This window comes from Aquila chrysaetos, chromosome Z (assembly GCF_900496995.4).
Source record: "Aquila chrysaetos chrysaetos chromosome Z, bAquChr1.4, whole genome shotgun sequence".
NCBI classification, from domain to species: Eukaryota; Metazoa; Chordata; class Aves; order Accipitriformes; family Accipitridae; genus Aquila; species Aquila chrysaetos.
The window spans coordinates 72,713,656-72,835,551 of NC_044030.1; the positions used below are offsets into that span (position 1 = coordinate 72,713,656).

At 41.5% G+C, this 121,896-nt stretch overlaps 3 protein-coding genes across 6 annotated transcripts; 2 read left to right on the plus strand and 1 right to left on the minus strand.

Moving 5' to 3' along the window:
- Window positions 1–50,450: 50,450 nt before the first annotated feature.
- Window positions 50,451–69,939, minus strand: LOC115337230 (translation initiation factor IF-2-like). Its single transcript, XM_030005339.1, has 4 exons — window positions 69,876–69,939; window positions 62,266–62,726; window positions 61,642–61,798; window positions 50,451–50,665 (listed from the first exon to the last, which is right to left on the minus strand). Exons 1-4 carry the CDS (start codon window positions 69,937–69,939, stop codon window positions 50,451–50,453), a joined length of 897 nt encoding a protein of 298 aa, XP_029861199.1.
- On the plus strand, window positions 61,768–90,013 carry DAB2 (DAB adaptor protein 2). 4 transcript variants are annotated; one of them, XM_030005155.1, is made up of 15 exons: window positions 61,768–62,002; window positions 75,974–76,087; window positions 77,378–77,517; window positions 78,254–78,352; window positions 78,666–78,797; window positions 80,846–80,929; window positions 81,176–81,199; window positions 81,473–81,520; window positions 81,702–81,764; window positions 83,592–84,227; window positions 85,067–85,220; window positions 85,833–86,450; window positions 86,870–86,961; window positions 87,785–87,849; window positions 88,578–90,013. In XM_030005155.1, the coding sequence occupies exons 2-14, from the start codon at window positions 76,000–76,002 to the stop codon at window positions 87,842–87,844; spliced, it is 2,238 nt and encodes a 745-aa protein (XP_029861015.1). In that variant the 5' UTR covers window positions 61,768–62,002; window positions 75,974–75,999; the 3' UTR covers window positions 87,845–87,849; window positions 88,578–90,013. The 4 variants fall into 4 exon arrangements, with proteins under 4 accessions (XP_029861015.1, XP_029861018.1, XP_029861019.1 ...); XM_030005158.1 differs by having other exon boundaries at window positions 85,833–86,342; XM_030005156.2 differs by having other exon boundaries at window positions 61,795–62,002; window positions 75,921–76,087.
- A 2,048-nt stretch (window positions 90,014–92,061) lies between these two features.
- C9 (complement C9) lies at window positions 92,062–121,407 on the plus strand. The gene is given in 13 exon segments (XM_030005294.2): window positions 92,062–92,181; window positions 105,098–105,215; window positions 105,869–106,016; window positions 107,378–107,525; window positions 109,203–109,341; window positions 110,547–110,699; window positions 110,702–110,767; window positions 113,176–113,416; window positions 114,806–114,934; window positions 116,992–117,170; window positions 118,099–118,327; window positions 119,162–119,341; window positions 121,250–121,407. Coding segments are annotated over 12 exon segments (1,797 nt in total). The 5' UTR covers window positions 92,062–92,095; the 3' UTR covers window positions 119,323–119,341; window positions 121,250–121,407.
- The last annotated feature ends 489 nt before the right edge of the window (window positions 121,408–121,896 follow it).

Consider the following 121,896-nt stretch of genomic DNA (forward strand, 5'->3'; position numbering starts at 1 on the left):
ACAAGACAGACACTGACATCTTGGAGCAAGCCTAGAGAACAGCTATCAAGATGGTTGGGGCCTAGAACAGATACCATACAAAGAGAGGTTGAGGAAGATGTGTTTGTCCAGCCTTGAGAAGGCTCAGTCTGGCTCTTCATGCTGGCTACAGGTCCCTAACGGGAAAGTGTAGAGAAGGTGGAGTTTGACTCTTCTCAGGGGTAGAACAAGAAGCAAAGGACACAAGTTAATACAAATTCTGTATTTATATTCCATGTAAGGTACTAGTGCTTTTGGTCTAAGTGGGACCAATTTTTCTACTTGTATTCAATATTAGCAACAAAATTTGTATTGTGAAGAAGCCACTCAGCAAGAGTAAGGCAACCAGAACCTGATCCTTGATTGAAGAATGCTATTTATTGTAACTACAGTTAGCTTTTTTTTTATGAAGCATAAAATCAAAGAAGTTTCATGCAAGCTCCTGATAACTTTCACACAGGAAGGACAACTCAGTCCGGTTGGATTTATGAAGTTATCACAGTTTAATTCAGCTCTGGTCAAATGTAGCTATTACTCAACTAAATTAAAGGGTAGATCTAAAATCAATTTCTTCCTAAAAATTATGCATTCCATCTGCAAGAAAGAGGCCTTGTTAAAGCAGTAGTGGGCTCATGTACAGCAATCACATCTGTATCGCAAGGATACTATTACTTTGGGAAGCAAAGCAGAAAAGCCTGCTTTTAAAGCCACATCATGTATGCACACAGAACAAAGAAGGGATGACCTTCAATACCTCTCTATTCAAAAATAACCTCCAAGACCAAGGAAACACTGTTGAACTGTCTTACTAGGGGCTCCCATTAACTCCTCCTTCAAGCAATAAGCTTTATCATTGACAGAAGGAAGCACATCTACAAATGCTTTGGCTCTCCTGATAACTATGCAGATGTCTGAGGTCCGCCTGGCACAAAATGAAATGATGTCTTGATCCTCAGCATTAGCTCTGATCATGGGTTTGCTCTAACATCCTGTGTATATGATCCATTAGAGTGCCACTTCTCTCCCTCACAGCTAATACATGCCCAAAGAGCTTCCTCCTGAATAACAGATCTTTCCATACGACTTGTACACAGGGAAGGGTGTTGTATTTTTGTATTGCATAAATATCTTCCTTAAATGCTGTTATGTGCACAAGGTGTTCTTCATTTTTGCTACAGAATGAATGTTTCACATCCAGTTCCTTCCCCTTTCCATTTATGCAGGAGCAGCAAACAAGATACCACCCATGTGGTTTGTTTTGCTGACCGGAAAGACATTTTTGTTTTGCTGCTACTGGCTACTTCAGCTGTAGTGCTTGGAGAACTCCTGCATGGCATTCCATAAAAGACAAAACACAGGTGATTGTCATCCCCACCACACACATACACACATTCTTCCTCACTGGGCCTGCAGAGAGTCTGTGCAACATTACCACAGGAGCATCTCTTTCCTCTGTTCACCACCAGCTTCAGAATCCCTGCTGTGGGGTAGTCTGAGTTTCACCTTTGCATGTATCTTCATTTTTAACACATACATGATTGTCATGCATCAAATCAAAGATGATTGCCTTCATGAGTATGTTTGCATGAGGAATTTAAATTTTGTTGCAGCATTGCTTATATCTACATTCATAACATATCTAGAAAGAGTTCAGAATTTAACACCAGCCCCTATGGAATGAGCCTGTGGAGGGAACCAAGGAGCCCAAGAGTTTTCACTGACCGCACCTACAAGCAGGTAGAGAGAAAGTCCTCCTCCCCAGAGCGTTTAACCTCCTCAGTACATAGCATATCCCATATGCAATGCTCTTTGCTCAGTAAAGGAATGACAAGGCTCTGTAAAGCACAGCCTTTTTATTAAATCAGTAAGAAGAGTAAAACATAGCTAGACTTTCTGATTACAGCAAACATGTAAAAGTTACTACTTTTAAGAAACTTACTCTGCCGGTCTTTCAAAGAAAATGAGGCAATTGACACCCTCCACCAGCTCGCTATGACAAAGTCAGCTTCTCCCACTCTGGTTTATTCAAAAATGGTAATTTTTGAGTTCTCATTTGGAACAACATTTTAAAATATCATTTTAACAGCCAAGAGAAATATGGCTGAGCAGGCCAAATAGATACATTTGAACTGCATTGCTCTGAAAATCAGGTGGGAAAAGACCATTATTAATCCCCACTCATCAGTCTGGCTATTTTAAGACATGTTTGTCTCCTTGTTAATTTGGAAGTCTTATTTGCCACTTGCCTATATACAGGAACGAAGCTGCTTCTTTGCACCAGGCGAATACTACGTACCATAAATGAAAATATACATACTTGGAGGGTAGGCATAGGCATACGTAGCTTCCCTACCTATGTTTAATCCCCTGCTGGAGTTACCCATGCAACAGGGTAATTTTCACCTGTAATACAAATGAGGAGAACTATATTTCAGGGAATCTACTCCAGCAATAAACCATAGATATCAGGGACACTTCTTCTAGGAAGGTAGAATTGATGGCTTTTGGTCTGCTTCCACCTCTGTAAAAAGGAGAGTAGAGTACATCCTAGGTAACATCCAGTCTGTGCAGAAGAACTTGCAAGTACATATGAACAAATGTAAAAGGACTGAAACATCAACAACTGGGATGTGAAAAACAATCTTTGTTCCTATAACCATTCTGAGAGTCAGGGGGGTTGAAAATACAAATTTAGGAAAAGAACTTTAAGCTAGCTGGTATTACTTAACTGCAGCAGTATGACTCACATGACTGGATATTAAACTCATTGGTTACAGACTACTTAAGAAAGACAGTGGGGATATTATATGGTTTAGAGTTACAAACAATTCAGAAAGACAGGACCTTGATTGTATACTAATTAATTCATGTACTAAATTATAAATCACAAAATGGGATAAGGCTGAGACAATGTAATAGGCTATTGAATAGGCTGAAGAAATAGAAATAGAAATCCCCCTACTTGCTAAAACATTCAGGAAAAACGTGTCCATCTACAGAATGTCAATTTAGGAGGTTTGGGTGCTGTGTAAGTACAAGTAGATCAAGGACATGTAATTATACTGATGCTTTCCCTATGTGGAAATAGAATACAGTTCTGATTAATATGCATACTGGGTGTTTTAAAAGATCCAGTCTCTCAAAGCTGAAAACAAAAATTAAATGGAAAGAGATATTTAAGTACAAAGAACTGGAAGGAATTACCTCTGCTGCTGTGTGGTCTTTCTAGTGTCACAAAAACCATGTTCTTGAATAAGTTGAGCATGCTTCACCGAAATGTCTACTCCACCTACTCCATATGTTACAGGCTTCAAAAAAATACAATGGTTTCTGCCAATCTGATATGGGTAGATATTCTTTTTTAACTCATCATCTGGAGATTTAATTTTGAGTACTTGGGAATATATTAAGCATCTATAAGGTCTTTAATATTAACAGCACCTTACCAAATATCCCTCCTCCAGTTGTAGTCAGTTACTAAGTATTTATAGGAAGCCGCTCTTTGCCTTTTTCTGCAGCTCATAAACAATGAAGAAAGAAAAAATTAACTCCTGCACCACAAGGTGATCAGTAGAAATCCTGTAGAAATCCTAGGACTGATACAGTTTGGTATCAGAACAAACAAATTTGAAAAGTAATTGGAAACTGCTGAAGAAGGCTTTCCTAGATGCTCCAAGCTGACAATTGTTACTGAAGGTGGCTGTAATTATAAAATACAACATCAGGAGGAATGAAGATATTTGTAACAGCTGAGTATGTATGTGGCTATGGAAAACACTGGGCCATCAGAAAGAATAACATTGGATAAAACCACAGATAAACAAAAGGAAAGTTAAAGAAATCACTGAAACTCCATGGCCATTAAAATTAAAGATGAAACAGATGGAATTGGTTGAACTTACCAGACAAAAAATCTTAGCCAATATTTATAAATATGGTAAAACTATTGTGAATGTTAACTGCTGATAGCCACCAACAGAATAATTTATACATCAATGTTTTTGTATTGAGCTTGGAGTGAAGTTGAATTTGGAATTAGTTCAACTTCCAGTGAAAATCACATAATTTTTATTCCAAAAAGGATTGAGAGGATCTTAAATACTCTGTAAACTGCGTTTTTGTAAACTTGCAAAATGGCAAGCTAACATCAACCACAGGCAATATCATGGAAAGACTGTTCCATTGGAAAAGTTTTACAATGTTATATCATAATGAATGCAAAAAGTCTTGGCTTATGGAAACCCTGGGTAGCTGATATATCAGAAAAACTATCTGTGAAGGGGAAATGGGTGTTTCTAATGGGATCAGTTCAAATTCAAATTTGATGAAAACTTATAAACTCCTAGCAATATCTGCATTTATCAGTATAATTCATTGGAGAGGTAAATGAGATGTGAACTGATCAGTTATATAGGCTGGCCTGGGTGACTTCTTAAGATATATTCATTTCAGCAGCATCACTTTAACACAGCTAAATGCTATGCCATATACCTAGAAACACAAGCTGCAAGGCACACTATTAGGGTAGAAGGTTGTATCCTGGAAAGCAGCAACCCTAAAAAGCATATTCAAACATATGCTGCCTGTGCAAGAAGCTAAATGTGATTCTCAGATGCATTAGCAGGAAACCTGAAGGTGGGAGTAGGGAAGTAATTTCATACAGAAACTACAGAGCCTCTCATTGGAATAATCTTACCAGATCTGGTATCAACACTTTCTTTTAATAAGGAAGGTGACAACTTGGAAATTTTTCAGATAGACCTGCAATAGTGATTCAAGGAATTATGGTGAAAGACTGAGGAAGCTCAATCTATTCTGCTTGTTCAAAAGATGTTGTAAAATAGGTAGGGCAGAAAATTTCCAGTAAGATCAGAGACTTGTGTGTGAGCGTGCCGTATGTCATGAAAGATGCAGTCTGTCCAGGTTTATGGTACATGGAAAAATTAGTTGAACTCTAGGCTTGTGAAAACAGGATTTTTGAACCATCATTGATTTCTAAATTTCTGTTGGAAAAATAAAATAAACTATGGAGTTTGGGCTGGAAGAAGTCAAGAGACAAATTCTTCATACTCCATAAAAGTATCAAAGGAAGACCCCTCTGATATACAGTGTATCTGTAGTTTAGAAAAAAAGGGTATAGTTTGATTAAAAAAATGAAGAATATTTTTTGCCTTTTGTCCTAGTTTGGAAAACAAAGGAAAGTTCACCAATCCTTTATCTTTTGAAAAGTTTGTTGTTACACAACTTGAGAAATGGAAGAGAATTTTAGTGAACAGTTTGTGTATAACAAATAAATTTTATACCCTGCTAGCATATTGTATTTATATCATATTCAGAACCTTCACTTCTAAAAACAAAGCTCTGTATTACCTAAGTAAAAGGAGAAGTAGTTACTAGTCCTCATCTTCGGATCATTCAGGACAGGTCATTATTAGTGAAAAAAGCACATTTGCTTAAACAAAATATTACATTACCAAGTGAGTCCTGTTACCTTTCCAGTAATGGCAAAAGCATCCCACCCCACCTGTATCATTACTTCTGTAAGATCTGGTGAAGTAAATTTACTACCATTCTTAAAAATGTACTAATTTTCCCTGGAGCTAAATTACAGAGTGACTATAGCAAAAGAATGGCAAAGGCATGCAAGAAGAATATGAAGTCACTCTGTTTAGGACTTGTAAAAGAGCCCTAGGATCTTGGATTGGCAGTCCAATGCCTGGAAACATAAGTAATTATAATCCACAGAGGAAAAACATAAGAGAAAGCAGTCTTTTATGGATGTCACAAAGGAAAATCTTGTAAGGAACACTTTCTTTCATGAATTTCCCACTCTCGGGATCTGAAAGCTAAGTCAGGAATGAATGGTTTGAATTTGCTTATGTATGTCAGCAGCTACTCATTTAATAATTACTTTTGCAAGCAATGAAAGAGTAGTAAATATGTATTCTCAAAACTACAAATTAGCTTAAACTAGAATTTTGATTTATTGGAGGCCTTTGTTGTTCATATACAGAAATATTTGACTTGTACAGATGATTTTTTTTCAGCATAGGGAAGATGCACTTCTTTACAAACACATGCAATGTCATTTAAAAGTACACTATATATATATGATGAATGGACCGTATCTCTGCATTCAAAAAAATCCATGGGTTTTTTTAGACAGAATCTGAATTGTCATCACCACTGATATACCTTCAACAATAAGGCAGCCTGTTTCCTGTAGCACAGCAACTGTGAGTGATGTTGAGTCAGATTCTTTTATCAGATACAGTGGCATGAATTCAGGGTTACTTTAGTTACAAATCAAAGTAACTGAGAGCAGTATTCAGTTTATCATGCTTTTGTTTTTAAGAACTTCACATACCTCATGAGCCCTTGAAAGCCTGCTTGAATTGTTTTCTTAAGAAAATATAACTGCAGAAACATAAAGATATAAGCCTATGAAGGTACATTAGTTGTGTCCTTGTAAGGGACTGCACAAACAGAACACAAATTCTTCCTGAAAATTGTCTCCTGTTGGAATTCACAGTCTGAGACTATGGAACATTTTCTGTGGTGACTTTAAACTGTGACCTATTTTTGTTTTGGTGGAAAATGCCAAATTTGCTCTTTAACTATTTTTCTTTGTATATTATAGTGAAATTTCTTGATTAACAGCTGCATTATTGTATTTACCACTGCCTATTTTCTGTCCTGTGTGGAAAAAACATGTCTGTGATCCTTTCTTACTTCTTTTAAAGCATGTGTTTTTAGATAAGCAATGAAAGGGAAGAAGACACATACTTTTTTTTAAAAACATGAAAATGCTCATTGGTAATCTTTTAAAGTGAGATAACAGGACGGTTTTCCTGTGTAGGAAATACCATAAAAGAATCCAGGAAAAATTATCCGCTGAGAGTGCAATCACATGGTTCCCATGGGGAAGGAAAAAGGCTGGTTGTTTAAGGTCACAGTTCAAGGGACAGAGCAGTTGATGTCTGTATCCCATCAAAGCTGAGAGCTTGAATTGAGCTTGTAAGACATTCTAAAATTACACCACAGTGACAAGATGTGACTGCATGGATGGGCCACAAGGCTAAGAAAAAAAACCCGTTTTGTATGTCAGATTGTTCCTAGGGAAAGCAAGTTGTTAATAATATAGTAATGATTTTCATAATCCAGGTGTTCAAATTTTAGCTGAAATATATTATTGTAAGGAGTAACATTTGTGCAACTGGCTGTCATAGCACTCTCAATGTAGAGACATGCACCTCCACTTTTCCAAATGGAGCATGTTAAGAAAATAGTTTAAAAGGCAGCCATATGAAAACTTGAAGAACTTCTCTTTTTAAATAGCAGCAGTCTGTAAAAGAAATTGATTGGGAAAAAATATGGGGGTTTACTTCACATTGTTTCCTCGATATGGATTTTAGATGGCACTGAAGCTTCATTTAACAATATATTATAAAATTGTAATTGAGGACAATGTGATGGTATCATTAGTTGTTTAAGAGTATAGAACTTCCACTTGAATAACAAAGTAAAATTATGACACTATGCTCTATATGAATTTTGGTAAATAAGAATTGATATTTCCACTGAAAATATACGAAGTGATCATGTTCAGCAAGATCTGTAGCTGGTGGGCAGAAGCACATTTCTATTGAGATCACTGGCACACATTTTCCTGGATCATGGACCCATGATCACTGTTTTTGGAACTCTGCAAAGAAAAGGAAAAGGCCTGGGGAGACCTCTCTTTGCTGCATACCTCTTTTCTAGTCTCACAGCACTGATCATTTCAAAGCATTGCTGTCTGAAAGCTGAAGTTCAGTTTGTGCTTATTCTCTTAACCTGATACCAATTCCTTCTAGTTCAGAGGCAAAACTGAGGTATTTGATTCCAGTTAACTTCTTGGCCCTGTAAAATATTTATCAAGGACTCTTGGAACAAAGAAGGAAACTCAGAGTAACCAGTGAAGTGAGATGGTCCATGCAGGAATAGTTTGAGCCCAGCCAACATCTCTCAGCTACTAAGTGCCTGTCTCCACAGACTCAAGTCTGCTGACAGCAGTGTCCTTTGCCATGCTCCTTCATCCTGCCTCCATTTCCTTTGAGTGAGCATAAGGTGAAAAGGTGAAAGGAAAAAACCACAACTGCAATGTCAACACCTGGAATGAAGGATGGTGAAGGGTCAGTCTGTGATTTTAGCCAAAAGAATATAGTGAAGAAGGTGGAGATCTTGCCTGCATAACTAATGGGTCTGTTTTAATAACAGATACATCGCTTTCCTGTTTTCAGTTTTGATTTTTGCATAATTGCTGTAACATTTTCTTTCAGAACCTCCTGCCAGCTGGCCATGTCTTCCTCTCCCTCTTCCACACTGTGTAAAAGTCCAGTGTTTAAAGCAGTACCCAGGGTGTAAAATAACAGGTTCACACCTCCTCTGATCAGCTTGGAGGAAGGTTTTGATTTCTTACTTGTCAGGCGAGCATCCTAAATTTTAAACAGTGCAGTATGAAGTGGAGGGCCTACCCCAGCCTTTCCCATTGAAGAAACAGCAAAATAAGAGACTGAAGCAGCAAGGGAGAAATTCGGAAGAGGTATGAGAGGAGGAAAATGGAAATGCCAGCCTGAAAATCTCAGATTCCTCAGCTCTGTTGGAAGGGTCCATTGCCACCAGTGCGTGGTAACTATTGATGCCATGGTGACAAAGACACACCCATGCACTCAAACACATAACTAGGGAGCTTGCCTAATGGGCATAAGGAGGAAGAGATACTAAGGTAGGGAAAGAACAGTGTATAGACCTCAGATCAACCATCTTCATTCCTTCTTTTCAGCTGCTGGATCTGGTCTTCAAGCTCAGTGGTACCTCTGCCTTTGCCTCTGACCTTTGAGACTCAAATCACAATTGTTTAAGTGCAGGAAAGAGAAAATCATTAAGGCAAAATATTTTTAACAGTGAACTGAGGAACACAGCACCGCCAGTGAGGAAGGATTTATCTAAAAATAAAATAATCAAGCATCCTAGAATAACTTCCAGACTGTTTCATTTTATAAATGAGGACTACTGGCACAACATCTGTATCTCAACACATATTGTCTAATACACACAACTAAATAAACGTTGATAACATCTAGCCTGACAGAACAAGAATAGGAAAGCCTATGTTGCAACACTAATTTGATATATTGTTCTACTTTATTTTGTTTTCTGCAGGTGCTATCAGCAGCTTTGCCTATCCTGAGAGGAAAATTTCCAAAAGTCACTCTTTCCCTGCCAACACAATGTTTATATTCATGCTACAACTTGTTGGCATATAATACTGAGTACTACAAATGATTATGGACTGGTGCATTTTTTCTTACTGAGACACATATTCACAGAGGATTAATACTGGCCTTTAATTCTTGTCCCAAAGTTATTTTTAATTTTATTTGTGCAAAATATAGGAAATTCAGTACTTACAGCAAGATTCTACATACTTAACATTAGCCATCTAAAAATTAAAAATTTAGTATAAACCATTTATATAGCTTCCCTTTATAATCAGTGATCTATCCATCTAAGAAGGCATGTAAAGTGAATTTTCTTCTAACAGTTCCTGTGCCTCTGCAGTGTTGGTAGAGGAACCAACTAGCTCTGAGTACCTGTTCTAAACTGCTAATGCTAGGTGAGATAGATCCCAGCTAGCTAATGGTGGGGTAATATATACCAAGAGAAAATTGTAACATACAAATTAAATTCATTACCATGGGATAAGACTGATTTTCTCTCTTGAAGATCAGTCTTAGTCTGGTAAATTCCCATTGAGTATGACTAGAAATTAAATGAGAAAGTACCTTATTTGAGTTCATGGAGCAGATCCTCCCAAATTTAGCTGCTTTTTCAGCAGACCAAAGAAGCAATGGCCAGCAGAATCACTTTTCCTGAAGAACAACCACCTCTGCAGTGTTTTGGCACTTAGCAACAAAGATAGTATTTCCTTCATTCAGTTTGCAGAATACTAATACATTATCTTAGAAAACACATTGCTAGTTTGGATTCTTTAGCTGCATAAATTACATGAGAGCAATGGGCAACACTGATTGTCTAACTCTTTAGTGACAGTTCCCCACAAGAAGTGATACTACATGGGGAACCAGAGTATTTGTGTAATAATTCATGTCTACATGAACACAGGCAAAGAAAGTAGTCCCTGGTGTCCACGCTGTGCACTCCCCATTTAACCATCAGAATGGCAATAGAGTTGAAAAGGGCATTTGGGTATGAAAATATAAATATATAGATCCAATTGTTGCTTTTCATGTTCACAGATAGTTGCACTAAGCCACAGAGTATTTTCCTGATAGCTCAGAGACGGTTTCACTGTTGCATGCTGTTCCTTTACAACCTGACAGACGTTGATTACATAAACATATCCTTTTCCCAAATGCTTGGGTTGCGTGTGATTTAACCTTTAACTCTTGCTTGTTGTTATAGGTGAGATGTCAAATATTTCTTGTGAGCCTTTGGCAAGGATTTGGATATGTTTTCATCACTCTCCCCCTAAGTAACGTAGGCTGCAGTCAGAGAAGCATCGTGGGGAGCTCTCCCTCCCCCCATCCCTCTGGCCACTTCCTCCAAGCTCAAACAGGAAAGTAAGGACAATGCAGAGGGACCAGCCACGGGCTCACAGTAAATCTGCAATTACTTGAAATGTCACTTCCTGTTTTTGAAGCTTACAGAAGAATAAATACCCTTCTGGGCCACGCTGCAAAGCCAAGAGGCCCCAGCATGTGCAGTCCCAGAGCTGCTGGAGCTGGGAGCGGCATGAACACAGAGCCATGCTGCTCGGCCAAACACCCTGACACTTCGGGGGTGACAATCAATTTTCCTCTAGGGGCATATAAATCCTATTTGAAATGTGTAAATGGGATTTTATCCCAACTAAGGCTGCTACTTTTGCCTTAGAAAAATGGGCTTTGACAGGGGAGTAGTTTATACACATATTAGTGGCCAATTTTCACTGCAATCCATATGGAGGTTACTTTGGCAGAAGTCTTGGGCAACGGCAGTCCCGGTCACTTTGTCCTTTACAAACACCTGTATAGGTGTTTTCAGTAGATCCTGCTGAAAACACACACAAGAGTGTTCCTCCTAATGTTTGGGGTGAATTTTTTCCAGCTGTATGCGGTCTTCAATCTGGGTTATCACAATGACATTCCAAAGTGTGCTTGAGCATAGGCTGCAGAAGAGGCAAGAATGGGTTAAGTCAACACTAGCTTAATAGAAAGCTACTTAAAAAACTGTGGTGTTAGTGTAAAGGATATTTCAACTCTGTAAGCATTGTCCAAGCTGTTGAATAAGAATTTACAGTAAATTTTGGCATTACATGCATGCTTTCCCAATCCCATGTGTTCTTAGACCAAGTTCTGTGTATTGGAGAATGCAGAAGAAAGCTCTGTGAAATTCTTCTTCATACCTCTAAGAAATACAGGTGCAGTTTCCACGCCTAGCTGATCATGCCTTGCCAGGTTCAAATATATTTAATTCATAAAGCAATATATATGCATGTTTCATTCCAACCCATGATACGAGAACATCAGATCAGGCATAAGGGGGAAGCCAGTGCTGCTGGTTTTGAAAGGCTGACAGTGGAAAACGTGTTGCCAAAGTGAGCAGATATTCAGTAAAGTCAGGAACTGTTCTGTAGAGTAAGCATGTGTCACTTACTGCCTAAACTGTTTTCAGAGAAACCCTACTTCAAGAAAATTGCTTAAAGTTCTCCAAAAGTATTTAAAAATACTTTCTGGATGTTGTTCCTGGAGGACCCTAATGAACCCAGAAATTCAGCAGAATTTTTCATGTGTTGCTGTTTTCCTTATTTATATTTACCACTCGTTCTTGCTGCTTTTATCTAAATAATCATTAAAGAAGGAAAACAAATGCAGGGAAGATATGAAAAATCTTAATGATGGGTTTTTTTTCTTTTTTGGACTCGATTGTTTTTCTGATATCAAAACAGCATGTACAGGAACACCAGGTGATCAGGTCCAGCCAGCATGGGTTTATGAAAGGCAGGTCCTGCTTGACCAACCTGATCTCCTTCTATGACCAGGTGACCCGCTCAGTGAATGAAAGAAATGCTGTGGATGTTGTTTATCCGGACTTTGGTAAAGCCCTTGACACCATCTCCCACAGTATTCTGCTGGAGAAACTGGCTGTTCATGGCTCAGATGAGCATATCCTTCACTGGGTAAAAAAACTGGCTGAGTGGCTGGGCTCAAAGAGTTGTGGTGAATGGAGTTAAATCCAGTTGGCGGCTGGTCACAAGTGGTGTTCCCCAGGGCTCAGTTTTGGGGCCAGTGCTCTTTAATGTCTTTATCAGTGATCTGGACGAGGGTATTGAGTACACCCTCAGTAAGTTTGCAGACGATGCCAAGCTGGGCGGGAGTGTTGACCCGCTTGAGGGTAGGAAGGCTCTACAGAAGGATCTGGACAGGCTGGACCGATGGGCTGAGGCCAATTAATTGTATGTGATTTAACAAGGCTAAGTGACCGGTCCTGCACTTGGGTCACAACCACCCCATGCAGCGCTACAGGCTTGGGGCAGAGTGGCTGGAAAGCTGCCAGAGAAAAGGACCTGGGGGTGCTGGTTGACAGCCGGTTGAATATGAGCCAGCAGTGTGCCCAGGTGGCCAAGGCGGCCAACGGCATCCTGGCCTGTATCAGAAATAGTGTGGCCAGCAGGAGCAGGGAGGTGATTGTTCCCTTGTACTCGGCACTGGTGAGGCCGCACCTCGAGTACTGTGTTCAGTTTTGGGACCCTCACTACAGGAAAGCCATGGAGGTGCTGGAGCGTGTCCAGAGAAGGGCAACCAAGCTGGTGAGGGGCCTGGAGCACAAGTCTTGTGAGGAGCAGCTGAGGGAACTGGGGCTGTTTGGTCTGGAGAAGAGGAGGCTGAGGGGAGACCTTATCGCTCTCTAGAACTGCCTGAAAGGAGGTTGTAGTGAGGTGGGTGCTGGTCTCTTCTGTCAGTTAACTAGTGATAGGATGAGAGGAAATGGCCTCAAGTTGCACCAGGGGAGGTTTAGATTGGATATCTGGAAATATTTCCTCACTGAAAGGGTTGTCAAGCATTGGAACAGGCTGACCAGGGAAGTGGGAGTTACCATCCTTGGAGGTTTTTAAAAGACATGTAGAATGTGGCGCTTAGGGACATGGTTTAGAGGTGGACTTGGTAGTGTTAGGTTAACGGTTGGAATTGATGATTTTAAGGGTCTTTTCCAACCTAAATGATTCTATAAAACATGCCACAAAACCAGTTTGGTTCCTGTTCCAAGGGAACCCAAACAGGAATCTCTTCAATTCCTTCCCATGGGGCAGACAATAGAGTGTGTCCCGACTCCTTCCAGCTCACCTGCCTGCTCTGCAAACACCCAGTGAGGCATTTGCTGGGGTGTCAGAGCTGCCAAATTCCCAAAAAAGTTTCCTGCCTCTCGCGGAGCAGCCTGAAAAGGCTGCTCAGCAAGGGAGGGCAAGCTGGGAGCTGGGGGGATGGTGAGGCTGGAAGAACCATGGCCTTGTAACAGCAGCCTTGTCTCACAGCGATCAAACAAGATGAGCAGGGAAGGTATCTGTGTGTTTAGAAAACTGAGGCCTTCAAACACAAATCTCCTTCCATAACTCTGTTTTCCCCAGCCAGCCTATTTTGCAGATCACCAAAGCAAGCAATTGAGGCTTCCAGTGTCCTCACCACTGGTACAGCCAGGTGGGACTGGCACAGAAGTCTAGGGCCCTTTCTCTTTCACTGACAGTTTCAGCATTTTGGGGTTCCATCCCATGCTTAAATGAAACCAAATTTCAAAATACTAAATCCTCCATTCCACAAATATCATTACAGAAAACTTTAAATTATATAACCACTGCAGAAATGCAGCTGAGACTGCTTGGAAACGGAGTCACACACCATGTTTTGCATTCACATTTTTTACTTCATATTTTCTACCCTAACAATCATGTTTTATTCCACTTTTTTAGACAGAGAGTTCTACCAGTATTCCTCTGATACTATTAGGACTAAGGCTTCTTCCTGTGGGATAGATTTTCATGTCTCAAATATATCCATGCTGAGGATTTAGGGTGAATAAAGCCCTATTTATATCCCTGCTTAGCTTGTGACCACAGCCATAATAATGAGAGCAGAGGTGACTCCATCAGAAAATCCTCGATATTGCCTGCTTTTGCAATTCAAAGCAGTCATTTAGGAATAGAAATGGAAGTCTTGGAGACATACTCATGGCTCTTTTTTCAAAAATGGCATGAACCTCTATCCCTGCCAAAAATATTAGAAGGGTTTTTTTGGAACAGTGCATTGTTTCCTGCCAGCTCACCTGCTGGCTCTGGAGGCTCTGTCCTCTGAGACAAACTTATCACCAAGATCACATTAAAGTTAGCAATGCCAAGGTTTCCATATTCCCCAATAGGAAGCTGGAGCCACAGTTCTACTGAGGGCTCTCAGGGTCCACTCAGCTGCAGAACTCCTATGAAATACTTTGAAATAAGGCTCCTAGCATTCTGAGACATTCCAAACCTTAGCTGGTAAACTAGAAAACTATAAGATTCCTAAATTAAATTTGAACTCTCACCATATTAGAAACTTCTGCTTCCCATTGCAGGATGCTTCAGCTGTGGCTTACTCAGCCAGGACTCCAAAGAGGTGGAAGGTCTGAAAGACACCAATTGTTCCTGGTTTCTTTAGCAAAATAATTAAAAAAAAATAAATATTTTTCCATAACTATAAACGTAAGAAATTTCCTTTCTGAAGACAACATCACCATTTCCAATAAATTTGGGGGTTTTGATTACTGTAATTTCCTAAGGACAAGAAATGCTAATTGACCTCTTCATGGCTTACATGCTTTAGACTTCAGGGAAGTCTGCAGGGTATTTTTTGTTGCTGTTATTGAATAAAAATGAAAAAAAAGCCAAAATGTACAGAAACAGATGCACTGATATTTAAGTATGGATAGATATTTAGATATGGATCTCCCAAGACCCAGTGGGTTCCACCATTTTAAGTTGGAATCACCCGTGTTGTTCCACAACAATAACAGTTACATAGAGCACTTGAAAATCAGAGAAACAACTAAAATTAATGACTGCAGAATTCATAGGAGATATCCTTTGGCTAAGCACAAATTATTTGCTTCAGAGAAGGACATAGATTTTTAAGAAAAATTGATTGGCTGAAAACATGTGTACATTAGGTAGAAAAGCAAGGCAGTATATTTTCCCTCTAATTCTCACTACTTTTAACACAGGTGTATAAATACCTGGGACTTTATGGAGTTCATCCTTACCTACAGGGACAACAGAGAGGGGATAGTCCCAACCATGGGGCATAATAGCCTGCAAGCTTCTATTGCCATCGATGTGGAGCACAAGAATAATAGTTATGAACTAGAGTGCTCTATGTATGTGCACAAATAGGGGCTGGCAGGATTCTGCCTTGATGTTACTTCAGTGCTTGCACAGTTACAATAACAACACTTTTTTGTTTTTCTAGGTGCATTTCTTTGTTGATGCTTTGATTGTAAAAAATACATTAAGGAAGAAGGGGGTCATATAAGGCTAACTTTGAAGTTGGAAGTGTCCTACACTGTAACAAATATGCCTGTCAGCATGTCACAGCAACACATAGCGCAGGCAGGTATCAGAACCATTTATATAGGTTTTAACACAGCTCTATCTGCTCTGTGCTGCTCACATCTTTTTTTCTTTCCTGTACGTAATAAAGCAGCACATTTTTTTCTTGAAAATCTATATTCTGTTTTGACCAGGTACAAAACTTCTTGATCTGAAAAAACACAATGTGAAATCGTCATCCTTTGCTGTCACATTTCCTTACTGTTTTTTAGCTGGCTGTCACAGATTGATCCAGTCTCCATGTAAGCAGTGGTAAAACTGGTGCTCTGCATTGCACAGCAACTGCAATATTACGTGATTGATATAAAAGCACCCAGTGCACCTGTAGGGACTAAAGACAAGATCTGGATTCTTCATATATGTCCCCCTAAGAACGAATCCCATACTTGACCTCTATACTGAACATACAGTGAGCTTTTGAAGAATCTGAAAGTAAGAATTAAAGTGTACCTGTCTGATAAAGATTATAATCCTTTGAACAAGTGTCTTTGAAAGACTTTTTATTTCTTATTTCATTGTTCATATCTGGCTTTTTCAGACTCACTAGGCTACCCCACAGGTATTTATAACTGGGAGGAAATGCAGAGAATTATATTTAGCCAGACATTAATTTCTGGGGATTTGGTCAAACTGGAGTTCATACTTTCAGACATTCCCTTAAGACTATAATATGATCACCCTTCAAAATCAGAGGATTTAGGAGACTTGGTGATTCAAGAGGCTTACTGCTAGGAATACAATTAGCATCTGCAAGGAATGCTAATTTTACTGCAGTACTCCCATGCTAAGAATCTGTAAGAGCAAATTCACTGTAATAATCACTGTATTTTTCATATTAGTTCTAACTAATAGATTTAAAACTCTTCCTTTCTAATACACTGGTTTAAGTGCTGTCTAAATCATCAGTGAGTTTCAGTATTGTCTCATAGCAATTCCATGGTTTAGTAATGTTCAGTTAGGCTTTAATTTAGACAAATATCTACATTCAGGAAGTCATTGACATAATTAATTTTATTTTTAAGTAGTCACCTAGGCAAAGGTCTCGACTGCTGCTCTGAGCTGATCCACACCAAAAAAAGCCATCATTAAATTTGGCATTTAATCATCAGCTTTTATTGATTCAGCCTGGAAAGTCTGTACAGATAATCAGGTGGAAATAAACTCCTTTGTTTCTCACTTCTGTGACTACATTAGAGTTTCCTATTTTTATTATCATATAAGACCATAGTTTGTTAGCCAATATCTCCCAGTTAGCAGGTATCTGTACCTTGATATTAAGTAGATTTAATTTCTTTATGGAGGCACAAAAGTTAGCAATATTTTTTGTACTGTTTTGTACTGTTTTCAAATGGATGGGGGTGGCTTCTCAGATTTCAACATATTCTGGAGAATATCCAAGACCAGTCATAAACATAAACTAGCAGATTATGTGAATTCCATAAATTATTAAGGGTCATCATTAGCCAACCTTTCGCCTCATTTCCATTTCTTTTTGACAGGAATAATGACTTTGTTATGAAAATCTTTCAGAAGTATAGGAATGTGAAAAATAGGCAGCCCAAATCTCTTTAATAAACTAGTCATGGATTAAAGTCCAGCTACACTGTAGTTTATGGGACAGACTGAGTAGTATCTAATAAGCACTTTTATAAATAACAGTCAAACATAGGAAATAACATAAATTCTGGAAATTGCAATTTGTTACATGAGGCAGTATGACCAAACTTCTGCCAAAGTTGGCTTTTGGGGAGTATGGCTTGTCTATTTTGCATTACCTTTCACACAAAGAAAATAAAATGCAAGCTTCCACCAAAACTCTCTGTAAGAAGTAAATGACCTTCCTATTTTATCTGGGCTGCTAGCTAGGTGATCCAGTAGTCCTTAATTCACTTGACAACTTACTTCTCTAGACAAAGCAGGCAGTAAAACAGGAATTATCAGCCAAGTAAAAAGTTTGAAAAGTTCCTGGCAGGACAGAGTAGGAGGAAGCCCTAGTGTGATGTAACTCAACATGGCTCCGTTGAAATCACCAGCTGAGAACCTTTTTAGCTTGGTGAAGATTTAAAACAAATGTCTCAGAACATACACAGCCTTTATGCAGACTCTAATAACATAAACTTTCTTTTCAATTTAGACCCTAATATGGTTTTGTATTAAATTGCTTAGCTTATACTAAAGGAGTTGCATGGTTTTTTTTCCAGGCTTGACAAATAGCTGCTGCTCTTTCATGGTCACTTGAAAGTGCTGAAGCTTCCCGTAGTCTAATTATGAAGTTGCTGTTGTTAGTTTATACCTATATCTTTCAATGGAGGCATGTTACAGGCTTTGCCATTGTGCTAGTTCAGTCTTTGCATTCCACTGCTAGCAGTGTGTGTGAAAATGCACGTGAAATGAGAGGTGTTTCCTGGGCTTGCCATTGCTTTGAAAGGATGGTTAGACCAGTATGGAGAGGTGGCCTACTCTAAAAGGGAAAAAGGTTTAAAAATACATATCTATTTATTGTAGATTTTATTTCCTCAGTTCTGGCATTGGTAATATTCTTCAGGAAACTAAATGATGTCATTTCCTTTCTACAGGCAAGTTACATAAATGCTGGAATACAGCCACTTCAAACAGCCTTCAAACAGATGGCTGTGTGTATACATGCCAGAAAGTGAGAGCAGCCACTTGCAGTAAAAAATGTTACCCCACACATGGTATAATGTTTATTTTATAACCTCTCTCATGGACTTACATAGCTCATTCTTCTAATTTTTCCAGGCACAAATCCCTTAGGAAGTGGCTGTAGAATACTGAAGCAAAATAAATTAAAACTCTATAAATGAAATAACTTGAGCAGAACAAAGCTCAATGTCTCAATAGATATCAGCCACAATAGGTATCAGAGAGCAGAATACAGACAGACCTCAATATCAAACGTTTTGTTTGTTTATTTATTCCAGGACTGAACTTTGAGTAGTAAACCAGTGAGACTTACGAAAACCCAATTCAGTTTAAAGGTTTCATAAAGCTTGGTAAAGAACTTTAACTGGAGATGTGATAGCTGAAGCCCTCAAACACAAACCCATATTTACTGTAACAAAAGAAAGCCCGTCCATAAGGCAATGACCTAAGGCCAAATGCTGTACTCTGCCACATAGTGAGGAGGAGCAAACAGAGAAATTTGGTCCTTTGAAACACAGCCATGAGGACAGAATCCAGTATTGCAGGACTAACCTTCCTCAAAAAGCTCATGCACAGGACCGTGAGCAGCTGGGAACTAGAGTGGTACACATCAGAAAAGAGAAGGAAGACAGCACAAAGGAAGGGACCATCCTACAGGATGCACTGCCACCAATCCCAGTAGACCTACAGCCAGCACAGCTCTGGAGGTAATGCTGCTCCTGACTTTCTTTCACATGTCCCTCCTCACATTTTGCCGTGCTGGGATGAGAAGCAGGCAATACCAGGGGGTCAGCTGCAGCACTACTCTTACAGTGTGAGGAAGACTCAAGGACACCCTGAAGGGATAGACCTAACATGAAGGAAACAGGGAGTCCACCTCTGGGTGTTACGAAACCCCATGATACCTTCTAGCACCAAAATCTTCTGGCTTGATAAAACCATGCACTGAAAATAGTGGGTGGGATTTTTTTAGAGGAGTTTGACATTCTTCTGACTCTGCTAAAATCTAACACAATGGAAGAAGTCCCTAACTTGAAAAGGAGTGGCAGAAGGCCAAAGCACAGCACTTCTGAAGCATCTATCCAGGCAGTTTTGAGGCTATTTTCTTTCTTGCCTTCATTACAGGCAAAAGTATTGCTCTGGCTCCAGAACTGTGGCCTCAGTGTCATGCCTCTGCCATGTGAAAATTCTACTCTTGAATGTGGCAGACTGGTTTCCCTCAGGTGGGAAAAATCAGTGACAAAGGGGTCTGGGAATATACCTGTAGTTTAACTTGATTTACTCATTCACTGCAGCCCTGTAATGGAGGCAACCACAAACCATTACAGGCAATTTCCTTTTTCAAAAGTTTCCACTCATACAGCAGTGTCCAGTTCCCAGGAAGCTTTTCTGTCCCAGGAGTCCTTTCCAAATACAGGGAATAAAGTAAAAAGGAAAGTTTCTGCTGGATGCCGCAGCTTATTTCAAGGACCTTTGCATAACAAAACAATACAGCATTTCTTCAGAGTAGCTAAGGGCACTGCCATTTGAATTCCTGGTAGTAATGATAACAAATAAAGTCTCAAGATATTGCCAAGTCTCAAATTAAGCTTGTTGGACAACGGTCAGTGAGGTTTCCAGGGGGCTCTGATTGAAGGCAGAGATGTTTCACTCTGCCTCCTTGTTTTCGGCTCCCCAGCCACTACAACATCTCAGGGCTGAGATCTATTTTCTGGGATGCTTTACTCAGTTGTAGAGGTTGAAAAAAAGCAGCATTGACAATGCCAGGATCCTTCCCCACAGATCCTTGCAGGCACAACATGGGCAGCATCTTGGCCTGGCTGCAAGAGAATGAAAGGCGTGTTGCCTGCTGGAACATAGCAGGTGAGAGAGCAGCCTATCTCCAGCCCCTTCCCTCTCCACACTCTCCAAGAAAAGCCATGCACACAGCAGCATCCTGCCCTGGAGGAAGTAATGCAGGAGACTGAAAATGGGCACAGCAGGGACAGGCAGTGTAGTCAGAACCGGATCAAGACAAGACAAGTGCAAGATAAGGCATATGACTGATATGGCAGATATCTCGATAATATCAATGGCAAATAACTTCAGCATCACTTGATAGCACAGTACTTCTATGCGATGGGGTTATTGTCCATCACTCCTGCAATAGTTACAAACTTGCTTGCCTGCTAAGAACAGTAATTGTGAGATTCTGTGTAACAGTGCCACAGCTGTCAAAGCCTGCTATGCAATTCAGTTATTGGTTCAAACACTAGGATAACAAAGGCCACTCTACACTATAGCAGCAAATGGCACCAACCTTACTTTAAAAGGTAACAATCCATTTTTAATACCTCAGCATCACTTTTTGCCTCCTTGTGCTACAGCCACACAGGAAGAGAACTATCCTTAAGTACAGATACATCAACAAAATAAAGTCCCAAAGCTTAGATTTCAGCTTTTTTACGGGACAGAAAAAGTTGGTCAGAAGTCCATAAATATTACGTTGGCCTTTAACACCCAATTGTATGAAGAAGGCTACACAAGAACAGGGTGTCCTTTTAGTTCTTTACAATAGTGATCAAAGCTAGCATTGTGGGGTAAAGACCCTGCACAGGCCAGTTTCAGGCTCCTCCACACTCCTCTAAGTCTGTCCCCAGAGAAGGACTCCATGCAATGGTCTGCCCCAGGGCTACCCCTGGAGCAGCAAAACCCAGTGTTATCTCTTGCCAAGGTTGCCAAAGCAAAAATTTAATCTGAGTCATTTGTGCAGTTTGCCTTATCGTCCAACACTGCAAGGGGAAGGTATGCTCGCTCTGGGTTTGGTCTGTGTTTGCTGTGCGACAGGGACAAGGAGTCACTTGGAAGAAGGTAGAAGCAGGTGCTGGGAAATGGCAGCTCATTTGTTTCTCTCAGCAGCAGCACTGTCTTTTTTCATCTCCAAGGAGACTGATTGATCCTCACTGCCAATGCACCAGAGACACAGAAATCCACTGCAGTGAAACCATGAGTCAGAAGAACTCCTCGATACAACTTGAACTGTTAAAGAGCCAAGAATCAATACACTCCACTGAGGAAACAGAACAAAACATACCAGCCATTGCTGCAATCAAACCACTACTTTTTTACTACTATTACAAGTTCTTTACTTAAGGTCTTGTGACTGTTTGGAATGTCAAATGTCTCCATTCAGGATGTTTCTTGCCTGTATTTTGTATATATTTGATTGCAAAAGAACAGTTTAGAGATCCTATTACTTTAAGGTAAAATTGTGTCCTCAAATGTTTTTATGCTTCTCTTGGGCTCTGCTGCCTGAACTCCACCAAATAGTCTAATAAGTTCCATATGCACATTTTTTTGAAGAACACATTTTCAAAGCAGCAAATGTTTTGACGGATTGGCTCACGGAGAGCCTGAATGCTGTTATGCACATCGTTTAGCATTCCACAAGGCCCCCACTGTTAAATTCTGGGAATGTGGCCAGAGTGACCTACCTAATACTGCACCAACTAGCTTTTTTTTAAAAAAAAAAAATAAAAAAAAAAATCTTAACCATTGTGCTGCACTAAAGCATATTTGGAATTTGAATATGTATTTGTTACCCTGGTAATTTGTGTTTGAGGTGTGTGGGAATTAGGCTGACACATAACCAGACTCACAGAAAGAATGTTTTGCATAAAAGTAAAAATATATTTTAAAAGTAGCTCACACACTTCATCTAAAGCAGAAACTGGGGCCCCTATCTTGCAAGAAGTTAAACACCACCTGAGAAGTTGAGCCTCCCACACACATTGAGCTCAGGCGAACACGAGCATGTCCAACACTACCGAAAGAACAAACCAATTCATTATAAAGCTTGACACTTCATTCAGAGCATAGTGGAAATATTTAAGAGAATGCAGCAAACACATATGCCTGTAATTTAACTATATATTATGAGTGCATCCAGGACTGGAAAAAAAAAAAAATGCTCACACATTTATTTTGGTTAGGGAAATGTTCTAATATTTTTTCAGACTTCAACCCCAGCTTTGATTTTTCCATCTCCTTTCTCTAGTGGCAATTTGTTATTTCTCTCTTCATACACTACTCTCAGGTCAAAACATTCTGGAAAGCAGGTGCAGTTCTGTTAATTTCTTTAGGTGCTGAACACAAGAGACTTGAGCAAACTGAGAAACAAATTATCGTTTTAGTACTGCAGCCTCTGTTCCCCCATGCTGAAACCAAATGATGCTTACTTTTCCTTCTGACAGAATGAAATAAAGAAAGGAATTATAATGCATTTGTTTATTTGGAAAGGGAAACTTCCTGAACTAGCATACTCATTCTGTGTATATAACCCACATAAAATTTAATATCTAACATTAGGCCAAAGAGAGGAAAGCAGTAGGGAGGATATGTGGGTGCTAGGATATTCCATGTCTCTGCAAATACGATGAAAGGCAAGGCAGGGTTTATGACCCAGGAGGGTTCAGCAAGATCCACATTTGGGAGTGGCAGTTATTAGACATGTTCAGTATCTGATGTGGAAATCACTTCTGTAGTTACCATAAGCCATATATAGCATAGTTTCTTTACCCCAAGCCAATTAGACTGCAAATACAAAAAGAATGAAGTGTGTGCATACATTTGTGTGAGTGCATGTGTGTGTAAAAGGAGCTGTTTAATGCAGGAATACATGCACCTGCAACAGTAAACTGGATTTTGAAATCTGTAACACTGTCACACCACTGTATTAGTGTCACACCTGTAAACTTACTTATTGGAGACAGTTTTCATTGAAGTAATGCTTGGTCCAACAAGATGTGTTTTTAGGAGGAAATAATACCTTGTAGACTGAATGGTTTACACAAAATCTGGGGATATTTTATGGGCTGATCCTAACACATGTTGCACTTCAAATGCAGGCTACAGATTTCTCTTGTCACCAGCAACTATGCTGACCTGTTACCCCAGAGGCTGGAATGCTGCTGGCTCTGCCTGTCGCCAAGATGCTGGAGGACTGGAGAAACATGAGACCTTTGCAAGCTCTTAGCGGTCTATAATGACAAATACAACATGTCTGGGACATGCTGTCAAGAGTAAGACACCAGCTCTGGACAAAGATTAGCTGTGGATGTAAGTATTTGTGCTAAAGTACAAAGGTATAAATGTGATGTTGAAACCATGTATCTGAATGCACACAACAGCAACAAACTGGAGGTGGCAGAATGAGGAAAACCAGTAAATTGACTGTCCAATAGCTTTTGTTTGTTAGGTCTTCTTTACATTCTGCATACTACCTTGCAGTGCCTTATACAATTTACTATGTGGCTATAAAGGACAAAGTCAAAGTTTTATCTGTTAAAAGACAAAGTCTTTGGCAGCAATGCCAATTTAAGACACTCTTATCCTTCCCACCCATTACTCATTCCCACTCTGTGCCACTCTCCTCAGTTGCACTGGCACCGCTGTTTGTGCAGCAATGCTGTAAGGCACTGTGAACCAGCTTATAAACAGATCCCATTTTTAGAAACACTCCCCAAAACTGTGTTTTCTGAAGCTTATGACCTCCTCAGTCTGATTCATCAACAGCTGCACAAACTGTTGTGTTGGAACATCTGAAGGGGTGATGCATTAACTGGTATAATTCAACTAGTAGAATTGCCAAAGTCTTCATCTTCTGAAATCACAGCCTGCTTTCTACATGTATTAGATGTTTGTTCTCCTAAGAACCTGATTAGTATAACTCCTTTGAGAACTGTCTGGGAATTACTAAACCAACATATAGAAATTCTACATATATACAACACCCTCAGGTTTTACTGTCATCTGGTGTTTTCTAAAAAGTCTTGAGAAGACACAATTACAACTCCTACTGCAGCAGAAATCTAGGGTTTAGAAAGAATACCTCTTCAGTACTATTGATCCCAAGGGCTACAATGTAGAACAAGTTTTGCAAAATCAAGAGAAATAAATGCAGGGACTGCTGCTCCTGCTGTCATCACCGCTTCAAAACTACTTTGCCTAGAAAAGTTTAAGGAATAACTTTGAAATTATTGTTTTATCTGTTCCATATTTTGTCAGAATACTTGTTTTCAGAAGAAAAAGAAAACCTCAATATTATATCTGAATAATCCACATTTCACTAGCAAGCATTGCCACGAGATTGTCACTTATTCAAATGATGATGTGGTCCCAAATTGTTTGGATTTATGATGTTCTAGTGATAGGCATAGGGGAGAGAAGCTTAATCATACGGGTTTTTAGCTCAGCTGTCTACTCACCCATGTCAGCAATAACCATTTTTCAGATCATCCTTTAACAGGCAGTTTTCTGTGGAGAGATCAAAATAAAGTTATTCTCATGTAATTACAGAAAAAACTTATAACATTTCTTTCAGGCACACAGACTGCATACACAAAGCTCTGTATTTCAGATTTCTGGATGTGGTTTTAGCTGGGCTTTCACGTTAAAATACTTGTTTATTTAAAGTCCTGCATGCCATTCTTTGAAGGAATGCGTTAGGTTTTTTCATTATATTTTGGATGATAAGAAAGTCAGTGAGCAGAGATCTCCCTAACCACTGGGAAATAATGAAAAGTCACAGGTTATGGCCTGTGACAGCTCTGGGATTCAGGGACAGCCTCAGCATGAAAACCCCCAGGATATCATGCTGTCCCAGCTCTTAATGGGGTTTGGGATTTTTCCTGTGGCGTCTTCTAAAGCCATGGCCAAAGCCAAAGGCTTTCCCAGTACCACGACAAGGCAAGAAAAAGCAGAGTTCCCCATCACTGCTCCAGTGTGAATGTTACAACATAATTTATGGAGCAGTGCGTCACCACCCACCATGGGGTCCTACATCCTGTGGCAAAACCTTCAACATCAAAGTTATTTTCCCTAAGTCCAGTTCTGATTTTTTCAGCCTGGTCATCAAGTTAGCCCTCTCCAACAGTCCCTCCTAGGAGGTGGGAGAGAGCGTATGTATACTAAATACATTATTCTGTAGTTCCTGTCCATCAGGGGTCTGTCAGTAAATGGCCAGCTGAGACCTACAGGTAGTTCAGGTCTGTTCTAATTTGCTACTGGGTTTGGGACTTCAAGCAGCTCCACAGTTATGTGGTTGGCACTGGCTCTTTTATGGTCTATGCTCTCAGTTTTGCTCAACAGAGGTGAAAATGTGTGTGCTGCAAATTTAGTAACAATCCTTGAAGGAGTGAAAGATGAAATATTCTTTTTTTAAAACTAAATATACATATGATGCAAAAATGTAATTAAGATACATTTGAGTATTAGCACAGGACATGTATGGAGCAATTATCTGCATAGAGAGAAGAGCTCGACAAGGCCTTTAACTGCAAAATGTACAAGGCTTAATTTTGTCACAACAATGCCCATTATTCTTTCAGCAAACGCTGTTGCCTTTCTAGGAAGCCCACATCACCTTTGCTGTTGCTGCTTATAGTTATTTGGAATAAGTCATAGCAGTTACCAATAGCCAATGGCGCACTAAGAAGTAGCACTTAAATCTTCACCATCTGCTCTGTCTGGTATTAAATATTTCCTCTTAAAAGAACTGCGGACATTTATTTGAACTTCTCTGTTTGTTTAAAAAGTCATTTAGGTGTAGAAATAATGGTACATTTGTAAATGTCCTTTACAAAAATCAGAGAACCCACAAGAAAAACCAAGCAGGATCTGTGTCCTCTGTGACCTAGTTTATCAGGGCGTTCACTTGGTCAAAATTTAATGTAAATAATGGTGGCTTCCTCTCGCTGACAGTCTGAGTGGTTTTGCTTGATCAGCACTAATAGGAGAAGGGTACAAGAAAGATTAAATTGTCAGGCTGCAAAGGAAAACTCTATGTGTAATACTGCAGAGCAGCAAGGACTTATCAGGGATGAAATTTGCTTATTCCTTGCGCCTGTTCAGCACTGCTGTGATCTTGGAAACCAAAGCACATTGAGTTACATACACCTCATTCAGCTACAAGTACGTTAAATTGCCACATGATTGTTTGAAGTGGGAGATCATTTTGAAGTGTAGGCAACAAGGAGGAGGTGAGGACCACACTAACAAGCCTTGCTGGAGGGCCTCAGGGCAGGGGGACCTGTGGCTGAAGGGGCCCAGATAGCAGGACAAGCTGGCTGACCCAGGAGGGGAGGCTGATGGCTGGTTTTACATCCACCTGGAGACCCAGAACTTCACAGGGCAACAGCAAGGAGAGCCATGTCCCTCTGGGCACCAGGCTGGAATCGCACCTACATGTTAGAAAGGTTATTCCACATGCACTCATGCAAACTCCACCCTGGAGCCTTTGATTTCCATAGGATGTAGTCACTGGTCTCAAACCAGTTTCAAGCATGGCATCATACTTACTCGGCCCACTTAAGGGTGACAGTCAATCACAGTACCCAAATCTGTGTGAGCCTTATCACTCACAATTCGTCTTATACCAGTGGTGAGTGTTTAATTTTGCTGCAGCAGCAAGACACATCCAGGTGGCAAGGGAGAGGGGACATGGGGGGACAGAAGGTATGTGGGGAGTTCAGATGAGAAAAAGGGTGTAGAAGAGAACAATATTATTGCAGAGGCTTTCAAAACCTGGAGCCCCTTCCCCTGTCAATGACATCCTTCTGCCTGCACGCTAGTGCTTTTAAATGATAAAGTATACTAAGATAATAATAGGAAACTAGGACATGAAGGAAAATATTTTCCCAGCCATAGGAAAAGTACTACACGTATCCAAAAAGATCTGCTCCGATCTACCTAAACAAATCTGAATGTGTTGTGTTTCAGCTGTTAAATACACCTCTATCAGGACTTTGCAGACCAAGGCAAGAAGTGTGTCAAGACATGAGGGTCAAGATATAATTACCTTGTGACAGGGGCCAAGAAAAGCCTATGCACCAGAAACCCATCCCAGTGCCCAGGTGGCCTGAGAGCACTAACCACGCAGGAGCATATCCAGCCAAGAAAAGCTTTGCACACAGGAGCCTGGGACAGAGGAGAAAGGAGCAGGCTGCTGCCTGCTTATGCAGGGAATGTGGTGAGAGAGGACAAGAATCTGATGCTGCTCTCAGAGCCAAACTCCTTCACAGCTCCTTTCCCCGGTGCAGCCCACGGTCTTGCCAGGCCTCTCTGTGCCCTGGCTCCTTCCAGCCCCTGTACGCTCTCCTGCTGCCAGCCTCCTGCCAGTTGCCTGGCACTTACTTCTTCCAGCCACCATCACCGTGGGCCTGCCAACACTTCACCTTGGACGGTGGCAGCGGAAACAGGCAGAGGTCAGATATACTTTCTGATATTTATCACCTCCCTCCCTTACAGCATGGCTATTTTTGCTGAACCTGAACACTAAGCACCAAATGATAGGGCCACCACTTTCCCATTCTTGTCTCCTTCTTTGTCTTTCTCTTACTGAGGACACCACAGCCTGTGCTGATTCCAGCCCATAATACATGCCCTAACTGTCAGAGAGTCCCATGGTGAGAAAAATATACTAATTGATATATTGTCAAAATTTCACTTACATTTCCCAGCTGGTCAACCAGCAACCATATGCCCTGGTGCTAAAAATTAAACTGCTGTACTCTATTACAGCCCACCAGCAAATGCCATGGGACCTGAATAACAGAGATAGCCACACAGCTTTAGCAAAGCTTAGCAGGAATATTCAGCCGGTTCTCTTGCTTGTCTTTTCCTCCTCCACTTCCCTGGCCTGACTCCTCTTTTGTTAGTTTTGGAGACACATTGACATACGTGAACACGCTATAGAAATTCATATTGACATTCCACAGGGTTCTGGAGGAGCTGGAAAGAAGTCGTAACGGTGCTAAGATGGGCAATGTTGTCCAATTCCACCCCCCCACTGCTAATTACAGCGAAATAAAAATTCAGCTCCATCCCAGGGATGGTACTTGAGCCACAGCCATCATTCTCACTCCTCACCACTTCCACTGTCCAATCCACCCCCAACTCTGAGTCATCAAAATCGCCTTTAGCCTTCTTCACTACTGGCAAATGGGCCAGATTTAGGCACGCAGAAAGGCAGCAACACCAGGATGTTGCAACACTTCCAGGTCTTGCACTTCAGTCATCTAATCAGCGGAAAATGAGAGGAAAAAAGAGGCAACCAGGTTTCACTTTTGGCACTATTGTATATTATGACATTCTCATTTAAAATAACAGCAGATACTGGTACTACCCAGTGCTGAAAAGGTTTTGAGGTTACTACAGTGACCTGGAACATTTGTCAGTAGGAAGAAAAGCAACTGGCCAAGATAACAAAACAGAAGTGCAGGAAGGAAACCACTGGCCCAAGCCTCCTCTCAGTTAAGTCAACAGAAAGGTTTCCACTGGTTTCAGCAAGAGGAATGTTATTACAACAGGTCTGAAATGTCTAAAAAATCCATAGATCTCATAAAGCAAAGAAGGAGACTTAACCATTACTAAAGAGCCAGAGTAAATCCTGAGTAGTGGCACACTGAGAGCAGAAAGGGTAAGGCATTTCCTTTTTGTGCCTGCAAAGCGAAGACTGAAAGCAGCCTGGGAGCTAGCAGAGCTCCCTGCCATGAGGGAGATGGGGTGAGGGAGAGCTGTTCAGCCTGGCAGCACCTGGCCATCCTTTCAGCACACCACACCCTCCCAGTGCCCTGCAAGACACAGCAGGAAGGCAAGTGCTCTGCTCCTCTTCCTTCCGGGCAAGGGCAGGACACAGGCATTACCCCAAGGCATTACTGTCTCTCACAGGCAGTGTGAGAATTCATCACTAAGAATTAATAAACTGCTACCATAAGAAGTAACTACCAGAAGAAATAGTCACCTGCTTCACACATTATTTTAAAAGAGGAAAAAGAATTTTACAAAATGCTTTTACTGTCACGAAAAGGATCCTGTGACTCAGCCAAAAGCATGCAGGACAGTGATATATATCTTACTTCATTTAATGTTATTCAACAACATCATTATGCTGGCTGCTGAAAAATAACAAGGAATGTCTTAGGAGAGCTGGCACAACATGCCCTGCAGGCAGTGTTCTTCCTCCTGTCTTCTGGAAAGAATCCCTGTTTAAATATTTAGAAAAACAAATCTTGTATTATTTTTAACAGCTGTACTTACACTAGCCTCAAGAGAGAAAGGGGGGAAGAGAGAGAAAGAGGGAGACAGACAAAGATAGAAAAGAGACAATTTTTAAAATATAATTAAGAAAAAGGGAATAAAAAAGAGACAAAAGTGAAAAGAAGCTGAAGATTTACTCAGACGTATGATATTTATTTCACATTTTACAGTGCTTCTCACTGACTTGATGGTGAAACAGACACCTTGGATCGCCTTTATGACACAAATCATTCACATGTGACTAGAAATGATTTAAAAATAGGAGAGAAGCTGGTTGAAGACCTGAGAAAAACAAGGCTGGTGTGTCAAACAGCAAGACGATTCCACTAATATTCTGTGACTATGCCAGGCTTTGGGTCTGTATCTGGAAGACAGGAAATGCTCTCAGTGATGTGCTGTGAGACTTTGGGTAATCTAATTGATCTCCTTCTCTTTTCCCATCTGTAAAATGGAAATAATTATACTTGTCTCCTTTCAAATATCACTTGGGATTTGATACACAAAGGCTTTGTGCCTCATTCCAAGGGGACCATGACTTCTTCTATTCAGCCTAAATAAAAATACCATTTTCAGAAGGGCAGAACTTGCAGCAAATTTGATTGAAATCAGTGGCTGAATCAATCGGAGCTGATTCACTACTGCAAGAGTGGCCCCAAAATTTTCCAATTCTACTGTCAGGAAATAAACCAATTTCAGTCTTATCTGTGGTTGAACACATATTTGTTATATCTATGGGTACAATACATTGCATTAAAATACATTTTATGTTGACAGCTTTTTATTCCCATCCATACAATACCAGATGTTGGTTGCCTATATAAAATGTGAAATGATACAGCATTGAGTTAGCCTTTCTGGTCTGTTCTTAAGAGAATTATAAACATATCCCAAAGGAGATAAAGTGTTAAAGCAGAATGGACTTTAACAGGTAGTGTATGTTTACATTTCTATGCAACCCTCCAACCAGTTTTCTTTCATATTTACATTCCTATATATGCCCCATTTCCTGTTGCATTTATCTGTTATGCCCTGCTATTAAGCTAAATTGTGACTGCTCTGGCTAGGAGCTGCCACCTTATTATTTTTTTTTTTAAACTTCTTTTTTTACTGCACATAGTAAAGGGCAACCTGGCTGATGGCTGAATACTGTTGCTTACACAAGTGATGCAAGTACGTGAATGTTTTGCAGGCTTGGGCCCTAGTCTAGTTGGTAGTGGTGCTAGAACTGATATCCATGATGGACTGGGGTGTTTGCAAGGAGGCAGTGTTTGCAAAGGCTAAGCATAGCCTGCTACACTGAGCTACCATAGTGCCCTCCATACCAACAAGCGAGAGCAAAGCTGACATGGTTACATCTGAGTTGCTCAGTGAGGGTCCAGCTCTCCATTTAAAGGAGCATCTACCTCCACAGACTCTAGAGAAAGCTTATGGAGGTTACAGATGCTAAGCTGAGGTTAGCCTTAGCAAATGCCCCTCAGGCAGCCACCTGGTGCTGTCAAACCTGGCCATACCTATACCACAGCCAGAATCCTCCATATGTATCTTTACATCATGTTCCATCAATTCTAGAAAAATAAAGCTGGCAGAGTAATAATAATATTACTAATGAAGCCTACTTGTAAAGCTGTAGCATGCACTTGGAAAGCAATTGTAAATAAGCTCTCCAAGTATTTGTTAACATCACAGAAAGACACCTCAGCACAGTATTTCAATAAAAAGGAGATTTTAAATTTACTCTTGGCAGTAATGGTATGTAGTATGAGATACTAAACAGGCATTGACTTTAACAGGAGTGATTAAACATCAAGGTTTAGTGATTTACAAAGTAAATATTGGTGCAGGATGAAGGCAAGGTTAGTATTTGCCTCAAGGGACAATGAATTTTCATGGTTGACAAAACTTCAAATTAGCCAAGGCCTCTAACACCCTCCAGTTTAGAGTGGTGTTAATCCAGAACAAGTCTATTGAAGTAAATGGAGTTGTAGCAGTTTGAAAAGAACACTGAGGTTAGGCTTAATGTATTTTCTCTTTTTCCTCAGAACAGTAGCCTGATATCACAGGTATAATTTTGAAAGAATCTTTTAAAAACCTTAGTCCTGTAGTAGTTACCGTTAAATAGAAAGAAAAAATGTGGAAGTAAATCTATTACAGTGTGACATGGCTGAGAATCAATGCAATGAAAATTGTTTTTAAATTCTGAGATGGCAGCCAAAATGAAATAAATTATTTTGTAACACAAATTAAATAAGCAGCTAAATAGTTTGAATAGGCATTAGTTGCAATGGTCACAGTTTTAGAAATCAATAGCTAGCTTCTGAAGAGATTAAAACCAAGAAAATTTGCATTGAGTTTTGAACCCCTGAATCTGCCTTGAGAATAATCCCACCAAATTCACATAAAACACTACTGAATTCTAATTTTAAAGAGTTTCCCATCTGACCTTTTCCATCTCATCACTAGTGATAATTTAACTTGCATATAATATAAATCTAAATCTCTTATATTTACCCAATCTGATTAGCTATTTTGTTACTTGAATATCATATGGGTGATTTTAACAGAATTAAACCAGCAAAACAATGGGAAAATGCCATTACAAATGAGGCAAGCTCATCTCTTTTCTGAAGCCTGCCTTTTCTGCCAGAGATATTCCACAGGTCATATGACCTAAACTCTAATTTCACAAAAAAACCCAACCCAAACACTTTAAATGTCCTTTCAAGACTTTCTCAGAAGCAGGGATTTCCTATCATCAATATACATCAGGTTCTTGTGCAAAGGGCAGCCACGGAGGATTCTTGCAACATCAAAAACAAATCCATCCTTCAGGGATCTTTAAAGCATATTTCAAAATATGTTCTAACAAAAACAAGCAGCTCACATATGGCAGAAACATTTTATTGTCACTTCTCAGCCATTAGTCACTTCTGTGTGTAAATGATTTCTCAGTTATTCTACTACCTGAATGTTATGATGTTCTCCTCAGTTCCTGAAAAGATGAAAAAGAGGGTTTATTATGTCCCTTTCTTTACATGTAAGACTGATAACTTGATAAAGGTTTTGCAATTGCTTTTCCAAGGACAAACAAGGAAGAAAAAACATCCAAATTCATATCACCAACGTGTATGGAGGACTTTGATACCAAGCTGGTTTGCTCGACGTAACCTCAAAAGGCACAGAATAAGAATAACATAGCTCTGAAAGTATATGATGTTAGTGTTGGCAATGAGGACTGCTGAACTGCGGAGAAACACAGGATGCTTCTACTGTTTCCTTTCTGCAGAATACATTTGCTTTTGGAAGGGTTCTTTTAAGGCATTTTCTGCAAATACGAACTGTCTGATGTAAATGGGTTGTTTGCTAGTCTGATCACTTGTAACAAATAATTTATTTTGGTGAATCAGGAATAATTGTGTCTGACAAGGGCACATATAAAATTGCAACCAACAGTGAAAGAAATTGTTTTTGTTTTTTTTAAATCGCAAAAGGTGAAGTAGTTTGTATTGTACATAAAGATTCAGGCAGTTTGGGACATGCATCCATGTAACCTTAAATTAATTATTATTTATCGTAACAGACAATAGAGCTGAAATATTCCAAGTTGAGTTCAGAATTCATGCTTTTATTTTCAGGGGGAATTTGCTCAGTCTAAAACCACAGAATCGATCCCAAAGTCATAAATTATATTCTTCTAATGACAATCCTAATGGGAAAGAATGAGCTAGATCATACTATGTTCTAATTGTTGGGGTTTTTTAGTAGTTAAAGTCTAGCAGCCAGTCTTAAAATATCTCAGTAGTGTATTTCTCCCTGGAATAACTTGAATGGGAAATGGCACGGAACTGTGCACTGAAGTGAACTCAAGCCTTGCCAAAGACAAGATTGTTAGTTCATGACAACTGCAAACATTTGTAGCTTTGTAGCACCTTTGTTCCAAAGTGACTCCAACTGCCTTAATTATCTCTGCACCTGGCAGACTGACTGGCAGAATCTGCAGATTATTTATACTTGCCTTCGTTGCCTGATGTGTAAGACCTGAATACATGCACACAGCTTGTGCAGATCAGCTAGCCTGAAAAAAAGCAGCATATCTGACATCTGAGTTACTTCTCACATGCAAGCAATTGCCCTGCATGCAAGCCTGTCTTCCAGGAGGTACCAGACATTCTGTATACTCACCAGACCACTGACATGAGCCTGATCTCCCAAGACAAGGGCAGCAATAAGAGAAGTTTGGCAGGAATCAATCACATTTGCCAACAAGTCTAAAAAGCCCCACTTGCCCTTCCCTTTTCTATGGCTTTGCAAGTGTCTTCACAAAAGGTGGGACTCACTGTGTACACTCTCCTGTGCCCATGAACAGTGACCTATTTGGGAAACCCCAGAAAGTCTGTGGCTAGCCTGTATAAGTTTGAGGCGGCTTACAATGTGCCAGCTCAATCTTTCTTGGAAGTCAGAGCAGAGCTATTAGCTAGTGTGTAAGAAATCTGCTTTGCACTATCTTCTCTGCAGAGAGAAGCTCCAGTGCCAAAACTGGTTTCTTCAAAATCCAAATTCAAAAAATTAGTTGCTGTTGCTGCCAAATGAAGAACCACCTAAAATCTGTACTTGATCTAGTTTTTCATGCTGATGCACTCCAGGCAAAGTTCTGCTTTTCAGCATGCCTAGAAACATTTATGTCAACCAGTCTGAGTCATTCACCACTTATCTTCCCTTTGAGCATAGATTTCTTTCATGCACCGACCCTAACCTAGGCATGATCTGAACACAGCAGAAAATCAGAGTCTGCATAAAACATGGCCAGAAAGAGATGGGACAGACATTAACTTTCAATCAAAGACTCTGTGGTTAGAGCACTTAGGCAGGAGCCTGGCCCCAGATTCTCTCTCTGAACCTGGGAAATCGAAATATCAAACCCACATTTTCCACAGTGGATAGATACCCTTTTTGCCAACCCAGAGACTCAAGTGCCCCCACTGCTCCCTGGAATTTCATTTTTCCATGGCAAGTGGAAGAGCTTCATTGGAAGAGATTAAACCTGATCTCTCCCTTTCTCTCTACTGAACGGTCCCTTTTCCTCTACTCAAGACGTTCATGCAACACGGGAGGTGTCTCTGATGCCTGTCAATCAGAGGAGATAGTACCTGGATGTCTAGCACCTGGGTGAAAGCCCTGCCTAGTTACAGAGGGAATGGCTGATGTTACCGTCCTCTTCTGGAGGTGGTTTGGTTTGGTTTTTGGTTTGTTTTTTTTTTTTTTGGGGGGGGGGGGGGGGGGGGAAGAACTGTGTTCCTTTTCTGTAGGCATCTAATTCGGGGGCTGGGAATCCCAAGGCAGTTCCAAGTGAAAGGATGCTCTTTGTTGCAACCCAGCACAAGTTAACTATGCCCTGAAGAAAAGTGGCATTCAGTTCTCCTAGAGGATTTTAGTCTCAAGTCACTTACTGAAAAGTCACTTCACATGTTTCAACTGTTAGAGATATTCAGGCCACTTCCAGAGGAAGAAGTTTACGCAGAAGAGCATGGGGGAGACAAATTCATCAGGAACCCTGAAGGACCCCAGAAGCTCCAGGGCTTTCACAGCAATTCACCTTGTCTGAATGTCATCCTGGGACCGCTATTCTGTCCCTGGTTGAGGACAGCTTTTTCTCAGGAACCTCTGCACTGTCCTGTACTGTGTGTGGATGTGCCTTAATTCAGACAACGGATCTTTTGCAAAACATGAATTGCAACCCCAAATTTGACTTTTTTATACCCACCTTACCTGCCAATGGAAATATGACACCAATTTAATTTGGTCTTTTATTTTCTAAGTTTGAATCATCTCTAGACAGAGGGGTAGGCTACATACAGAAATCGAATGTTTCAAAGAGCTTCAGTTTAGTGAAATGAGAACTACAGGACAAACACATAGGAGTAAATTATTTCAGACTAATTAATTGCTCTTCTGTTTAGCAGCCCAGTGGTATATCTCCACACAAAGGAGTTGAAATATTCTAATAAACTGATGTAGAAATTATTTTAGAAATTATTTTATGCAATGCCTGCATGCAGACTTTATGTAAGACCTTTTTGCGTCGTGCAGTCTGTAAGCCAAAAATAAGCAGTTGCTCATTTTCATAATATAAATTTCAATTTAAAAGGTGTAAATCTGCTTTGCTGTAAATAAGTCTGGCCAGAATCTATTTTCTCTTTTTTATATTAAATAAAAAGGAAAGTATACATATTTTTGACAAATATTCATAATTTAGAATACTTCTTATGCCTGAGCATAGTCAAAGTGAAAAAATAAAAGTCTTTGGCTTTTCTTTGTTCTCTGTTAAAGAGTTTTCTCACAAAATTTGTTATAAATAATACCCACACTCTGTGAACCTGATGAATGAAAATTAAGAGACAATGTCCATGGGATTCACCATTATTTATTATGAGATAGTAGACTCCTGCTGCTGTATGAATGGGATTGGGCAAATCTGAGGCATTTAGAATAAATATTGAGACAAAGAAAATTATTTCATTTCTGAAACTGCAGATGCTTTCCTTTTCTATATTATGTTATTTGCTATATTATACATGATATAGCTCCTTATAATTTTATCTTACCAAAGTTGTAGAATTCCTGTAGAATAAGAACTTACTATTTCCACACCCCTAAAGCCCTTTATAAGTCAGTCTTGTACGCAAAAGCAGTTCTATTAGAATAATTAAAAGATTTCTCCAAATACAGACTAGCCCAGTGAGTAACAGTCTAACATGAAGTTCTAGGAGTCAGATTGTGCCTTTAAGACACAGTTTTGCATTGCTGCAGTATGGACATGCCTGATCCATCCCAGAGATTTTTGAAAGTGATTGTGTATCAAAGAGACCACAAACATATCTGGACTGATAGATTTATGCCATATATTCTGACTGAAAGGAAACTGCTATGACGCAACCAATCAGGGACAATGGTGTCCATAAATAAACAATTATCTTAAGTACGCTTTTTAGCTTTTGTAATTAAGTTATATTCTCTTCTATGACCACACTCTTGAACTCTAATTGGATACCGGAACTAAATGCAGGGGCATAGATTTTCGGAACAATAGGAGCTCAGGATGATAGTTACCACAAGCTGGTCATTGACCCATGCAAAGAGACAATTAACTAATGACAAGATGGCACAAACTTCTGGAGAGACACCTGTATCTTCCTTGATCTTAACAAGAGAGTTTTTTGCTATCTCAGGTAACTCTGAAAACAAAGGGACTGTGACATAATTCAGATGTAGGAAGTGGATTTTCCATGAAAATAGTCATGTATGTTGTGTATATGACCTGTTTTGTCACAAAAGAGCATGTGATGAAACCCCGAACCTCGCCCCTTCTTATCTTACCATACTGATACTTTTGCTTATCATTACATTAATTTTTGTAAGAGGATACAGAAGCCTTCATTATTTACTTATCACCATTTAATGGTGAACCCTCATCAGCTGAAGCCCAAAATCCTCACTATCTAGGGATTCCTGGTGCTATATGTGATCATGTGTTTGGTGGCTTTTAGTCCCGAACTTCAGTATTCATGTGATATACTGGCCAATCGTTTTGTGTTGTGTGACTAGCCACACTGCAAAGATCTAAGCATCATGAAAAAGATGAGGTTTTGATATATGTTTGAAGGTTTTTGTTTCCACAGTGAAATAGAACCTAGAAGTTTTGAAAAATGTCTATGGGAGAGCTAGGAAAAAAAAAAGCCTACAAGTGATCTGCACCTAGAAGAAGTTGGAAAGTTTTCTAGCTCAGCGGGGGAGATTTAAGGGGAGAAAGAGGAATCACCAAGAGACTGCCTTATTTCTTCTATTTCCCATTCCCTCCTCTGTCTGCATTTTGCAATCTGCTGTCCCTAGTGGTGCAGTCATTTCTGGTCTATCAGATCCTTGTGCCTAACGTGGCTTAATCAGTACTCTAAGTTACTCTTTTACTGTAGCAATGAAAGAAAAGCAAATAGTTAACAAGTGACTAGGAGTCTTTATAATTGCTGACCTTCAATAGTCTATATAACGTGACTTTAGGCCACTCAGTAATAAATAGACTAGTGTAATATTTACAGACATGTCTGGAATGCAGTGAGTTCCTCTCTTCTCTTTCACGAAGTCATTAATGGCTCTGTGAGGAATCAGACTACCGCTGTTCATGTTCCCCCAAAACACTTTTATCTCCTGACAGTTTATGCTGACCTTTCTATTTTGTTTTGATTTGTTGTTCCCTGATCCATTTCCCAAATCCTGGGTTTTACAAACTTTTGTAGAGGGTTAAATGTTTTGAGCAAATTGTTCTGTGAACTCAGTCCTAACCATGATTCCCCACCCCAGTGATCAGCAGACCTCTTAGAGACAGTGTTTCTCAATCAGTTCCTTTCAGGTGTAAACGACCATGTTGTTTGTACGAATAGTAATTCTCCTACTGAAAGTACACAACTCTCCCTCCTTCTCACTCCAGCAGCCAGTTTCCACTGCTTTGAAATTCTGAACACTGAAGCAAACAGGGAAAAATAGCAAATGTGTTTTGGAAAGCAGAAATGAAAACATATGGGGTAACATTTTCTTGCTTTCCTTCTTTCTTTGCCTCCAGGACAGAATCTGAATATAACAGTGGCTTCTGAAAACCCCAGCCCTGCAGAAAGAAACAGTGGTCTTTGAGCTGTATTGGGTACACAGGATTTACTTATAAGAAGAGAGAAAGGATTCTTTCCAAAGAATAAAAATCAGCACTTTTGAAGAAGCAGAGCAGATTCATAACATTGTAGAGTTCCATTAAAAAGTTTAGTAATTGTTTGCAGCTGCCCATTAAAGCTATTTCCTTTAAATCCCATGGCACTGAAGGCAGAAAGAGTGACTCTTTTTGCCAACTTTTATGCATTGTAGTGTTGGACTACACGCCTCTACTATGGTCCCCAAACCATTTTTGGTTTGTTTCTGATTTATTCCAAACACAGACATTACACACAGTCACTTAATGTTCCAAACCAAAAATAAAATAATGAAGGATTAAAGGAATTCATAGAAAATTGATTAAAATCCTTACAAAACAAAAGGGAAGTACTGTTAGAAGTGCTGAGTACTGGGCAGTCCATTGAATACTCAATCTGTATCTGCATCAGGTCATGCCTACTTTACAAAGGTAGAATTAAGCTTGAGTAGACTCCTTGTCATATAATACCACAGCCTGGGTCAAATCTGAGAGTTAGTATCCACAGAGATTTTCATTCCGTCTTGTAATTTGCTTTGATTTTAAAGGTATGGTATGTTGCACTATGACTCAGCAAAGAATTTTTCCCATGGGTATGTTAAAGAAATGTTGCCTTCAGCTAAACTTGTTTACTTTGTAATATTTACATTGTGGAGCTGAATTTGACTTTCAATAGAATGTTTTTACCTTTCACATAACTATTCCATGGCCTAATTACCCACACAGACCTCACTTCCTTGGAAAACAACAGCATTAATTAAGTAAAAGCCTAAGGCATTTTGAACATAGGCCAGAGATGTTGGGTCTAAACATCTATTTTCCAAGTACTATGTGGAATGGAGAGTGAATAGAAATTTTTTTTTGAAGGAATTTCTCTGTGAGGTCAGTACAAAGGCAATTATCACACTTGGTTATTTTTGCACAATAACAAATAAGGAAATGTGAGAAATCTCTCTCATGTTATCATCTTCCTCTGATATTGGACAAGCTATTCTTGGCTTAGTTCAGCAATTTCTTTCCCTTCCATTCCCACCCCCTCCATTTCTGCATATGTGCAATAAACATCTGTGTTAAGGCAATGACATGTTTCTCACTTTGGACCCATTCCTTTTCCTTTTTAGGGAGGGCTGCTCTCTAGAGGACTCAACAAGTGGCAGCATGTTAGTATTTATTTGCACTTATTATAGAGAAGAGAATTTTTCAGCAGTATAACATCACTATTTGGATGAGTGTGAGATACAGAGAGGACGCAGACTGCAATTAAAGGTCATTTGAATCCTGCCTAAATTCAATCCACTTTGCCAAGTGTTTCTATCCGACAAAACCGTTGGAGATGATACATAGTAAAGAAGAAAAGAGCAAACAGATATATCTTATGCAAAGACATCTTCAGCAAAGGAAGGGAAAGAGCTGGAGTCTTCTCAAATCTACTGTGCTGTTTGCTAAGCTAGTCAGTGCACTTTGAGAAGATTTCTCTGGTGCAGGGATTGGGATGACACAAAAGGTCAACAGTAGAGACTCAGTTACATAAATTTTTCACAGGAAGAATTTATCGTTATGTCCCACAGAATCTGCAATGTATCTTGTTTGGTAACTGCTCCAATACCGGTCATGCCTGGCAAGTAGTAATTCTTCTATTTCAGGTTATCCTACAGTTAATCATTTATCTTATTTGCCTGTTACTTCATATTGCAATATCCCAATAACAAATTTATCAGCACAGGCATTTGTAAAAGAGAAGCACATACAATCCAGCTTCCGTCTCCCATAGATGTGAAAGATGACTTTTGCTACACAGCTTTGTGTTTCTCCATGACATATTTTTTACTTCCTTTACAACAAATACCACTATAAAAATAAAAATTACTCTTTTTAAATGTACAAGAAAGGAAATGAGTAGTGCACAAAGTACTTGCGCAACCTGAAGAGACATAGCACGAGACAGAAAAGCTGTGTAAACAATAAAAGTAGAGGAGTAAGAGAAGAATGATGGGAAACTGTGACAAAAGGAGAAGCAAAACGTAAGCCAAGGCTTACATGGTTTCCAATGTATTTCTACTTTGCAAAATGTATTTGGTTCTCCCTTTATCTCCTTCATTTCTCACCAGGCTTTTCTCAGCTACTCTCTTCCTCTTTAGCAAGAAAGACAAACAGCTCTGCTGCAGCCTGTGTCTTTTCTTTGTGGTACATATCTGCCCACATGCTGAAAGTATCCTTGTCACGTGCACAGATGGTTAGAGCTGCACCTCAATTTTTCTGTGGTAATCTCAGAACAGCTGATTTCTTCCTTGCAGCTCACAAGGCTTTTTGTTGGTTTGCTCTGTTTTGCGTATCTTCCTTTTAGCTGCATCATCTATAGCAGTGCAAAGGCTTCCTCCCGGAGCTGAGTCACTGGGACCTCATTCTGTCCACCTTCAACTCTATTATTTTTGCACCATGACATGGCTTTGAGTATTTTTCTTGATTAAGCCCTGGCTGCCTTTTAGGCTTTCTCTTTGAACTACAGCAATTTAACACTTGATGTTTTCTAGGAAACACACAAGAACACCCGAAATCAACAGATGACTCTGTCTTTATTCAAGTCCAGACCTTTCATACCCTAACAATTCAGTTTTCAAATGACAAACTGGGATAATTTGACATGAATTTAAGAAGCTTGGCTTACAGAGTTTGTACTATTTTACTGTTCACAGTGATGGCCTGGGAATGTCTGGGTTTCTTATTTTGCTCTCCTTATTTCTTCCTAATTTTTTTAAATACTTGAAATGAGAAATCGTGGCTTCAGTTGGTTCTCCTAAATTTTCTGCCAACTCTGGTTTTGGAAAGGGTTTTTGAACACTCTTACTAAAATTCCCTCCTCCTTCACTTGTTTGACTTAGGAGACACTACAGCTGCACCAGTTCTGCAGTCTGTTGCCAGCCACTTCTAAAGACAGCACTGCATTTTTCATATGCAAAAATCAAATAGTTTTCAAAACGAAACAAATACCCTAAAGTTTCAGACAGTCTTCATAAATCATGCAAAGATGCACTCTCCAACCTCCTCCTCAGAAAAAAAACAAAAAAGAACACCCTTCTTTCCTTCCAATGGTTTCAAAAAAAAAAAAAAAAAAAAAAATCACAGACTGTTTTACATTTATCTACATTTTACAAGTAGAGGAAAAATTATGATTCATTATATTTTTATTTCTATTGCACGGTGCTCTAAAAGATTTATCAGACTCCCAGGATTCTTTTTAACACTATATTGGGCACTCCACAAACCACTTACCCCATCATAGTCATCATCATCATAATTGCAGTTCTGAACGAGCCCAAAGCTCTCGCTAGTCTATCTCCAACAACAACCATACATGGATGGCTGAGGAAGAGTATAAAAGAAAGGCAAGTGTATAGTATTTCCCATTACTACTCTCCTAGCTTCCCATACTTTTCACCTCAGGATCTTCCTGAGCTGGATGTAGTTTCCAGATACTTGGTAACTCTTAGTGGATTCTTCCACCCTGAACTTGCACAGTCATCACTTGAGCCCAGGTGAGCTCCCACCTACCATACCATTCTTTGGTAAGGAGTTCTGTGGTGTAAAGAATCACATTCTCTTGTCTGAACCTACTTCCTACCAACCTCACTTGAAATTCCTTTCCACCCTTCCCCTTTCATGATTTTATAGACCACTAGCGTATCTCCCCAGCCACCTCTTTTCTACACCAAAGAATGCTGGATTACTAAGAAATTCCCATATTTTTATGACAAGAGATGCACACTTTTAAATATTGAGTAGCCTACATGCCTGGGAATGGAGTTTGTCCCAGAGTGTAAATGCTCCTCAGCTACCTGTGGAAGTTCATCACTTTTGCCCTCTGACTCCACTATGTTTATATTCAACTTCCTTGACACAGTGTACATACTTATAGTTGGTCTATAAATATCTGTGTTTGCTTTTAAAGCCTTACTGAATAATAAATATATTTACAATTTTCTAGCAGGCAGACAGAAGGTCTGTTCTATGTTTCAGTGTGAATTAACTTCATTTACAATAAAGAGTTTAAGGATTAAAGGAGAACAACCCACCAACGATATCCAGGATGACAGAGTACGGTACCTCTCATGACCCACACGAATTCACAATGAGCAGTTTCTCATATGCACAGGCAGATTAATTTGATGCAATATAGAAAACCAATACCCCAAACAATTACATCACTACAGCTTCACAAATAACATTTTGATGAGGACCTAATTTCTGCCCTGGACACATGGTGGGCGTTCTGGTTGAAGTCAAGGAGAGCTACACTCAAATACAGAAGGGCTGAATCCGACTCTTCCTGCCTGCAAAGAGCAAACTGGACTCCACACTACTCCTTCAGCTGTGCTTGCCCACACCTCCTCAGGCAAAAAGCTTTTTACCCTCAGTACATACTGAGCAGCAAAATTGAGTCTTATCATATTGTCTTTTAGTAAGGTAAGTAATTGCATGTAGTACTCTAATTAACCCAGATTCATGGCAAGCACAGAATTATCTGTTACATTTGTACACTACACCCGAGATGACAGGTTTTACCTAGCTGTAGAGACACATAACTGAAAGCTTTGGAATAATCTGAAGTATTATCTGATCCACCCAGTTGCATTCATCAGGATTTATTTCTACACTTTCCTCACAAAGACTTTCTCTCACCTACTTTTGAACACCACTCAGCTGATGACTGGCACCATCCTGGCTGCGTGGCACTTGCAGATAAATCTTTAATAGTGCTTCAGAGATGCCTGCAAGGAGAATGCCATCTGCGCCATGTGATACCTGCCTCCTTATACAGTGAAACAATGACAATCTTAAAAATACTAATCACTGTCTTTTTCAACATCACACTGACATCAACAGAGACATGTAGGATGGGGTGCAGCTGCATATACCCAGTGTGCTGCTGTTACCTGAGACATTTTCCTACTTGTCATTGCCCACAGAGGAGTGCTGCATGGGCACTAACACTTACAACTGCAGACCAGCCAGAGTTCCCTGCCACAGGGTGATTAAGCCTAAATTTTGCAAATTGAAGACCACGAGGCAGCAATATCCCTACAGCTCTGCTACCCAAGACAGAGGCCCTTTATATTGTATCCACAGAGCCCAACCTGCAAAAGCAGGTGGATTTGCTGCAATATGTAGTCTAAGCAGCTGCATTTATCATCCTATACAGAGAGAAATGAGGAAATCTCCAAAAGATCTTCAGTTTTCCAAGAAAACTCAAAGATTTGCAGCCTTCCTTCGATAGCAACATCTATTGTAAAGGCCCCACAAGTTGTGCAGAAGACTCCAACAGCTCCCACAGGCACGCAGAGACCAGCACTAGCCACAGGTAAGTAGGTATGCTAATGCTGCTTTACTGTGCTCAGATGGATAAACGGGTCCACCCTTACTCTAGGGAATACAGCTCATTTAGGCACACCCTCCAGCTGAGTCAGACCTGCCACAGAATGCAATAGGTCCCTCTCTTCTTCCCAGGCTGCAGATGGCTTTAACCCTTCCTTTACCCATATATGTGCCAATTTATCTTTGATCTTTAATTGCAAAGTTTTTGTAGGGAGACACTTAAACAGTTAAACCCTGCCTCTGAACAACAAAAGCTGTAGACACAGGACTCTGTAAGTATAACTTGTGCTTAAATGTTGAGGGTAACCAGTGTGCTGGCAGAGAAGTAGAGATTTTTTTTGCCCTGACAACTTCCATAGTTAGACACAAATGGATAACCACATGTCCAAACCCCACTGACTTTTAATCTGTAGGGGTTTTTTTCCCCCTCAGTACCATAGTATATACTGATTCATTTTTATGAGGTCCATGTATGCAACTTCTGCATCATTTTCCAATCACATCAGTGCGAGGAAATCCTGCTATAATCTATGTCAATTACTTCTCTGTATGTATTATTAACTGAGTGCAGATTAGATCTTCACTGCCATGAAATAAAAATAAAAGATCGCATAGATGATGCGTAGGATTAATAACACAGTTAACAAATCAGTATGAAATACTAAAGTAAAAGTCGTAAGTGCAGCTACTGATGCAATTAAATGAAACACTAATTATAATTCACCTTGGTTTATTACAAAACCAGTTAATCTACTTCATCTGATTAGCTATTGAATTTCAGTCACTAATTGCATACATTAGAAGAATTGCTTTCCTATTATGCGAATACAAGTCTCCATTTGAGATCACTTACTTAAAAACTACTGACTAACAAATACATCTTCCTTGTATATCTATATTAATTTGTCTTTGTTATCTGTGTAGGTGCACTATAGTTCTCTACATACACATGAACACATGCATACTTGCATTTAATCACGTCACTTCAAGTAATATGAGTTTCCAAGCATATAGTTACATTCTTTGGACCCTTTTTCTTGTTAGGAATGCGCCTTTTAACAAACAGAAAAGCAGCAGAAACAGGAGTTGCAACACACTGAAAATAGCCAGTCTACAATCAGTATTGTCTAAGTCAATTGTTCTTAAAAGAAAATAAAAATATTCACGAGCTAGATGATTCAGAAATTCAGAACACTCAGTTCCCCATATTGCCACAGTTGTAAAGCTGAACTGTTAATGAACAAATATCCCTGTGTCATAGTTATCTTACTCAATTTTCACTTCTTCATGAACCAACTTAATCTCAGTCCTGGAAGTGGTGCGTGAGTCACTCTGCACTTCCCAAAGCTATTCACATTCATAAAGCTGCACATGTAAGCGTGGGATCTAACTAGCTTGGACCAAATTCAGAGGTCTATCCTCACTGGGGCAGGAAAACGTTCAAGGGGGACCTTGAATGTGGTTCCTCCGCTCTAGCAACGTGGTGGAAAAGGTCTAGAAGGAGGTAATGCAACTCCATTACCTTATCTGGTAGAGGTCCTCCAGCTCCCCAACAGAGAAATTCTGCCATGCACATACCATCCATGGCCCCCAGAAGAAGGGGTAGGACAAGGAAGGAGGTGTGCTGAGGATGTCTGTGCGGGGGGCACAGAAACCAGAGAAACAGATAGTGGAGGCCCAGAGAGCAAATTCTGGTCCCACAACAAAATCAGACTATTTGAGAACATGGAAATAATGTGGAACAAGTGAAATAATGGAAAAAAAAAAAAACTCCTTGCCCCTACCCACCGCCTTCCCTCACCCCAATTATAGTTAGTTTAATGGTTTCACAATACTTCATGGTATTGCAATTTTTTTTTTGGTGTTGGTTTTGAAAAGAATTCCAAGTATATCACTCATCACAACTATGTACTGATTTAGCAGAAAATCAACGTACAGAGTCTTACTTAACTTTCACTTCTCCATGCAGGCAAGACATGGGCCCCCAGAGTTTTGACTTGTAGCCTTGTGGTGGAATTTATTATTAGAGACTTGGATAGCAGTGGAGGAGTGGAAATGCTTCTTTCAAGTCAGTAGACTGGACAGAAACAAGTAGGTGTAGTAAATGGAAGGCCACTTTACTCCCCATTCCTCTTTTCCTCTTACTTCTGACATGAGCTAGAGCAGCTGCAAAATCACCTACCCCATGTAGACCTTGCTTTTCCACTCTGACACCCAAGTAGAAGTAGGCAGGCGTGCAAGAGACAGGCTGCTCCTGAGACAGTTCCACTGTGTAAAATTGCAATCTAAATATATAACACACATCCCCCTCTTACTCTTTGTACTTCTGGACTTCATGCTATATATATAAAACAGAGGAGCCCCTGTCAATTTCTGTCCCCAGTTCCTCATTTCATTTAAAAACTCCTGCTTTCAGAGATTGGTAATTGGGTTCCAGGATATTTTTACTGCATTGAACTTGGATGTTCTTTTCAGAAAGATGGAAGGGAACTGGTGTGGTTTTGTTACCTCAGGCAAGAAGGCAACAAATAAAATGAAGTCTTCCAATACTCTTTGAAACACCATTTTTTGCTTAGACTTCATGCTTCATGCCAAGATAACAGCAAACACCATAGAGTGCATTATCTACAGAGCAGATACATTCAGCTGCTTTAGCTCAACCTGCAAGTGTACAACACCCCTCGCCAGGGAGAGCTATGCTGTCATCATGGTCCTCCTGTGGTGTCATCTCTTATAGAATCATAGAATAGAATCATAGAATTGTTTAGGTTGGAAAAGACCTTCAAGATCATCAAGTCTAACCATCATCCATGCCCACTAAACCATGTTCTGGAGTACCATGTCTAGGCGCTTTTTTAGTACCTCCAGGGATGGTGACTCAACCACTTCCCTGGGCAGCCCATTCCAACATCTGACAACCTTCTCAGTAAAGAAATTTTTCCTAATATCAAACTTAAATCTCCCTTGCCACAACTTGAGGCCATTTCCTCTCGTCCTATCACTAGTCATCTGACAGAAGAGATCAACACCCACCTCCCTACAACCTCCTTTCAGGCAGTTGTAGAGAGCAATAAGGTCTCCCCTCAGCCTCCTCTTCTCCAGACTAAACAGCCCCAGCTCCTTCAGCCACTCCTCACAAGACTTGTGCTCCAGGCCCCTCACCAGCTTGGTTGCCCTTCTCTGGACACGCTCCAGCACCTCCATGGCTTTCCTGTAGTGAGGGGCCCAAAACTGAACACAGTACTCGAGGTGCAGCCTCACCAGTGCCGAGTACAGGGGAACAATCACCTCCCTGCTCCTGCTGGCCACACTATTTCTGATACAGGCCAGGATGCCGTTGGCCTTCTTGGCCACCTGGGCACACTGCTGGCTCATATTCAGCCGGCTGTCAACCAGCACCCCCAGGTCCTTTTCTCTGGCAGCTTTCCAGCCACTCTGCCCCAAGCCTGTAGCGCTGCATGGGGTGGTTGTGACCCAAGTGCAGGACCGGTCACTTAGCCTTGTTAAATCACATACAATTAATTGGCCTCAGCCCATCGGTCCAGCCTGTCCAGATCCTTCTGTAGAGCTTTCCTACCCTCAAGCGGGTCAACACTCCCGCCCAGCTTGGCATCATCTGCAAACTTACTGAGGGTGCACTCAATACCCTCATCCGAATCATTGATAAAATATTAAACAGAATAGAGTCCAACACCAAGCCCTGGGGAACACCACTTGTGACCCACCACCAACTGGATTTAACCCCATTCACCACAACCCTCTGGGCTCATCCATCCGGCCAGTTTTTTACCCAGCAAAGAGTACACTTGTCCAAGCCATGAGATGCCAGCTTCTCAAGGAGTATGCCATGAGAGACAGTGTCAAAGGCCTTGCTGAAGTCAAGGTAGACAACATCCACAGCATTCCCCTCATCCACTAGGCGGGTCACCTGGTCATAGAAGGACATCAGGTTGGTCAAGCAGACCTGCCTTTCATAAACCCATGCTGACTGGGCCTGATCCCCTTCTTATCCTGGACTTGCCATGTGAGTGCTCTCAAGACAAACCGTTTCATAACCTTCCCCAGTACCGAGGTCAGGCTGACAGGCCCATAGTTCCCCAGATCCTCCCTCCGACCCTTCTTGGAAATGGGAGTCACATTGGCAAGCCTCCAGTCCTCAGGGACCTCCCCCATTGACCAGGATTGCTGATAGATAATGGAGAGTGGCTTGGCAAGGACCTCTGCCAGTTCCCTCAGTACTCTTGGATGGATCCCATCAGGTCCCATAGATTTGTGAGTGTCCAGATGGTGTAGTAGGTCACTAACTATTTCCTCCTGGATTAAGGGGGGTATATTCTGCTCTTCATCCTTGCCTTCCAGCTCAGAGGACAGAGTACCCTGAGGATAACTGGTCTCACTATTAAAGACTGAGGCAAAGAAGGCATTAAGTACCTCAGCCATTTCCTCATCTCTGGTGGCAACGTTCCCTTCTGTATCCATTAAAGGATAGATATTCTCCTTGACTCTCTTTTTATTGTTAACAATATTTGTAAAAACATTTTTTGTTGTCCCTTACAATAGTGGCCAGATTTAGTTCTAGCTGAGCTTTTGCCTTTCTAATTTCCTCTCTGCATGACCTAACAAGATCCCTGTACTCCTCCCAAGTTGCCCACCCTTTCTTCCAGAGATGATAAACTCTCCTTTTCTTCTTGACTCCTAGCAAAAGCTCCCTGTTCAGCCAGGCTGGTCGTTTTCCTCGGTGGTTCGACTTGTGGCACATGGGAATAGCCTGGTCCTGAGCCATTAAGATTTCCTTCTTAAAGAATGTCCATCTCTCCTGGACCCTTTTGCAGTTCAGGACTGTCTCCCAAGGGACTCTCTCAACCAGTGCCTCGAAGAGACCAAAATTTGCTCTCCAGAAGTCCATAGTGGTGGTTTTGCTAACTCCCTTCCTTGCCTCACCAAGAATTGAGAATTCTATCATTTCATGGTCGCTAAGACCAAGACGGCCTCTGACCATCACACCTCCCACCAGTCCCTCCCTGTTTGTAAACAGTAGGTCTAGCGAGGCTCCTTCCCTGGTTGGCTCACCTACCAGCTGTGTCAGGAATTTATCTTCCACACACTCCAGGAACCTCCTAGATTGTTTACTCTCTGCTGTGTTGTATTTCCAGCAGACATCTGGAAAGTTGAAGTCCCCCACGAGAACAAGGGCACATGATTCTGAGACTACTGCCAGCTGCTTGTAGAATGATTCACCCATCTCTTCAACCTGGTTGGGTGGTCTATAATAGACTCCCAGCACAATATCTGCCTTGTTGACCTTCCCTCTCATCCTTACCCATAAGCACTCCACCTTGTCATCACAATCGTGGAGCTCTGTACAATCAAAACACTCCCTAACATAAAGAGCGACCCCACCACCTCTTCTACCTTGCCTATCCCTTCTAAAGGGCTTATAGCCATCCATTGCAGCACTCCACTCATGGGAGTCATCCCACCGGGTTTCTGTGATGGCGACTAAGTCATAGCTATCCTGCAGCACGATGGCTTCCAGCTCCTCCTGTTTATCGCCCATGCTGCATGCATTGGCATAGCTGTATTTGAGCTGGCCTATCAAATCCACCCCTAACACTGGCATGCTGCCTCCAGGCTCGTCTCTGGTGCACCCAGTTTTATCCCTTACCCCCTTCGAACCTAGTTTAAAGCCCTCTCTATGAGCCCCACCAACTCATGAGAGAGAATCCTTTTCCCCCTTTGAGATAGCTGGATTCCATCTGTCGCCAGCAAGCCCGGTGCCATGTAAACTTCCCCATGATCAAAAAAAACCCAAATTCCACAAATGGCACCAGCCTCTGAGCCATGTATTAACCAGGTGTGTTTTCCTGTTCCTTTCAGTATATTTCCCTGCCACTGAAGGGATTGAGGAAAACGCTGCCTGTGCTCCTGATCCTTCCACTAATCATGCCAGTTCCCTAAAGTCCCTTTTGATTGCTTTTGGACTTCTCTCTGCGATCTCATCGCTGCCAACCTGCACAACCAATAGCGGGTGATAATCAGAGGTCTGAATCAGACCAGGTTGTTCCTGGTAATGTCTTCTACCCGGCCGCCAGGGAGGCAGCAGACTTCCCTGTGGGATGGGTCAGGTCTGCATATTGGGCCCTCTGTCCCCCTCAGAAGGGAGTCACCTACAACAATTACCCTCCTTTTTCTTTTTTCAGAGGATGTGAGAATGCATGGGACTGCCCGGCTGAGCCTAGGCACCTCCCCAGATAGGGTTTCATCTACACCCCGATCTTCATTGACCTGGTCCTCAAGTTCCGAGCCCCTACCTGTTGTGCAGGGGCAACTGGGAACGCGAGGGAGACCAGGAGGGGATTCACCTGCCTCCCCGAGCAGGGACCTGTATCCATTCCCCTGCATCTCTTAGGTCCCCTCCTGCCTGGTGGCAAGAGGGCAGGGGAACCTCCACTTCTTGTGGAGCCTCCATCTGCTGCCTCTGCCTCAGGGACGGCAGGGTGTGGGCCCACCAATCTATCTCCCTCTCACACTCCCTGATACTCCTCAACCTTTCCACTTCCTCCTTCAGCTCTGCCACCAGGCTGAGCAGATCATCCACCTGGTCACACCTCACACAAGGGTGTCCCCGCTGCCCTCCATCATCAGTGATAGACTCAGGCACTGCCCACAGCCAGAGACCTGGACAGCTGCACCTTCACATGGGAGCTCTGTCTGCGCGGCCACATTTTTCCTAACAGTGGCTTTCCCCCAAGTGGCAACCATACCTGGGTCTCCCTCTGGGCCGACGCCCACCGCTTGAAGTAGCCTTCTCCAGCTGGGAAGAGGAAGAGGGGGGCCGCGCCAACCGCCGCGCCAACCGCCGCGCCAACCGCCGCGCCAACCGCCGCGCCACGCCCTGTTCGCCAGCGCCCTCAGGGCCGTTCAAATCTCCCGCGGTTGCCCCCGGCAACGCCCACGCCGCGTCCGCCTCTCTCGCGAGAGCCGCCGGCTGTGGACGGGTCCCCCCGCTCTTCCCCGGCGCTCCTGGACCTCGGGAACCTCCCGGTCCGCTTCAATCTGCCGTTTAGACGCCCACTTACCGTTGCCGCTGCTGGCCTCGCCGCTGACTGCTCTTCTGGAGCTACAGCTCACTAATTCTGATAGAAATTTGGGGAGTATCAACTGGGAATTAGACTGAGACCAGTCACAGTGTTTGACATACGGACTCCACAGCCAACAGCAGGAATGGCAGCTTTCAAGAAGGACCTTTCATCAGCTGAGTCAGAGTGCTGGCCCAGCACACCTGCAGTGCAGCTCATGTTCAGTTTTCAGCTTGCCCCAGCGTCCATGGCCACCACAGTCTTGCCAGATGGAAATACGCATGCAAGCTGCAGCTTTTGCTGAATTTGAATGTCAGGTGAATTCAATTGCAGGTCCGTTTTGAGATCATGTAGCTGTACTATGACATGGATGCAGTTTATAACTCTCTCATTTGCAGGGGTACAATTAGGTTATTGTACCACTTAACAGCAGCTGTGACAACTCCTGCCTTGTATTGTCCTCTCTCATCCCATTCCTATAGCTTTTCAAATCTCATCATAAGTACTGTGGATTTTAGCCTCCTCTGTGCACCTTAATTCTTCTAATTTTCCCTCTGTTGTTGGCCTTATACAGGCTGAAATTTTTCTTTCCTACTTGAACAACATTTGTGTACCATTTTTCTTGTCCATAATTTGTACCACGTATTCTGCCTGCTCCTGTGTTACTCAGTTTTGCATACTGAGATGTTGGTAGTCCTACTCTTGGATTTGCTCACACTTAGCTATACTGTTGAGAACCTGTTGAAGGATACTGAGGTACTTTGCTGGTGATGAATGGCAGCAAATGACAGGGCTTTTTGAAATATTTTATCCTACCTACAACAAGGGGTCCCAATCTTTGCTCAACTGTCTAGTTCCTACCAAAATAAAATAGTAAGTAGGTAGCTAGGCAGATGCAATGGGAGCTGTATTTTGAGATGTTAGTGAAACTAATGCCAAAAAAAATTGTGATCCACATACTCAAATCCAAATATCGTTAACACTTTTACACATCCCTACAGTTTTATCAGGTAGACACAACAGTGGGGCTGCTCTGCAAGGGAGGGCGAGCAGGGAGCTGAGATGATAGCAAGGCAGGCAGAAGCGTGGCCTTGTGACAGGGGCCCATTCCCACAGCACCCAAACAAGATAAACAGAGCAGGTCCAGTGGCAGCAGCCAGGGTCAGCCACAGCTCACTGACTGCTGGACACGTCTGTAGGGATGAGGCAGGTCTGAGGTCAAGCCAAAAAATCAGACTGGAGAGGCAAGGTGAGGCTCAGGAGAGCACGAGGGCCAGCCCAGCACACCTGCAGTGTAGCTCAGGAGAGGACCGAGAGCAAGGGCCTCATCCCGAACACAGCTCCCAAGCAGAGAGCCGCCCCGGAGGAGACTTCTGACTGTCAACTGTTTTCACAGCAGCTCGATCCAAGGTTACACAGCTGTGCCCATCAAAGCTGACCTTGAGCATAGCTTCCTAGGATGGGAGAGGAAATTTACAGCACCGGTTGATGCACTCAGCGCCCTGGCAGGTTTCTGGCAGCTGTCACTGAGGGCTTTCTTTTTTTCATTTTTCGCCCCTGCACTCTGTAGCTGGCGTGGTCCAATTTTTTAGCCCATAACCAAGGCTAAACAGTTTGTACCTTCCAGATTTGGAGATTCTTGAAGTGGCACAGCCTCTATGTGGAGTCTTGTGAAAGGGCAGTGCAACACCAGAAAAAGTCAGAAAATTAATGGCTGTTTTATTTACAGGAGTCCACTAGCAACCTCAGCAGGGGAACACAATCCAGCCTTGAGATCAACTCTGTTGCAAATGAAAACAAAGTTTCCGGAATCACAGCACTGGAAAAAAATTTAAGTCCAGGCTCCTACAGTCACAGACAACAATGTAAAAGAGTTCTTTAGTCCAGAAGGGTCCCCACAAACCACAAAATACTTCCCAACACCCTGTAACAAGCCTATGACCTGTGGCGCGAAAGACCAAAACCCACAAAGACTCCAGTGTGCCACAGGAAGAGGGCAGGAAAGATCCAGCTCACCACCAACATCTTTGGCCTCTGCAGAAGCAATGATCCAGGGAGATTAATATTTTGTGAATTTGTCTTGGGTTGTGCCTTTTTGATTCGACAATTGTTAGTTAAATAAATTTCCACTTGTGCTAGATACCTAAAATATGCTGTAAAATAAGCCCAAATATTATATTTCATTAGGAAGAGAAAATTAAATAGCCGTGAGTCCCTAAAACTATTTGCTTTTTGTCTCAGCTTTGTTAACTGCTACTCAGTTGCTCACCAAAGCAGCTGTGCATTAGCGAACATTAAATACAGTTGCAGGTATGGGTATCATACTGAAGAGTCATTCCCTGTAAAGAGCAACTGAAGACAGCGTTCTTCAGCCCACATTACAAACTGTATTTGTGAAAACCAATCAGAAAATGTGTTTGAGACACAAACCTGTGATCTTCCTTTTCTATTTTAAAGCTCCCAAATTTGGAGTGAAGCCCAAATTTGGATTTTGCCCTCTCAAAATACCCTATAAACATCTGGTTGGGTTGGTGGTTGGTTTGTTTCTGTGCTTCCTACATGATAAATGATATCCATGGCCACATGTAACCTAGCACGTATTTTTATTGCATTTGCAAAAGAAAGGCAACAACAATAGCAACAAAAGTTTGATTCCAGAGAGATGAAGGGCCAATTTGGACTTGGCAGGCAAATGTTGCTTTAAAAGTGGCCTGACAGACCTCCCAAAATATAATGAATACAGCATCAGAATATGCTGAAAAGGGACTTTTGGTTTGTTGCAAAATTAGAGTATATTATTTTCCCTTCATTGCAGTTTTGCTGTCTAGTATATAGGCTATTTTCTTAAAAAACTCTGAATCCTGCTGTTCTCAGTTGGAGTTGCATATTATGGCAGTGCTGTTGGAAGTCTTACTTAGAATGACTGAAATGTTTTTGCAGGGTGTCAACTTCCAAGTCATCATTAATGTTTACAGTCTCAATAGCAGCTTGCATTGCTATAGTAACCCTTAAAGGAACATTCCTAACAGAAAACTAAAATAGAAGGAAGCCACATTCTTACCACTTATAACACAGGGAATGTTCCTGGGCTATTTCAGTAATTTATATTTTAAACAAAGGCAACCTAAAGAAAAAGAGGGCCTCTCATACTAGCAAATCAGTTTTATATACTGCTGCATGATGGGATGTGACAGAACTTGGATAGATGCCCCCACTTAAAAAATACAATTTCGGTCAGCTCCGACTGAAGCACGTATGGGAAGGGGGTTAAGAAAAGTGAAGCTTCTTGCCAGCAAACTTTTTTGTGAGGAATTCTGTGGCTATTAGTACAGAAAATAGGTCTGCCATGATCTTTCTATTTACCTCTAGGCCAAGTTACAGAAAACAAAGCTGACTTCTAAGTATTTAGTGCCATGCACTGTTGAGAGATCATGGATATAGTAGTTTATGGTCTATAGCATCACTTCCTCAGCATGAGCTACAGTATATGTGGTAATCATTTCCCCAAGCAGAAGCAAATTGTGTTAAACCTCATACATTTTTATAGTCAGATTTATGTAGATGAATTTGTTCCACTTTTCTCTAATATTTTACACTGTTTATCAAAAATCCAAATTTATTTCATAAAGTAGTCATCTAGTACTTTGCATTACTAGGACAATCCTGAATCCTTTTTACAAACCATTTGTCTCCTAATAACAACAGTGTGTTCTTATCTTCCAGGCTGCTTGGAATGCTACAGCTGGGGAGAAGCAATCAAATTTGAATGTTCTCATGTTTGTCAAATCATAATCATTTTATGACATTGCAAATGTCTTTTAACAGTGTTTTACATCAGTTATGACAAAGAGAAGCACACAGTCTAATTTGAGTTGTAAAAATATCAAACTGAAAAGCAGCAAGAGGTAGCTTTTTATGTAAAAACCTTTAGCAAACAGGAAGTTTAGAGGAATAAGCAAAATCCAAGAAGTAAGAGTCATATCCTGATGCTGATCTTACAAGTACCCTAAAAATTTTATTTAGTTTGATCTCAGAAAATGGCTTTTCCCCAACTTTCCTACCAGACTGAGTAAAACAAAGGCAAACTGACATGGTCAAAGCCACAAAGTGAGTGTTAAAGCTCCAAGACCTCAGGTGTCTAAGATGAAAACATTTCAGATGAGACAGGAATCATCTTATGCTGTTAAAGCTCAGCACCCTGAAGACAATTCATAAAAGATCTGTTCTTTTCAGACTTTCAACCTACAAAAAGGGGAGAATGAGGTGACCAAGTGAAATGAGGCTGTGGAGCCTGCATATTTGACAGAGATCATATTGAACTATTTGGTTTCTTGTTTTCTGTACCCAGAGTTGTCAAGCCTGGATCTTCAGGGCCCAGATGGGCTCCCATAAAATTACTATCAGCTAAAAGAACAACAAAGGTCACTGTTTTTCCCTCACAGGCAAAACATCACAAAGCTGAGCCTCCATTTTCTGGTATAGGCCAGGAACATGTAATAGGAGTTTGCATAATGATCCTCTATCTCCCTTTCTGTAAACTAAAACAAAATACATTAACTCCAGGTGAAATATAAAAATTTTTAGATGGCAGTAAGGGTGCCTGAATAAAATATTATTAGCCAAATTTTGTAAATTTTAGAATACATGAAATGAAACATACATGGAAGGAGTGGGGTCAGTGCAAATGGTCTCTGAATGAGCACCTGTGATTGATACGGAAATGTGTCTGCTCATGAAGGCTGGTACAAAGCTCTCATTTGAGGAGGTGGTGCCAGAGACTGACAGACTAAAGAAGAACAAAATGGAAGAGGCAACAATTTCACTGCATTCTTCATGACGTGCTATTTACAAGGTAGAAAGGAAGATGCAAAAATAGGAGTTGCCAATGAGGCAGCAAGGCTACCAAGAAGGCAAGGAACTCTTGCAAGACGCAGCTATTATAGGAAACCTGGATGAAGGACAACCTTCCGAGATGAAGACAATCCTACCTGGAGAGGTAGTTCCAGAGAATTAGGGAAAAGAGAACCAGACAACAAGCAAAGGTAGTATATGCTGTCTTATGTGAAAAGAGTAGGCATGGTTCTAAGAAATGCTGAGAAATAACCAAAGAGAGAAGAAAAGCATAATGAAAGGTAAAGGGCACAAAGAGGATTGATTCTTCTCTGTAGAGCACTTATCACGCAACCAACATCTAAATACCATAAAGGTATTATTAATTTTATACAACTTGTTACCTTGAGGATGTTAATGGGATTAAGAGTATGGAAGAATGCAAGTTACCCAGTGCATTGTCAGCAAACAAGTGAAAGCCTTTGCTCAGTCAGATTAATTCCAGTATTTGCATAGGAGACCTGAGCTCTAAGCCCACTTTGAATGTGAAGTTACTCTGCAGCATTCTGCTACTCTGAACCCCATTCTAAGTTCAGGCAGTAAAAGCAATTTACTTATGAAGGACTCTGTGAATACAAAATACAAATGTTATGTTCTTTGTTCAGATGGAATTGGAGCTCCACAGAAAACACCCAAAATGTATTAATGTTATATGTTTCTAACTTAGAGGAACAAGATACATGGGCTAAGAGAAAGAAGATGAGCAGATAAACAAAACTGTTTAAATCAGAACTCTCCACAGGACAGCAGCATTGCATATTTTCATCTAAAAATGTTTTTGAAAGTATTTATACCACCTTTTGAGTATTGTTACATAAATATGCCAGAGCTGGCATTTCAGAGCAGTATACTACTCTAGGATGCGCTAACTGAATCAGGATGACTTAACCTACACAGTAGACACCATTTGAGGAAGATTTCTGAAAGTACAGGAACACAGAAAGGCTGTAACCAGACTAGTTTCTTTCCAGACAATAGAAGAAAGAATCGTGTGTGTTTCTTCTTCTGGATGACTGATCCCAACAGTGTTGTTTCCTGCCTTTACTATTTCTGAGCTAAACACAAAGCTAATGTCACAATCTCACACAGATGTAGCTGACACTTTTCAGGCACTGGTTTATACTTGTTTGGGCTTCTTAGTTATGTACTCAGTTGCTTGGCTAGATTCAAAGGTGAGGCTTAATTCTTAGAATTTCAAATGAAGGTCTATTATCTCAGATTCCCTTCTGCTCAGTCTATCTACTTTATAACTACAGGGAGAATCTCTGAAAATGTAATAGAACCCATACTGGCAAGGATGTCTCCACCTGATTACGTTACATCAAATAAGATTCTGTGGAGTTTAATACATTCTTCTGGATTCGTTTAGATCTAAATTGTGTACAATTTCACTTTACATGTCACAAGGGTTAAGGACAAGCTTCCATGTTGACACATATAGACAGGGAATTGTGCAGCACACCAAAGACAGGTTTCAATTAACTGAAAGGAGTAAGAATAGGTTTATAAAACTATTTAGACACCTAAAAATCATGGCATTTTTAGCAGAATTTGCAAACACAGCTAAGCAGATCAACTGTCAAACTCCAATTAACAATCTGTACAGGTTAGGAATGATGGGCCAGACCCCAGAAGAGGCTCACATGTTTGGATGCTAAATATTATGAAGCCAAAAAGTCAGGCGCCAGCTGTGGACTCAAAAAACAGACTCAGAATATATAATGCTCACAAACAGAAGGAGCTACAGCCAGCCAATGTGAAACAGTGCCAAGAGGGATGCATCTGAACTTTCGCTCTCTTCTGGACATAGCACCTCTCCAGGGAAGAAGCACACTGTGGCCAAAATCCCTTCCTGTATGCAGGAATATATATGCACATGCATTGTCATCCAGGCCACAGATACTGGCCACTCTTCCTTCAAAACAGAAAGTGGTCGCTTCCCACTATTCACAGAGTAGCGTCACAGTCAGAGAACGTGGTTTGGGTATTGGTCTTTCTTCATCTTGATGGCTGCCAAACAAAATACTGTGTTTATTTATATAATGTGTGTGGGGCAGTGCGCTCTTTCAAGTGAGATGATGTTGCCTACCACCGTACTTTTTGCTCAGACAAATTCACGGTCCTGGTTGACCATACCAGTTACCAAGCACCAGGTTTCAGTGATGGAAATGTCACTTCTGCTTCAACTAAAATCTGCTGGCCATTGAGGCAAACACAGCCATGCTAGGAACAGAGGCACTATATAAGCTGCACACCATGACCATGTTGTGTGACATAAAATCATGCCTACCCTCCATGCCAGCACACATCCACAGACAGGCCTGAGGCAAACTATGGCTACAGATGAGATATGGAAAACTGCTGAAGAACTCCACAATATGTCTCTGGTTTTGGAAGCCTGCGCTGCGCTGGTGACCGTGTCAGATGGCTAGGACCTCAGGGCTGGAGAGCTGCAGTGCTATAATGGCAAGACATGAGCTTCCAGTCCTAAAATTCACCATCTCCTCCTGAAGTATCCCTGCCTGAAGCATGGCAGAGGGCAAGATACTATGGGAAGTCATCCTTTCTCAGCATGTATTAGCAGTCATCAGCTGAGAGAGAGGTTAGCTTTAATTGTTAGCAAACACCACTGAAGGCAATCTAAAGTAATTGGGTTTACCTCACATTGCAGCTGGTTAAGGCACAGACTAAGAGCTGTTGTACCTTAGCTGAGGGGCAATAGCTCTTGCACTTCTACTCAATCACTTCTAAATGGCTGAACATATTACCAATTTAAATCCCTGTGGCAGTCTAAGCCTGAGATGCCCAGACTTGGGCCTCAACAAACAAACCTTCGATTAAATAATTATTCAAATCTATTCTTGATTCCAGGAGAAACTATTTCCAAGACAAGTTTGAGGTCTGTTGATGATCCAGCATTTGGGTACCGAGGCTGTTAACATGTGGACTGCATCTCCCAGAGATATGCCTAGAGCTATACTAAAATGAGCTATAGATTGTAATTTAAGATTTTAAAATAGCAAGGATGCTTTTTGTTTCAGATATTCTGTGGACTTTATCCTTAACTGAATTTATAAAAAGAAGTGGTCAGCAAGTCCAAGTCACATGAGAAACTTGGCTGAGAAGTCCAAAGGCTGAAGTACAAATTCTTCGTTCATGTTTCCTTTGACATACTTCGCCTTCTCCAGTTGACAGCAGTGAAGTTTCCCTGAAAATGTACTTTCTAGGCCAGTTCTCCATTAATTTTTATTCCCATATATTCCAAAGTGAGAATTTTTTAGGGACAACCTGAGCATCTGAACAACTACTTCGTTCCTGTCAGCCTTTTTTTAACACTAAGACACAAGCTCTCTTACATTCAGTCACTTACTGTGTGTCTGCAACATCTGTAGCAGTGCAGGGAAGTGTACAAGAGCAGACAGTTTACCTTATGGCAAATTCCAAGACGGTATTTAAAGTTCAGATGAAATTCCAGCATTCAAAATGGGAGGTTTAAGTTAAAAAAAGTCCCAGGTCTGTCAGTGAAAAGTTTAATTATGGACAAGATGACACACACATAGTAAAGCCCACAAAGGTAGGAACACCAGTGTGAAAACACATTCCAATAAAATCTTAAAAGATTACTTTAATAATAAACCAGGCATTCCTGAGCAAGCCATCGCAAGATTAGCTACCACGTTGCTTTGCTGCAAGCAGATTTTTCACAAACTGTTACTGAAACCACTTTCAAGGCATTCACGTAAGTTGATGTCTTCCGAAGGTCTCTGCACTTTGGTGTTTTTACTTCATGCTGCTACCCCAGTTTCCACCCGGACTGGAATCCCAGTGATCCTAATGACAGACTGTGGTTTGGGCAGAGTTAACATCCGGAAAATCGATAGAAAAACTCACTGAGGTGAAGGTTTCCAGCTGCAGCTTCAAGATAATTTTAGACCTGCTGAAAAAAGGCTTGTGTTTGGGAAGTGCTGAGGTTGATACTGTTCAGCACAACAAGCGGTTAACTTAAAACAAAAAAAAGCCTTCGGTAGGAACTGAACATATGCCAGCAATAGTAAGATCCGACACAACAAATATGAGAAAAAAAGTCATCATCCTGGAAAACAGCACTCTGTCTCTACTATAATCTTTTAATAGTCAGGCTTAAAGTCATAACAGCCATTTTCAATTTGATTCTGTTTTTACTGCAGAGAAATAAAAATCCTTTTTACTTTTCATAAAGTGTAAAGCATGCCCTTTAAGTCCTGCAGCACAGTATAGATGAAATAACTGAATTCCTGTGGGGCTTTCTGCCTGGATTCCTCCTACATTCAGAAGGCAATCCTATTACATATGTTTAATGTAACAGTTCTGAAATTTAACATCTAGCTCAACAGTGTGGGGACATCAGGGGAGCTGTTCTGAGTTGAATTACAAAATAGAAAGTGCAGTCCTTCAAGGCTTGAGGCATATTTTATTCTCTAAGAAAACTGTAATTTTTTCCAGTTAGTTATTAACCATTGATCAGTAAAAAAGTTTTTCCGTGAGATTATTAGTGATGTCCCAAGTGCTGGTAGATAGTGAAGGACCTCTTGCCATTTCTGTAGTGGATGTAATTTCACTGCATCTCAAAAGGGCTCTTAAACTGCTCTCTATTGGCAAATGAAAAGCATTCTCATCTCTTCCAAATTCAACAACAAATAGTATAAATCATATTTGTAACCATTAGTACAACTAGTCAAGGTATTTCAGTGAAATGTGCCTGGGTTTTGTGTTGGCCAAAGCACAAATGGTAATCCTGCTTATCCAGCACCTGGCTGGGCTGCTTTATACAAGTTGCTTTGTTACTGCACCATGTTTAAACTAGGCACAATGTCATCCTTCATGTTAGGCGGTCTGTGCAGCTCCCACAAAGCACACTGAGCAAAGTATTATTCTTTAAAATACATACCGCCCCAGGGCCAAGAAGCTCCAGTCCTGCTGGTAGGCGTCTAGCACAAGGTGTTCAAAACAATGTACAGTACAGTGCAAGCTGTACAAAACCAACATTGTCAAACATGAATACAACAGTGTACCAAGGAATTCAGATCTAATCCTGCAAATACTGACATGGCGAAGCCAGCAACCTGTTAACTGTTGCAAATGCCTTCTTACTTATGTGGCATGAACTTCCTTCCATGAACACTAGGCTAGTCCATAAAAATGGGTCCTTCTTGTCCTTTTTGGTTAAAATTGGCACTTCTGAAGCGACAGATACAGGCAAGTGAGAAGCAACTATCAGCTTTTGGTCACCTCAGGTACAGGGCTCCTACCACTTTCACTGTTCCTAAAAAGAGAGTACCACACCACATCAAGGAAAGTATTGTATCATTTGGTAGTTTTGGATGTGGATGATGACCAAATGTATCCACCAGTTTTGAACCCTGAACTCCCCGGTGGTAAAATAATTTTGTATTAAATATTTCCCTCTTCCAAAACATTTAGAAATATCTATCAAGTGTATTAAAACTGCAGGAAAAGCGTTCCTTTTTTTCCCTCTTTTTAAATTGGGTATTGCTGTGGAGGGCAATGTCACAGTTTTGAACAGAAATTTTTGCACTGTTTTGAGAAAATAATGTTAGGCTAGTTCACAGCCTTGAGGAAAATAAAAAAAGTTCTACTACAAGGACAAGAATGCGATATTTCTTATCAGAGGCTCTTTCACACAAGTTGGATAACAGCTGTACTACACTGGAAAGTAAAACATGATAGATGTTTAAATAAAGATGAGTGGGAAGTACAAAGATCAGGTCTGGATGTGACCTAGAAACTGAACTGCACTGCCCCAATGCTTTGGTTCAGCTAGCCACACTTTTTCTTTTTTTTTTTTTTTGGGGGGGGGGGGGGGGGGCGGGCGGGGGGTGGTATTCTGGGTTTGGTGATTTTGGAAAAACAACCAAAAAACCAAACAAAACAACCAACCAACCAAAAAAAAAAGCTGCTGGTTTGGACTTGGATTTTTTAACACCATCACTGCACCCACGTTTAAGCAGACGCATGAAGGGACCCCTTTTCTAGAAGGGCGTTTCGGGGCCGTTGCTGCCTGAGAATCATAGATACCTGTGGCCCTGCGAACAACGGGCGCCATACATTGCCGTGTCCCCTGCAGGGTCCCCACAGTCTCCCACCCCGCTCCCCTCCCGGCGTGTCCTCGGGGGGGCTCCGATCCCCTCCTGGCAAGGGTCCGTCCCGGGCCCCAGCTCCCTCCCACCCCCGCAGCGGGGGCCGGAGCGGCGGCTCCCAAGGAGTTAAGCTTGTGAGCACCGACACGTTGAGGGGGAGTAGCTAAGTCCAAGCAGCAAAAACATCATAGCACATTCCTGGATAGTCGTCAGCAGCCAGTATCTGATTAAAACCGTGTCCCTCGCTGTGAGTGGCTAACTAATCCGAAGGCGAGAGTACAACTGGATATTTAACGGGGCCTCCGGTCCTGGCCCGAGTACTGGCTGCCGTCGTCGGACCATGCACGGAGCGGAACAGATCTAGCCCGTAAGTAGGTTTGCGAGCGGGGCCCGGCTCCTGCAGAGCCTGTGGCGGGCAAGAGGCTGTCACCGGGGAGAAGCGGCGGCGGGCGGAGGCGGCTTTCCCCTAGGACGCGACGGTACCTATGGTGGGGCAGCGGCCGGCCGGCCGGCGGGAGGTGGGGTGGGGGGCGGAGGCCGGCGGCGGGAGGTGGGGTGCCGGGGCCCGGGCCGGCCGGCGGGAGGTGGGGGCCGGGGCCGGCCGGCCGGCGGGAGGTGGGGTGCCGGGGCCCGGCCGGCCGGCCGGCGGGAGGTGGGGTGCCGGGGCCCGGCCGGCCGGCCGCCCGGAGGTGGGGTGCCGGGGCCCGGCCGCCCGGCCGGAGGTGGGTTGCCGGGGCCCGACCGGCCGGCGGTGGGGTGCTGGGGAGAGGGTGCTCTGGCGGCGGCCGGGCCAGGTCTCAGCCCGACTTGGCTGCTCGCATTTCCCCGCAGCCGCGGGCAGAAGGCGCCGGTGGGGCTGCGCTCCGCCGCCGAAATCCTGCGTGGTTCGGGGCGCTGGCCGGGCGCCGGCAGCGCTCGGGGCGGCCCCGGCCCTGCACAGGGGTCTCTGCTGCCGAAAGCCGGGGGTGGTGGTGGGGGGGGGAGCTGGGCGCTGCCCGGGCCGGGCTGCGGGGAGCGTTTCTCGGCTGAGGCGGGGTGGAAGCCGCCTGCGTCCTGCTCCGGGCTCTGGCGGGACCGGCGCCCTGAGGCGGCTTAAGCGCGAAGGGAAATAAATGTGCCTTTTCATTTTTGTGCGTGGAGAGGGGGAACTTAAGGAAAAAAGAAAAGCTATATAAAACCTAAATTTCATATAGATAACCGGTATGAAATAATCTCTCTAGTAGCAGAGAGGAGGAATGGGTTAGGATGCTGTGAAGCAGGTGTAGGCGTTTGTTTTGGTTTTGGATGGAGCACCCTTTCTGGGTGCCCCGCTTTTGGCTGTTGAATCTCAGGATACTACTTCTGTCTGTGGTAAATGGGTATAGTTAAAGATGTCCAGTATTAACTGGAATGAGTCTTCTACCTTGTGAGAGAAACTGACATCTCAGCTGGTGAGACTTAAAGTCTAATGATCATCATATGATGACACTTATGTTGGGGTAATGCCGGTGCTTACTGCCGGAACAGTAAGATAAATGCAGCTGTTGCTAATACAACTGGACTTCTCTGTAGCAGAGTTTCTGCCCCTCAGATAAGCTGAGGCTGGTTACTTGAACCCTTACCAGACAAGCATGCAAATCCACTGGTCAGGTAGGATTTTTTTTTTTTTGGGGGGTGGTGGTGTTCAATGTTCTCTTAACAAAGGTAGTTTACCTTAAAATGCTGCGTCTTTTGCCTCAGAAGTCTTCTGTAACTTCCATAAAAAAGGCTGCCCAAAATGGACCAAATCTGTGAGCACGCAGGCTTAGATTTGACCATTGCATGCTAAGGAATGGGCATATGTATGCTTAGGGATGGGAATACCTGTATAGATAGGTGAGATAGAGATGCTGATTTGATTAGAGAAAAGTAATCGTGAAGCTAGGTATTGTAGCTGGCTGTGAGGACTTACTAGGCCCTGGTAAATTGAAAATATGTCCTTGTGTCTGATAGTGACCTGTTAGGTGGTTATAATGCTAGCAGGCCTTCTGATCAGCTTCTATTAGGACCTTCCAGGAGGTGGGTGAGGCAGTAGGTGGCTAATTGGAGAGGCAAATCAGAATCCAAAGAAAATCTTTTCAGCTGAGAAGTGGATTGTTTGAGGGAGTCATCCACCATATCTGTTCAAAGAATCACTGCAGTTGCATCCAACACAATGGTTCCTGAGGCATAATCAGGTTTACAAAATTCTCAGAATGTTCTGAGGATGTGGTCAAGTCTAAAGCAGAAAATTTCTATTAATAGTAATGCACTAGAGTTTGCAATTGGAGGAGGAGAACCAAGTGATAGAAGTGGTAATGTGGTGGGTTAACCCTGGCTGGATGCCAGGTGCCCACCAAAGCTGTTCTATCACACCCCCCCTCAGCTGGACAGGGGAGAGAAAATATAACAAAGGGCTTGTGGGTTGAGATAAGGACAGGGAGAGATCACTCAACCAATTACCATCACGGGCAAAACAGACTCAACTTGGGGAAAATTAACTTAATTTATTGCCAATCAACCAGAGTAGGGTAATGCAAAATAAAACCAAACCTCAAAACACCTTCCCCTCCACTCCTCCCTTATTCCTGGGCACAGCTTCACTCCCAGATTCTCTACCTACCCCCCCCCCCACCTAGTGGCGCAGGGAGATGGGGAATGGGGGTTGGGGTCAGTTCATCACACATTCTCTGCTGCTTCATCCTCTTCAGGTGCAGGACTCCTCACACTCTCCCCTACTCCAGCGTGGGGTCACTCCCATGGGAGACAGTCCTCCATGAATTTCTCCAACATGGGTCCTTCCCATGGGCTGCAGTTCTTCAGGCACAGACTTCTCCAGCGTGGGTCCCCCGTTGGGTCACAAGTCCTGCCAGCAAACCTGCTCCAGCGTGGGCTCCTCCCTCCACAGGTCCACAGGTCCTGCCAGGAGCCTGCTCCAGCACGGGCTTCCCATGGGGTCACAGCCTCCTTCAGGCACCCACCTGCTCAGCATTGGGGTCCTCTCTCCCCGGGCTGCAGGTGGATATCTGCTCCACTGTGGACCTCCCTGGGCTTTGGGGGGACAGCCTGCCTCACCATGGTCTTCCCCACGGGCTGCAGGGGAATCTCTGCTCCGGTGCCCCTCCTTCTTCACTCACCTTGGTGTCTGCAGGGTTGTTTCTCTTACATGTTCTCACTCCCCTCTCCAGCTGCAGCTTCTGTGCCTGCTGCAACTTTTTTCCCTTCTTAAATCTGTTATCACAGAGGTGCTGTTGCTGATGGGCTTGGCCTTGGCCTTGCCTGGGAGTGGGTCCGTCTTAGAGCTGGCTGGCATTGGCTCTGTCAGACACAGGGGAAGCTTCTAGCAGCTTCTCACAGAAGCCATGCCTGTAACCCCCCACTACCAAAACCTTGCCACACAAACCCAATACAGGTAAGGAGTATGTGAGTGCTAAATGAATGTCAGGTGAACCATCAGAACAGCAGCTTAATTAGCAAACTTCATGACTTGGGGTATAGGAAGGCTCAGTGTAAAGTGGAGTGAATGCCAGGTGCTCCAAGTCTTAAATGAAGAGGTGGTTCTGCTGAGGGGAATCTAACAGGGTCTTGTGTGCTTTTCACTGCAGACAGGAGAATGACAAGCACTACTCTGATAGTCCTGTGACTTGGGATACTTCTCATCTCTTGTGCTCTTACTTGAAACAAAGCTATTGGCTGAGCACCAGAGGTTGTGCTCAGCACTGTCAGTTGGAAGGATGGGCCAAATGCCAAAAATCTGGCATCAGCTTCCTTTTCTGAAGGTAGAGATGGTTATCCATTCTAATGTGTGCCTTCTGCTATGTTTCTAAGTATCTCTATGCACCTGCAGTACACAACCCACTTTATCATTGAGAAGAGCATTACTTGCCAAAGTGCCTGCATAACCCTATTATTGGAGACTGCAGACGAGTAGCTGCTATGGATATACTTCTTGCTTAAGGCCTTTACATCACAAGCAGATATGGAAAGAAGCACTATAAACAGCTGAATGTAATATATGCAAAGGGTGGCAAGAGGAGCTCTTAGATTTTTGTCTCTGTGGTAAAGCAAATAAATGCACTTGGTGTCAAGGAAGGGGGAATCAAGGGCTGGTGTCTGGACAGGATGTTTAGGATAAAACCCATAGCTTAAAATATGAAGTAAATTAAAGTGCATAATATGCTGTAGTTATTGAGTATTGTTGCCAAACCTACAGATTTTTTTCTCCTATTGATGCTCTTCTTTCCTGGTGAATTTTACAGTGCTAGGACATTTGTGTGACCTGCTGGGTTAGTCCAGTTCTTGGGAATGTTTGTGGACTTTATTCAGCAAGGCTAGCAATATGTGAGCACTACAGAAGCACAAATTTGCTTGGATAATGAAGCAATAAATTCCACATCCAGAGAAAGCCAGCTTGTTCTGGAAACAGTACTGATGGTGCAAATCCTGCTTGCTGGCTAGTTTCTATCAAAAGAAATGATGAAGGGATAGCATGAAGGTAACTTGTAATCTGCAAGGACTTTTGAGAAAAACCTAGATCTTGCATGTAGACTAAGGGATTATTAGTAGAATCAAGACCCTACCTCTGGGGGAGGGGAGGAGGAATGCTAAGAGGTCTTAATGAGCTACTGCTGTGAAACACAACCAAGCATAAGCCACTCCTCCTCTACCTCAGCATGGACTCACAGAAATACAGCTGGGGGTTGTGTTAGAAGAATCAGATAGAACAATGTGTCTAAGTACCATAACTGAAAAAAACAAACTGACTTTAGAAACCTGATTTTGAGGCTGTGTGTGGGTTCAAGGGTCTCAGGGTTATAAAGAAGCTGGATGAAGCACAGTGGCAGGCCTAGTCAATAAACAAGAGGTACCAGTTTCAACAGGATTAGCTTGTTTATAGGAGCTGGACAGCTAAGTGCTGAACAAAGCATCTTCTCCCATCTATCTGTTGTCAGCCCTGGTTGATGGGAGCATAGACCATTGCAGTTTCCCCTCTTCTGAAAGGATGTGCCTTGCATATGCTGTGGAGTGCCTGAAGATGAAGTGTCTCAGCTGAAATACCCTGCAGACCTTCACTCAAAACTGGGATTTTTGGTTGGTTGGTTATTTTGGTTGGTTGGTTATCTTTTAAAAGCTTCTAATAAAGCTTCATAGCTGGTGCATGTTAGCTTAAATCTCAAAGCTCAGACTTTATGGGGCCAGTTAAGGACAGACTATTGGCCTTAGAGCTGAATTTCCTGCTGCTCTGTCAGTTCATGTGGCATCCTTAAGCAATAAGATGAGAGGTGAAATACTTGATTATCTCTTGAACAGAACAAGTAGGTCTGAGAGACAGGATAATAGACCTTTACCTACCTACAATGAAGTCAGGAGGCTTCATGAAAATGTTAACTAAGACCTAGCTTCTCCAACAGTGTACTCAACCATGAATGCTGATGTGTCACACAACACCAAGTCTTCTCCTATGAGAAGTCTCATACACCTGCCCTATGGCTAAAATGCCTATGGATGAGACTTTCTTCCTAGGAAGGGACAAGACAAGTTGGAATACTAAGGATGTAGTGTTAATATTGCAGCCTGTGTTTCTACCTCACAGACATCTTCTGTGCTCTCTCTGAACAGGGTTAGTTGTGCTTTAAGGGAGGGCACAAAGGTCACCATATGAGTAAGAACTAGTTTTCTAGTAGCTTGAATAGCAGATCAATTTGCAAACAGCTGCTAGCCTGGCTGATGAAAGGTAAACTCCAGAGCAGGATAGAAGGCTGGCACTTGTCCTTGCATGCTTCTGGTGGATGGGGCATCCCCATAATATGATATCAAGACCATATTAGAGGTGGAAAATGAAAGCCTGGTCAGGATTACTTTAGAGTCTGGATTTAGGAGCAATAACGTAAACTTCCTCTAATGTAAATCACAAATATGTGTAACTACATTTACCAATAGGTAAACTTACTGCAGAATAGTCATCTGTGAAACTTGACTAGCTGTTTAGTAGGACGGCTACTGAATGAGCTGCAGTGGACCTCTGAAAATCCTGGTTAATCCTTTTTTACCTCTGGTATAGATCTTTTTGTACCATCTTTTTAGATTTGTCTTGTTTAGTTATTCATTGCCTTTCTTGCTGCATGTACAAGGGAGACCTAAGGTTCTTGGTAATGGCTAATCTTGAAGGCAAGAGTAAGCCTTGTATTAGGCATTATGAAGCATACTGCTTAAGTGAGGGCTGAAATTGCTGTAGAAGAGCCTGGCCTCATAAGGTGTAAACAGAATTGTCTTCAGTCTTCTAATGACAAATGAATGTAACTTGCATCTGTTACAAGAGACAGTATGGAGTGACTCCTGTGACAAGGACTGCTACAACAGTTTGTTATGAGAAGTATGGTAGCTGGGGGCTAGGTGGACGGTTCTTCAAATGCTGCTGAAATGAATGTTTAAAGGACAGGTTTTTGGCTCATGGGATCATCAGGCTGCTTAAGCAAACTGCAGTACGTGACACTGTGGCCATGACTATATGGTTTTAGCTTGGGTGAACACAAGAATAATACAGCAAAATCCTGTTGCTGATACAGATACATTTGTGAACCAGTAAAGAACGCTTACAGTTTAGCATAGGCTATACAGAACATACACAATCTCTCTCAGTACAGCTTGCACACACCCAAACTGTGAAGAAGGATAACTCTGCCAGCACTGGACACTTAACAGCATGCAGCTGAAATAACCTATGATAACAGCTTCAATATGTGTCAAGTTCCTGCTCTGAAGAAGGGAGTGAAAAGCATGGTTATTGGCAAGAGTCCTTTGCTATACTAACTAGCAAGAAGATCAGAAACAGTCCTTTTAGGCAGGAGGGAGTTAGGAGTACAGTTGGAAATGAAGTCTTTGAGCTGTTGTCTGTTCAAAGTAGTTTGCATCTGAGTAAACACTAGCTGCCTTGACTAACAACTGCTTTGCTTCCAGGTTGTTCGGTATATCCAGTGAGTCTCAACAAGTAGTATTGACAGAAGCTCAAGTGGTATGTACTGCAGGCACGTGGCCTGAGATTCCTCATTCTGTGAGTAGGCAGGTGACGATTTCCTGAGCAATAGCTAGAACAGACAGCTGAACTCTGGCTCAGGAGCCACTGATTTATGAGGCTTCAGCACTGGAAACTGGAGAGAGTGATATACAGGAGTGGCCCCTTAGCATGCTGTCTTTCTGGAAGACTGATATAAAGAAACCTCTTGTGGGTAATATAAATATATAATCTAATAATAAGCCTGTGTTACCAACTGAATAGCTCTCTATCAAGAAATAGCATGCTGAGATATCTATCAATCTCTTTCTGGAGTTCAGATGCTGATATTGCTGGTACTAAGAGTGAAGGGGTTTCTTAATCTAAGAAACAAACTAATAGGTTGGAATGCTAAATGGTGAACAGAGATTGGAAAGGCTGCTACCAAGACTTGTTGCAAGATGCTGTGTTATTCCTGGAACAACTCAATTTGAGGTGCACTAGCTAGGTGATTGGACATCACCTTTGGACACTGAAGTTCCTGGTGGAAGAATAACTATCAAACAGACTATGACAGTGCTAGTTCCCTTCAGCTTGAGATTAAGTCTTCAGGGAACCAGATAGCACGAGCTCATGAAAAGCATTTCTTTTTCTTCCTTTAAAGTAAGCAGAGGGCAATACTTGCTAATTGATATCACTCCAAGTTGTTAGTCAGGTACACCTTGTTTAAACTGGTCATGACTTCACCTGAGCCCTCTGTTATATTACTGCAACAGCTGTATTTATTCCCATGACAAGTGGAAGGAAAATCCAAAATAGAGCTAGCGTGATAGTTGAGTTGAGAAGTAACTAATTATCTCATCAGAAATTATGTGCTCAAAAGCATAGTACAATGGCAAAAAGTACTGGTCCAATTGCACCACTTGAACTGAGTGACCTGTTCAGTTCCAGCTGTTAACTTAGTGATGTTCACTTGGCTGTGATTCCAGTGATTCAACTGTGCAGAAAACACTTTCAGGAACTTAGTTTGAATTTCTATGGTCTTGCTGAAGACCAAACAGCTCGGGGGACACCGATGCACAGATATGATGAGAACAGACTGTTCTGTTCAACTGATGAAATAGCAGTTAGCAAATTGACTGAAATAGTAAGATGCCTGGGTATTTTCACAGGCATAATCCTGCTCCTGCAATGGTACATGCCAACATCTGTAGCTGACATGGCTAATTAGAGTACTAAGATCTTTATCTACTTTGCAGTTGGTACTCGGGGAAGGGAGCAGCAAGCATGAAGGAGGTATCCCCTGATGGGTCCATTACCACACTTCTATGCCACTCAGCACATGAATGTCACTCTTCCCTGTTTCTCATTACTGGTTGTGTATGATAAAGACAGCTGGACTATGTGCTGTATCCTGCAATATGTAAGTAGACTTGCAGCTTATTCCAAAAGGGTATTCCTGTTAGCAGAGGAAGCCCTTGGCATAAGGCTGCCTTAATACCTGAGTGAAGTATTGATCCATGTCTTAGTTGAGAGGACAGAATATCAAACAGGGCTTAAAGCAAGTTGCATGAAAGGAGTTCCCTCAAGTAAAATCCCGCTAATCTAGAAATATTCTGGCCAACAGGCCAAGTGCCTGACTTAACTGGGGTCATAATACCAAGCAAATGATCTTTTAACCACAAATCATGTTTCTAATTACCTGTGGCCTAAACAGGACAGTTAAACAGGGTTTTTGAACTTAGGCTGAAAACACTGGTCTTGGTTTCCCTGCTATCAAGGAATCACAGGAGAAACTGGGTGGTGGGGGCATCACTAATCTAGACTTTACTGATTGCAGGAATGACAGATCACTTGCCAGGCAAGATAGGTCAACATCCTTTTCAGTTGTCGCTCTTACAAGACTAACCACAGGGTCTTGGGTTAGACTTAGCAGTGTAAGAGCCTGTATTCAGTCATCTTTCTGGCAAGTGATGCTGCTCTTGCATTCCAGACACGGCATAAACTGGAAAGGAACAGTTCCCAAGCTGTCTGTGAACTCTCTTCCACCACTTGTCCTCTAGCAGGTACTTGTTATGTATAAGTGTGAACAATACATACCGGGTATAACCTACCTATAGGTGGGGCTAGTATCTTTCATGTCTATTAGTCACTGGCTATGCTGGTTTCTAACAGACTAATTTGATTGTTTTAATAGAGGAAACAAACTAATGGCAGTGCTTGCATCAGAACAAGCAGCTGGAATTTTCCATCTAATTCATAGTAATTGTGTCATGTTACAGAAGGTTTATTCAACTTGAACTCTTAGACACTGTCAGATGCTAAAGCAATGGGTGTTCTAGTAATGAAACAAAACACTTAAGCTGATATTTTATTTGACTCCTTGGCATGAATGACCCTGTTTAAAAGGCAAAAGTCTGAATAGTACATCCACGTTTCTGATTTATTAATGCATGCCTAGTGCTTCTCAAGGCTACTTGTGGCACTACCATTGCAGCAGGAACTAGGCAGAAAATGTGATAGTCAGTTATGCACATAGGGATTTGTTAGATGCTAATGTAAGTCAGTCATACAGGGGCTCACACAAATGCACTATTATACTTCTAATGTGGGTAGAATGCTGCTAGTCAGGGTAGTCCATTATTGGTAAATGTATCTGGATTTACAATTTTGACTCTTGCTAGTCATTGTATTGCTGTTTAGCCTTTAGTCTATTTCCTCAGCCTGCAGAACTGAAGTCTTGAATCTACTCAAGTGGGCCGCTTGTTTACCAGCCTTCTGAAAACAGCTTTTTTGTCAAGAACTTGATGGCTAGAGATATTTCTAAGGATACATTGTGCAGGTCCTGACACAGCCTTCTAACCAGAAGAACTTGACTAACTCTTCAAGAAGGTGTGGAGGTGGGAACAACCTGCCTTGGAAGCATGTTCAGCACTTGAACTATTGCTGTGCTTCTGGTTACAACTTCATCCTAACAGGCTATATTGCAGTTGGCAGTAAAAGCTTCTCTTGTCTTCTCCTGGCCTCTCAGATTCTAATTTGAGGTTAATATTTACATGCAATAACTCTTTAAGCTGAATCATGTACTTGCAGAATCAAGGGACAAAGAAGGAGCACAGGCTGTGAAAAGGACAAAGTATTAGACTGCTAGGCAGATGTTTAGTTTATCTGTCTTGCCTCTGATTTTTTTCAGTGTCCCTAACCACCTCTCAGGCAAGCTTTCATCAACATTGAGGCAATTATCTTTGAGGGGAAAAGCCTGTCTGTTGGTTGAGGATTATTGTCCAGTCTTTAAATCCCATGACAGACTACAGCCATAATGAAGATTCTCAATCTCCTGTGCACAGGACAAAAATATAATCACTAGGGGTAGCTACCATGTTGCTTAAATAAGGAATAATTGTGAAAGCATCTCTTAAGGGAAACTAAATGTTGCTTAACAAAATTGTTTGGCATGTGCTTCAAGTCTTGCTAAGAAACAGGTATTTCAAGGATAACTTGTCACTAACAACAGTTCTCCTTGCAGGGAGTTCAGAGAAGACACCAAGAGCACAGTATGCCCGAAGTCTTAAGACTGACTTTCCCAGGGTAGATGTGTGGAAAATTAAGTACAATGCTTGAATGGAGAATTGCCTGACTTGAAACAGTAGGTAACAGCTCATGTCAAGGCCTATATGTTGAGGGCCTGAAATGGCCTTTCCCTAAGGAGTGGTCAGTATGTGCTCTTCACAGGATAGTCCCTATAGCAAAAAAGGAAGATACTATTAGTGGTATTTTAACAAGCCCTTTCTGGAGTAAATTGAAAAGTGGGTGGGCAAAATGTGGTGAGTATCTACTGATACAGGCAAGGGTTTGGGACACTTCTCCCAAGGTAGCAACATCCATAAATCTGCAGTCTAAGACTTTTGGAATACTGCATTTAGAATAGTAGTTAAAATGGGCCATACAATTGGATAGAGAGTAATTAAGCTGTAGTGACAGCAATGGACTTACCTACATGGAGAAGGTTCAAAAGGCATCATTTAACAGTCTGGTGACATAGCTGCTGTGGGAATGATCTTGTTCTTCACTATGCCATTATAACTGAAGACATGACTGTCCTTGCATAAAAGCACATGCATCTCTAACCCTCTTTTCAGGTGAACTCAGAATTCAAGTGTAATAGAACAGTTCTAGACTCTTGTTGCCTTACTCCTGCAGTCTGAGTAAGGAAATACTAAGGGACTGAGTACTGTGAAAGGAAACTTCCAAGCAAGAACTACAAACAGAAGACTTTAACTTCATTTTAGTTATTTGCATGTAGAGCACACCAGCACTTTCCATTAAGATAAGCCAAACTTAAGTGCGACAAAGACCTTGCACAGCTTTAACTTGGGTCTAAAGCACAGAATCCAAATTTAGTTGTGGCTGAGACTCTCATACTGCAAGCAGACTAGATTACTGCTAGCTCAAGCTACATAATGTTGCTCCCCACTCCGGTGAAATTTTAAGGTAAAGCCTGAGGCAGTTTTGTGCTAGTCTTGTGGCTTAACTAAGATGTCAAGAAGTCGTTAATTAAAATATGAACATGTATTAGGCAGCCTTTGTCTATTCTTGCATTCTTAGTTTTGCCAGTTCTCTTGCTCCAGAGATATGATTCCCAAAGACATTGGGTTCTCCAAAGGTACGATAAATAACTGTCATGTACTGTGAACTCTCAGCAGGTGAGATGAGCTGTGCCAGACCTCAGATAGGAGAGTATGTCCTGTAAGCTGTCCAGAAAGCCCTCACTAACCTTCTCAAATTGCATTGTTATCATTGAGAATGAGCTTCTCCACAGTAAGATGGGGTATTTGCAAGGGTTCAGCCAGACTTGTGTGTACCCCTGCCCATCTTCCTCCACCTTGGGACTCTATGCAAATAAGTGGTCTGGCTTCCATAGGATGGAGACAGCCTAGAGTCTAAAGATGGCAACTGCCCATCTGGATTTCTACCACTTTACAGTTGCTGAAGTGAGGTCTTGCTTGTGCATATTTGCTCCTCCCTATGTTATTTGCTTGTTATTGCCTCTTAACTTTACTTCAGACTGAGATACTTACTGTGGTTGTATAACACCAGAGCTGAGTGTAGCTCTACCAATTAAATTGGGGAAGCAGAATCACTGACAGGTGGGACTTAGTGTCTTGAGGTTGTTGTTTCTTCTTTCCAGCATGGAGCTGGGCAGTGTCCTAAAGGTATGACATGACTCCTAGAGACCATGTCTTAGCTCTGTTCTTCTCAAGGCCTTTTCCTTCTGTTCTCTAAACGGTAACCTTCCAGATGCGGGTGGGTGTTTAACTAATGATTCAACCTTAACTTTGTCTTTCCTTACTCCCTATTTCTGAAGGACTTGATAAATCCAGGGAGAAGCTCATTATGCTGAAGTCTAAAGACTATCTCTACCCAAAAAACCCTATACCATCAGGCAAGCTAGTCTAGTTTTAGAGTAGAATTCAGCTGGCTTCATTTTACCTGCCTAATGTGTGGTTTTCAGTGGGCACACTCCTTTCTAGCACTGGTGCAAGTATCCTGCAAAATCCTTCTTGTCTGTAATAGTTTCCCCATTGCTCCTTTGTCAGAATGGGCACACAAGCCACTCTTCTAGTGATAACATTTCCTAAATAACCATGGGTTGCTATATCAAGTCTTCCTCTAACATCTAGTTCTACTCAGAACCACTTGAAATTTTCACAGCAACACCTTTGTTCCCTTGCATCAAATGTTCCCTAGCTGTGGCCAGGTAAGTTGCTTACAGAGGAGAACAGGTATAGCTGCCAGAGATCTTTCCCATGAACACTTTTATCTCTGATTTACTTGAGCAATGCTAAATGCAATTCACAAACTACCTGGTAAGCAGCTAGATCTAACTTTACTTATATTAACAGCTAGTTCCCTAAAGGTCTCCCTCCTAGCTAAATGGAAATGGAGGCCTTCAGGGTGAAATTCTCTCTTAAAGACCTAGGAATTTGTGTTCTTCCTAGGTTAAGAATCAGTTAAGCATTGACACCCATTACTCTCTTAGTAGCAAGCTGGATGAATCAGTCTATAGCTATAGACTTAGCAATGAATTGAGGGAAGAGAGGAAGGCAGGAGTGAGAGCAAAACCCTGAAAGTAACTTCCAAGTAATGGATAAATCATTAGCTGCGACTAAGACAAATGAAGAATAGGCTATTGAGAATTACAAGCCTCTAATGCTAGAGGATATGGAATGCTTCAGCACTTATGTCTCAAATGGTATGCTGGATAGTAGGGGTGGCTTGGTCTGTGGCTGCTTGACTGGATATAGGGGAAATTACTAGTAGAGGGTAGCCCAGCTACTTAATCATCTAAACAAACTCTTGGCTTCATTTGTCACCCTAAAATTCAAAGCACTAACTGAAGCCACTCCAGTACCCCAGACAGAAGATTCATAGAATGTTTTCTGTAGCAGGTGTGAATGTCCAGTTCTTTCTGGCCAGGTATAGATGATGTTCAGAACTCTATAAAGACAATATGAGTCCCTCTATTTGGTAAGTGTGAATCAATGCTTCAGCTGTGTAGGAACAAAACATGGTGATTGCAGATTATTTTTTTAATGTATCTTGTATCTCAGAGGCAAAAGGGTCTCATGGCATAGAGTTACAAGTCAAGTCATAGTAGTCCATAATTTCTGTTAACTTGAAGGTTTTGGTTTTTTTAAAAAACCTCAGGTTACTTGATTACTGTGAAGGGTGTAGGGTTTGGTTTGGGGTTTTGTTGTGTTTATTTTTCCTGGAATGGTCTGTCTGCAGCCCAGGGAATTTATTTGGTTTTACCTGTTGGGTCATATAACCTCAGACTTCTGCTAGTTATAGAAACATGAATAAGATCTACTGGTTTCTTTGAGGTGTTCTGGTGCCATCTTCATGGGTGTTTGGAATAGATCCTAGCAAATGTTTCTTGCATTCCCTCCTATCCTCTACAGAGATGCAGCTGGCAGCGCTGAAGAAGAGAGCAAAATATCTGAGGTTCTATAAATAGCTTTAAAGGGTAAAAAGCTAAAGATTGACAGATTAAAACAGGGTGATGCAAGTACAGCCTGTGGAATTAGGTCAATGTGGTCTACTGATTAGGTATTCCTGAGGTGACTGTTCATCACCTAGTGGCCATAACTTCATGCTCTCTGTAGCCTGAGATGAATAGTCAGTGAGTCAGACTTCCTATATGATCACTACTAAAACTTTCAGGCATTAGTGGGCTTCACTGTTCAGCAGAAGAAAACTGGACTAACAGGTTTAATAAGAATATTTCTTCTTCAAGGTAAAATACTGTGTCTGCTTACTGATTGTTACTTGGATTTTTAAAAACTACAGCAAGCATAGCTGACGACCGTCCCATCATGTCCACTGAAGCTGAAACTACAGCCAGCCAGCCCGAGCAACAGGCTCCACCAAAAGCACAACATTCAAAGAAGGAAAAAAAGAAAGGTAAGAAATGCTTACCTCTTGAACACCTCTAGTCAGTGTCCCTAATCTTTTGCCCTTGCCTAAAACTAAGATCGCTCTCACTGCATAGTTAACTCTGAGATTTCAAGCTGACTGGAAGACTGAGTAAATAAGCTAGTAAAATAAATCTGACCAGAAGGTAAGCTTTTACCTTGAAAGGTTTTGGGTTTTTTTTTTGGTTTTTTTTAGCTTTAAGTTATAAAGCTCTCAGTTGCACTTGTTAAATGACTTATTTGTTGAGCCTGACAAGTCACCAAAAGCCCAGAGCAGTGAAAGCCTCCCTGAGGAGGTGACCAGATCCAGGATCATCCAGGTAGCTGTCGGTCTGAACCTGAACTTGCTTCCTCCCCTACTTCCAGAGAGGGAGTGATATGCTAGACACAGATACAGCTTCTAGTCCAGAGAAGCTAGAAAGCTCATTTTGTGAGAATTACTGTAGATCAGATAATAAATCTTTTGATAGATTAGGTCATGTAAATAGAATTACCTCATACAGAAATACATACCTAGGTACACACTCAGAGTATGTTGAGCATGCAGGGAAGAAAAACAAGCAGTTCTGAGAAGTAGCAGGAACAGCAGAAAAAGTAAATCAGCTAAAATCCCAAGTGATTACAGGGATGGGGTACCAGGACTTGTAGAAATGGTGGTGCTGATAGAAAGTTCTAGCACAGGAACTAGGAGATTCTTGCACAACAAGAAGAGATCTGACTACGCCAGAATGAGGGGCTAGCATCTGAAAGGCTTATTGAACATCCTGTATGGCCATGGGAAGTACCACCTATGCTTGGTGTTTTTGCTTAGCACTTGATATCTAATTGTATGGCCATGGGAAGTACCACCTATGCTTGGTGTTTTTGCTTAGCACTTGATATCTAATTGGCTGTTGCCTATAAATATTTCAGTCTTTTATATGGCAAACAATTGTTCTGAAGTTCCCAAACGTTAAGCACTGGGCTCCACTCTTTGAACTAAGGCCAGATTCTGCAAGAGCACTGTGACCTTAAAGGAGTAACTTTCTTGCAGTGCACACAGTACTAGAAGGACTATGGGTTGTTAGTCAGCTATACTCAAGGGACAGTTTTAATACGTACTTATATAGTATAATTTTTCAAAGATCTCAAAGCCACAACATAGACATTTCCCTCTTAAAAAAACCCAACCAACCAAACAAAAAACAAACAAAACAAAACCCCTCAAACTAAAACAAACAAACAAAACCCCCCACAAAACCCAAACACCAACAAACAAACAACTTTTCTCTGCTTCCAGGGCCAGAAAAGACAGATGAATCTCTCTTGGCCAGATTCAAAGGTGATGGTGTAAGATACAAAGCTAAACTGATTGGCATTGATGATGTCCCAGAGGCAAGAGGAGACAAAATGAGTCAGGATTCAATGATGAAGCTGAAGGTAAGGGCTTGAGCTGGCATGTAAGGAACAACTTCTGGGTAGCCTTCAGAAAGCAGATCAAATGGTATTTGAAGTTGTGCCAAAGTAACAGCTTAATGGTAACACACACTAATAACAGCACCATCCTAGATGGATGTTACTTCTAAAGCTGTAAGCCTTTGCTTAAAGAACATTGTTCCTCTAATAGCTTGGGACTGCTCTTTTAAGTCTCTTATAGGTATCCAGTATGTATGCTAATAGTATGAACTTGATCACAAATAGTGAGCTTGGGTTTTGGATGGGGAGGGGGGAACTCTGCGCAATTTAACAGACCTCAAAGCACAAGTTGGCATCCTGCGGCAGGAGTGACACCAAGAGATACAGATAAACCAAAGAATAAATGAGACCCTGCAGCAGCAAAGATGATGACTTCTGGGGTGCAGAACACTCGCATAGCTTCAGTCAGGCCAGGAAGGCTGGTAAAGATGCTGCTACTGCAGCAGTTTTGTGAGCTAAGATAAGTTTTAAAGCTCTAAAATATTTACAGAGGAAACACAATCTAGTTCTGAGGTATCACTTCAAACCTAGTAAGGCATATGTTGCAAGAGGAATGCTGCTCTAACTGTACAGCTATATAGGAATAACTAGATTAGCGCTAGTACATTCAGAGCCGTGGGCTCATGAGGAATGTAAGGAAACTAGTTAAAGCTCAATCTGACACAAGTCTCATCAATACTTTGATATTCATCCTCTTTAGGGAATGGCAGTGGCCTCCCGTTCCCAGGGTCAACACAAACAGAAGATCTGGATGAACATATCCCTCTCTGGTATCAAGATAATAGATGAGAGAACTGGGGTAAGATATGACTTATCCTCTTACTGTGATTCTTAAAGCAAGTGAGGTGCTTGGAAGGTAGACCAATATGAACTAGATTTCTTAATAGCATCGTGCCCCCCTTCCACGTACTAAAAATTGGTTTGTGAAATGAGTTGTAATGGTGAAACCTCCTGCTGGAAAGAGATACATCCTATTGTGGTTAGTCAAAGGCTGATAAATCTGAGTCTTGAACTGAAGCCTTCTAACAGTCTCAGTCATTATAACTACAGAGAAGAGCAACTATTATATCTCCAACAATTTAAACGAATAGGTGTCTTTTTTCCAATTCTAGGTCATAGAATATGACCATCCAGTAAATAAAATCTCCTTTATTGCTCGGGATGTAACAGACAATCGTGCTTTTGGCTACATATGTGGAGGAGAAGGCCAGCACCAATTTTTTGCCATAAAAACAGCACAACAGGTATGGATCAGAAACCCTTTTCCACTTGCTATGAGTAATGCTATTGTGTAAACACTTAACATGTGATAAGGGTGTAGTGTTTTACTGGTAGCCCTATGAGGTAGGTATAGGGGAGTACCAGCACAGGTGGATGGACTCCCCTCTTAGAGGAGGGCAATAGGAATTGACTGTATCACCAGTTGCTTTTACCTTGTTCAGCTTCTCTGTAGTCTGTGGAATAAAAACACTGAGGTAGCCTTGCTCACTGTGATTAACCTTGCTTGAAATGTCCATGCACCATGGAAGTCATTAGTGAGATGAACAGAGCCATTATCATGGGCTTTCCAGTACAGTGGCCTGTTGCTGTCAGTGAGAATGCTAATTCTTGAGTCAAATAGGCAGAGCTTCACTTAGAATTAACAGGAATGATGTTAGAACTCCACTAGTCTAGTTGTCATGATGCTTTGTCTTGTGCAGCAGTGAAAACAGACTTACTCAATTGCAATAGTGTTTCTGGGGTGAGTGAATGGCAGGTCTGGTCTTCCCAGAATTACTTCTTGGAGGGATTCTAATTCTTCTGTGCTAGGTTTCCCCTATGCAGAAATCCTGTATTCAGGGTTTGTCTCTCTGAAGAGAATCTGTACATAAGCAGCACTGGAAACAAGCTACTTAGAATTACTGCTGAGTATTATGCAGTTTCCTAAATGACCTGAACTTAAGTTAGATATTTATCATTTATTAGCTTGTCATTATAATGTCTTTATAACAGTCATTATAATGACTTGATGAGCCAAGACTTCAAAGCTAGTCATTTCTTCATACACATCCCTGCCTGGCCTCCTGGAGAAGCTGTTGGCAACTTCAGACCCACCACAGATGGGACTGAGGGGGTCCTTGTTGGAGCATGTTACTACTTTAGTAACAACTGTAACACCCTCTCCTAAGCCTGTTTTATTAGTTTATCAGAGTCCTGTGTTGTATTGGTTTCACTGGAATTGTAGATTAAGTACAAAAGCCTTCTGTGTGTGCTCTGGAGTGGAGTCTTCTCTCAGAGCTTTTCACCATGGGGTGCTGCTTGCCAGACTACAAGCTTAGCCAAGCTGTAGACAGCTCTTGACTTGCTGCTAGTTGTTTTTGACACAGACTTGTCTAGCTGAGAAGTAAGGACTTGTGCAGCTCTAGACTGCTGCAGCTGTACTGTTTGTCAAAGTTGATAACTCTTGAAATGGCTTTTCCTGCAGTTGCATGTCTAAATACCTTGATTAGGAGAGGGTGATGCTCAGATATAAACAGTGAGATCTGTTCAACAGATTCTCTGCTTGAGCCAAAGGCAGTGGCTGAACAAAGGGACTTGTCCTATCGTAGGCACTGACACAGCTGCTGTATGCCTCAAGCAAAAGTTCTAAATCGGTATAGTTGAACATGCCACCATCTCAGCAACCACTCAAAACATTCTTGTTAATGGGTGTGCAGGGAATGCAGTGCCTTTCTAATTCACACTAAATTTTCATCCTGATGCAGATACCATTTAATGCAGGTGTCTACTCTATGCATTTGAGGTGATGATAATCTTACCTTATGCTTGCCTTGCTGATTTACTATTTGCATCCTGTTTAAAATAGATGTAGTATTGGGTATAGAAGCTTTCTTCAGGTTCAGTGTTGGAGTTCATAGAAAACAGATGGATTCATAATGTTTATCCTTTCATGAGAGTACCAAAGAGCTTGGATAAACTTTGCACTTTTGAGGAAATCTGATTAGGATTTGCCATGCACTTAGGAAGTCTTGTGCTACAAGCTTTTTAGCAAAAACATAGCAGGTTTAGCACATACACAGCCACTTTCCATGTGGAGTTAACAACAGTTCTAAGCTGGTTGTGCCCCATTACCCTTGGATTCTGCATCAGCTCTCTTCTATGGAGGCTAGACAGTCCTTTTAAAATCTTGCTTTTCCTGTTGTCTCAACCTTACTGTTGCACCACTTAGGAAAGTTTGGCTTGCTGCACAGCTTGCTTCAGTAGAAGTTCAGGGAGAAGTAGTACATGGCCTAAAAGCTACATTCTTTTCCAGGCTGAGCCTCTAGTTGTTGATCTTAAGGACCTCTTCCAACTAATATATAACATGAAACAGAAGGAAGAAGACGAGAAGAAAAAGGTGAGTAAAATTAAAGAAACTGCATTAGATTCTGCATAGAAATAAAGCTTGCTTCAGCTTTGGCTTGGCTTTTGGGCTCTTGTAAGACTTAACACTGAGGTCTAAGTCCAGGATCACTTGAAGTTATTGGTTGGTAGTTGTACTAGCAGTTTGATTACCTCCTAGATCTAGTAAGCTCTCCAAAGCAAGAGGCTTTGGATAATCTACATGATGTCTAAGTACTAAAAGCTGCCTTTTCTTCTTTAGGGTGAAGAAGCAAGTAAGACTGAGGTAAGCCACTCCAACTCTGCCTCACTTCATTAGGTATGCTGCTGCAGCACAACTAGCTTTGACTTTCTTTACACTGCCAGCATTATGGAGGCAATGTCAGATGCCCAATTAAATTGAAATGGGAGTAAAAGGGGCCTACAGAACTAATAATGAGTAGTGATCTCCCTCGTACTTCCTCTTTCCATCGCTTGCTCTTTGAAGCTTGCAAGTCCCTTGCTTAAGGCAAGTTTTGATATTCCAATTATTGCTGACATTGTTATCCATCTATTACAGAATGGTAGCGTAGCACTACCTGCTGATCAAGCTGACAAAACAAAACCGGTAGGTTAAATTTTTGAACTTTATGCTGATGCCATTAAGGAGTTCATAACTGTCTGTCTCCACATTGTGTGGAAAATGCAGTATTTATACATGTGTTTACAGTAGCTATGCATAATGCTTGATTCTTGCTCATGCAAGAACTCTAACAGATATAAATTCTTTCAATATTTCTGGCTTCAAGGGAGTTGACCAGATGGACTTGTTTGGGGATATGTCAACACCTCCTGATATAAGCAGTCCCACAGTAAGTAGAATCTAGCTTAGCTGTATTGACTCTTGCTTTGAGAGCAAACTGGTCCTAGTAATAAGATCTGGTTTTACTTTGTTAGTCCTGGTTTCACTGAGACACCTGTCTAGCTATCATCAGTGTACTAGTGTCTTAGGGCTATAATAGTATCTACTTACTAACTAGAGTAGCTAATGTCGTTCTTAGCCAGCAGAGCTCACTTGAGACTGTGTGACAGATAATTCTATGTTATTAGTCACAGAATGGGTTTGAGTTGGAAACCCAAAAGGTCATCTAGTTCCAACCCCCTGCCATGGTCAGGGACACCTTCCACTAGACCAGGTTGCTCAAAGCCCATCCAGCCTGGCCTTGAACACTTCCAGGGTCAGGTCATCCACAACTTCTCTGGGCAACCTGTTCTAGTGTCTCACCACTCACAGTAAAGAATTTCTTCCTAATACCTAATCCAAATTTACTGTCTTTCAGTTTAAAACCATTACCCCTTGTCCTATCACTATAGTTGCTAATAAAGAGTCTTTCCCCATCTTTCCTGTAGGCCTCCTTCAGGTACTGGAAGGCTCCCTGGAGCCTTCTCTTGTCTTATGCTAAACAACCCCAACTCTCTCAGCCTGTCTGCGTAGGGGAGGTGCTCCAGCCCCCTGATCATCTTCATGGCCCTCCTCTGGACCTCCTCAAGAAGGTCCAGGTCTTTCTTATGCTGTGGGCCCCAGAGCTGAACACAGTAGTTGGGTAGGGTCTTGTGAGAGCAGAGTAGAAGGGGAGGATCACATCCCTCAACCTGCTGGCCACATTTCTTTTAGTGCAGCCCAGAATGTGATTGGCTTTTCTGGGTTGTGAGCACACATTGCTGGGTCATATTCAGTTTTCCATCCACCAATACCCCCAAGTACTTATCCACAGGGCTGCTCTCAACCCACTCATTGCCTAGCCTGTATCAATGTTTGGGATTGCCCTGACTCAGGTGCAGGACCTTGTACTTGGTCTTGTTGAACTTGATTAATTTCACATGGGCCCACCTCTCTAGTCAGATGTCTTAGAAATATGTGCTAGCAGTACATGCCTCTGCTACTATGAGAGCTATTACAGAAACTTTGCTAAAGACCTTTAAAACTGAAGCTCATTTTAAGGACAGGTGAATCCTTGAGTCCCTCAGAGTGGACTTGTGGCCATTTTAGATGAGTAGCCCTAGCTCAAGATGTGGCCTAACTGCACAGAAGTGTGCATAAACCTTGTCATAACTCAGTATGACCCCCAAAATCCTACTGGTTTATTCTGGCACTGTAAGCCACCATCAGCCATGATCCAATTGGTGCTGTCAATCCAGCTAGTGACCAGGTCTTACCCTTCTACTGCCTACTTGGTGGGAGAGATGGCATGTTAACATCTTCCACTGTCAAATAGCTCTCCAATCTTACTCTGAAGCTGAGACTGCAATCTGAAGTCACACTAAGGCAGTGTGATTTCATAACTTGTCAAAACAAACGACTAGAATTCAAACAGGGGTTCTTGACTCCAGTGAAAGCCTAGGTGTAATTAGTGCTTGATGACTCTACAGTCTCTAGGCTGTAAAACAAGTATCTGATATTTAACTAAAGGATCTTAGAAGAGGTGCTTTTAACATTGAGTTTCTGTAACTAAGTAGCTGTGATTTGACCACAGCCAGCAATGCTTGCCCCAGTGACTTTATAAGAGGAAGCTTTAGTGCAACTTCATTGTGACATTGAATACTTAATAGTATAATGTATTGGATACTAGGATTGAGCTTGTGTACTATGCAGCAAGTCCTACATAAAACTAATTTTATTTTTTTTTCTGAACAAATAGGAAGCTAAAGAGATTCTGTTAGTGGATTTAAATTCTGAAATTGAGACCAAACAGACTTTTACAAAAGAGGATCTCTTCTTGAATGGCATCACAACCTCTCTTCCACAACCAAAGCCACAGCCACCCTTCTTGCCTGAGAGTTCTTTCTCTACCAGTCTCAGCTTCTTTCCCACACCTAACCCAGACCCTTTCAGTGATGATCCTTTTGCACAGCCAGACCAATCTGCACTGCCTTCATTTGGTTCTCTAAAATCTCCTGATCGGAAGAAGGAAAGTCTGAGTACCTTGACACCCGTGGGTAATGGTGCTTCAAATGGCGATACTGACTACTTTGGTAAACAGTTTGACCAGATTTCTAATAGAACTGGCAAACAAGAAGCACTAACAAGCCAGTGGCCACTTGAGAGTAAGTCGCCTGCAGCCAGAATCCCAAATGGGGTACCAGAGAAAGAACAAAGTGGCTTTCTTAAAGCCCCATCAAACCTGTTTGTGGAAGGTCCTTCCAAAGAAGTATCTCTGCAGAATGGAGTAAAGCTGGATTCTGAAAGCAATATCCAGCTCATGTCACATGAGTCTATAACAATTAGCCCACCACCACAAAGTACCAAGCCAGGAAGAGGAAGGAGGTCTGTCAAGGTGAACAACATTCAAAAAGTGATATGCATGCTCTTACTGGGAGAATCTGGGTGAAAGAAGCTTTTCTTTCATCACACTGTGTAACTAGCTAAATAGCTTCACAACATACCTACTTCTCTTTTACCTGCCATGCTTACCCTAACCTCTCTGCGGCTATGATATATTCTAACATTAATGAATGCTTCATAGTAGCTATGGTCACTAAATTATATACTCTCTTCCTTAATGCTTTCATACTTCTGTAAAGGTCTGGTAAGTATGCTGCTATGTATATTGACTCTTGATAAAATGCCGGAAACTGTTATGATAGCTGTATGCCCATCAGCCTGTGTTTTCATAACAATGAGGTACTAGTACTAGCTTACAGAAACCTGTGTAGTTTCTCAGTACCTGCCTACTGAGGGCAACCTCAATGACTTGCCTTATTAGACACAGGGTGGCTCTGGGTCACTGCATTTGTCTTTTACTCAAATGCTGCAAAACTGTTGCTGACCTTGCCAGAACTGCAGGGGTCACTGCAGACTGAGCAGGAATGTTCAGAGGGGTAGGGGGCAGAGGGAAGCTCATTATGATGGCAAATAATTCAGTCACTTTAAGTCTTATTCTTTGCTGTTGACTTGTGACTACTGTATATTATACCTACTTAATGCCATGCATCTTAGTAGGCATGAATATAATGAAGTTTGAAACTCTTTTATACTTGGTCTCTAAAGGATACATCAAAGCTCCCTGCTCTGCTCTAGCTGAAATAAAAGCTTGTAGCTCTGGACTAGGGAGTCTTGATCATGCTAGCATGTGTTCTGCCATGCCATCTCACAAAGCTTTTTTTTTCTTTTTAGACTGCTTCGAGTGACTTATTTAGCTCAGACTTCTTTGTGCCAACTACAGAAAGTGTTAGCTCGACCTCAGTTGCACAAACAGGACCTGTGCAAATTAGTTCACTGGACCTCTTCAAAACAAGTCTTACCATACCATCTCCATTGGCTTGTCTAGGTTAGTTCACAATGTGAAGGTCTTGCTCCAGTCTAAAATACCTGCTAACACTAAAACAGGGGTTCCAGTTTTCTTTTGCTTCATGTGTAGTGCCTTGTCCTTTGATCCATGTGCCCTAAAACTATTAAGTTCCTATGTCTGCCCTGAACTATTAAGTTCTGTGAATAGAAGCCTAAGCTCTGCATCCTTAACTGGAACAGGGTTTTTGCTTAAACTTTAGGACAGCAGATTGCTGCTTCAGGTACACAAGGTTCAAGTAAGCCAAGCACAACTTGAGAGGCTAGGGTTACACTGCTGCAGAGTCTCAATAATAATTTACACAGAAGTAACTATACGGCAAATGCATCTGTCAGTTCTGTGCTAGAACTAAGTATGTTCCTCTGTTACATCAACCTCAATTCTGTTCTTTCAGGACTGAAATGCAGCAAAGTAAAAAATACTAACTTCCTTCTCCCCTCGCCCACCCCCAAGAACTTGACTTTTAAGTATAAATCAACACATTTTTGCAAACAGTACATGAAAAATGTTTTGTGGGTACCCTCAGAGTTGATACACTCTTGCTTGAGGTCTTCGGGTCACTGGAGTGCTGTGTAACAACAATCTCTCCCCCAGGTGGCTTGCCATTAACTCCATCGCCATGGAGTCCACAGACATCTGCCTTCCCTCAGGCTGTATCAGTCTTTCCTGGGTCTATGATATCTGCTCAGCCTACAGGATTTATTCAACCACTTGCCTTTAGTACTCCAACACTGTCAAGCTGGAACAAGCCTGCAGCCCCTCAGTCCTCTATGCTCTGGGCAAATCAATCACAAATTCCATCTAGTTCATGGGCGCAGCCATCCAGTGCTATAAGATCCTTCCAGAGTAGTGCGCTCCCATCACCAACGCTACCTGCTCAGACACCATCTGTACTGTCTTCCATGCCAACAACAACTAGCCCACCTCAGCCACCACCTAGAACTACACCTCAGAAGGAGCTCAAGAAAGAAAGTGATGCTTTTGTTGATCTGGATCCACTTGGTGATAAAGAGATGAAGGAAGTCAAGGAAATGTTTAAAGAATTCCAGCTGACAAAGCCACCTGCTGTACCAGCAAGGAGAGGAGAGCAGCAAAGCCTTTCAGGTGCTTCTGGAGCTTTCAGCAGTTATTTTAATAGTACAGCAGACATTCTTCAAGATAGTACATGTCATGATGACATGGAAGCTAGCAAGTTGTCTGCCAAAATGACCGGTAAATTTTTTTTTCTTCTGCTTCAATAGCTGCTCAGGGATTGGGATGGTTGTTCACTAGTCCTTTCTGATAGAACTAAAAATCTGATTTAATGGTTACTGAAACAGCGGGTTGAAGGACTGTGTCCCCTAATAATGTTACAGAATTGATCAATGTTAGTGGCCAAACACTGACATCTAGTGTCTAAGCTACTTGACTAGAATGAGGTAAACTAGGTCTGTATACAATGTTAGAAGTCCCATCTAGCTGAAGTGTAGTGAGGGACAAGCAAGAGATAAAATTGTGAGGTGACTCAAAACGACTTCTGTGTGGGGTTTTTTGTGTATCTAATTAGATGAGCTTTGGTGTTGCTATACAGGCAGAGCTGAGTAGTTGTTAAAGCTGTTAAGTGATTATAGCAGTATATCTCTTTTCCTTAGAACCACCAAAGCCTGTTCTCCAACAAAGTGTGCTGCCAGCTGATGGCCTATTTGAAAGTCAAGCTAAAATGGACCTTTTCGGTGACTCATCTGTAAGTAGTAAAAAAAAAAAAAAAAAAACACACACAAAAAAAAAAACCCCAAAACCAACACTAAAAAATACAACCCTTCTTTCTCCTTAACAGGAGAAACATAGTGCCTGTGTTTGAGCACTGACTTAGTTCTGGCTTTAGAGGCCATGGAACAAAACTTATTGCATGTCTGAGGCTAATATTTAATCTAACAGAGGGCATTTGTTGCAAGAAGGCTAACAAAGCATGATTCTATTTGGCTTGTGCCCATAACCAGTTCCCCAATCTGCAAGCCCTAGCAGGAAGTTCTTCAGTATTGGGAGCTTCTACAAAAGACTGTAAAAGAATGTAGCTGCAGAAGTCTTCCACTTCAGTTATACTTAACTTTCTGTGGAGTAGACTGAGCAGTGCAGACTGTGCAGCTCTCTTGGGAGGCTCCCATGTTCAGTACCCCCTGGGGGAAGAAGTGGCTTAACCACATCACTCCATTTGGGACACAGTACTTGAAGCCCTTCGTGTAAACTCTGGATCAATGCCAGAGTGCTGACCTAAGACGTCTAGCATTTGGCTAAAACAGACCTCATCATGACTATACTGTCTCTGCTCCAAAGAGTGTTCAGTAAGGATGCATGGCTTTTCTGAAAGATACCTTGCCTTAGACTAGGATAACTGCTAACACTGCTTTAGAGCCCTTTTCTCTTGTTAAAGCAGTACAGGTAATGTGTATTTAGCAGGGACTCTGCAGTATTCTTTCCAGAAGGTGTTTGGAACAGGAACTAGCAAATAGAGCTACACAGGGTAAACCTGGAAACCCACTAACAGCCTGTGATCTCTTTTTCCTTAGAAATCTCAGAAACCACCTTCTGGCCCTTTTGGTGATCCTTTTGGCAACCCATTTGCATAGATCAGGTAAGTCTTCCACCAGTAAGGAAACCTATTTCATTCTCTGAAATTGATTCAGAAAACCTTTGGTAAAGAGCTGGCTAAAAACTACACTGGCTTAGCTCTAATGCTCCTCTGAAGTATGGCAAACAGTCCCTAGAAGAACACTTCTGCTAGAGTACGAGTACCTCTACTCAGACTTGTACGTAGCTGCATTCTGGCTAAGCATAGCCAGCTTCACTTTAGAAACAGAGATTTTATTCTTCCACAGACTTTAGTCTCAAGGCCACAATAGATCCAGATTTCCTTTCCTTGATGAAAGTTAATAAGTAAATATATGCTGCAAATTTCAGAGGGGCTCACTAAATACCTTCAGATATCTCTTTAGGAGAGTGTTAGCACACAGTGCCCCATACAACTTTCTGAAGTTTAATCCCCTAAATAATTGTGGGTTTGTACTCTGGGTGAATTGGTGTAAAAACAGAATAACAACTATTATGAGAGCTTTTTTTACTAGAAACTAATGTAACTCAAACTTTTGTACCCTTGACTAGAGAATGTGAACTGTCAAACTAGCAAATCTATTCCTCTGCCACACCTCTAAGTCTTCCCCTGAAATATGGTCTGGCTTCTAACAGAAGACAAGTCTTGCTATTTATTGCTGTAGTTTTTGTTCTCGGTGGCTCTAAGCTAGTTTAAGCAATAAAACTGTAACTTACAGCCATCCTAACCCTAAGTCCTTTTCATCATACTAGGCATAACCAGGAAAGGACAAACGGAGTAGTAACTGGACCTCTTCTCAACATGATTTTTCTACATGTTTCACTTTGCTGTCTGCCACTCTTGCTGCTGTTCCATGATGTCTGTAATCTAAAACATGTCCAGGTGGATTGAAACACGAGTCCTCAAAGAACATGCTGTGAAGATGATAATTCAGGGCAAAGCAAATGTAGAGCTGGACTCATGCTGGAGACCCAAATTCAAACTGGTGGATGGTAATTTTACTTTAGTTCTTTGCAATCTTCCAGAGAGGAGCTTAGCAACACTAAGTCATGTGTCTTGTAAACACGGTCACTACAATTCCTTTTTCTGTAGCCCTTACTGTCCCAAAATACAGGAACTGAATGTACCTGGGGAAGAAGTGTTGCCTGCACATCAGGGAACTGAATTAGTAGCTAGAAGTCCACACCTTAAACAACTAGGTCATTTGCCTGTTATCACGACAGCAGCCAGTTGTAAAGTTAAGTGGACTCTATGCGGTTCTAATTGGTGACTGGACATATGACTTGGTCTCTGAGCCACAAAGGTGTAAACTGTACAGTAGGGGAAGAAAAAATCCAATACTTGTCTATTGAACTCATAGTAAAAATACCATTCTGCCATAGATGTGTAATAACTAACTGTGGGGTCTATAACAGAACTGCTGGAGTCCTGAGTACTAGAGGTCTACACTGTAGGGTCAGATAAGCTGAAACACTTCTTGCAGAACATTAAGGTAGTCCTGGACACTAACTGTTGTCTTGGTGCTAATATGGCTTTTTTCGGGGAGGGAAATCTAGTAGGATGGCTTGGCAGACAAATGGAACAAGCAGATAGGCTTCTTGCGTGTATCTCACAATGTCCCTGATGTTGCTCAGTTTGACTTGTCATATGGTATAGTGTGGCATGTTTCCAGTATATTAGAAAGCAAAAAGACAATCATGGCTTCACTCTGTGCCTAGATTCCTTGTGAACAGATGCTGTTAATGTGTGGTAGTCATCCATCTCTTGCAAACCATGCCTTTTCCAAGGAACCTCTTACTAACAAATCTTTAAATCAGTTGGTTACAACTGACTGTAACAACTACATTCTTGGCCAGTGGTGATGGCTGATGTGTCAGAGGTTTTACTGTTAATACAAAGTATAAACTTGAAATGGTATTGTTAAATCAAATGCCTAAGTAATTGCTGAACTGGAGAGCTAATAAAGTCAACTTGAATACAGCCTTAGTACCGAATTCAGCCAGTCATGCAATTAGTCTTGTATATAAACCTCTCTTGCACTTTCTGTAATGCAAAAAAAGCTATGAATTGAAGTATTTGTCTCAAACTGGAAATGTGGAAACTTATGAATGTTACTGTTACATAAAACTGTAGTATCTCAAGTGATGTTACCTAGTGACATTAAACAAAAGCAACTCTTCATACCAAACATTAGTGTGGCTGTTGATTCTGTCCTCCATAACTCAGTTTTGTGGTCTAGTTGACACTAGGTATTCAAAACCTGCTAAGAATTGTTTCTCACAGGTTCTTACTATAGCTGTCTGATAGCAAAATCTTAAGTCTTTCTGTAGCTTCTTGCGTCAGGCCTGTTCAACAAATGCAGTTCCACAGTAAAAAATAAAATTCCCAGCTGACTTAGTAAACTGTCACTAGAAGCTTGTCCCATTAGCTGCTCAGCCTGAGTTTGCTGCTACTAAAGATGCTTTCTTGCTCCCATCTGCAGGACCATGGAAGCTGGGTACTTGAATTGCATTGCATTCAGAAGTTTCATTAATTTGACTTGTCTATTCCAACTTTGCAGAAGGTCTAAACTGATGCTGGGAAAACTAATTACAACATTTAGCTCATGTTCAGAACAAATTTTACAAGTCCTTTAATGCAGATAGCTAAAAAGAATAAATCCCTTAAAGTTACTGGTTTAGACTAGCCGTTAGTACTGGAGACAGACCTGTAACTGTCAGCGTGCTTTATCACTGAATAAATAGAACAGGTGCTTGTTTGCTTACTTTTAATACTGTTTGAGTCGTATGGTTGAAGGACTGAAAACAACTCCTTGAAAGGGAGTTGGTACCTAGCTTGAAAGATAGGTCTTGTGGTGCTTCATAGAGAATCACTGGGGTTTTTTTGGTTGATTCGTTTTTTGGGGTTTTGGGGGGTTGGTTGGTTTGTTTGTTTTTTTACTTCTTTGTCTGCATGGCAACATGTGATTTAGTATTCAAAGATCTTATTATAACTAAAAAAGCAATTGACTGTCTTGGTGCTTGAGTGAAGGAATATGTTTGCCAGCATTTGAGTTAAGCATCTAAATGACCATTTGCTGGTCAAGCTAAAATTAACATTCTTACTATGCTGGAGTTTTGAAACAGCTGTTGGAATGATCACTAAGAGCTGGTTAGCAGGACCTCTTGCAGGCTGGCCAAAGATGCTTGCTGGTCTGCTAGCTTAGTTTGAATAGCTGTTTGCTCTGATTTAGTCTGTTTTAAAGAACCATGAAATGTGGTGGTATATATACCATCAGTTGAAGCAGATATGATGAAACAATACAGTATTACAAGTGTTTGTCTTGCATTCTTGCTCAACAAATGAGTTGAGTGCAACTGGACTCATCAAGCTGGACTAAGGCTGCATCAGATTTAAGTTCCTCTAAATGAAATTATCCCAGATTAAGGACTGAATAGAGGAAAAAATTGCCTGCCCTATTCTGCACCCTCCCCTCTCCCCGCAACAAAAAGGGGGGAACATAAAAAATTAATTTTTTTTTTACTTACCCATGGTAATTTGCAGTATACTTATACTAGATGATTATTTTAAGCTTGCATCCAGATACTTAATTCTTAACTGCCAAACAGCAGGTTATTTATGAGTTACTTCTGTCTTGTGACTGTGTATAGCACATGATGCCTTAAATCAGGATTACAGCAAACCACTGAATAGGAATGCCCTTCTAAAGAGCTAGCTTGTGGTTTGGGGTTTGGTGACAGTGAAAGCTAGGAGTTTTAGGTTCCTTCAAAACAACAAAAAATTGTGTGGTGTTCTTTTATATTGGCTGGGGGAAGAAGAAAAAAGAATCTTGGGACTTTATTCCTCCAATACTCTAAATGCGGATTCCAAAGATGTTAGATGCTGAAATTGCTCTTGTAAACAGCTCTGCTTTAGGAACTACTTGTTCTTCACATGAGTCACTGCTATGACTGCTTTTTACTAGGCAGTTAACTGTTCCCTAATTAAATAGAAAATGTTTTTCCAATATTTAAAAGGTACTAGTAAACAAAAATGGTTTGTTTTTAATCTTGAAACTACTTTACACTATTTCCCAGTCTCCATGCAGGAAAAAGTGGAATTTTCTGCAAAGTGGACTTTAGAGCATTTACCGTAAGGCAGTTTTGGCCAGTAATTGGCACCGTTCAGTAAGCACTGCTTTTTGTTTGTTCTCTTGGTAATAAATAACAAAAGGAACAAATAAAGAAATTACAAATTCACTCATGGCAATTCTTGTCTATTCAGCTACAAAATGAGAAGCATGCATGTTATCCTGCAGCTTATACCCATACTATGCAATATAGAGGTGGCTGCCTCACTTTGGGGGGAAAGCGGAAGGTAAGTGTTCTTGGTCTTCAGAAGTCTACACTGTTTTGTTTCTCCATCACAGAGCATAAACCTCCAATGCAGATATTTCTAATGGTAGCTTGCTCAGATACCCAATGAAAAAGGAAACTACTTTTTGCTGTATTTCAAGGAGTCAAATAGAAGTGGTTTATTGATTTATTTTGGATGTATGTGGCACAATAAAAGTGACTGATGGCAACTGAAGCTGTGTTCTTGCAGGGAGGTGGAGCTCAGGCAATTGTTTTCTACTGCATGCTGAGTGAGAAAATATAATCTAATCTCAATCTGTTTCTTTCTGAAGATGCACAATCATGCTGACAGTACTTTCTTCCTATTTCATGTCTCCTAGACTGCCTATTTCTAATTCTTTGGAAATATAGCCTTTGTTTTTTCACTGTAGGTATCACAAAAAGAACTAAAGGCTTAGTCCCTACAAAAGTGAAAACAACTGAAGAGCTACACTAGCAGAAATAGAGCTGCCTAGTCTGTGTGTCACTTATGAGAATGGCCAGTGCAAAGTGGTGAAAGAATGTGAGTCTTATAATAGATATATGTACATTAAGAATAAATTGGGATCAGTCTGCTTCAAGATTTAAATTGCAGTATGTGAAGCATTTTGTGATGACATGTGAATACTATCTGATCAACAAAGTATTGCCTCTTGCACATGTGTCTAGGCCTGAGGGTGGCTGCTCCTGTTATTGCTTGAAATACCTGCACAGACTTTGAAGAGCAGCCTTCAAAGCTAGAAAGATTGCTGCTTCCCTCTCTTCTTATGTTTTGATGGTTATTATTATTTTGGCATTCAGATCCTATTAAAGCACAGGTTTGATATATTCAGTTAGAAAAAGTTGAGCCAGAAGATATGATTATTACAGATAGTTCATAGCAGGCAATGTGGGCCAGCAGCTTGACTTCACGTCATACCAAAGACTATGCAGCTCCATGATGGTGCTAGCAACTACAGTTGGCAGAATTATGCCCTCATGTGATGCTATCATGTCTCTAAATTCAAGAGAGCCATGCCTTCTCTCTTGGTCAGTGTTAACTGTCAAACCAAGACTTTTTCTTGAGTCATCAGTTTTGTAACTGATGAACCAAACAGCTCTGTGTTTTGAAGTATGGATCAACAACAAATCACCTAAGCTGCGTGGCTTGAGGGTGTACAGAGTGTATTGTGCAATCCAAGACAAGGTGCAAGAAATTTTGTGTACTGATAGTGAAATGGTTTTTCCTTTCCAAAGACCACTCTTCTGTCCCTCAAACCTCCCCAGTAATGGATAGCAGAGAAGGTATTTTGATTGTTCTTGCCCCAACTGCCACCTTCAGTGACATTCTTCATGAACTGCTTTTATCTCCTCTCCTATTTAAATTGTGTGACTTAATATCTCCTGTTTCAGCATGGTTTTTCAGTAACCCCTTCTCCCTGGGTTTAATGTGGAGGTTAGAGGCTTGCCAATTTTCCTAATATCTTTGTTTTTTCTAAACAGTGATGTTGAATAAAATGCTCTCTCCATGTGTGTTCCTTTGAATTTCCACATCAATCTGGATAGTGGATGCATTGTTGGTGTTTCAGCGTTCATGAGACTCGTTTGCAATGAGCTTTTTCTGATTTTTTTTTTTTTTCCTTCTCTAACTTCAAATAAATCCAAACCCCTAAAACTAGATCTGCAGCAAATCACGTGAACCTTGTACACTATCCTGGAGGGGGATCAAGGGTGTGTGTACATCACTGAATGAATATTCTTCCAGAAGTTGCTTGGTTGGGATTATGTGAAAACCTGTGCTACTTGAAAGGCAGCTCAAAGACTACCATCAACTCTGGTTTGCAGACAGTTGATGGCAAGATTTCTGTTTGCATTGAAACGTTCATCTCAGCCTCTCCTGCCTGGGATTTTTATTTTAGACTCAAAATAATTACTTATAGGACCCTTTGGGAGACCCTTTAGGATTTGTACTAGCTTGAGTCTGATAGTTCCTTTAGGCATTCCTCCTAGACACTGCTTTTCATGGTTCATTCTTACTTCGTGCAAGGGATTTTGGCTGCATTTTTAAGGTAAGTTAAAAGTTCAGAAATGCATTTCAATGTAAACTTCTACAGTACCTAAATACCTGATAATTGCTAGGAATAACATATCCATCTGCCTTTAGAAATCCTATTAGGTGCCTCCATATATCTTTAAGGTCTGTTGTCTAAGGGTTCCCACTCATACTATCTTTAAGGACAATCTGTCAGTCTTCAACCCAAGATGCCAGAATAGATGTTGTTACTCAGAGGTTTACAGTCCTACCTCAGTAAGGAGACGGAAAGGTCATGTTTCCAGATACAGGAAGGAACAAGCTGATCCTCATCCATTTGCAAGACCAGTAGATTTTGATTTCTTCCCTCTGTTCATGTTGTTGTTATGCTGAGTAGTGGAAAAATATTTAATAGAATACTGTACAGCAACTTTTCAAAGCATTGCCTGCTTATTACGAAGTTACAGTGAGTTGTGGTGTTGATGAAGTATTGGTAAGATGAGCTCATTACAGATGAAGGAATTGTTTTTGAAGAGGCTGGAGGGCTACATCAAACTTCAAATACATTACAACTTTGCAGAATTTCATAGAACTGTAGAATACATTGAAAAATCTAGGTTGGAAGGGACCTCTGGAGATCTTGTACAATGTTCTGTTCAAAGCAGGGCCTTAGACTAGGTTATCCAGGGCTCCTGTCAGTCTGTCTTGAATATTTCCAGTGAGGGACATTTTACCATTGCCATGGGTAACCTATTACAATGTTTAATTGTTCTCATGGTAGAGTTTGGGGGGTTTTGATGTTTTGTTTTGGGTTTGTTTATTTTTATATTCAGATTGCATTTACCCTGAAGCAATTTCTGCTTGGTGCCTCCATCTTCTATATAACTACCTTCTAGGACTTAGCCTTTTCTGTAGAAGTTTGTAAGACAAACTGTATACTTATTTTTCTTTCTTATTTTTGAGTTATAAACCTTAATATAGCACAGGGCAAGTGTGACTGCAGTGCAGCTTAAGCTGGATTTGTAATTTCAAAAAACTGTATTAGCTCCCAGGCTGAAGTATAATTCTGATGTATGTAAGCACACATGTTTAGCCAATAGTTGAAATATACCTTGAAGAGTGTTTCAGGATCTGTAAACCTCAGCAGCACTGGACAAAGAAAGCTGGCCCCTAAGTGGGCATATGAAAGTAGAAGAAAAGGCTCAGATTAAAAGTAACATGATTAATCTAATCACAGTCTTTCTGGGTCAGAGCAAAGCTGATCCGTTACCCTATTCCTGATAGTGATCATTAAAGGTGGCTCAGGGAAAAGTGTGAGAACAAGGCAGGTATTCAATGCCATCTCCCAAGTTCCCAGTGCTTTCAGCTGCCAACCAGTGGGTTATTGATTTAGGTGCTCAGAGTGCACCAGAGAATTAGTGAAAGGGAATTCTGTGTAAAATGGACTTTTCACAAGGTTGGATCTGCATCCTCTATGAGGTATCCAAATTCCTGGTGCCAGGCACACAACAAGACTTCACACTTCCCTACCAGCTAAGAGTTTGGGAGGTCCCCATTGTATGGAGAGAATTCTTGATTCTCTATCTTATTTCTACTGTCCACAGATATTGGGCATATTTGTGCTTATTGCTGTTTCCTTTTTTTCAGAATCCCACCTGTTAAAAGCAAGATCCTCAGCCAAGGATCCATTCACTGCAGGCCCTACCTTGAAGTCAGGAGACTTCTGGGAAGAGAGTTGTTTAGGAGTAGCAGGCAAGACAGTGGGAGTGCATGATGCAGATACTTCCAGCAGCAGTGGTGCGTGTTTACTGCTGGTGTGTGTGACAGGGGAAAGTCTGAGGCATCAGAGCCAGTCAGGGTCAGATAGTGTATAAAAGGTTGCACAACAACCCTGTGATCCCTGAGCTGTTTAAGATTCAATAACTGGAAAGAGGCATAGGTCGATTTAGGGTCTCTTGTAACAAGTTACTATGTATGTAACCTGAACATACAACAAATAGCACCAGAAAGCTGAACCAACTGGTATATCTTTCTTGTCCAAACTGCAGATTTCTCAATCTTGTGGAATCAGGTTACATCTGTTTGGACTCCTGAAATATTTGTACAAGGGAATGGGGTCAAAGAGTGGAGGGCAAGGCCCTGCCTCCAATGAAAGCCCATACATCACGCTGCAGGTGGTGCAGATCTGCTGTTACGACCAGGGCTGGACAGACCAGGTAGGGGTCCTGGTGAATTCAGAACTCCCTCAGGCTAAATTAAGGTGAAAGGACACCAAATGATCAGTTAAAACATTTTATTCACAGCAGAAGCAAACTGAACTTTGAAGGCATTAACAGCAGGTGATGGGGATTCTCTTTTAACAGGAATTGGCATGGAGCAACCTCAGTGACCCGTGTAACCCGTGGTAACCATATACATCAATTCAGGGAAGAAGGAGATCCCTCCTGTTGGGTCACGAGGTTCAGAGCAGACCCCCTTGCTTTCTAGACTCCTTCTTAGAGAAGAGCCCAGGGGTGGCTGGATCCACTCCTAGTCCCAGACTTGGTCAATGGTTTACATCTTAAAGGGATGAGATGTAGGGATTGTGGAAAAGGAGAAAGAGAGAGTGAGACAGAGAGAGGAAAAGGAGAGAAAGACTTTACCAGTCCTGGGTCTAGCATTGGTCCAGTCAGCCTGGAGGTCCAGTTCCAGTGGGCATATGTGTGTGGGGCTTCAGTTTGTGTCCTTTTATCATCTCCTTGCCCCTCCTTCAGGTGGGCACTCAAACTCATTCAGCTAATTAGGTGTCCTGCACGGTTTGTGCTTTCAGAAACTTTAGGAAATGGGTTGGTGGGCTTGGGGGTCATTTAGGGAGGAACTTCTTCCCTGCAGACATGACCACTGTTTGATCTTTGGCCATGCATGGTGAGCTGCCCCGCTCAGCGCCTCAGAACAGGGAGCTGCGCACCCTCCAGCCTGCCCTCCCCATCCTGTTGCTGATGTCCTGTGCTGATCTGTGCTGATCTGCTTCTTTTCACCTGTGGTTCCTTGCTAGGCAGGGTTCATTGTTATGCAAAGTTCGTCATTAAGCAGAACTTGCCCCACCACAATGTTTGAGACATTAACTCTTTCAGTCTCTCACACGATCCAATGTCTCAAACACTGTCTGTATAATCTTTGTGGATTCTCCATAGTCTTTGCCCAGGCTGGTGATTTAGATGTAAAGAAAGAGGAGAGAGACAGAAGAGGGAGAGAAGAGGGAAGAGATGGCACGGGTAATCATACAGTGAACAATTGCAAGGCCAAGCGTTATGAACAAAAATGCACATAACAACATGAGTCCAATGCTAACAAGTCATTTCCCCCACCCCATGACTCCCAGGGACATTAGGAGAGAGGTCAGCAATGATCCTCTGTTAAACTGGCCTCTTGGTTGCATCGCTTGGAAAAGTTCTCCAGCCTTGTCTGTAACTTCTCTCATCTTCTTTCATGCTTCTTCTAAGGAGGTAGTTGCGTTGTGTATAGTGAGACAGCATTCTCCATCTGTGAGATTTAACATCCCATATACCCCATGTTCTTTTAACAACTTTACAAGATTCAAGTTTTCCTCCTCAGGGAAGAAGACAAATCTTTGAATTGTCAGAGGAAGGGGGTTTTTTTTAGTGCCATGAAAGGTCCCCCGGAAGCATTGTTCCGGGAGCAATTTGGTTTACCAAGTTTTATCACAAGATTGGTGATGTTTAGATTAATGAGGCCGAATTGAATTCCGTTGTACAAACACCTTGACTGGTGTCATTCCAGAGGTGTATAAAACCTTGAATCAAATTCCAAGATAAATCTGGAGAATCTTTTCCCTGTCCTCCAGTGGAAAGGATCAGGATGAGGAAGAAGTTTCCCCAAAGCATTTTTCCCTATAATAACAGACAGAAATTACAAGTGACAATAAACTGATATCACAAATAACAATTATTATAGTTAAGGCTAACACGGGTCCCTTGCTGCCTCTCTCCATTTCTCTTTTGTTCTACAAAGTGCAAATATAAATAAAGCATACATAGATTAAAACGAGGGTATTATCCATCATGTGTGGATTCGGTGGTCTTTTCCATGTGCATTGGTTGCTATCCACGCATACAAATTCAAAGGGGTTTTAAGGGTCCGAGGCACCTCTCCTACTGTTGAGAGGTCCACCAGAATGGGTTGTCCTGGGTAGTATAAGGATTTTACCGGGTCTTTTGTTTCCCTTTCCTCTGGGAGTAGAGAGGGGGGGTTGAGGCAAAATGCAGTGAGCTTGAGACATCCATTTTCTTCCCAGTGACTGTTCACCTTTCCTACAGCATCAGGGAGCCATGGGCATCATCTGGAATCATGGGGCCTAAGGACACACTTTAGCAACCTATTTGTCCTCTCCACTATCCCATTAGCTTGAGGGTAGTAGGGGGTGTGAAATACCCACTGTATTCCTTCACCTTTTGCCCATTCCTGCACCACCCCGGCAGTAAAGTGGCTACCCTTGTCTGGTTGGATCAACTGGGGTTTAGGCAGATAAGTGAACCATAGCTTTAATCCTTTCACTGTGTTGTCCCCAGTTGCTCTTGCAACAGCTGCCACTTGGGTAAGTCCCGACACCACTTCCACCCTGACAAGAACATATTGCTTCCCATCTGACTTCTTGAAGGGCCCTATATAATCAATTTGCCAAGTCTCCCAGAGTCCCTTTCCGTCTCTTAGGTGGAGAGGGGGTTCTCATAAGGGATGTCTTTCTAGCCCAGTCAGGCACTGACTACAAGCAGAAATGATCATATTACACAATTCCTGAGTAACTGGCCAACCTCTGCCACTGGCTTCTTTGAAAAGATCATCAACCCCTGAATCACCACGCTTCACATGTAACCACTCTAACAGGTGTCCCCACTCTTCTTCGGCTCCTGGCTGCCATCGCAGCTAAGCGAGTTAGAAAGTCTACCCATTCCAGATGTGTGCTGGGTGATTCCCCCCTTGGTGTGTGACTAGCCATCCCACCAAGAAAGCTCCCCATTTGGTGATATTCAAAATCTCCTCCCATTTTTCTCTTTGCCACGCAGGTACCTGCTAAACCTCCCACTGATTCTGTTCCCAGAAAGGGAGCCACTCAGTGCACCTGTTAAACACTGCATACGAAACTGTATAAACAAATACTGGTTATCCATTTTCAGCTTCTCTTTTTACCACATTCCAAACCGCTATCACTTCCCCTACCTGGGCACTTCCCTCACCTACTGTTATGATTTGGTCCCCTGAGTTAACATGCAGGGCTACTGCTCGGTGCTTCCAGATCTGTTCCTCTCTTTTAGAAGATGCGTCAGTGAACCACACATTTTTTAGATGAGATTCGAATGGAGGGGCAAGTTTTATATACGAGGGAGGAAGTTCTTGAGTTAATTTTGTCTCAGACAGTTCTTGTATTTGGAGTGTTTTAGGCCCTCCCTCTTCTATTTGGCATGTGTGATAATAATGATCTAGCTGTACATACCATAACCTGATGGTTTCTTGCTGTGCGACTCCTACAGGGGGTGGGGTTCCCATCAATATTAGTTTTAAAACCTTAAAGGGCCCTCTCAGGTTAACTGGTTGCTGCCGTATAATTTTTTCCACCTCTTGCAAAGCTAGGTTGACCACAAAGAGGCCCTTTTCCCAAACTGAGTATCGTTTCTCTGCATCTTTAAAGCTACTTGAATAGAATCTGATAGGCCAAGTCAGACCTTCAGGTCCACGCTGCCACATGTGTATTGATAGCCCATGGATCGCAAAATCCCATTCAATGCAGAGTGGGTCTGTTGGATGAATGGGCCCAAAGGCCTGGTACACCCCAGCTTCGAAAATTAGCAATTTTAAGGCTTCTTTGTGGACCAGGGTCCAATCCCAAGAGACCCTTTTGTGTGTTATATTACACAGGGGTTGGGCTATGATAGAGAAGTCAGGGATGTGTTTCTTCCAAAATACCAACACGCCTTAGGCGTGTTGGAGTTCTTTCTTATTTGCAGGCATTTTCACTAGTTCAAGGGTGGTCAAGGTTTTGTGGGGAATGCACACTGTCCCACCCCTCCACCAGATACCCAAGAACTTCACTTCAGAAGATGGGAGTTGTATCTTTTTGTTTGGAACTTGAAGTCCTAATTTTTCTAGGTGAGCAATTATCTCTGTTTGGGTCTGTCCCTCTACCTTGGTATCAGGACCACCAATTAATACATCATCAATATACTGGTATACTTTAACCCCTTCTGCAGGAGTAATTTTAGTGAGCTCTTGAGCCAATCCATAATAAGCAATTATTGGCGAGTGCCGATATCCCTGGGGGAGATGTATAAAAGTGAATTGTATCCCTTCCCAAGTAAAAGTGAAGCGGTCCCTATCGGCTTCCTCCATAGGGACCATAAAGAACATATCTTTTACATCAATGGTGGCTAGGATCTGGTGGGCTTGTTCTTGTATTGTTGCAATCAGCTTGGCCATGTTAGGCATTGCAGCTCTTAAGGGATGTGTATTAGCATTCAAGCGCTGATAGTCGATTATTAACCGCCATTTTCCACTTGGTTTGCAGACTGGCCACAATGGAGAATTGTAAGGTGAGTAGGTTGGGACAATTATTCCCTGTTCCCGTAGCTCAGTTATTACAGGGGCAATCCCCTCTCTCGCCCCTAATGGCAAGTCATAAGATTTCACATTGAGTATTTTTGAAGGTGGGAGTGCAGGCACCAACTGCAAAAGCCTCATTGAAGCTGCAGGGAGTCCAAACTTCCATTCCTTCCCCTTGGAGTCTATCCATGCTCTTCCTTTCAATAAGTCAAGCCCCAAAATGTTTGTTGGGTAGGTGTCCCAATATCATTATAGTTTCTGTTGCAGTCTCTTCTCCTGGCAACCAACACTTGACCCAGGCAGTTGCCTGGAGCTGAGAGTTTCCAAAAATGTCTGTTACCGAAATTTGTTTTTTGTCAGCGACTGTGCAATTACGATTGGCAACATCCATTTGGAGTTCCAACACCTGAGCACCTGTATCTAGCAAAAACATGACTGGGGTCTTAAAGGGGCCTAGGGGAAAAGTAATTAACAGGTCCCCTTTATCGCTTTCTGGGAGCCTTCTCAAATGGTCCCACTGGCCGTCCCCCGGCTCACTTGTTGGGGATGGCAGAGGGGGTTTCTTTACTCAGGGACGTCCGAATCAATCAATTTAGCCTCCTGAGGAGCAGGCAGGGTTATGTTTCTGGGTTCCTCAGATGGGGGAGAGGGGTCTTTGAAGTTTGAGGGATATAGGGCCCCTTTTATTTTGTCCCAGCCTTTCATAAGATCTTCAAGGTTGGGAGTGGGCAACCTGTTCATCACCTCCCTGGGGATTCCCTTTGAGATACACTCCATCCACAGTGCATATCTTTTATTATTGGAAGGCCGTGTTGGTCTGCCTGGAGGAGGGGATCAAGAATTGTGTGTGGACCTGGCTTTTGTTTTTCCATTCCCTTCCACCCTCCTAAGGTCTGCTTTGGATTTTGTCTCTCCCAGAGTGGTGAACCCCATTCGTCTCCCACAATTAATCAACTCCTGTGCTACTTCTCCCCATGTCATCTCTGGTGGACCTCCCCTTCTTCGGGGTTGGGGTGCTCTTAAGCGATCTTGTAATTGCACGGCATATAATTCCAAAGCATCCAGCAATCCCCTTATAAGAGGATGCAACCTTTCGGAGTCTGCCACATGTTGCATGGGAGAGGGCTGTTGCAGAACCAGGAATTGATCATGCATCACCTGGAGACACGCAGCTTTTTGTACGCTCTCTAAAATGTGACCCACTGTAGGCATTTTGAGAAGGGGTCTCCTGTCTCCACAGGGTCCAATCCACCTGCCCATATGCTGCTCTTTGGGTCAGGGGCCACGGCTCTGTATTGTCATTTGTAGTTAGGAAAACCCCTAGACCCCAACATCCTCTTGCCTCATCCTCACTTAGGAGGTTGCAGTCGCCCCTGGCAAGGGATACTCTCCACACATATTCAGTTTCTGTTTCTCAGGGTCCCTCGGAAATATTTTTCCTGAATTTTGGTGAAATCGGTGGGGGAATAGGGGATGATGCAGGTGGTAACTTGTTGGGGTCCTCCTCGACCACCGTCCACAGTCTTGGTCTTAATCAAGGGTCTCATCACTGATTCCCCTGTCCCAAGTGAAAATATTTTCCCTTATACGTCCTAGGTCTTCAAAAGGGTATGCTTTCGATTCCTTTTCCCCATCAGAGTCAGCACCCACATTTTCTACAGTGATCTGGGAGTCAGTTCCATCTAATTGCTCTCTTAATACCCTTTCCCACTCCAGAGCCTCAAAGCAGTATGTAGTCTCTGGTTAGCCACTTGCTCGGTGGTGAGTTGGTCAGAGAAGTTCCTCTTCTCATTTTCCAATTGCTCCTGCAAAGCCTTCACTGACTCTTGAAGGGATTTTATCATGTCCCCTTCTCTTTCTCAGGCCACACATTTGTCCTGTTGTGCTGCCACTAAGCGGCGCCTAAAACTGGACAAACCTATGCCCTCCCTTTTCCTTGCTTCACCCTTCGTTCTTTAGCCAAAATGAAAATTCTGTCTGCTATTGTGGATCGTGCCAATTGTTATGGGCCCAAGTCGTAGCAGGGGAAGATGGCTGGGCATTGTAGCCATCTATTCTTTCGAGGCGACGGGTGCAGTCTATGGTCTGACCTCCCAGGGAGGCCATAATGAACACACAGTTACAGGGATCATAACACTTTATTAAGTCCTCTGAGGACTATCTCTACAGTTGGACCTCCCAGGGAGACTGTAATGAGATCAGATCCTTTTTATTAAGTCCTCTGAGTACTATCTCCCCTTGTGTATGATTCCTCTCAGAGAAGGGCCACAGTAATGACCTAGTCCCAATGATCGCTTTAGCAACACAGAGGGAGTTCTGCCAACTACACCAAAAAAAGTCACGACCCAGGCTGGACAGACCAGGTAGGGGTCCTGGTGAATTCAGAACTCCCTCAGGCTAAATTAAGGTGAAAGGACACCAAATGATCAGTTAAAACATTTTATTCACAGCAGAAGCAAACTGAACTTTGAAGGCATTAACAGCAGGTGATGGGGATTCTCTTTTAACAGGAATTGGCATGGAGCAACCTCAGTGACCCGTGTAACCCGTGGTAACCATATACATCAATTCAGGGAAGAAGGAGATCCCTCCTGTTGGGTCACGAGGTTCAGAGCAGACCCCCTTGCTTTCTAGACTCCTTCTTAGAGAAGAGCCCAGGGGTGGCTGGATCCACTCCTAGTCCCAGACTTGGTCAACGGTTTACATCTTAAAGGGATGAGATGTAGGGATTGTGGAAAAGGAGAGAGAAAGAGAGAGCGAGACAGAGAGAGGAAAAGAAAAGAGAAAGATTTCACCAGTCCTGTGTCCAGCACTGGTCCTACCAGCTGAGGGGTCCAGTTCTGGAGGGGGGGCACACATGGGGCTTCAGTTTGTGTCCTTTTATCATCTCCTTGCCCCTCCTTCGGGCGAGCACTCAAACTCATTAGGCTAATTAGGTGTAACCTTCGAGAATTGGTTCGGTGGGCTTGGGGGTCATTTGGGGAGGAACTTCTCCTTCCCTGCAGACATGACCACTGTTTGATCTTTGGCCATGCATGGTGAGCTGCCCCACTCAGCGCCTCAGAACAGGGAGCTGCGCACCCTCCAGCCTGCCCTCCCCATCCTGTTGCTGATGTCCTGTGCTGATCTGTGCTGATCTGCTTCTTTTCACCTGTGGTTCCTTGCTAGGCAGGGTTCATTGTTATGCAAAGTTCGTCATTAAGCAGAACTTGCCCCACCACAATGTTTGAGACATTAACTCTTTCAGTCTCTTACAAGTGCCAACTAGCTGGGCTCAGCAAAGAAGGTCCCATTGCAGAGCAGAGGCAATAGCATTAACCTGGAGAGGTGCAGAGAGAGAATTGCTTCGTGGTGGATGAATACTTGGCATGTAAGGCCAAATTGTAATAAATTACAGAGAGCAAACCAGGCAAGTCAGACTTCAGTGCTCCTCCATTCCTTTGCTTTCCAGCATTGTTACCTGTGAAGAGAAGGTCGCCAGTAAACTATTGGCCTTGGTTTTTAAAATTAACAAGTCATTTTACGGTGTATCAGTTTTTAATGTTGAACTGTGGGTGCTTTAAAGAAACTCAATTTCTATGAAGTGATGGCATTTCACTTACTGAGAGCCAGGAGTTTCATGGTATTTAAAACTGGCACCAAAATGAAGAGTCACTTTAGAAAATATAGACTTAACTGGCAAAGTATTCAACTTGGCAAGCTGAAGAATACTTAGATAGCTAAACACTTGCCTGTTTTTTCCAACTATAAAAGTTAGCCTATTGGCAAATAATACCTTTATTTATGAGCCTTCTTTCAACTCAGGAAAGCATTTAAACTTTTATCTAGAATTAGGGCAACCCCATTAAAGTTAATAAGCTCAAAAATCACAAAGATGTACTGAATTGCTACGTCTACTTGAGATGTGCTGCTGTGCCTTTGTCTTCAGCTTTAAATATGGGAAACACAGCCACTGTCTGAATAGGGGAACTGCAGATGTTTTCTGTGTATTATTGTTTGATCCTCCAATAACATGACCCACCAAAAAAGCAGGAGTACACACAAAGATCTAAAAAAGGGGAAAAGATCTGGCTTATTAAGTCTTCAAAATTTTTTTAATGTAATTTTAAACCACCAAAGAATTTAAGATTAGGGAGCTCTTTATACATCTAAGTACCAAGTACTGCTATGAAAATGAAGCAGAAAGTGGCTTGAAGATGCTTCCAAAATCCAAAATTGGTCTATGCTTAAACACAAACTGACATGTGATTTTAGAGTACTGCCCAGGACTGTACCAGAATGTTTTGTTTCACAGCTCTTCAGAAAAAGCTTTCCACAGGGGAACAAGAGAACTGAATGCTCCATCTCCAATAGATTGTAAGCTGAGCAGCTGGAATGCATGGGGGCCCTGTGACCCCTGCACCTATCAAAGGGTAAGCTACAGTTGGAAGTCTTTGGTCCAAAGCCACAACCAAAGGGACATCATCTGTCTGCTTTTTGGTTATGGGACAATATCAGATTGCAACTCTTAATATTGTATGTTCATGATTTGATCATTTCAGATCTGATGCCATAGGAGTAAGAGAAGACTACACCCAGATGACCAAAACTGGTCAAGTGTTCTCATTCAAAATGTTTTGTTGATAGAAATTATCTATTTTGGCCATGTGGATGTTTCTATTAAGAACATTATTTTTCAACACATTTTCCCTCCTTAAATAAAAAGCAATTTTTTTTCAAAAGCAGATTTTTATTTTCTTAGGGGATTTCTTCTTATGAGACTTCAAAAAAATGAAAGATTTGAAAGCATACAAAATATATATGATGCATTTCCTCTCTGGATTGAAAATAGTGAAATGAACTACATAGTGAAAAATAAGCATCTCTACATACTTGCTAAGACATTATTATTAATTCAGTGTTCCTGTACACTTTTATACCACAAGCTGTGCCTATGCATTTTCAACAAAAGATTTCGCCAAAGATGCTTCATCTTGAAAAGTTCTAAGTTAAGCTGGAAATCCTTCAGTTCTGGTAGTTCTCTTTTCTCTCTAAACAATGTTAATAGTGTTATTTATCCTTCAAGTTTCGCTCTAGACGTATTGAAAGATTCGGACAGTTTGATGGAAGACCATGCCTGGAGACCTTAGGAGATACACAAAGCTGTAAAACCAGCCAAGTCTGTCCTGAAGAACCAGAACAAGACTGTGGTACTGACTTTGAATGCAATTCTGGTAGGTTTTGGTTTTGTGCCACAGCGAGTATGCAGTAACTCAGGAAACCACATTTACTTAGTTCTGTGAAGTTAAATCAGTTTCCCTTGAAGACAAAATATATACACAAAAAGAGAGATACACTTCAGTGCTTTTCTAGTTGGGGATCATTTCCTGAAGCAGTGCCTTATCCCCAGTGTGTAGACAGGTGGGTTGCAAAGCCACAACACCAACACCCCAGCATGAGCAATGCTTGAGAATGGGTACATTCTTCTCATCTCCCATTACAATTTACATCTAGTTTAAATTCTTCTCCTGTAATTTCTACTCCACAGTTAAAAGTTGACCATACTATGAGTGTTCTTTCTCCTAGCATAACTGCTCCACCTGCTACAGAACCACTGTGTTATGAAAAATCATTGGATAAAACTAGGACAGAAGGAATTTTAACAAAAAGGATAGGGAGTTTTACTGACCGAAGTGGTATGTATGATAGATGCTAGCTGGAGACCAGAATGCCTCTAGATCCAAAGTAAGATGTAAATTTGTAAAGTGATATGTGCATGGTATATGAATGAACGTAATGTTCAAGATTCATCATTAATCAAAATAAAATAGGAAAATTTCATGGTAATAAAGCTAGTCAAAACAGAAAAGGAAAGACGGTAAGTGAATTTTGAGTCCCAAGCCATTGTCAGTATTGTCTTTATCTCTGATACTGTGATGTGCAAGTAGAGAAAGAAAAATTAGAAAGTATGTGTTTAACTACTAGTTCACAGCCATTGTGTGGCACTTACAGGTAAAGCAGTTGATACCAGCAAGTGTTGTTCTATTATGCTAGGGCTAAATTTACCCAAAATCTTTAACTCCTGTAGAAAGAAATCAGTCTTTGTAAAACCTGTAATACGCAACCTCAGGAGAATTACTACTTCACTGTTGCTTTAGAACACAAATCGCTATAGTTTTGGACACTAGAGTGTCCAAATAATATAGCCCAATGGCAACAATTTAAACAATTTAGAAATAATTCTTTGTTGATATTGAATTAATATATTCCTGTATTCTCTTAATACAAGTTTAAAAAACCCCAACACTAATAATCAAAGGTTAATATAGAAAAAATCATAGGGAGTAACAAATTTCTGCAAATGACAGTAGTTCTCCTGTCACTTACTTTCCTTAGCCATCCTAGTAAACTCATAAATAAATATAGTAGTATTAGGTTTTCTCATTTGAAAGAGGCAGGGTGTAGTACTCGAATTGCTCCTGGCAATAATAGAACTATACGAAGAGGAAGATCTCAATAAAGAGTAGCTGGGGGTGTCATTTAAAGTCCATCTTGGAAAAAAAAGCATTCATTCAATGTTTTATTCTTTGATTAGGTCGATGTATAAAGCGACGACTTGTGTGTAATGCAGATAATGACTGTGGAGACTTTTCTGATGAAGATAACTGTGAATCCAACCCACGATCACCATGCCATAACCATGATATTGATGTGTCTGAAATTGGCAGGACCGCAGGGCAAGGGTATGTAATGAATGAAAAAGTACTACTGGGCCTTGTGAAGAGTCTAGGACTGTCTCCAAAGCCAGCTGAAAGCACTGGGGCAAGCTGACATTCCCAAAAGTGGAATCTGAATTGTGTTCACATTTGTATTCAGAAATGCTATGTAGCTTTTGGAAGAACACCTAACTACTGTTTTATTTTGTATACTTGCAGAAGACAAAATATTTCTACAGACAGTATAAATCAATTATTATGTTAATACCCAGAATCATGAATGGATTACATGAATATACTTACAATATTTATTATTTAAATCTAAAGCTTATAGATATGTTTCAAGTGATATTTCATAACGAATCAGTCATTCCCAATTACTTTACTAACATGCCTGTCTAAAAGGGAGAAGATGTATCTTGATTATTTATACAATGGGATGACTTACTGCAACACTCTGCCTGCAGCTTTTTTCCAGTATTGCATTCTCCACTTCCCAGATCTTCGTTGTTCACAGGAGTTTTCCTCATTAATCTAAGTCAAAAATTAATCTTTCTATTCTCATACTCTGCTGGATTTCTTTCTTTTCAAACAAAAAGTGTGACACATTGTTTATCTACAAATCGAGTTAGAAGGCAGCTATCCAAACTGGACAAATGAAAATAAAAGTATACTAGAGCACCACCTTGTGTTTAAATGAAAAGGATACATCCTTTTCATTTAATTTTGATAATGGTATTACTGCACAAGAGGAAAAACGCTGCTCTTGTAGCATGGGGAAGTAAGCCAGGTACTTAAGCATTTTTAGAAGTAGCTTCTTTATTATTTCTATTATAATCCATTACTAAAATCTTCCATGAGAAAATGTACAGATGTGCAGTAGTGATGCTGGCAACTTTGATGAATTGATAACCACTTTCTGCACTGAGATAGGTATATGGACATGTATCAGACATAAATATTGGAAATGCTGAAAAAATTCAAATCTTTGAAACAGACACAGGAAGGCAAAAAAGGGATATAGAATCCTTCAAGGAGCAGTTATTTTTCAAAGTATCTCTTTTACATTTGTAGATAAATGCATAGAGCTATGGAGCCGATATGCCAGCTTTTCTGGATTTGTAGTGGTTCAGATTTCCTCTCCTCTGCTCCAGGGAATTCTATTACTCCACCAGGTCACACCCTGGTAGAAAAGACAATGCTAGGAGTAGCTGTATATTCCTTCTACATATTTGAGGGATCTTGTATACACTTGATACCAAAGTTCCTACCAGCAAAAAAACTAATATAAGATATGGAAAAAAAAACAGGTTAAAAGTAGCTGTTGAGATGTCCCCTTCAAACCTATAAGGTATGCTTCCTTACAGATACATTGGTCAAGAAGAAATGGCTTTTACACCCTTTTATTCCTAAAGTTCTCACTGTGTTTGATGTTTAATATCTACTTTTATTTGTTTATTTTTCATACGTGGCCCTTAAAGTGCTTTACAAAAGAGGTATGGTTGTCTCCATTACACATATAAGAAGACCACAAGAGATGAGGCATGCTCATGCTGCTGTGGATGAAGCAAGATTCAGTTCCACAGTTAGAATCTCCATCTCTTACAGAATCTGTCTTTTCCAGTCATAACATCATTGTCTACAGGCTATGGGTGCTGACACCTCCTTTCCTGAAGTGTAACATCTCCTGTATTTCTCTTGTAGAATCAATATTCTAGGAATGCAGCCAATGGCCAGCCCATTTGACAATGACTTTTTCAATGGTCTTTGTGAAAGGGTGCGTGATGGAAACACACGGACATACTACCGCAAGCCATGGAACGTGGGTGTTCTCAATTACGATGTAAGTCTAAGTCCTTCTGTACGAACTAGGATGTGTTTAAGTGAATGATGAATCCTGACATCCTCTTGGAAGACTCTGCATATCTCTTGAGTCAGGCAGCAGCAGTTTTTTAGCGTCAAGGTTTTGATAAAGTCCAGAGGGAAACAGGCTATATTATCATTTGCTTTAGCAGTTAAGCTCAGTTGTGCCAGATAAATTCCCACATGTTCATTGCTGCACCCATGCCCAGTAAATGAAACTATCTTTCTGGAATGTTTACAATGTGAGTGGATGAGATGAACAGGAGAAGTACAGAAAGGAATATGATACCTAACTTTTACTGGGTAGAGCAGCAAACAAGCTACTTTCTCAAGGACACACAAAAGACACTGATAAAAACGCAGGAATAATATTATGGTACTCTGGTCCTGCTTAGGCTTTCTAATGAGTGATGACCTTCTCTGTCCCACTGAAAAAAAAAATCTTATAGGCTTTTGAGATTCAGTCTATGACTTCCAGTGAGGTATGAACACCAAAAATGTTAACGATCTTAGAAACATCAATGTCAGATGCCTTTCAGAAATCAAAGCAGTATTTTGCTTACCAAATGCTTTGCCTATCACTGTAAGTAGGAACTCCATAGAACAATGACAATTTAAACCAGATCCTGCCCAAAATGATTATATCTGACCCAGACATCATTGTTCATTTTTTATTTTGATGCATAACCATTTTCAGTTACTAGAACTCTTATGTTCTGTTAAAGTATACAAAAATAAACAACACTGAAATGGGTATTCTGAATTAGCTATTGCCTGCTATAAGAAAAGAAAGCAAAATCATAATTTTGATTCATTTCAGATGTCAGAACTTATTAGCAAATCTTGTTTGCATTCTAGGAAGGATACGGAGACTACTGCTCCTTACATGTAAAGGAACTGTTGACACACATAAATTACTTTGAAAATGTTACATGCTGAGATTTAGCACTCACTGAAGTATTGACTCTGAAGTTTTCTGTTTAGTTTTGAATGACTGAGCTGACCCAGATGAGGTGATTTGGGGAAGGGGTGGTATTTCCACTTATTTTCTTTTAAAAGAAAAAAGAGCTGTAAGAAAATGTATTGCTACACTATGTAAAACATACCACTTTAAAGTGCTGTGTAGATTTTTCTATTACTGCCTGTTTTGTTTTCTCATACAACCTTTTCATTATCTTTTCTAAGACAAAAGCAGACAAAACCTTCACATCTGTGTTCTACCATGACCGTGTAAAAATGTTACGGGAAGTTTATATAGAAAAACAAAAACACTTTAATGCTGACCTGTCTCTGAAATACACACCTACTGAAGGAAGAGTAACAAAAATGGATCAGAACAAAAGTTCAAGTATCACTATAACAAGAATTCAAGTTTAAGCTCTATCCTGAAAAGCTCCACAGAAAGGGTAAGTTTAATCAAACTAAAGAGTTTCATGTAACTATTTTACAAACAGTAAAATTTACACAGTGTTAGAATAACACAATATTAATCTTTCTAAGTATTTGAGTTGCCTGCTGCTTTTCTGCCATTTATTCACAAAAAAAGAGAAATACTGGTAATACTAGGGTTAAGATTTCAGATGTGGCCAAAGAGTAACCAAATCTAGATTAATTTTCCCACTGTTTACCCTTGACTAGCAACCACCCTCATCTTCAACATGGGCTTGATTGTGAGAAAAGGCCAAATATCTCTGATCTTATCTTGATTAGAGAGCAGCTCTGATCTAGTGCAGTGTGGGCAGATTAGGTCAAGTCCTGGGATAGAAATTGCCACTGAGCAGGCCCATGCTAGGTAAAGACAAAATAGATGTAGAATAATAACTGAAAGGTCAGATCTCAGCCATTCAGGTATATCTGTAGTAATAAACTACCTTGGGCTAAGAGGCACGGGCATTAGCACTGGCACACGATAATCCACAGTTTTACTGGCACACTACCATGATTTTGGTATGTGCCAGCTCTCCTGTTCTCATAAGAAATGCCCGTCCTGTGGTCCCCTGCAGCGTGTTTGAAGGGAATGTTCCCAGTAGGCAGTCTGGAGGAAGCAAGCCTATTTTGGAATTGCACACAAGCCATACCTCTCTACCTGTCCTTTGAGACAGAGGAAAGGCCCTATCCCATTTTATTTACTAGTAAAGAAGTAACCTTAGCATCTAATGAGGTCAAAAAGAGACCACAAAAAGTGATACTAGACATGCTAGACACTGTGGCCTAATCCAGCAGCTGGGTGCTAGTGGAATTAACCACCCAGGTCATATACCCTTTCCCACCGTATACACCGAAGTCTGTGATCGCGACATGCCGTCATGTACAAGGTACGTCAACTCCATATTGCTGAAATGCACCACATGCAAAGAAGAATATATCTGCCTCAACTAATTAAATCTTTCAAGTTTCTTGTCAGCCTTGTTGTCCAGGACCCCTTCAGAGCACTGGAGATCAAATGGATATAAAGGAAAACTAAGATAACTTTTATAACTGATTAATTAAAATAATGCTGAAGAGAAAGGTCTGTACTATGAAGAGAAGCTGACATACAGCACTGACTTTGTATTGGTATGAGTTTTCTTGGGATGGAAACGGACTATTTAAATCTCAAAGCATTCATCTCCACAGACCTAAAAGATCAAGTTCAGTAGCTCAGGGTGTCTTACAGGCTGCTCATAGTCTAGTGGCTTGTGATAGGAGTTTTGGCCTCAAATTCTTGCTTGGAAATGAGTTCAGAAAATCAGTTGTGATCTGTCACTGGTAGAGGTCTATCACCGTAAACTCACATTGCTGTAGTGGCAGTCCCTGGTCAAGAACCCTCCAGGGCTCACCTGCAAGTTAAAGCCAGGAGAAGCCCGGAGGGTAAGGGATTTTGTACATGCTGGATGGTGGGAATATTTCCACCTACAAAAATTTCTTCACAGAGATTTAGATGCCTGAAGATTTCTGCCAGTCCTAAGCAGCATCCTAGTCAGCAGTTTAAGATTCTTTAAATAGTGCCAACTAATGTGATGGCCAGTTGCAAAATCCCTTCTACATACCTCCTATTAGGCACTACTGTTAAGGGAGTCACATAAGTACTGCAGATAATAATGGGGTTTGGAAGGCATGTGTTTGCTTAGAGTCTTAAGTGCAACTATTTCACAAGATGTCATGTGTTACGGGCAGCAGCTAGGTCCTAGATTAGATTATGATATAAAACCATCTGCAGTGTAATTTATGAAAATATCAGTCACTAAATCTAGAATTAGTATGTCTGTATGGGTCAAAGGCCTCAAAGGAATTTTTTCCTAATTAATTTTCATTTTACAATGTTATTTGGGGTTTTTTGTTTTTAATTGGAGCTGTGCTGTTCCTCCTGACAGTCTAATAACAGAGAAGTGATCCAATAAAAGAGAGAACTTAGTTCTGCTCTGACTATAAACAAAGACAAAACTCCAGCTGACCTCAGTGGGCAGCTTCTGTTATCTAGCAAACCATATGGAATTACTTTTCAATGTTAGGAAAGTCAGAGAGGCACTTTTGGTAGATATTGTACTTAAAGAGAAGTCCTTGCTGTCAAATAGATCACAAAGGGCTTGCTGAAATTAGTAAGGGGAGAGTTCTGCAAAACTGAAAGAACTGAAATTATCTAAATCTCTTGCAGCTTCCTCAGTTTAAATTGGAGAAATTTCAATTTGAACAAATTTGTCCCTGTTCCAAAATGCTATATTGAATGCCATGTTTAATGGTGCTGTGTTTCCCTGTAAGCAAAATAGAACAGATTTTCCTGCTGTGCTTCATACCATAATGACACTTTCATCTGCTTTCTTCCCCCTGCATTTAGAACCAAACCTTTCTGCATGTAAAAGGAAAGATTCAGCTGGGAAGATTCCAAATGAGGAGTCGTGATGTCCGTCTCACAGATAGTTTCCTTGATGATCTAAACTTGCTGCCTGCTGAATATGATAAGGGGGAATATTTCAAATTCCTAGAAGATTATGGAACTCACTATGCAGTCTCTGGAACTGTAGGAGGAAAATATGAACTTGTGTACGTGCTGGATAATTACGCTATGTCTCGAATAGGTATGCATTCTGCTGGCCTTGCTGTGTTATGCAGATTATCACCAAGTCTCCAGTCATGCAAAGAGAAGTATGAGGATAGATTTGTGTATATGAAGCACTACAGAGAACAGCACATTTCAGTGTGTGCTGCTTGTGGCACACCAGTGACATTACAGAATTGCATGAGTTCAACAGAGATGAGAGTCAGTCTTTGTAACTTCCACAACTATTTGAAGTCTGTATTTTAAGTAAGCCTGTAACTAAGAAAAAAAATCTTAAACAAACCTCTTCAGAATGTTAGCAATACTAATTGGTGTGACATGATTCACAAGAGATCCCCAATGCCTAGAAAATCTGCCTAAACCTTAAATCAAATTTGCTAGTTGGTACCTCCTTGGGGTACAATCTCTCTAAGAGTATGGTGGTGGCAAAAAATAAGGAATAAATTGAAGAACTTCCTAGAAATCACACAGTACACTTGAGTGTGTTGAAACTGTTTTTATAGATTTTAACATTCACCCTGGAATTTTCCTTGCCCTGGTTAAAATAGGAAAGTAGCAATTTAATCCTCCCTCATGTGCAGTTCACATATATGTGGTTTTGTGATGCATTAAAAGTATCATTCTAGAATAAAGTTAGAAAAGGTAATTCTTATGCTGATTTTGGAGATCAGAAAATAAGTACCTGATGCATGCAGCACCACCAACAATATTACTATCAGATATTCAGACTGTGCAAAGGGATATGGGGCAAAGCTGTCACTTACGTATCCCACTATTACTCTGTTCAGCACCTGGATAATGTGGTGCTGGATTTTTTTTATGTACCAATCTTAAGCAAAATTCTTTCTGAACACAAAAGTGAAGTTCCAGATTATATGTTTGAGTTTAATAAATAAAAAGTAGTGTTGGAGGCAGTAGCAGATAGAGGAGGATTAGAAATTGTGTGAATAGAGCACTTGTAAGAGATTAGTGGCCTTAATTAACTGTATGGGGAAAAGGAATGGAGAAACATGTTTGAGGCTGGGGGAGAGAGACTGGGAGGATTGAACAATTTAGCACATAAAAAGACCAAATGATAAGCAGATGAGAAAGACAGAATTCCAATAGAATATATGGAAAGAGTGGTCCCTAGAGGGACATCTGCTTTTAGCTAGATCAAGGAAAATAGAAATCAGTTTTTGGAAGGTTTTGGTATTTTCCTAATCACTGTAGATCTCACCTGCCTCTGTGCAGGGCCTTCAGATACAATCATCCTCACATTCATTTTGTGGAAAACGCGGGAGATAAATGGGAAGAAGAAAGCCATAAACATCTCCAATAGCCCTGAAATTTATTCTCCAAGAATAATAGTATCACATTATTTATGGTCATACAATCCCTCTAATCACCTAATTATTTCCACTTCTAGGTATCACTGTAGAAGATGTGAAAAGATGCCTCGGCTACCACTTAGATGTCAATATTGCATATAAAGACTTACATGCCAATGTTAATATTGACGGTGGTAAATGTGAAAAGATTCATGTGAAGGACAAGTGTAAGTATATCTGTATTTTACATGACATCTTTTCCTTAAGGAAGAATGATAACAATTTCTTCCCTTTTTATAATCAATATAGTTATTGCTGTTAGGGAAAGGACAAAACTGGTAGATCAGTAGAGGTGAGGCTGCCATACTTCCATGCTCCCAGACCAAGCCAGGCTGAGCATGTGTTCCCAGTAGGTACACGCACACATAAACACACTTACATAACACATACATACATATACACATTGCTAGCCACACAAATCGATATAGACAAAAGCACAGCACTCAGGCAAATACAAACAGCACCGGTGGCTTCATCCTGTTCTTCTCTCCATCTGATCAGGGTGAAAGTCTGTTAGTGTGAAATATCACAGAATCACAGAATGGTTGATGTCGGAAGGGTCCTCTGGAGGCCATCTTGTCCAAATCCCCTGCTCAAGTAGGGTCATCGAGAGCTGATAGTCTCTGCAGGCAACACAACTGTCAGATATTTCAGCCCCTCCTCGATATACATACATAGCCAACACAGATCCCTCCAGCAGCTAACCTTAGACATTCAACTGAACCAGCAACCGGATCCTTAGTCTCCCTTGTTACTGGCACTCAGATATACAACACCCCAAGGACCACAGCTCCAGTCCCATTGCTGGTACAGACCACCTGATGCACACCAACACACACACCCCCCCACACACTATGGATGCCTCCAGTGACTGGCCCTAGGTGCGCAGTCTACCCAGCAATTGGTCCTTGGATCATCTTATCTCCAGTTGCCCTGCACAGACACACACTCACATGCAAACAGGTGTCAGTCAACCTCAAGACCTTGCGGTTTCTCCAGTATTTGGCCTAAATACCCTGGTCACTCCAGTAGCCAGCTCCTCCAGTTGTCTCACTCTAGACTCTAGAGATGTAGATATCTAGGCCAGACTAACAGCCACTTTGATACTTGGCTCCCAAGCCACTTACCCTATTCACCTCCTAGTCTGGCTTGATATTTGCTAGTGATCACACACTGACACATGTATACTCACTCGTTCCAGTTACTGGCACCACAAACACCAGGTCCCTATCAGCCGTTGTCCAATTCTAGTTGCTGGCATACAGATCTCCATACACACACATGCACAAGGAATAGAGTCCCCTCACCCAGGAAAATAGTTAGAAGTGGAATTTAATGGTAGGCCAGGACAGACTGCACTGATCAAGGACAGTATGCGGCAGACAAGCTCACTGCTCAGCCACGTTTCTATATGCAATCAGTCCCCTTTTTTGCCTTTATCCCTCTACCTTCGCATGCTTATTCCTCCCAAAGCCACCTTGATCCCTCCCTTACCTCTTCAATGGTACTCCCCTAAACACACTCTAAGTATTTTAAGTTTGTGCAATCCCAAAATGCCCTTCTTTGCATGCAGAGAGCCTTTCCATTGACTCATCTTGCTGTTCATTCATCCTCAGCCCCATCCTGTGGGGCTAATAGCTCTGCTGGGATAGGCCTGGGAGGAATCAAGGCAGGGGCTTCCTTTCTCTTATTAAGCTACTTGTGTTCCCCTGCCTGTCATTGTTCCTCTCTGCTCCTTTGTGTGTCTGGAAATTACTTTTCTATCACATGACCTAAAAATTGCAAAAGGCAAGGAGATTTACTGCTGAGCACAGAAGAGGCAATTCTTTTCAGTGCTCTCTTCTTGTGTTTTAGTTATAAAGCAAAACCTCCTACTATTCTAATTCCTGCCCTTTTTCTGGTTCAGCTCATGTGAGACAGTAGCATTACTCATATTATCTTTGGCTTGTTATCAAACAGCTATGATCTCCATGATATCTGTCATTTTCCCCTACCCCTTCTTTCCTTTCAGATATAGGGTTTTCTAATTTAAATGCAAAATAGAAGATTTCCTCCCACATAAGAGGTATGAGCAAAGAAAGATTGAATTCCACCACAATCAGTGAGTGAAGGGTTCTTCTCTCTACAGTCACTTTATAGAGATGGACTTGTGCTAAAAAGATGACTGTTCTTCAGGATGCATGGACATCCAACTTTCTTCATCCTCTCTTCTTTCTTTCTGCAGCAGAACTTAAGGATGACGCTGTCATTGATGATGTTATCTCCTTAGTTGATGGAGGGACGATTGATTTTTCAGTTAAAATAAAAGAAATGTTACTGCGAGGATCCAAAATGGTTGATGTAGAGGATTACATACAGTGGGCTAAGTCTTTGGTTCATGCTCCAGTAGTGATACAGCAACGGGTAAGTACAACTTCTTTAGAGCTGTGGCTCTTACAGTTTGAAAGCTTTTGTTCTAAGATGGAGGTGAGACTGCAAGTTTGACATGAACTTGCAGGTATTTTCTTCATCTTTGTCACGAACGGAGTCATGCACTTCACTTGTAAGAGAGAAGCAACAGTGTACTTTATTGATCTAAAACAGTGACTTAACAAAGTTCAATGGTAAATGTGACAGTGGTTTAACAAGATTTGATGGCAAGGTATGTTTGAGTATTTACTGCATAGAGGACAGGGTCAGACAAAACTGTCAGGGAGACCGTCCCATTGAGTCATGAGGTTCGAAAGGATGCCCTTGCTTTCTGAACTCCTTCTCAAAGAGAGGAGTCTAGGTGAAGCTGGTTCCACTCCTAGTCACAGACTTGGTCAACGGTTTACGTCTAAAGGATTGTATATGTGCAATCAATCGTTTATATCACTTAGCTAAGATTTCAAAGTTTAGCATGCTATTAATCACTTACCAAGAATATGTTGCGGCAAGAAATCTCTCAACCTTGAGGAGTAACCTTGTGAGGTGTCCCTACTCAAGGGGAGATCCTGCCGTGCAGCCCGCTGCTGTGCAGGAGAGCTCAATGGGCCCCAGGCTGGCTGTCCACTATTTACAAAGTAAGATGATTGACTTACAGTCTTATTTGCATACTGGCAAGACGTCTGGGTCACTGTTCCAAGCAGCCCTTGGCTACCATGCTGCCACCTGTCCCCCGAAATCCAGGGTAAACTGGATGCAGCCATCACAACCCCCACTGCTGGTTATGGCTTAAGCAGGGGCAGCGGGGGGAGCACACTGCCACAACCTTGACAGTTTATTCAGATGCTTACTTGAGTGATGGGTGTATCAAAAGGATTCAGAACTTCAGGAAAGTCTGTTATGCATGGGCTTTTTTCTTCTACAGCCTTCTCCAATACATACACTTGTTCCAGTTAAGATGAGAAACGCGTATTTAAAGAAACAAAATTTGGAAAGAGCAATTGAAGACTACGTTACCGAATACAGTGTGTGCAAATGTGAACCCTGCAAAAATGGAGGCACCCTTGTGCTGGTAGATGGGGCCTGTACATGCATGTGCTCAAGCTACTTTAAGGGAATTGCTTGTCAGATTCCCAAATCTACATTAGTTAAAGGTTAGTAAATACCCCAGACAGACTAAAATGAGCATATTTGTTATTGTGAACAATATCCTGACAAAATGAGCCTTCATAAGGACAGAAGGATATCATAGTACTCCCTTATATCTACTGCTGTCAAACCTCATGGTTATATGGTGTGGAAGTTAGCGTAAGTTACTGTGTTCTTCCCATAAAGAGGGCATTCTAATTTAGAGTTCATTGTCCCACATACGTTGTTGTGTCTTGGAACGATACCCCAAGTTCATGTAAGTAAATAGGAGCATTATTGAAGCATGGTGCAGTAATGGTAAACTGATTTCAGGCAAAAACAATCTCACCACATCATAAGCTGTTTTGTCTTCAGTTTGCTGCAAAAGCACTGTGTTTGCTAACACATGATCACATTTCATAATTACTGTGCTAGCTTAATATCAGATTGGTCCACAAAGGGGAAGAAGGAGATGAATGCAGTTCCACAACATGTAAAAAATTTATTGTGCAGTAAATTCATTCTCTGTGTCCAAGTTTTTAAAACACAGGTGCCCAAAATGGGCCTTAGAACTTGATACTCGGGCAGCTTCCAAGGGTGACAAAAATGTTGAAACCTCTGGGCTTTTAAGCAGTGCTGCTGACAAGAGCAGTTTCAAAAGCCAAATCTGTGTGATGGGTTGTATGCTGGAGGCTGCAATGATCTGCAGAGTCACCACAACTGAGAACGTAAGAATTGAATCATGGTCTACCTTGTCCACCCTCAAAAGTGCCAAGTAAAAAGCTCTAATTTATCTCTCTGTCACTGCACAGAAGACGGAGAGGTGCTGGACTAATCCTAGTATGGTGTCTTAATACCAGTTGTCACTGATGGAGGCTGGAGCTGTTGGAGTGCCTGGTCCACCTGCGTCAATGGAGAAAGCACTCGAACTCGCCAGTGTAATAATCCTACACCAGAACCTGATGGCAGACCATGCCAGGGAGAAAGCATTGAAAAACGGCCCTGTGGAGAAGCAAAATAGTTATGCTGCTGAAAAACAGGTAAGCAGCCTCTCTAAGTACTAATATGTTACTGCTGTTTAGAATAAATGCTCAGCCAATATTTGGAGCATTTCAGTGACACAGTTGAAGAAGTGATGGGTAAGTCCACTTGCATGTTTCATTTAAATCTGTGACTTGATACAGCTTTTAAAAACAGCTACCTTGTCACTTGAATTTGTGAATGGTGAGATTTGTATTTGAATGTCTTGACAAGTAATGTTATATCACAGAACTCAAGAGTAAAATGGAATTCTGGATAAGAACAGACTGAAAATCCACCTCTTAAAATCCAGATTTCATCTCCAGTCAGACTCTCCATCAAAAAAATTATGTCTTAGGGAGCGGGAAAGAGATGTATTTTGCAGAAACAAAATATAAAGTCAGTTTGGGAGTCTGAATTCTCTTACTTGATAAACAGAATGCTTAAATCCAACAAAGCTACTGTTACAGCAGTTTTGAAACTTTTAGCTTGGAAAAAAAAACAGTTTAAGAAAATGTCTAGCTACATGGGTTTGTAATTTTTTTAAGTTTTCAGTATAATATTGCAAAATAAAACAAAAAAATAAGCAGGATTTTGAGGATGGATGCTTTGGTCCATAAAATGGCAAGGTGGTGTCAACTTTCTTCACGTGCTGAGAACAAGAAGCTTGCATGCCACTTGGATGTGACAGTAAGAGTTTTCAGGCCCAAGAGGAAGTGTTTGGTTTTATGCTTAACATGTTACCATAAGTTCCTTCTTTTCTGGGAGGCCACAAGAAGAAAAGAGGTGGCAAGATAGGGGAAGGATTTTGAATGTTTCCTCAGTGAAACACCCTGATGGTAAATCTTGCAACATGACTTCTACCTGCACCAAAAATATGTATCAGACTTCTATTATGCCTGCTCTCTCACAGTTTCAGTAGAGTTCAGCTACACCTAATACTCTACTTCTGAAGCACCCTGCAGAAAGCATGGCCAGCAAGACATAACAGCACTCATGGGCCATCTAGCCCTACATCAGGGAATTACAAACTGCTTCGTATAGCACTGCATCTCGAGGCCATCAAAATTACTTATTCCCTAAGTTACTCCAAAGGTGGAAGAGAGAAAATTGAGAGAAGAATATGATACAGGGCTGGAAAATAGAGAGTAATATGAGGAAGACAAATATAAGAAATAGGGGAAATTAAACAAAACTAGCAAGTGGCAGATTCAAAATAGACTGAAGACTGGTCCTTCACACAGTGGCCATACCAAAAGTAAATATGCATTTTAAAAACCTCAACACAAACTGATGGAGGGTTCTCAAACATGTAGATAATCATGCTTGCTCAGGAAACCTCTGAAGCATCAATTTTGGCAGGAAAGGGAACGTATTCTGGGCAAGTATTTCTATGCGTTTCCCTACTTCTGGACATTCTTTAGGTTGGTGCTATTGTCCTCTTGTTAAAAACAGAGTATCAAGTTAGCCTGTGCTTGATCCAGTGAAGTTGGTCTTATTTTATAAAAAATCTCATAAGCAGCTTAATTTTATTCGTGCACTGTATCATTGACATGTTTCTATTCAGCCATGACAGTAAATACCATGATGATGATTCATGATACATACATATTCAGATATGTTTCCTCTGGTATGGCATAGTAAAAGCTCTGTTAAAAAAATTAACCTAACTTTGGCTCCTGATACCTCAGACATGTTGAGTCTCACCTTTCCAGCAGAAGTCAGATATTTAAGTCTTCTGAAAATCACAGTATGTGTTTTGATTCATTCTTCATTAGAATTATTTTACATTACAGTCATATTTGAGACACATTGAAATCATGTTCTTGGTGAGCCATGAGAGTATTATTTCACTTAAATTTTGAAAAAAATATAAGTTGTAGCTACTACTTTCTATCAATTCTTTACTATTTTTTCTCCTTTTTCAGAAAACAATAATGGATTCCAAACCAATTCTACAAATCACAGTTTCTACTGGCCAGCTGGCTATCCAAGAGCAATGGAATGCCATGACTTAAAAGCACCTGGAGCTTAAATGATCACTAATCAAAACAAAGTAATACACCAATAAACATCTTAACAGAGATGAGTTGATGCAGTGGGTGTGGTCCATCTTTTATTTGTCTTTGGCCTTCATTATAGCATGCATTATCTATCTTTGTTAGTCAACGGTATAATGGTGTCCCCTTGACAATGTTTTTTTTCCATAATTCTTTGTAGTATGTTTTCAAACTGATTTTCAAGAATTCAAATCCAGCATGATTATCAGAATAATGTATACAACTTCAGCTGATTGATGGTATATTATTAGTAAAGAACCTGGGAGAGTCATTATCTTCAGCAAAATGCCCTTGTGGATTTATTTCCAACCCCACATCTTACATCTAATTCATGCCCTGAATCACCACTATGTTTATGAAGACATGCAGCTTTACTAGAGTTACTGCTCTTGCTCCTCCCAACATTTGCTGAATAGCCTGATGTTATATCTTGTCTATGTCAGTGTGTTAAGATTTTTATATGAAATCAGAGGCACATTACAAAGGGATAGAAGAGTTGTTACATTACCATCCAT

Excerpts from the sequence above, each read along its gene's own strand:
- LOC115337230 (XM_030005339.1), bottom strand. The coding sequence starts at position 69,939 with ATGGACCCATCAGGGGATACCTCCTTCATGCTTGCTGCTCCCTTCCCC. Across the intron at positions 62,727-69,875 it reads CCCCGAGTACCAACTGCAAA|CCGCCTCAGGGCGCCGGTCC; the intron begins GTAGATAAAGAT and ends TTCGCGCTTAAG. Across the intron at positions 50,666-61,641 it reads CACGCCGGGAGGGGAGCGGG|AATTAGTGAGCTGTAGCTCC; the intron begins GTGGGAGACTGT and ends AATTTCTATCAG.
- DAB2 (XM_030005155.1), top strand. The coding sequence starts at position 76,000 with ATGTCCACTGAAGCTGAAACTACAGCCAGCCAGCCCGAGCAACAGGCT. Across the intron at positions 78,798-80,845 it reads CCATAAAAACAGCACAACAG|GCTGAGCCTCTAGTTGTTGA; the intron begins GTATGGATCAGA and ends ATTCTTTTCCAG. Across the intron at positions 85,221-85,832 it reads ATCTCCATTGGCTTGTCTAG|GTGGCTTGCCATTAACTCCA; the intron begins GTTAGTTCACAA and ends TCTCTCCCCCAG.